This window comes from Arabidopsis lyrata (assembly GCF_000004255.2).
Source record: "Arabidopsis lyrata subsp. lyrata unplaced genomic scaffold ARALYscaffold_4, whole genome shotgun sequence".
Lineage (NCBI taxonomy): Eukaryota > Viridiplantae > Streptophyta > Magnoliopsida > Brassicales > Brassicaceae > Arabidopsis > Arabidopsis lyrata.
Genome location: NW_003302552.1, coordinates 11,027,536 through 11,149,956, shown reverse-complemented (window position 1 = coordinate 11,149,956; position 122,421 = coordinate 11,027,536). Strand labels below are relative to the sequence as shown.

General features: G+C 33.3%; 15 protein-coding genes, 3 long non-coding RNA genes and 1 pseudogene across 20 annotated transcripts; 9 read left to right on the top strand and 10 right to left on the bottom strand.

The window, feature by feature from the left end:
* Positions 1 to 4,549: 4,549 nt before the first annotated feature.
* LOC9315136 (MATH domain-containing protein At5g43560) lies at positions 4,550 to 6,022 on the bottom strand. The gene is made up of 5 exons (XM_021029010.1): positions 5,871 to 6,022; positions 5,682 to 5,725; positions 5,186 to 5,468; positions 4,918 to 5,087; positions 4,550 to 4,834 (listed from the first exon to the last, which is right to left on the bottom strand). Exons 1-5 carry the CDS (start codon positions 6,020 to 6,022, stop codon positions 4,680 to 4,682), a joined length of 804 nt encoding a protein of 267 aa, XP_020884669.1. The 3' UTR covers positions 4,550 to 4,679.
* Positions 6,023 to 9,068: 3,046 nt separating this feature from the next.
* LOC9315135 lies at positions 9,069 to 9,755 on the bottom strand. The gene has a single exon (XM_002879022.2). The coding sequence runs from the start codon at positions 9,685 to 9,687 to the stop codon at positions 9,319 to 9,321; it is 369 nt and encodes a 122-aa protein (XP_002879068.2). The 5' UTR covers positions 9,688 to 9,755; the 3' UTR covers positions 9,069 to 9,318.
* A 5,307-nt stretch (positions 9,756 to 15,062) lies between these two features.
* On the bottom strand, positions 15,063 to 16,121 carry LOC9316952. Its single transcript, XM_021027147.1, has one exon. It carries the CDS (start codon positions 15,750 to 15,752, stop codon positions 15,258 to 15,260), a length of 495 nt encoding a protein of 164 aa, XP_020882806.1. The 5' UTR covers positions 15,753 to 16,121; the 3' UTR covers positions 15,063 to 15,257.
* Positions 16,122 to 17,943: 1,822 nt separating this feature from the next.
* LOC9315134 (structural maintenance of chromosomes protein 3) lies at positions 17,944 to 26,243 on the top strand. 2 transcript variants are annotated; one of them, XM_021028189.1, is made up of 28 exons: positions 17,944 to 18,059; positions 18,284 to 18,325; positions 18,433 to 18,508; positions 18,622 to 18,660; positions 18,792 to 18,859; positions 18,961 to 19,032; positions 19,530 to 19,609; positions 19,696 to 19,774; positions 19,910 to 20,027; positions 20,128 to 20,303; positions 20,560 to 20,805; positions 20,991 to 21,112; positions 21,383 to 21,527; positions 21,722 to 21,894; positions 21,974 to 22,073; positions 22,296 to 22,432; positions 22,531 to 22,732; positions 22,916 to 23,003; positions 23,090 to 23,239; positions 23,357 to 23,508; positions 23,609 to 23,800; positions 23,981 to 24,164; positions 24,263 to 24,333; positions 24,406 to 24,557; positions 24,764 to 24,932; positions 25,013 to 25,159; positions 25,489 to 25,578; positions 25,673 to 26,243. In XM_021028189.1, the coding sequence occupies exons 2-28, from the start codon at positions 18,311 to 18,313 to the stop codon at positions 26,033 to 26,035; spliced, it is 3,606 nt and encodes a 1,201-aa protein (XP_020883848.1). In that variant the 5' UTR covers positions 17,944 to 18,059; positions 18,284 to 18,310; the 3' UTR covers positions 26,036 to 26,243. The 2 variants fall into 2 exon arrangements, with proteins under 2 accessions (XP_020883848.1, XP_020883849.1); XM_021028190.1 differs by lacking the exon at positions 17,944 to 18,059 and adding an exon at positions 18,085 to 18,151.
* A 101-nt stretch (positions 26,244 to 26,344) lies between these two features.
* Positions 26,345 to 28,505, bottom strand: LOC9315133. Its single transcript, XM_021028191.1, has one exon. It carries the CDS (start codon positions 28,440 to 28,442, stop codon positions 27,486 to 27,488), a length of 957 nt encoding a protein of 318 aa, XP_020883850.1. The 5' UTR covers positions 28,443 to 28,505; the 3' UTR covers positions 26,345 to 27,485.
* Positions 28,506 to 29,740: 1,235 nt separating this feature from the next.
* On the bottom strand, positions 29,741 to 35,145 carry LOC9316951 (abscisic-aldehyde oxidase). The gene is made up of 10 exons (XM_021028496.1): positions 34,838 to 35,145; positions 33,031 to 34,626; positions 32,666 to 32,925; positions 32,375 to 32,584; positions 32,071 to 32,289; positions 30,998 to 31,966; positions 30,820 to 30,915; positions 30,649 to 30,747; positions 30,371 to 30,560; positions 29,741 to 30,132 (listed from the first exon to the last, which is right to left on the bottom strand). The coding sequence occupies exons 1-10, from the start codon at positions 34,962 to 34,964 to the stop codon at positions 29,915 to 29,917; spliced, it is 3,984 nt and encodes a 1,327-aa protein (XP_020884155.1). The 5' UTR covers positions 34,965 to 35,145; the 3' UTR covers positions 29,741 to 29,914.
* A 1,279-nt stretch (positions 35,146 to 36,424) lies between these two features.
* LOC110229475 lies at positions 36,425 to 38,877 on the top strand. Its single transcript, XR_002332867.1, has 6 exons — positions 36,425 to 36,596; positions 36,691 to 36,728; positions 36,944 to 37,027; positions 37,115 to 37,205; positions 37,357 to 37,445; positions 38,620 to 38,877. It is a non-coding gene; the product is annotated as an uncharacterized LOC110229475 (long non-coding RNA).
* A 6,137-nt stretch (positions 38,878 to 45,014) lies between these two features.
* Positions 45,015 to 46,190, top strand: LOC9316950 (putative defensin-like protein 146). Its single transcript, XM_002880837.2, has 2 exons — positions 45,015 to 45,114; positions 45,810 to 46,190. Exons 1-2 carry the CDS (start codon positions 45,054 to 45,056, stop codon positions 45,998 to 46,000), a joined length of 252 nt encoding a protein of 83 aa, XP_002880883.1. The 5' UTR covers positions 45,015 to 45,053; the 3' UTR covers positions 46,001 to 46,190.
* Positions 46,191 to 49,142: 2,952 nt separating this feature from the next.
* On the top strand, positions 49,143 to 50,150 carry LOC9315132 (inactive protein RESTRICTED TEV MOVEMENT 2). Its single transcript, XM_002880836.2, has 2 exons — positions 49,143 to 49,382; positions 49,479 to 50,150. Exons 1-2 carry the CDS (start codon positions 49,271 to 49,273, stop codon positions 50,042 to 50,044), a joined length of 678 nt encoding a protein of 225 aa, XP_002880882.1. The 5' UTR covers positions 49,143 to 49,270; the 3' UTR covers positions 50,045 to 50,150.
* LOC110229507 (zinc finger MYM-type protein 5-like) lies at positions 50,103 to 51,392 on the bottom strand. Of its 2 annotated transcripts, none has more exons than XM_021029895.1 (2): positions 51,245 to 51,392; positions 50,103 to 51,071 (listed from the first exon to the last, which is right to left on the bottom strand). In XM_021029895.1, the coding sequence occupies exon 2, from the start codon at positions 51,068 to 51,070 to the stop codon at positions 50,261 to 50,263; it is 810 nt and encodes a 269-aa protein (XP_020885554.1). In that variant the 5' UTR covers position 51,071; positions 51,245 to 51,392; the 3' UTR covers positions 50,103 to 50,260. The 2 variants fall into 2 exon arrangements, with proteins under 2 accessions (XP_020885554.1, XP_020885553.1); XM_021029894.1 differs by having other exon boundaries at positions 50,103 to 51,074; positions 51,245 to 51,385.
* Positions 51,393 to 53,735: 2,343 nt separating this feature from the next.
* Positions 53,736 to 55,687, top strand: LOC110229519. The gene is made up of 2 exons (XM_021029935.1): positions 53,736 to 54,195; positions 54,430 to 55,687. The coding sequence occupies exons 1-2, from the start codon at positions 54,191 to 54,193 to the stop codon at positions 55,391 to 55,393; spliced, it is 969 nt and encodes a 322-aa protein (XP_020885594.1). The 5' UTR covers positions 53,736 to 54,190; the 3' UTR covers positions 55,394 to 55,687.
* A 66-nt stretch (positions 55,688 to 55,753) lies between these two features.
* Positions 55,754 to 57,224, top strand: LOC110229568. The gene is made up of 2 exons (XM_021030160.1): positions 55,754 to 55,810; positions 55,899 to 57,224. Exon 2 carries the CDS (start codon positions 55,947 to 55,949, stop codon positions 57,027 to 57,029), a length of 1,083 nt encoding a protein of 360 aa, XP_020885819.1. The 5' UTR covers positions 55,754 to 55,810; positions 55,899 to 55,946; the 3' UTR covers positions 57,030 to 57,224.
* A 163-nt stretch (positions 57,225 to 57,387) lies between these two features.
* Positions 57,388 to 57,867, bottom strand: LOC110229257 (uncharacterized protein At4g04775-like). Its single transcript, XM_021029009.1, has 2 exons — positions 57,742 to 57,867; positions 57,388 to 57,666 (listed from the first exon to the last, which is right to left on the bottom strand). The coding sequence occupies exons 1-2, from the start codon at positions 57,865 to 57,867 to the stop codon at positions 57,388 to 57,390; spliced, it is 405 nt and encodes a 134-aa protein (XP_020884668.1).
* A 2,905-nt stretch (positions 57,868 to 60,772) lies between these two features.
* Positions 60,773 to 68,003, bottom strand: LOC9315131 (annotated as a pseudogene).
* A 477-nt stretch (positions 68,004 to 68,480) lies between these two features.
* On the top strand, positions 68,481 to 70,375 carry LOC110228862. The gene is made up of 4 exons (XR_002332337.1): positions 68,481 to 68,776; positions 68,920 to 68,981; positions 69,207 to 69,329; positions 70,058 to 70,375. It is a non-coding gene; the product is annotated as an uncharacterized LOC110228862 (long non-coding RNA).
* Positions 70,376 to 82,091: 11,716 nt separating this feature from the next.
* On the bottom strand, positions 82,092 to 83,593 carry LOC9316949 (xylogen-like protein 11). Its single transcript, XM_002879017.2, has 3 exons — positions 83,072 to 83,593; positions 82,662 to 82,712; positions 82,092 to 82,397 (listed from the first exon to the last, which is right to left on the bottom strand). Exons 1-3 carry the CDS (start codon positions 83,427 to 83,429, stop codon positions 82,282 to 82,284), a joined length of 525 nt encoding a protein of 174 aa, XP_002879063.1. The 5' UTR covers positions 83,430 to 83,593; the 3' UTR covers positions 82,092 to 82,281.
* A 9,029-nt stretch (positions 83,594 to 92,622) lies between these two features.
* On the top strand, positions 92,623 to 96,900 carry LOC9316947 (serrate RNA effector molecule). The gene is made up of 12 exons (XM_021028847.1): positions 92,623 to 93,154; positions 93,399 to 93,499; positions 93,799 to 93,856; positions 94,288 to 94,362; positions 94,449 to 94,523; positions 94,615 to 94,662; positions 94,816 to 94,884; positions 94,965 to 95,756; positions 95,837 to 95,885; positions 96,004 to 96,272; positions 96,387 to 96,539; positions 96,631 to 96,900. Exons 1-12 carry the CDS (start codon positions 92,754 to 92,756, stop codon positions 96,689 to 96,691), a joined length of 2,151 nt encoding a protein of 716 aa, XP_020884506.1. The 5' UTR covers positions 92,623 to 92,753; the 3' UTR covers positions 96,692 to 96,900.
* A 3,394-nt stretch (positions 96,901 to 100,294) lies between these two features.
* On the bottom strand, positions 100,295 to 101,342 carry LOC110229503. Its single transcript, XR_002332891.1, has 2 exons — positions 101,046 to 101,342; positions 100,295 to 100,816 (listed from the first exon to the last, which is right to left on the bottom strand). It is a non-coding gene; the product is annotated as an uncharacterized LOC110229503 (long non-coding RNA).
* A 545-nt stretch (positions 101,343 to 101,887) lies between these two features.
* On the top strand, positions 101,888 to 117,941 carry LOC9316946 (DNA polymerase epsilon catalytic subunit B). Its single transcript, XM_021027874.1, is given in 51 exon segments — positions 101,888 to 102,025; positions 102,171 to 102,236; positions 102,322 to 102,381; positions 102,451 to 102,546; positions 102,942 to 103,102; positions 103,263 to 103,351; positions 103,430 to 103,647; positions 104,083 to 104,169; positions 104,259 to 104,393; positions 104,850 to 104,972; positions 105,066 to 105,149; positions 105,450 to 105,614; positions 105,702 to 105,878; positions 106,120 to 106,235; positions 106,604 to 106,706; positions 106,891 to 107,009; positions 107,102 to 107,246; positions 107,328 to 107,422; positions 107,620 to 107,725; positions 107,795 to 107,874; positions 107,979 to 108,155; positions 108,274 to 108,358; positions 108,484 to 108,564; positions 108,652 to 108,795; positions 109,141 to 109,236; positions 109,316 to 109,516; positions 109,781 to 109,838; positions 109,928 to 110,067; positions 110,158 to 110,317; positions 110,320 to 110,425; positions 110,783 to 110,905; positions 111,047 to 111,176; positions 111,251 to 111,448; positions 111,527 to 111,601; positions 111,758 to 111,948; positions 112,162 to 112,342; positions 112,418 to 112,482; positions 112,766 to 112,898; positions 113,009 to 113,110; positions 113,197 to 113,280; positions 113,419 to 113,493; positions 114,934 to 114,993; positions 115,068 to 115,330; positions 115,414 to 115,462; positions 115,755 to 115,915; positions 116,015 to 116,081; positions 116,290 to 116,394; positions 116,490 to 116,609; positions 116,701 to 116,889; positions 117,144 to 117,250; positions 117,454 to 117,941. Coding segments are annotated over 51 exon segments (6,423 nt in total). The 5' UTR covers positions 101,888 to 101,923; the 3' UTR covers positions 117,824 to 117,941.
* The last annotated feature ends 4,480 nt before the right edge of the window (positions 117,942 to 122,421 follow it).

Sequence of the window (122,421 nt, the reverse complement as noted above, 5' to 3'; positions counted from 1 at the left end):
ATATATTATAACTTTTAATGCATTATACTTTTAAGTTAAATTAATTTAACTAATTTAATTTTTATTATATTAAATTGTTAAAAATTTAAAATAGTCACTTAGTTAAATTATACATCACTATAAGTTAAATAAAACTAAATAATATATCAATGTAAATTATATACCATAATTATCATTTCCAGATAATATAAATGTATTGTTAACTACACAAAATATTTCCATCATTTTTAAAAACTAAATTACAAAATTAAAAAATAACTAAAAGTAAACAATACACTATTGTTAATTATATATATGCATTATAACTTTTAAAGTTTAAATCTACATATTGTGGATGTAGGATTCACACTCGATTATCTTTAAGTATTTTTGTGGAGAAAAACTCTTGTAAAATCAGGAAATGAATATGAGAATTTGAAAAGGAAATCAACCAAGAAAAGAAATGAAGAAAAATTGATAAAGACGAAGTACAAAATGCCTTGCGAAAGATAGTAAAGAGAGAAAATATATTGTATTGCTCAGAAGTAATGAATAGTCGCTTCTCCCCTCAAACACATGCGTTTGAGGTTGTTTTTATAGAGAAAACATGATCAATGCGGTCATTTACTGCTCATAATCGCATTGATCCGCATTAATCATATAAGTTACATTTTGACCGAAACGACTTGAATTTGAACTATTTTGGGCTTCGTGCGGATCTTCCGAACTCTTTCTTGTTGACTCCGAACTCCCGCGTCTTGACGATGCCGCGAACCTCGAACAATATTCTCCTCGCTTCGGCCTTTCTCTATGCGAACTGTATGTTGAATAAGAGCGAACTCCGTACTGGTAAAGATCGAACTCCCGACTGGTCAAGCTTGATTCTCATAATAAAATATCTTTAACTCCAAGAGGATTATTATGTAATAATGACATGGACAGATCCAAGTGGATCCTACAAAAAATGTGTGGGATCCGACCCCAACACATATGCAGTATCCCTTATAATTTTAAGTTAAATTAATTAACTATTTTTTAATGCACACATATATTTTATATGAAATTAATTTAACTAAATTTTTAAAAGTGTCACTTAATTAAATTATAATTTACATTGATATATGTGTGCATTATAATTTAAATTGATATATTATATAGTTTTATTTAACTTATTAGTTTTAAAAAAAAATTGATGAAAATACTTCGTGTAGTTGACAAAAAAGGAAATACTTCGTGTAGTTAACAAGACATTTATATTATTTGGAAATGATGGTTATGGTGTTGCACACATAACCGATGATAGTTCAGGGATGTCCGTATGTAATACCAATAGTTCGTGTAGTTAGCGAAACATTAAAATAGTCTGCATGTGTGGTGATGTGTTGGCGTATAGTTCGTGTAGCTAGCAATAATTTTTCCTATTCCTGAAGTTAAACTAAGACCATCCTTATTGATGGTCTCTTAAGACAACTCTTATGTTAAGAGACATGTCTTAAGAGACCATCAATAAAAATGGTCTAATACATCTTAAAACGAAGAAAAACCAGAATATAAATTTAAACAATAAAAAAAGGCTATATATTTTTCAAAATTGAAATTATAGTTTGGTTTAGTTTTGACGAAAAATATCATTATAAAAAAACAAAAATAATTACCTGATTTTAACTAAAATGGTATATATATATATTAAAAATATTAGTTCTTTTTATGAAATATTGATTAGTTTGGTTCACTTTTACATAGTTTTGTTCGGTTCGGATCAGAAAATTTGGTATAACAATTTATGTTTTTTCGGATTATTTAATAACTCTGTTTATAAAAACTTGGTTCAGATTCGTTCGGGTTTTACCGATCGGCATCGCCGAAGTTATTCAAACAAACATCACCCATATGAAAGACGCACGTAAAATAACCTTGGCAAGATTCTGCTGAATGAACAAACATCATTCATAAAGTTTAAATAACATTAAAACAAAGAATGCCATAAACAATTATTGTGCTATAATGACAACGTAGATTTAGCGACATAATAATTAGTGGTTACACCCGAATTTTAAATAGATTTTAATTAGTTATGGATGGTTATGGATAAACTTTGTAGCTAGACGATTTTAGCCACTTGTAAAAACTTTGTATTTCTATGGTCATTTGTAACACGGTGTGGCACTCATTCTGCTTTTTTGTGGTCACGACACATTACACGAATCTTAACCACAAAATGTAACCAACGTATATAAGACTCTTGTATTGCTACTCTCGAGATGACCTATGAGTAATAAATTACTCAGCGAGTGCATTCCCGTCACCCACGTAATCCACAACAATCATCCAAACAATTTAGCATGCATACACATAGCAATAGGACAGAACACACACCTCATGAACATACTCAAGCAATCAAGCAACCTAATAAACATATCATTCTATGCATTGTAAGTGCGGATGAGGTAAGATAAATTGCAGAAAGTAAACGAGACAAGAAATTTGTTAACGATGTTCGGTTTTTCCTACTCCCCGGGACCACGTCCAGATTTCGATTCCACTAGAATAAGAAAGCAAATACAACCTATTCGCAAACGCGTAAATCAAGCACAACCCTCTTGATTCACCGCTCCATTCTATTAACATGAAATCTTAAGGATAAATCTCTACCCTTAACTAAACTCTCATGAGCCTAGATTTAATCAGGATAACCTAACCCTTAAGCTAAACTCCCCCTGAGTATAGACTTCAATTCTCCAAGTCTCTAGAAAAACCACCACACACGAACAGTCACGTCAACGAACCCAACGATCACCAAGATTCTCCAATATGAACCATTGCCACCAACACACAAATAAGCTTGGTCACACAAGCATTTAACCCGCGAAACTATGTCACACACGATCACACACACAATCTCTCACATCGAATCTCTTTGGGATTTTTACTCTTGCCAATCCACCTTCTCATAAGGTCACGTCCTCCTTATATAACAAACTTGCACCTCAAGTTCTTCCAATCACACATAAGAGAAAGTTTACAAATCCCATAAAGAAAAGGTTTTCCTTTTTGCCAATTTCCTTTTCTCTTCAAGCAAACTTCCCTTTACTTACATGATTCCTTTTGTCTTCAAAAAAATATAATTTTTCTTTTCTTGACTTGACAAACGCTCCAACACCCAAATACTCGAGCTCCTCATCAGCAGTTATGCATCTCATCTTCCTGAATCACATCTTGTACTACTTCAACGACTAGTACAGAACACCAAAGTAAACGCATCTTCATGCATCACTACACTCACTCTACATCCTTAGCTAATGGTCACTAATAATCAGTAGCTAATTAGTTTTAAAAACTTGATTCTGCTGGATTCTCTGTAAGTATATTGTACATCTTCTTACATCTATATCTTTACTTGGCCTTAAATCACTCTATTTCTCCTCTTTTTTTAATTAGGGTATTAGTGGATTCTGGTTGTTCCTGTCAGACCGCTTCAAGTATATAGTACCCCAACGATGAAGCATGTAGCTCCATGGTGTGACATGCATACTTTCTCTAAGCATCTAAACCATCCTTTACCTCTGTCTTTTGATGATACTAACTGGTAGAATCCTATTCTCCCACTTCTCATTACCATCATCGTTGTGATCCTCTTCTAGTCCTCAATTTACACTGTGGAATGAGCATAATCAGCGTTTGTTTGTGTTAACGTCAAGGCTTTGATTATTCTCAACGCCGAGATCTCTAGCAACCATCCGTTACAAGCTCTAAATCCTGGACAAGAAAATTTATTATGTCACTCATATTCCTATTGAGTACTCTTTCCTCTCCCTTTGGTTCATCTACAAATCTTCTACCAAGACCACACACTCTAATATGTTTAAGGCCTGTTCTGTTTTTTTTTTTTTTTTTTTGACGTCTAGATTTATTATTTATTGCAAATTATGAGAACTGTTACATAGACGATTCTACAACGGACAATTCCTTCCGACCCTTATTAGATCCACGACAGACGACACTTCCTTCTCCATGCTCTTGACGGACACCTTCAATGATCCACGACCTGACGACATTTCCCTCTCTGCGTAGAATCCTGGCGAACGGCTATAATTGTACTTCGCTGGAGATCTCCTGCACAGTTGCCTCCTTTAATCTGCAAATTTATTAATAAATCGCAATATCTGGGACTCGAACCCCAGACCTCTTGGTGTAGAAGCATTAATTAACCCTTAGTCAACCAATGGGCCAAGGGGGCTTCGCTGGAGATCTCCTACACAGTTCTGTTTTTGTTTTTGCTTTTTTTTTTTTTTTTTTTTGGCTTATTTAGCTTCATTAGCTTTCGTATTGTGTGACTGAAAAAAGAAAAACTTCTTCCATATCTACCCAATTCAAATTAAACAAAAATAATGTTTGAATTTCTTTGGGCTGAAGCAATCAATCTTTAGGATTGGTCTTTCTTTACTTTCCACATATTCTCTTGGTTTTTCATAAAATAAAGAAAGACTAAACAATATCCTACGAGAAATGTAATCATCTTCCATAGAACTTATCCAAACATAGTTCATGTAAATATCATAACTATGGAAGAATTTCAAAATCAAGAGGACGTGAAAAAAATAACCGAAAACACCAAAAACAAACTCATAAGATAATATATTAAGTGTTTGAAACATATCCAATATATCATAGCAGTCTTCAAAAAGTAGAACTTAATTAAATCATGGGAGGGAGTGTTTGGTTGTGGAAACAACATCAAATTGGATCTCTAGAGTCAAAACACCTTCCATGTCCAAGTAAGTATTCCTAAGTTCATCTATAGACACAAATCGAAAGTATCCCCAAGATGAATTCGATTTGTTGTAGCATTTGGTAACTGCAAAAGACAAAGTTTGTTTGAGATCTCTTCAACTTTTGTTAGCTTAAAAAGGTTATTACATACTATATTATAAGACTTACTTGAGCGTGATAAGTGATTGGATCCTCGTGGATCTAAAATTCGCAAGTAAGCTTGCGTGAAAATCTTTTCATCTTCCTTAAGTGTTTCACAATCAGCAGCAGTGAGAAATATGGATACCCATTTATTATAATCTGCTGTTCTGCTTCCCTTGGGATACAATTCTATAGCCCTAGATGTCATGCACATGTTAATTAAACAATCATTAAGACAAGAGCGTACATATATATTACTCCAAAATAAAGTATTCTTATACCATATCATACTTACCATGTCTTTCCTCCCACTGAAAATCTTTGTGATGTGTGACAATGCCCTAGTATCTCAAAGATATTCTTAACAGGCCAAGAGATCTTATAAGGATAAACGTGTTTTTCATCAAAAGAAAGGATTTCCCAATTGGTAGGGGGTGGTGCAACAATGACATCAACACCAAACTCGCATTGACCTAGACAGACATATCCATTTTCAGGGTCTTTGAATGTACTAAGCGGAAGTACTTGCGGCAATCCCCACACCGATCTAAAAGTATTGAACGGTTTCGATTCTACATCTGGATATATTTGATGATTAGGAAAAAAAAAAAAAAAAAAAGCAGATTACATATGTATAGGAAGAGAAGATGTGTACATACATACCATGAATAGTTAAGTATACTTGTTTTCCTTTTTGTTCAAGACGAAAAATCGAAAATCCGCAAACACCTCAGTTGATGGTGTGGATAGGCTTGAGCTGTCTAATTCCACATACATTGAAATAAAGTCACTTCCGTTATCCTTATCGTTCCCTTTCGGATACAAGATCATTCTCCTGCGTTTGCATAAGTTAAGATCATGCCTCTTTTTCAAAATTTAAGGGCAAGAAAAACAATTGAAATAAAGATTGTTTTGATGATGAATGATCAAGAAGGTGCAACTATTGCGGACTTGTATCTATGCATGCCGTTCGTACGCACCAGTTGTATCCACCAGCGGAGAAAAGACGGGATAGATATTTGCCATCAGCAGAGCCGAGAGCCAAGTTCTCGAGTTGCGAGAAGTTTTTGATCTTGAGTGAATATGAAGAAGGAGAACGTTCTCTCAAGCTCTGGACAGTTGTAGAAGACATTCTTTGACCCAAAAACGACTTTAACTGTGTTGTAATCTAAACAAGAGATCCGAGAAAGAGAAGATTTGAGATAGTCAGAGCAATCATAATTTTCACTAAATACGTTATTATTAGAAGTAGAGGTGTCTCGGAAATACCTAAATTACGAATTCAAATTTTATAATTTATGCACATAATGAATTGAATCTAGATAATAGAAATATGAATATACCTTAAGATTTTGTAGGGGAACTGTGGATCGAAACGACTTGAGGTTGTGTAGCACTCTAAACATCTTGCGTTTACTAGTATCCACACGCACACAAATTTGTTGATCAAACACGGGATGTTAGAGCCGCTGAGATCCTATATATCTCAAGAACTTGATGAACGTTTCGTGTGTATCAAGTTTCTTAGATTACTTGCGTGAGAAGATGTCTCCACACCTTTGAACAAAACCTGTGTTATCGTCTCTGTGGCAAAACCCTTTTATCCTTTGACGAGGGCAACACATACATATATATATCTCGTGAACTATCTGCTTCAAAAAGAGAGTTGGTTGAATGAGACTGAAACCCAATCAGGCATAACAAACCCATCAACAAACCCCCACTTGGTTATCGTGAGGCAACCAACACCACCCAACCTACCAATCAGGCTAAAAGCAGATCCTGGTCAATCTTCTTCTTCTTCTTCTTTCTTTCTCTATGATGTATCTCTGTTGGTGAGTGATGAGAGCTGGTGTTTGTTTCTCTTGTAATAAGTTTCAGATTCATACTCTTGTGAGCTGGGTTAAAGCTCACCAAGACGTACCTTGGTCACCTTGACCCTGGGAACTCGTATTTTCTGTCTTTTTTATTTTCTGCAAAAATCACAACAAACGACAAGTGACGTAAGGCATAAGATTAAGGTATAAAGTTGAATCTAAGCTAAACATTTGCTACAAATGATATCAGAGCCAAGGTTCTAAGGAAATGTGTGAACTTTATCATAAAGCTTTATAGTGAAAGGTTCAAGATTTCATAAGAGAGGTCCAAGTTTTCTTAAGAAAGGTGACATCTTTACTACTAGAAGTGCATATCTGAGTGTTTTGAATACTTGAGAAGGTTCAACAGTGAGTTTATAAAGAAGATGGAGTTAGTCACAGCAGGTAAAAGCTGAAGACATTCTTGTTTAGTTTCTGAATTCCGTGTTATCTTTGAAGTTTTGTGTGTGTGTGTTGGTTCTGAGTTGGTATCCCAAAATTTGACGTTTGTAGTTTTACAAAGTTCAAATGGAACCCACTCAAGACAAGCTTAAGGTAGAGAAATTTGATGGTGAAGGAGATTTCACTTTATGGAAGCATAAGATCCTATTTCCCAAAGACCAAAGATGAAGCATTCTCCAAGTTTGTTGAATAGAAGGCATTGGCGGAAAATCAAAGTTGTAAGAAGGTAAAGCCATTAAGAACTGATAATTAATGGCGTGGAGTACGACAACACCACTTTTCATGACTTTTGCAAGCAGAATTGAGTTATGAGACATGAAATTTGTCCATATACTCTACAACAGAACGAAGTTGTAGAGAGGTTATATAGAAATATTCTTGAGAAGGTTAGAAGCATGTTGAGTGAGACAGATCTGGAAGAATCATTATGGGCCGGACTCCCTCAACACCATTGGAATTCCAAATTCCAGAAGAGCTTTATTCAGGAAGAAAGCCAGAATACTCACACATGACGTGATTTGGCTGTTTGGTTTACAACCATATCGATCAAGGGAAGCTGAAGCCTAGAGCGAAGAAGAGAATTTTTATGGGATAGAATACTATATAGAATTCAAATACAGTAAAACCTCTATAAATTAATAATGTTGGGATCATGATAACTTATTAATTTATAGCGTAAATTAATATTTATTAATTTAAAGAGAGTTTTGTTTCAATTGTGAATTTTTATTTTTAAAATACGAGGTAAAACAATGTGATCTAAATAAAATTTATGTTTTGAATGTTATAAATTTTATAGTTTTAGCTTTAAACACTTAATATTTCGAAGAAAAAATAATTTATTTTGACAATGAATAACAATGATTATAGAGTTCACATATACAAATGATATACATTAATTAAAATTCACAAATAGTGACATCCGTTGTTGTATTTTAAAAACCTATACGACTATTAAAAAAAAATTAAGCATATTCAAAATTTGAAAACTTACCAAAACGTTTGGCTATTTTTTATGAAAAACACTAAAACTATTATATATATATATTTTAGGGGCTTTTGCAAAAATGCCACTTTTTCAATGCCACTGTTCAAAAATACTCCTTTTTAAAATCTTATAAAAATGCTCTTAAAAATATAAGATTTACCCAAATATGTATGTAATATTATTAAAACATACACAAACTACATTTCTATGTATCTAAAATCTTATAAATACTTTATAAATACCTTATAAATGCATTTTAAATACCTTTAAAAACCTTTAAAATATCTTGTAAAACCTTTGAGAAACCTTAAAAATCCTTTAAAATAACTTGTAAAACCTTTAAAAATACCTGATAAAACCTTATAAATACTTGGATCGAGTCTTTAAGTAGTAGTTACAATCCATAAGTACCTTACTAATAAAACTTTATAAAAATTTCAGATTTAAAAAGGGGCATTTTTGAAAATGGACATCTAAAAGAGGCATTTTTGAAAAGGGGCACACCAAAAGGGGTATTTTTAACAATTTCCCTTATATATATATATATATATATATGTATATATATATATATATATATATATATATGTACAAATTTACTTGATTATTAATTTATGATATTATTGGGACTATATTTTTACATAGGGATTTCAAAAAACTTATTATCTTCTTATCTTATCGAATTTGGTTAATTTTTACACTGGCCCGACTCGGGACCGGCCAAATTTATTAATTTATCGTGTTTATTAATTTATCGAGTATTAATTTATAGAGGTTCTACTGTATCATCAAAAAAATTATTTATTTTTCACTCTCGTCTATTTAAGCGGGCCTTATCTAGTAAAGTTATTAACCGTTCACAGATTTTGTGTTACGACAAATTTAAAAGATTTATGAAAACAATACCAAGTTCTGAAATTGTGCAATTGACTATGGACTCGATGTTTCAAGGTGATATTCATTAGAATTGAAGAATGAGTAAAATATTGAACCCAAATAAGACTTCTCAAATGTTATTACTGTATCATTGTTTTTTTTTTCTGGAAGTATAACATGTAGAGTAAACTAAAACTTTAAGAAATAACTTGGAAAAAAATCAAATATTTTTAAAAATAAATTAAAACTCTATTTTGGTGTAGGAGGAGTTGGACCGGCAATTCTTGAACATTGTTCTTTTAGCATCGGAGGGAAAAACGGAATGAATGGAATTTTCGGCATGCAATTGGCTTCGGCATCTAAAAATGCTTTGCAACAAGCCGGACCTAAATTACCGAATTTTCCAGTGAAAATGGATTGAGAAATCTCTGCGATGCATCCAGGAATATCCATCACGGATGACCAACATTTTGTTATGTCAGGTAATCCTGGCATACCTGGAATCGGATGGAACGGAAATGGAAAAGGAAACGGAGCTGGAAACTGTGGCAACTGAGCATTCACAGAAACTATGATGCATAGAGCCGCTAGGAGTGAAATCACATTTTTGATAGACATAATGAGAAATTGAATAAAAATAGCCTTAGTATAGCCAAATATTTGCTTAATGCTCTGTTTGTTTTTGATTGATGAACAACAATAAGATCTTTGCTTATTTATATGGAATGAAATGTGAAACTGAGATATTAGTTATCTTAATTTAACGTCTTTGAATGCTTTGATCAGGTATTCGATTAGACGTTTTATTAATTTAAATAGAGTTGAAACTCCAAGTGTGAAACGAGCAACATTAACTAAGCAATATTGACTACAGAGAGGAAATAAAAGTATACCAATAAATCGATTTATAGAGACATTTATTTGAATCGATTTATAAAAGTATACCAACTTGTCGACTCTTAATCTATAGAGTTAGGATTCTCCATGAGTCCATGACTTGTCGTAAGAATTTTACTGGGTGAGGTTTTTGTGCCGTTAGCATTAATATTATGTAAACCTGAATCTGGACCGTAAACAATCTTGAAGTCATTCTGGTTTAGCTTGATATCACATATTTTAATCAATTGCATGAACTTCTAAAATACCACATATTTAATCAATTGCATGTGTAAAAAAACTTTATGTATAAGTGTAAATTATATTTTTAATCAATAAGTACTAACCTATGGGCCGATCCGCCAACCCGCGGACGAAATCCCATTAAACCCATGACAACCGCGGATCAATCCATGAGGCCCGCTTATTTGCTGGTTCTTTGCATGTAACAGACTTTCCCCAATCGAGAAGAAGAATTTAATACAATCGAAGCACATTAGCCCAAACCTATCCCAATGTGACATGTTGGGCTCGACCTGCGAATTTCGACCATTTTGACAGTTCTTATTCCCATCAATCGTCTAATTATAGAATTCCAAAAAACAAAATTCTACTTTGTGGCTAAATCATAATTAATATGACAAATTTTTATCATTTTTCTCTACTATTTGCTATTAAATACATTATACGATTCACTCTACTAAAAACACGCACAATATTAAAATCAACGTCACACACTAAATATAAACCAATATTCCCCTGCGGTGGACCGCGGATCCGATCCTAGTATATATATTAAAAATGACATCAGTGAAGCTTCAGAGATTATTGCGTCCCTTTTAAAACTGACGTTACTATATTCATTTCTATTTTATACCAACATTAATTATTGAAAAAACCGACACGAAAATTTTGTTTTTGTAGTGATATATATACAGGGGCGATTGGTATAAGTACCGACTGTTATTTTTATTTGTAGAGACTTTGACTGTAAAAATTTTAACTATAGAAACTTTGGTTGCAAAGACTTTCGATGCAGAGATTTTTGGAACCAATTGATCAAAATTCTGGCGGTAAAAGTTATAACTTTTTTTTTAGTCAAAAAACAAAAGTTGTAACTTTAAACAATTACCGAATTTATTTTTTTTCATTAATATTTATTTCACCTCTAGGGGTAAACCCTTGTATTCACCCCTTTTGGTTTTAGCCAATGATTGTGTCATGTCATATATCATTTAAATAAAAAAATTGAAAATAAAACAATTAACAAAAAGATTGATTTAGATAACGTCGACATTTGTGTTAGCATTGTTACGTTAGGGTTTCAATTTATTCCACGACCATTGATACGTCGTCATTCTTTGAAGAAACCAGAAAAGATTAAGTTTTCATTTGTTTGCATAGGAAGTTGTCTTCTCAGGCTCCATCATATCATGTTAATCAAAGAAGAACATGTACGAAAAATTGAACAAGTCAGAAAGAGAAACACAAGCAATATTAATGTTTTTTTAAACACTAGCAAAAATTGAACAAGAAAGACAACCAAACCAAGTAATGATCCCATAACTAAGAGCCAAATCAACTCATCCCAACGTTTCCGAGTCCATTGACCAATTTGTTTCCGAATCCAACCAAAGAGAACCACTGTCGTCTCTTTCCTGATCCCAACGAATGTTTTCACGTTTTCTCCTTCGAATCTAACCAAATCGTCGTCGTCTTTCCCATGTCTTCATATTTCTTCAAACGACGCCGACGTATGGGCATGGAATAAATTGAAACCCTAACGTATGAACGGTAACACAAATGACGACGACGTTAACTAAATCAATTTTTTGTTAATGATTTTATTTCTTCTTAATTTTTTTTATTTGTTAGTTTAATTTTTATTTAAATAGTATATGACATGGCACAATTATTGGCTAAAACCAAAAGAGGTGAATACAAGGGTTCACACCTAAGGGTGAATCCAAGAATTGTTCTTTATAAATCTAAACGAAAAGTAGAAGAGAAAAACAATTGAACTGTATATACTTTTAAAACATAAAAAAATGCTGAGAGTGTGATTGAATAAAAACATACAGTACAGGACTACAAAAAAATAAAAGTCTTCACAGTCATGAACCAATCATCTCCATAATTTTGTAATCTTGTACTAGATTTTAACCCGCGGTACACCGCGGGATGATTTAATTTTAAAGTTCGTATAAAAATATTTTGTAAATTATATCTTCTTATAACATATTTATTTATATTATAGTTTACAATTGTTATTAAGTAACGGTATACCATGAGTCCACGAGACAATTATTAATAAACTGAGGATTTAACCCTTATTAAAGCGGTATATAAATATTAATTCAAATTCATCCGCCATATAAATCTTTTCCGAAATATAACTCTTTCCATAATTTCTTAACCCGTCCCGTGATTTGTTTTTATTTTAAAATTTAATAATTATTTATTATATATAAAAGTTTACAAATCATATCATTCTCTAAGACATTTATATTTTAATAAACTGAAGATTTAATATGTATTAAAGCGGCATGTTAATGATATTTAAAATTTTATAAATATTGTTATTAAGTAACATTATACCACGGGACAATTTTTGGTTTTATACAATCTTTTCTAAATTAGACTTTAATATGTCTAATATTAGTGGTATTAAAAAAAAATAAGGATTTAAATCCGTATTGAAACGGCGGATTAATGATATTTTAATCTTTTTATTATTGTTAATTCAATAACTCGTCCCGCCAAACCCGTCCGCCCAAAAAACTCATTTATTTTATTAATGTTGATCTTATTTATGATATGATTCTGAATCATTGTCTAAATATTTTTAATCGATGTAGAACGTTGAACACACATTTTCATCAATTAGATAATATATGTCCGTTTTAAAAATTTCGAATCATAGTATATGCAGAAAAAAAATTGATTTTTGTTTTTACTTTATGTATTATATGATGATTCAAAACAGTTAAAAACAAATCAAACAAAGATGATAAGAGAATCATAATTCTAAATCTTAATCAAATATTCTAATTATCTAAATTATTAAATATGGAATATCCGGTGTATGAGTTGGGTTAAATATAACCCGACCCAACAAATTTTTTGTGAAAGATTTTAAAAAACGGGTCGGATATCCGATTAACCCAGAAGCATTTTTACCCACCCGTCACCAAAGTGTTGCAAAAATACTAGTATAGACTAGATGATTTACCCGCACTATGTGCGGGGAGAAATAGTTATATGAAATATATAAAAAAAATTTTGGAAACCGATTATATATTATCACTTGATATATAAGTGTGAATATTTGAATATGATTTAGTAACTCATATATTTTGGAGATTTTATTAGTTAGGAATTAGGATATTCCATATTTGGAATAAGATTTTAAATTAAAATATTGACCAAAGTTTTTTTTTGAAATATCATTCCTATAATTCTGAAATATATTCGAATATTTTTGTATTTTAATTAAGATTTTATTTTGGAAAAAAATCAATATAAAAACAGAAAAGAGTATGAATAATTATTTTTTAAACGTAATAAAATTTTATTATCCTTTATTATTCTTGATAATTCTATGTAGTTAGGATTGATTTATTGCATATCCCTCATTTTATGAATCAATTTATATTGTTACGATAAGGTATTGGGTTGTAAATAAATTGTAACTAAAATGAGTAAATGACTAATAAATTGAGTAAGCCGTGTAAAAGTTTTAATAAATTGATAAGGTAAAAATTTGAAAAGAAATAATATTGAAAATAATGAGTAAGCGGATACATTTTTAACATAGATTAATATTAAATATTGTTCATAGTGAATGTGTAATAAATAAAATGTACTAACTAATTTATGTAAAACTATGTTCCAAATATATTTAAGAAACATATGGGCTCACATATACATTTAGATGTTTTGTAATTTATAACAAAAAATAGAATGTCATATATGTTAAAATTCTAAATGTTTTTTATAAAACATATAAAAAATATAAGTACAAAACATATAATAAACATTTATATTATATATTGTTCATCATGATATATACTTTTTACTTGTTTCGTCAATATATATAGTTTTTATTAATTAATTTTCTTTATTAATTGCTAATCTCTTAAATATAGAGGAAAAATATGCATAAGTACCACTTATCATCATGTCCGATCCCCGTTGGTTGCTGAAGCTTTAGCAACTCTTGCAGCGGTGAGAGTTGCAATTGAATTGGAGTACACCAAATTTTTCTTCGCTTCTGACTCGCTCAACCTTGTCAAAGCCCTCAATTCGGAGACTCCACACAAGGAACTCCACGGGATTCTCCACGATATCCTGACTCTATCTTCCAACTTTGATTTCTGCTCTTTCAATTTTATTCCCAGGGATTTTAATCGTCAAGCTGATGCTTTGGCGAAAGAAGCCCTCTTGTTTTGTAATGAACCCTAAGTAATCAGTAAAAGAAATGTTTTGCCCAAAAAAAAAAAAAAAATACCACTAATGGCATTATATGTAATTAGTCTAGTAAATATTGGATAATTATTAAGTTTGCTCAGAGTTTTTCTGGTTGCGACATGTCAGCATGACAGTCTTATAAATCACACGTGAAGGTAAGGTTTTTTTATTTAAAATGCTTCTCGATTAATATATAGGGGATAATCTAAAATGACCACACACTTGACTATTGGTTTATTCTTATGTATGTTTAATGTATAACTAATGTACATTTGATTGCTCATAAGGCCCGAATGCATTTTCAACTACCATGAACTACAAAGAATGGATAACGATATGAAGAAAGAACAATGAGTTCTTGATTAAGAAAAATAAAGAGTTCTTGATCAATGAAAACAAATACACTTTCATTATCAAATTTTCCCATTAGCAAAACTAAGAATCATGATGAAATTGATTCATTATTTAAACCGAGCAATAAACATCCACATAACTCTATATTAAGTTCATGTTCATCATAACATATTGAGATATCACATTGATGTTTACGTTGTTTTACCTAGGCAGAAACATAAAAATCGGAACCGGAATCGACCCTAAAAAACACAGTTCGGTTTGGTTAGGGTTTTAGCGATTTTATCCTGTTGGGTCTTTATGGGTTCCATTAATTTCTAACACAATGAGACATAGTTACATTTAAAACGAACAGAAAACAAATAAAATTGTATAAAGGATGCTAGGTTCTCCTATTCACATACCCACACAATTAAACTTACATATATTTTTTTAATAAATAAATTACTATAGTTCTTTCAAAAACCCAAAAGACTCATAAGAAGAATTCATAGGCTTCCTGATGACGTGTCCCTCTGTGAAGGGCTTCTCCAAAAGCCAGCCCCATAGAAACGATCCAACATTTCATTCTCAAGCCTAACGACGTCGTTTAACTCACCATTCACTTGACAATCCTCAAAAACAATCTCAGCCGTTAGATCTTCCCCATTCAATCTAGCGTGTACGGTGCTCTCACTTCCTTCTGCCGTCGCTGACGCAAGCAAACCATGTCGTTTCCTCGTAAAACGTCGTCGTTTACTTCGTCTCCAAGCTTTTTTACAAACCGCCGCCGGAACTTTATACACGGCTAAAACCACCAGATTCACAACCGCGCATGGACAACAACACCAAACCGCCGCACACTCCGCCGCCGCTCCTCCCGCTACCTCCCCAACCTTGCGTCTCTCTTTGCTCAACGCCGTCGTCATAGGAGGAGAGTTTCTCATCGTTGATTCTTCCGTTGAAGCTAACAACGGCGATTTTAAAATCACGTGACGAGTCATTTGAGAGAAAGGAAATAAAAACGTTCGCACGTGACAAGACGATTAGTGAAATAACCTCTTTCTCTCAGATTTCTCCGAGGAAATAGAATCTAGTGAAAATTGACCCATCGTTGATAAGGTCATTCATCATTTGATTCTGGGTTATGTTTGCTAATCAAATCATGACGATGATGATGATGATCCTAGGATTGTGAAAAACTTGTGGATGATAAAGTAGAAATAGGGGAGAGGGATGATGATGATAAGGAAAATCTGGATGAGTTAAAAAATAGCTGTGTGAATTTTCTAGGATTGGTTGTAAATTTTCCCGAGAAAGTGAGAGAAAATATTGGAAACGTTTGGTCAGAGAGAATAACTGAATCAGAGAGATTAAAAATGGAACCTAGAAGATCGGAGAAGATATAACCAAAGATTTCTTTTTTTTTTTTGGCTTTCCTAAAATTAAACAAACAATAATAAAACGATCTTAAAATTATTGTTATTTTTCTCTTCTTTTGACCTTAAATTAAACAAAACAATATTAAAAAGTTTATTTTTGGCTTTTCTCTAACCGATTTTATTTTGTTTTTGGAATAAATTTCTGTTTTTTTTTTTCAAATATGATCTTTTCTCTTTGTTTTTTTTGTCTATAGTTTATTCGGTTTGTGTGTTAATAAAATATTTTCTTAGTGAATAAAAATAAAAATAAAAAATAATTGTAAATTTTCCTTTTGGCTGCGATTTAAGAAAGATTTGGTTTGGTCCACACGTGACGTGAGTGATATTGGTATAAAGTCGTTTTTGGAGTTCTCTTCTTTTTTGTGTTTGCTTGTTTAAAACTCATATAAACCACAAAATTGTTTGCTTATCAAAGCACCTGACTACTTTTTTCTTTCTCATTTTCTCTGTTTAAATTCTTGTGTAACTTCCAGCTGGATATGACTATGAGGTTTACTTTGTTTGGTTTAACCTAAGGCACCACCATCTGTACTTGGTACAATTGTTCATGCTGATGATAAAATCGACTACAAAACATGATGTGTAACCAAATATCTAGAGTCGCCAACAATCAACCGATCAATCTCGCACTTTGAAATGAGTGATTTCATCCTTAAATGTTCATGGCTTTAAATATACACAAGGTAGATTTTGGTGGAATTTTAAATTAATATATGTAATAGTTTTTTCTTTGTAACATCGCTAATATATTTAATAGTTTTATCTAACATAATTATCATATATATAAAACATTAAGCTATTAAAATTAATTATTAATTGTTTACAGAATTAATTTTATTGTTTAGTCATCAATATGAACCTAACCAATTTCATCAATATCTATGTCTTTTACTTTTAAAGAAAAGTCAACTAATTATTTTTATAATCATCACACAAACTAATTAAAAAAGATTTATGAAAATATGATTTGTAATATTAAAGCATTCTTTTTTTGTCTAACAAAGTATTCATAATTTATTAAAAATATAATAATGTATTGACAGTGTAAGGATGACTCCGGTTTACAAGAGTGGTCAACTTATTACTTGTTCAGTTTTGATGGATGGAGCATCTACGGAAGTTTTCATCTCTTTTGTTTACGCTGCTAACCTAGCGGAGGACAGAAAAGAACTGTGGAAAGATCTTAAGTTTCACCAGGACACTCCTCTGCTTCATAACAAGCCTTGGATAATCATGGGTATATATTCAGTAATATTTTTTGTAGAGATCACCAGGACACTCCTCTGCTTCATATCAATTGTTTTGTCGGTATTGGTGATCTCTACAAAAATTATTACTGAATATTTGTTGGTTTTGATGATTATGAAGTGTATGATTGGTACAGATAATCAAGAGGTGGCGTTTTTTACAGACTGTTCTGATCTGGTGAAGATGGTGTCTTCTCCAACCGAATGGCCGACGTTTTCAGTGTATTTGGAGGAATTTGAGAACGACAAGGAAGAGTTCTCAACTTTCTCTTTATCTTTAATTTCTCGTAGTGCTAATGTTAAAGCGGATAATCTGGCACGAAAAGTTCGTACAGAACCGCTTTATATCACATATGTAAACAACATTCCCCATGAATAGCTATTTTGAGCTCTAAGTAGTTTCGGATGATTAAAAAAAAAAAAAAAAAAAGTATGACTTGTGCTTTATCTTATAAAGGATTTGAGGGATTTGACCTTGCTTTGTTAGACCAAAAGAAAAATGTTATTAGCTGAGTTTTTGGCTGATTTTTAATTTCGCGGTCATTTTTCTTCTACTTTGCCTCCATTTTTTCTCAACTCGATCTTTCTCCATCATCTTCTCTATGTGAACAAACCTATTTTGGTAAGTTTTTGTAGAGTCTCTTCTTCTTCTTCATATTGCTACATCTCCGTTTTCGTTTGGATCTAGCAAAGCAAACCCTAGAATTCAACTTCGTAATCTCCTCTTTCGTTTCTACTTTGAGTTTCACAGCGAAATTAGGGTTTTGATTGCTCTTCGAGTTTAATCTGTTGTTTATCTGCTTCGCTTAACCTAATAATCTCTGGGGTTTCTGTTGATTTTGACAGGTGCGAGTAGCTTGGTGAGGTTTCGCTATGTATATCAAGCAGGTACGAATTGGCGAATTGTTCTTACTCTATTGTTAATTGGAATTGATGTTTATCTGGTAAATCTCTATTGAGTTTCTTCGTGGTTTTCGGATTTGATTTTTGTGAAGGTTATTATCGAAGGATTTAAGAGTTACAAAGAGCAAGTTGCTACTGAGGATTTTAGTAACAAGGTCAATTGTGTTGGTAATGTCTCTCTTTGATTCACTTGTTCAATCATCTTAGTTCTGGATCTTTAGTCTTCATGTTCGATTTTGGTGTGTAAACTTGTTTGCTGAAACTTTTTTTTTTTAATGTAGTTGGAGCAAATGGGTCTGGGAAAAGCAATTTCTTCCATGGTGAGATTTTAGCCTTTGTGATTATCTCTGTCCTTTTCCTTTTTTTTTTCTCAGACATTTGTTCTTTTGTTGTTTGCAAAGAAATAATTTTCGATATTTGATTCTAAGTGAATTCTTGGTTTTGGATGTAGCAATTCGTTTTGTATTGAGTGACATCTTCCAAAATCTGCGGAGTGAAGATAGGCATGCATTACTCCACGTATGTCCACAAGTTTGCTGCAGGCTTTAAAATTGCTTTGTTGAGTGCTTTTCATGCTATCCTGAAAATTTTCTAACTCCGAGCTTGTTATTATTGGACAGGAAGGTGCTGGTCATCAAGTCGTGTCTGCGTTTGTGGAGATTGTGTTTGATAATTCTGACAACCGGTTCCCGGTAATTATTCCATTGCTTAAACTTGTTCTGTCTGAAAATCAGGATGAGATGTTTTCTTTCTTTTTTTTGGTGAAATAGATGTTCATGTTAGATCGTAATATTGTATTCTACCAGTATTTCTGTCAGCTAGAAGCTGAAAACTTTGTTACTAAGCTTGGAAATATTAGATCCGTCATATTTTAGTCTAGTGTACAGGTTGATATAAGTTAATTTCATGGGTTCATGTCAATCAGTTATATCCTAAATTTCCCTTCAGGTTCATAAAACCATCATCATTTTCTTGGCTATTTGTAGGGTGTTTTTCTTAAGTCATAAATTTGTAAAGATTAGCTGCCCCTATGTAAATCTGGTAGTATCAAAACATACTTGGGTGCTATACAAATTGAAATTAAAACACTAAGGCTGTTGAAAACCTGTTTATTCCTAATGCAATGTAGTTTCAAATATGGTTATATTTCAGTTGTTCTCATGATTTGTGGTTTATGCTTCTCCACTAGGTTGATAAGGAAGAAATACGCTTGCGCCGAACGGTTGGCCTGAAGAAGGATGATTATTTCTTGGATGGGAAACACATTACGTGAGTTACTGTATCTTTAAGTTTGAAGACTCTTTGCCTTTGCCCTATTTCGTAGATGGTGAACATTAATCTGACAAAATTTGCAGAAAAGGTGAAGTTATGAATTTATTGGAGAGTGCTGGATTTTCTCGTGCTAATCCTTACTATGTTGTTCAACAAGGAAAGGTAAGCTCCTGCTAGAGAAAATATAGTTGGATTATTCCTGTGTTTCCAAGCACAGAGAAAAGCTACTATGGGCTAACAGATTTCTATATAACAGAATTCGACATTTTCAGCCTTTTATGTGTGGTATGTTTGTAGATAGCCTCGTTAACACTGATGAAAGACATAGAACGGCTGGATCTGCTAAAAGAGATAGGTGGTACTCGTGTTTATGAGGAGAGGCGTCGTGAGAGTTTAAAAATTATGCAGGAAACAGGCAAGTTATCAGTGTGCAGTAATAGTGAAACCTCTTTAATTTTCAGATGCATGCATGGCTCCCTTAAAAATCTAATACGGCCAAATGACTTGCCTTTCAGGAAATAAACGGAAGCAGATCATCGAAGTTGTCCACTACTTGGATGAAAGACTAAGAGAACTGGACGAAGAGAAAGAAGAACTCAGAAAATATCAACAACTTGACAAGCAGAGAAAATCACTGGAATACACCATTTACGAAAAAGAGCTTCACGATGCTCGGGAGAAACTGGAACAGGTCAGCCAATTAAATTAGGCACTCATGTTTTGAATGTTTTTTTTTTCTCTTTTTAGTTCAGTGAACTTGAGGTTTCTTATGAAATAAATTATTAATATTGTTGGTCTTTCTGTTGCTGGTGCTAGTTATATTTAATGTTTTATTGGGCTCGGCCAGACTCTGTGTTTGATGCACTTCTCTGAGTAAATTATATTATTATTCACTCATTGCTGAGCTTTACCTTTATTACAAATGAGCTTTCTTGTTCACGATTTAGGTAGAAGTTGCAAGAACTAAGGCATCTGAAGAGTCTACAAGAATGTATGATAGAGTTGAGAAGGCCCAGGACGACTCCAAGTCCTTAGATGAGTCCCTGAAAGAGCTGACAAAAGAGCTTCAGATGTTATACAAGGAGAAAGAAACTGTTGAAGTTCAACAAACTGAAGCTATAGAGAAGAAGACAAAGCTGGAGCTTGATGTGAAGGACTTTCAGGATCGAATTACTGGAAATTTTCAGTCTAAGGTACTACTAACTTGGTGGCGACACATGTGGTCACAAGCTGATACTTACTCGCATTTGCTTAGAAACTTTGAGCAAGAAGTATGCATCAGGATGAGTTTAAAAGTTGCATATCCACAAATGAATGTCTAATTGATATTCTATGTATATATGGATAATGTGCAATAATGAAGTATTTTGGTTTTCAGAATGATGCACTTGAGCAACTTATTACGGTGGAAAGAGAAATGAAGGATTCTGAGAGGGAACTGGAGGCAATTAATCCTTTGTATGCAAGTTATCTTGACAAGGAGAAGCAGGCATCAAAAAGGTAAGCATATATAATGTCATTGTATTGCAGAAATAGTTTTGTTCATGCTGAGAATGAGTGGGTTGTATGTTGCTACAGGCCTCCTGTTTGTGGGAACTAATTGTAATAATATCCTAGAAAGACTACAACGATCATTTTGGGTGAAAGCTTAGGTGTTGAATTAAAATGGAAAGTTCTGCTGTTTGGAGTGATGCATATTGGAATTTTTTTCTGTTTTTTATTAGGGTCATCTTACGTTGATAATACTGTTTATGTTTTTTTTTCTTACAGAATCAATGAGCTGGAAAAACAACTTAGCATTCTATATCAGAAACAGGGACGTGCAACTCAATTTTCAAGTAAGGCTGCCCGAGATAAATGGCTCAGGAAAGAGATTGAGGATCTTAAGCGTGTTCTAGACTCAAATATGGTTCAAGTGAGTTTGCAGTATTAAATATGGAAGATGCATCATAACATAATTAGATCATATGATTACACAATGTTTAAATGTTTAAAAGTAAATATGTATTTCAATGACATTTGGATCTCTCTATAGTTTCATCTTTTGTCAGTGAATATATGGAATCAGTTTCATGTGATTGGTGATCTAACATATTCATTTTATTACAGGAGCACAAACTTCAGGATGAAATTCTTCGCCTCAAAACTGACTTGATAGAGCGTGATGAGCACATCAAGAAACATGAAGTGAAAATTGGTGAACTGGAATCTCATATTTCCAAGTCCCATGAACTATTCAATACTAAAAAGAGAGAGAGAGATGAAGAACAAAGAAAAAGAAAGTAAGAATTGCTGTTATTTCAAATAACTATAAGTATAGTAGACAATTTTTCTGATATAACAGGATAAATGTTACCACAGGGAAAAATGGGGAGAAGAAAGTCAACTTTCTTCTGAGATTGACAAGTTGAAAACGGAACTTGAACGGGCAAAGAAAAACCTTGATCATGCAACTCCAGGGGTAAGTGATTGGCTTTGGTATCCCTTTTCTTGTTGAAGACAATAATATGGCGGAAAATGTTAATTTTTTAAGAGTGGTTGATGCATTAGATACATCCAAGTACTTTTGGCTTAGTTATAAGTTGACAAGCAATGTGCTCGCTTTATATCTCTACTGGTTGACGTAACTTGACAGTCATTTTCAGTTTTCGTTTCTGGTGACTCACTCCATTCATTGTCTCAGGATGTAAGGAGAGGGCTGAACTCTATTCGACGGATTTGTTCAGAGTATAGGATCAATGGAGTTTTTGGTCCACTTGTTGAGTTGGTTGATTGCGATGAAAAGTTTTTCACTGCAGTTGAAGTCACTGCTGGAAACAGGTATGCGGGAAACCTGCTGTATTTACCTCACAGCTACAATTTTCATACTGTGCATCTACTTCTTACCTTATGATTGTCATCTCTTGTTCTACGACCAGCCTATTTAACGTGGTAGTTGAGAATGATGATATTTCAACCAAGATAATTAGACACCTGAATTCTCTCAAGGGTGGACGAGTGACCTTCCTACCTCTGAATCGGATAAAGGCGCCTCGCGTCAACTATCCAAAAGATTCTGATGCAATACCACTGTTGAGAAAGTTAAAGTTCGACTCTAAGTTTGAACCGGCATTGGGTCAGGTGTTCCTTTTGTTCTCTGTCCACCACTTTTATGCCCATCAATTTCTTTTCACTTTCTGAGCTTTTTATGTGCCTTTCTGTTTTCATATGGTCCACTTATTTAGATATATCGGCACCTTTGATGGAACTATTTACTTTTGTATTTATGTTAATGTCATTAAATCGTAATGTGTCTTGATGTAGGTTTTTGGTAGAACAGTAGTATGTCGTGATCTGAATGTGGCAACAAGAGTTGCTAAGAATGATGACCTCGATTGTATAACTATGGAAGGTTGGAACTGTAATTGCATTTGTATTCACTTTACATTCCATTTCAACATGTATTTGGTACCTGAAGGTTCTGGTATACCATGACAGGTGACCAGGTAAGCAGAAAGGGTGGTATGACCGGTGGATTCTATGACCACAGGCGGTCAAAATTGAGATTCATGAATATTATAATGCAAAATACAAAGTCTATAAATGAGAAGGAGAAGGAACTGGAGGATGTTAAAAGGCAGCTCCAAGATATCCTTTCCATAACTGACTTTTGTTTATTTGTTATTGCATTATGGTTGTCTGATAAACTATATCGTATTGTTCATTGATGGGTGTTGAGTGCAGCGTTTCCTTAACATGTCTCACTGATAGATCAGCAGATTACACAGCTTGTTACTGAGCAGCAGAGACTTGAAGCAGACTGGACGCTCTGCAAATTACAGGTGGAGCAACTTAAGCAAGAGATAGCTAACGCTAATAAGCAGAAAGATGCTATACATAAAGCCATTGAAAATAAGGTGCCTTTTTTCTTACAATTCAATCTTTTAGAGTGGCCTTTAGTGTTAATTATATCGCTCCCCCATGTTGTAGATACTAAATTTTTTCATCTGTTTGCAGAAAAAATCACTAGGTGATATTGGAACACGGATTGACCAGGTCAGATCCAGCATGTCTATGAAAGAAGCTGAAATGGGAACAGAACTTGTGGATCACCTAACTCCAGAAGAGAGGGTGCAATTGTCGCAATTAAACCCACAAATCAAGGATCTTAAGGAAAAAAAATTTGCATACCAGGCAGATCGCATTGAGGTTGGCAGTGAAAAAAAAACAAAAGTTTGAATGTTTGTTCTCCCTTTGAATTGATTTCTGATTTGTTTGCATTGCTTTCGATTGAATAAGTCTGATTTATGTGCTTTTATTTTTAAGTCTGATTCATGTGCGTTTCTTTTGTTTTTAAAGTCTGATTTGTGTGCTTTTCACTACACACAGAGGGAGACAAGAAAAGCAGAGTTGGAGGCTAATATTGCTACCAACTTAAAGAGGAGAATAACTGAGTTAAAGGCTACTATAGCTTCCATCGACGATGATAGTTTGCCTAGTTCAGCTGGCATAAAAGAACAAGAGCTTGATGATGCAAAATTGTTGGTCAATGAGGCCGCAAAAGAGCTCAAAAGTGGGTCCCAAACATTCTGATCTACTTTGCTTGACATTGCTTGATCTTGGTCATTTACTATTCAGACGAGTACATTCAATGCCATTTTGTGTTTTTAGGTGTCTGTGACAGCATTGATGAGAAGACGAAGCAAGTCAAGAAAATTAAAGATGAGAAAGCAAAGTTAAAGGTAGTATAATCTATAAATTAAGAGACTTGGTTTTCTCTATAGGTATCTGACAAAAGTTTCTTGTTCTCTCAGACATTGGAAGATGATTGTAAGGGCACACTACAAGATTTAGATAAAAAGTTGGAGGAACTATTTAGCCTTCGCAACACACTCCTTGCTAAGCAAGATGAGTATACTAAGAAGATTAGGGGATTGGGTCCATTGTCATCTGACGCTTTTGACACGTATGTTTGCTTCTGCTCTTTCATTTTGGTTATGCATCCAGACAGTTCAGCACTCAGTGTAGTTAGAACTTTAACGGTTATACTGTCCTAATTTTCATTTATCTTGTCCAGTTAGTTCTTAGTCATCATCGGCAGACAATTGTTTTGTGTCTTGAGATTTTTACCCTAGGAGTTCTATAATATGTACAAGCTATGGAATATTATAGGTATAAACGGAAAAATATAAAGGAGCTGCAGAAAATGCTACACCGGTGCAGTGAACAGCTGCAACAATTTAGCCATGTAAACAAGAAAGCGCTGGATCAATATGTGAATTTCACAGAACAGCGAGAAGAACTTCAAAATCGGCAAGCAGAGCTTGATGCAGGAGATGAGGTAAATAATGGGAGGTTTCATACACATTGCCAAATTCTATGCAGAAAGTAGAGCTTGATTGACACATGATGTTTCTGCAGAAAATTAAAGAGCTGATAACAGTTCTGGATCAGCGGAAAGATGAATCAATAGAACGTACTTTCAAAGGGGTTGCACATCACTTCAAGGATGTATTCTCTGAGCTTGTGCAAGGTGGATATGGTAACCTTGTCATTATGAAGAAAAAGGCATGTTTCTGCTTACTGTTTCTCAATGAAACTTTTTCCTCTTAAGATCAATTTAGTGTTCTAATTAATTCGAGTAGAGGTTTTCAAGTGAGCCTTAAGTGTATATCCTTGGTACTACTATTTGTTGGTCATCTTACTTGGTATTATGCTTTTTGTCGACTCGTTGACTTTCACATAAACCTTTCCTTTGTCTCCACCAAGGATTACGTAAGACCACCAATATCTGCTCTGTTGTCTTTTTGGATGATTCTTGCCTCTGTGTAAAGCTTGTGTGATCGCTTTACTAATAAGTTGGGTGGACATAAAACATTTTGTGTACACTTATCCAGGATCTTGATGATGAAGATGATGATGATGATGATGGAGGTCAAGCTGTTGCAGAGGGAAGGATTGAGAAATACATTGGTGTAAAAGTGAAGGTAAAGAAAGACTTGCGGATACTACATATTAGAGAAATGTATTTATACTTTGTGTAGGCTTTCAGGCTGATAATAGTTGGCACTTGTTTGGTAGGTCTCATTCACTGGTCAAGGTGAAACACAATCGATGAAACAATTGTCGGGAGGCCAAAAGACTGTTGTTGCCCTCGCATTAATCTTTGCAATCCAGCGATGTGATACCGCACCATTCTATCTTTTTGATGAGATTGACGCGGCACTTGATCCACAGTACCGAACCGCTGTAGGAAACTTGATTCGTCGTCTAGCTGATGATTATGGCACGCAGTTCATAACCACAACATTCCGTCCTGAGCTAGTGAGAGTTGCGGATAAGATATATGGAGTATTTCATAAGAACAGAGTGAGTATTGTGAATGTTATCACAAAGGATCAGGCGTTGGACTTTATCGAGAAAGATCAGTCCCACGATACCTGATCAGTCAAGAGGTTGGTTAAAACTCCTTCTCAGTACTCTCTTGAGAGCTTGCTTAACACTTTCGCAGGTTTGATTCTAGGAATATATTATTATCTCTAATGTGCAGTTCCAGGTTGTATAATTTATCTAAGTATACTTTAAAATAACGGTTTTATTGTCTCAACATTCTGATACTTTTCTAGACTTTGATGCATATCTAATTAGTTTATTACTTCTTCTTTTTAGGTAAAAATAAGGAAAGCCTATGAATGTATTGCATGCATTATACTTTGACCTTTCAGAAATGAAATCAATAACTAAAATAGGGGTGGACATAAATAAACAAAACTAATCGAAGTTTTCAAACCAGAGTTGAATCTATTTTTATTTTACTTTTATTCTAAACTGTAATATTGTTTTGTACTAGCTGAACTAGGACCAAATTCTGTGAAACTAGATAGAAGAAACTGAAGTTCATGAAAATATTAGCTAAATTTAAATAGTCTAATTTTCTTTTAACTTTTATCCATAACTACGAACTATACCTTTTCAAATCAAAACAAGACACTTTTTGTTTGTGGTTCTATATTTATATCAACAAAACTCAAAAAAAAAAAAAAAGGAGAACCCAACCCAAAAGTTTTGTGATTAAACTTGTCATCATCATTCAGTATAGAAACACCACTTTTATTTAATTTTAGCAACAATCAAATTGCATTCATCAAGCATTAAACCAAACACATATAACGATCCAACAAACATTATGATAAGAATACTAGTTATCTTGCATTTCATTAGAGGCTTAAGAACTAATTAATGTTAACTAAAAACGGAACAGGCGAAGTGGTAACCCATCTGACCATTCTAGCGATTCATGATGATATCCATTGATGCATTCGTCTTCCCATAGAACCAAAGCTTGCATATCGATGATGTCGTTTACATAATTCATACTCACACTTTTTAATTTCATCTTTGTTTGAACCTCAAGGCTAAAGCAATGCCTTGAGCAGAGGAGAGACACCAGCAACAGCATTACAGTTGCATGTGTTATGATGCAGCTAGTTCATTAGACTATAAAGCAGAACATAAGTCAGTTTTTCTTCGTTTTGCTTTTTATGCAATGCCACTTCCCAAGTTTTTATGTAATTATACCTTTTTGTTGTTTAACAGTGGAATATGTCATATCTTCTTTTCTACTATCCTAAAATAATTCCATAAAGACTTATGATATCCAGATTCCAGAGTTTTTAACTTATGATACTAATTAATCCTGATATTGATGTTCTGGTTACTATAACATGTAAATCAACAAAACAAAATGATTTATAGAAAATTGTTTTATATAATTCTAATATGAAACAAAATTAACAACATGTTTCTGGATCATTACATATACGGAAAAAACATTAATGGTAGTTAATAACTTGGTTTAGAAATTAAAACCCTGACTAAACAATATACGAACGATTCAAGCTGCGAACTGATTAGAGTGGAGTAATTCGATATCTTCTTCATAAAAAAATTCTCCAATGTCGAGCATGTCCTGAGGATTGTAGTTGTTGAGACCAAACACGTTATCCTTAAATTGATTATTACAAAAGCTATCCTCATAAACATTTACCATCGTCTGTGTTTCTGTTTCTTGGGTTAGACTCATCGAGTTGTTCTCTTCCTTTGTTTCCCAAAACCCATCGGTAAATCCAAAGCCGGTACCGTTCACGAATTCACAAGATTGCTCTAAATAAGATAACCCACTTTGATCAACGGAGGAGCTAGGGTTTTGATCTACTTGTGAAGAAGAATGCTCGTCATATATATGGTCGCGAGAAAAGTTAGGGTTTTGATCAACGTTAACTTGTGAAGAAGAAGAAACGTTGCCATAAATCTCGTCGAGAGAAAAGTTAGGTTTTTGATTAACTTGTGAAGAAGAAGAAGCGTTTTCATAAATCTGGTCGCGAGAAAAGTTCGGGTTTTGATCAGACCCGCAAGTAATCTCGTCGAGAGAACCAAGTTCTAGTTTTTCTTTCTTCTCAAGACATTCCATTATATACTTCTTCAATCTCTCAAGACGATCCTCTATGATATTCAACTCCGAGAGATCATCACAGTTACGATAAAGATTAGGGTCTTCCCACCAAAACCCTAATTTGGCTTGGGGGTCAAACTTCTTGGGAGGTGGCTTGCCGTTGAAGTAGCAATCAGCAATCTCGGACGAAGAAGAGTAGCCGGAAAAAGAGTATACGACATCAGAACTCTCGGCTGGAGATGTTACAAAGACGGCGATATTTGCACCGCCGAGACGACAAAGATCGGCGGATTTAGAGAAGATTGTTTTACGGCGTTTGTTGCAAGTCACCGATCGTTGTGCGTTAGTCTCACGTGTCTCAATCGGAATCTTTCTCTTTAGTCCACCTTTTTTCTTCATTGTGGAAACCTAAAAACACACTTGACGGTCACAGCTTTGAGGTTTCTTATTAGAAAGGAGAGAGAGAATGAAATCGATAAATAGAGAGAGAGAGAGAGAGAGAGAGAGAGAGAGAGAGAGAGAGGCATATTTATAGAATAAGAACCGACTAAAAGCCCAAAACAAGTATGATTACAATTTTTTATTGGGTTCCATTTTTTATAAGTGTCTAAATTACAATTATTTATTGTTTCTCTGTTGTATATGTTTTCAAATAAATGTCATTTAGACACTTATAAGAATACCTTTTTGTATAAAGAAACACTTTTCAATTAACTATTTAAAAAAACCAACGGTGGCGAGAAGAAAAAATATAAATTATTTAATAAAATATTATCATTTGATTTTTGGGAAATTCACATTTCTAAAATTCAAAGTATCATTGGGTAGCACTTTAAACCTCGAAAGAATTCCAATAACATTATAAACCATCAAAATAATTTAGCTAACACTTTAAACCTCCAAACTACATTTTCTATTTGTCCTGCCATAAAAAAATGATGGAAAATTTAATTTCTATTTGTTTAATATACATTTATTTAATTTCATTGAAATTAAAATTATTTTTATTATTTATTAAAATTAATAAAAAAGACAAAAAAAAAAAACTTCACCTTTTTGTCTACCATGAAATTTCAAAATTAAACATTTGAAACTATAGACTTAAGCACAAGAGAAATTTAAAGTATAATAATAGAAACCAAATAATGTATAATATGAGGTACAATAGAAGCTTAAATAGAATAATAAAAACCAAAGAATGTCAAAGTTAGTCAGAAAACGAAGCATTCTCCGTATCAGAGGAATCTGCTTTTTTTTTTTTTTTTACTTTTCTTAATAATCGTAAATTCATAATAAATAATAAATTAATTAAAAATTATATTAAATTAAATAAATTTATATTAATTTATATTAATTCTATCATATTTTATGGCAATGTAAACATGAAAGCTAGTTTGGAGGTTTAAAGTATTAGTAAAATTATTTTGATGGTTTATAGTGTTAGTGGAATTCTTTCGAGGTTTAAAGTGCTACCCAGTGACACTTTGAAGGTTAAAAATGTGAAATTCCCTTTGATTTTTATTGGTTTTTGATATATTTAAATAATTCATATTGTTTAAATTCAGATAATTATTTTTGTAAATTAAAGCGAGTATCTCTGAAATTGGGCCTATGGGCCATGATTTGCAATTTAACAAGAATCAGGATAACTCTATTCCAATTAGGCAACTACCAAACAACAGCATTAATAACTGAGATTAAAATCAGTAACATTCAATATTTGATTTATTGATTTGGTTTTGAAACCATTAGTTATGCACAAAGCTGCACCCAAACAATTATTTTTGCTGTATATAAAATCTGAATAACTTTAGTATATATATGTAACACTGTAAATTAGTAGCAACGAGAGTTGCTTACTTGCTTTGCCTTTATTGTCCTTTGATCTTTCCTTGTAAGTATTTCTCTACACTATACAATCCGCAAAGAGACTTCACCACAGGCATAGTTGCTGGAACCGGTACCTCAAATTCCGAATCAAACCCATCATTAATGTTCGATGAAATGGACTGTTTCCGAGCTTCCCTAATGGCTGATCTCGTTGCACAATGAACAGAAGCCGCTAAAAGCAATGGCGGCTCACCCGAAGCTGTGGATCAAATGAAGGAGTTGGTGAGTGTGAAAGTAGTGACCCACAAATACTATATGGAGTAAAATTAAAGATAACACTTCAACATTATAAGTTATAGCAAATACCTGTCTCTAAGAGTTTTTATGTAATTATGTATGTGAACAACAAGTGATAGTTTTGATAGAAACATAACAATTCGAAATGAAAATCGCGATAATAGTTATAGCTCAATCGGATAAGGAAAAGCGTAGTGTACCTTTGGAGGAGAGAACGCGGTTTTTGTGATGACCAATGTTGACAATCTCGACGTTGAAGTGTTTGGGGATTGTATCCACAGTAGGAATTTTGTAGTCCCAAGTGCCTTGTTGCACCACAAGCCCCTTCTCATCAGTAGTGTACTCTTCCATCATGAAAAACCCGATGCCTTGAACAAACGCTCCTTCGGTCTTTTCAAAAACCATTCATGTTTTTGCTTAGCTCCATAAATTGACTAAAAGGAAACAAGAAAACATGTGGAGTTAACTAAATGCTAACCTGTCCTAAATCAACTGCAGGATTAAGACTTTTTCCGCAGTCGTAAACGATATCGGATCTTAAAATATCGGTTTTTCCTGTCAAAAGGTGCACTTCCACCTGCAAGTAGAATCACATTATTGTTTGATTGATTCAAATTTTTAAAATGAATGATTTGCCATAGTGACTTGCCTCGCTCACTCCAACCCCATAGTTGAGGTATTCCATGGTAGAATACTCTGGCATATACAATGTACTCGCCGATAAATTAATATACTGAGCATACGCCTGATGAAAGAAAAATGCAAACGTTACGGTTATTCAAGCAGAATGTTTGTTATAGAGTAACTATCTGAATTTACTAGGCTACCTGTTGAATGAGCATGTTCCATGTCACGGAACCCGGCTTCTCCATTAACATCTGATCCATTGTAGGTTTTAGTCTCTCCACCAAGATAACACAGCAAAGCCTAACGGCCTCACAGCTGCTCTCGGATGTCGTGCTACCAGCAGTGAAACCTCCTTGGATCATACCGAGTGTGTCGGACTGAACAACCCGTATTCTCTCCAACAACTTTTCGCTTCCTTCGCATTTAACCATACCGAGACCATAAGCAACCATCTGTTGTACTTTGGTCCACAATCCTTGCCCTATCTCAATTCCTCCAACCTCAACCACAACAGAACCATCACTTAAAATGCTTACCTTCCCCGGGGTCGGCCTCTGCATAACTTGATGGACAATAGGTACTCGAGAAATCCCTCTCTTTCGCCATACATTACAAAGATTAAACTCTTTCACTATCTCAGCTCTTTCTTTAAATTTCGAAGATATCTCCAATTTGTCCCATAATAAAGGTAGTGTATATTCATCAAGATCACCAGAAATGTGCTTGTAGAATTTTCTGAGGCTGTCATAAGTATGAAGGTTTATCTTTCTCACCGCATCAACATCCATTTGAAGAGAAGAGGCTACATTCTCGATAATAGATTCCGCAATATAAGAACCTTGTACTTCCCCGGGAGCTCTCATCGCCGTTCTACTAGGACAATTCGTCTTGCACACTTTTACGTCAAATGACAAAGCTCCCCAATCATACTTCCTTAACGGACCCATTATATTCCGCGGCATGATTGGACTTACGTCCGGCTCAAGCCCTGCGTCTATTAGCATGGTAAGCTCCAGTGCTGTGAGCTTCCCATCTGATCTAAAACCAACATTGTAAGTTATTTTCATTGGATGCCTTCCTCCAGCCATTATCATATCGGTCTTGCGGTTCAGATACATCTTAACAGGACGTTGCAATTTGTATGCGCCTAGTGCACATGCTGTTGCAACCTGAAACATCATTTCAACGAGCATTCATGAGTGACAAGCCATATTCCAAAAACAATGTTAATGATCTTGATTTATAGAAGAAACCAATTCTGGTAAATACTTACAGGCATTGACTTTACAGCTTTACCACCAAAGCCACCTCCAACTCTTCTGGTAATGACTCGAACGTTATGCTCTTGGATGCCGAGACATGTAGCGATAACCGAATGCACGTACTCAGGTGCTTGAGATGAACTAAATACCTTGACACAATTGTCTTCATCTGGTAAGGCAAGTGCTGTTTGTGGCTCCATATAGAAGAAGTACTGTGACCCGAGCGTCAACTGAATAAATAACCAAATTTCAAACACACAAATGAGATGTGATCACACAACTTTGGCGGTGAAAATCGGAAAACAGTTGTGATACCTCGGCCGACATTATCTTTCGCTCAGCTTCTTCCATTCCTTTTATAACATCACCGACTGGTTCAGGGTAAAACATCGGATAGACCTCGAAAAAGCTAGATCTTTTAACTGCATCTTCGACAGTTAATATCGGTTGTTCTAAATTCGTTGTATCATACTCAACTACTGCAAGTTTTGCTGCCCTGTCTGCATGTTTCTGTGTGTCTGCAACCTGCAAAAGCCGTATATTTTTCGATTAGTTACACAACAAAAGACGAGCAAGAATTAAAAAAGAAGAGGAAATTGGAGTTACCACAAGAGCAATTCTTTGACCAGCACATCGAGTTAGTTCATCTGCAAATAAAGGTCCTGGTCCAAAAAGGGTCTTGGAACCAATGTTTTGTCCTTGTTCTGGAATATCCTTGAAAGTAAGAACTGCAAAAACTCCAGTAGGATTCACATTCTCTCTGAAGCTAATGCTTTTTATCTTAGCCAAAGGCTCTGTGCTATAAATGAATGCTCCATGTAAACAGTCCGGTAAAGTCGGTATATCATCAACAAAAACCGCCTCACCTGAGAGAGAAAGCTCATGTAAGGCCCTGTATTGAATCTTTACCCGTGGCTTGAACCGATATCAAGTTACTAAAAATGATGAAAACAGAAGGCATAAGAACTAACCAGAAGCTTGTAATGCAGCTCCAACTTTGATAACTGCTTCACCAATAGGTTGAAATTCATTGCTCTCTAACACTTGTTGTGAAGATGAGAGGAAGGGTAAAGATTTTGCGGTATCGACATGGCTGTTCCTATGCCCATTCTCGATCAGTGAACAGAAAAAATCGAAAAGAAATCCAACAGCCAAGCTTTTACTATATTCCGAGTGCGAGGTGTCTTTGCCAGGAACTATGATTCCTCTAAGTAAACCAACAGCTTCATATAGAACACTGTAGCTAAGTAATTTACCTGTCAAGAAATTCTCCACTTTGATCGCCCTGATTGAATGATCGCCGCCATAAGAACCAAATGCCAACAAGCATCTATCTACCGTTACATCTTTTCTTGATGGTTCTTGGCGAGACACTATCGCCAAGAAAGCAGCGTTCAAGTAAGGCAATGCATTTCCAATAGAACGAGGCGTGGCTCGATAGCTTTCAAAGAGCAATTCAGTGTCATCACCAGAAGGAGCAGTCCATGATGGTATCTCAACCTTTAAAAGAACGCGTTTGGAGTCTAATATCGGAGACAATTCAAGAAACTCTTGTAGCGTAACCTTCTCGGTTTTCCTACCATTTAACATATACACCGATGCATCTACAGCTAGCAAAAGCGTGGTAATATCAGAAGGAAACTTTCTGCTCTGAGCCATCACTAGATTACCGCCAATGCTCCCTGAGTTCCTGATAGAACGGTTTCCAATTCTCTCCATATGAGCCGCCATTTTCTTGAAAATATAAGAAGATTTGCTTTCCTCTTCCAAAGCATCAATAGCATTTGATATGGTAACAGCTGCTCCAATTTCAATTCCTTTCTCATCTTTCTTGATCATTGACATCTCCGGAATGTGACTGATATCAATATATCTATCAAACCGTTCCTCATCTTTGTAGTAACCTGTACCCGTGTTTCCCACAACGAACTTCAACGAGTCTCCAGAGTTAGCAGCATCCATTATGTTATGAAGCTCAGCTACGCTAAAAGGAGTGGTCCAACGATACCTCGAATGATCCAAACCATTATCAACCTTCTTTATCTCTCTCTTCTTCTTCTTCTTCTTCAAGAACTCAGGGAATGTTACAAGATGGTCTTTGGGGTTATAAGGAGGCAAATTCTTCAACATAACCTCTTTACTTTCTCCCTTTTTCCAAAAGGAATTAAACCCCAAGTCCTCAATATCAACATCAGTAGCAAAACTCTTACAAGCATCGACAATGGGACGATAACCAGTACATCGACAAAGACTACCGGAAACAGATTTCTCAGCTTCGGAAACCGTAAACTCTTTTGAACTGTTATTATCAGCATTTGCAAGAGCTGAGTATAGAGAAATACACATCCCTGGTGTACAAAAACCGCATTGAGAGGCATGAAAACCCGCGAACCGCTTATGAATCGGGTGAAATCCTTTCTTTGTGTTACCAAGACCTTCAGATGTAGTAATTGAACATCCATTTATACTACAGAGAAGAGTGAGACAAGAGTTTATACTACATTGCTTCACTTGATCTAACTCTGTATCATATCTTGATAACACTACAAGACAAGCACCACACCCTCCTGCACTAACCAGAGACACACATTTTATTAAAATCTATCTGAAGATACAGAACTCAGATTTGGATTCTTAAGTACTAAGTCAACTTCACTAATTCTGGTAAAGAGTAAAACATAACACAAGACATAAAGCCCCACATTCGTAATAGTTAGTGAACAATAAAGTTTCACTATAAGAGATTAAAAAGAGAAGAGAGCGAGAGAGAGATTTTGCCTTCGCCACAGCCGAGCTTGACACTCTTGAAAGGAGTGTTTAATCGCAAGAACTCGAGTAAAGTGGTTGATGGATCAACAGAATCAATCTTGAATCTTTCTCCATTGACTGCAAACTCCAAATCCATATTTTAAATAAATTGGAATCAGCAGTGACACCAATTTTGAGAAACCCAGAAAACAAGAAGTGGGTGTGGTGATTTAACCAATTAAAGAGAGAAATAAGTTTGTGACGAAGAGTTTCATTTCAGTTTGTCTTATAGTTGCGCCTCTTTCACGCACATCTCTAAGTTTGAGTTTCAGACATAACTCACAAGTCATTGTCTGTGGGCCACGAGTCAGTCTTATGGGGAAAGAATATTTGACATTTGGAAGAAATCTCAATCTAATCCAATCAATATCTTATAAATTGGAATCAAATGGTTTTTCTTTTAACCCTTCTTTTAATTATGAAATTTTCTAATTTATTTGCTCAAGAAATAAAATATATGTACAAGTGGGGGAAAAAAGAAGAAGAGTAACACGCTAGAAATCTACTGTAAAAACTTTTTTGTTTTTTTGGTCAAATATATTGTGAAAAGTAAAAACTAATATCTTCTTTTATTGATCAAGCTTACATATTATAGCCTACTAGATTCGGACCCGCACGTACGGGTGGGGTTTTGTTAACATATGATTTTCTGAGTATAAACTTATGTCATATAGGTTTTGAATGTGTGTATATCAATTTGAAATTGGTATGACTACTAAAAATAGATTTTATGTGACAGATTAGATGATTGAATATATTGGTATGGTGAACAAATCTAATCGGTCGATAATAGGTATTTGCGTATAATTTGTATAAAAATAGTCGGGTTTTGGAGAGATAAGTTTGGTGTATATCTATAAAAAAGATTGTATAATATAATATAGATAAACGTATTATCATATTTTTACAAACTTAAGAACAATTATCCAAGTTTGGTGTAAATGTTTAATTCATTTTGTTTACAACCTGTTTTTCAAAATATATTATCTTCTTATTTTTTTGGTATGTGAATATTACAATAGGATATATATCATATATGTAGTAGATTTAGTGAGATTTTTTGTTGGTGTTTTGAATGATGGTAAACTGAATTTTATTTAATGTCTGATTCTTTACAAATTTAGAATAGAATGTGAATTTATACAATTCTTTACGATTTATTTCAGAAGTTTGTATGTGTTTTTTCGGAAAAGTAAAAGTTGTTTTAGTGAACAAAAAAAAAATCTAACTACAGAAGATATTTTATTGTAATAGCTATAATATAAAGTTTAATTTTTAAAGAAACTGAATTTCTTATAATTGTATAATAATAACTATATATGGTAATGTGTGAATCTATAGTTTAATTTAATCTGGAAATAAGTTTCAGAAATCATGTAAAACAATATGTTAATTAACTGGCACATCATAATTTTACGATTTAACCTTTGAATGGGCTGAATGATATATTTATTTAGGCCCAAGTATTAAACAACCAGACAGCATTTCTTGTTGTTTCGTTTGATTTTTATTGTATTTATCCAATAATGATATCAATGTAAATAATATGAGCAGGTATTTGTTGTTAGAAAATTCGTTGTCTTATTACCAAAAAAGAAAAAAAAATCACCGAACAAAATGAAGAACATCGTTGGTTTCTCAGAAATCAAATGCGAAATTCTTTTAGAGACATCATTACTTCGTCTCCGTTTATACTTGTACTTGTTCAATTCGTGAATCCTATGAAGAAGTAAGCTTTTTATTTATTCAGATCTACACTTTTACATTTTTGTATATGTCGATTCAATTGCAATCTTTTAAATTTTTCAGTTTTAATTGTATAGATTCGCAACGGATTGTCAAGAAGCCGACTGTTATATGGGTAATTATCCTAATTGTCAATTGATTATGAAAAAAGGTTTTCACTCAATTTTTATACGAATACGAATTTGATTTACAGTAATTTTTAATCTTCATTTAGAGAAAGAAGTTGATTAGTTAATCTCGAGAATACTAAGCTATTATAAGTTTTAAACCAACAAATTTTGTATAGTTTGTATAAACTGTGTCCGGAACATTGTGTTTTTGTCTATACAGGTGAAGGATGATTCGCGTTAAATATAAGACCATGGAGGAGGGAATGTGATTTTGTTATTAAATTATGCAGTATATATGTAAAAGGTTAGTGAGATTTGCAGATTTACATACTGTTATTGACTTTATAAGTTTAGTTACTTCATATTCACCATATAGATTGTTTTGGCATAGTATGTATTAAGGTGAAGGATGATTTGCGAGTAATATGAGACTCTGGAGGAGCTACAGTAGCTATTTAGAAATATATATATATATGTTGCAGGTTAGTGAGATCTCAATTTTTAAACTTTTGATTATTAGATTGACCTATTGTTATTGAGTTTAATTAACTTAGTTCATATAAACTTTATGGTATTGTCTACTAAGACTTTAAAAATTCAGTTATGTTAATAACAAAGTTCAATGTTTTTAAGGTGAAGCATACTTTGCAAGTAACATAAGAATGTGGAGAAGGGAAGAGATATTTTGTCATTGGAGATATCCAGAAATCTATATTTAAAAGGTTAGTGAGAAAATTATTTTTACACTATAGTTCATATTCATATTCTGTCTTAGTATGTTTAGCTAAAAGTAGTATATATATAATATTAAAATTCGTCTTAGTATGTTAATTGAAAGTAGTATATAATATCAAAACTACTTAACTTTCTGAAAAGTTTTTTGGTAATCAGTATTCGTCTTGGATTGCTATTGAAAATTTTCTAGTTTACATAATAAAACTGGAAACTTTTCTTTCCCTCAGTAATTCTGTTTAAAATATAATGCTATAGATTCTGGAGGAATGAAATGAGTAAAATAACACTTAGTTTGAGAAACTGATAAGAATATTGAATGTATGCAATAAAATGTAAAACGATTGCTTCTCTTTAAGATGATTTCGTTGACTCTCTCTTTTTCTGACTCTGGTCGGTCCCATGTTTTAACTTTACATAATATAACAATATAGTTATAGTAATTCAGTGAATTAGATCAGAACCAAAATTAAATCACTGAGGCAATAATTATTTTTGTTACCTCTTTACATAAACTCTCTGCTAAACACTTCTTTGAACACCACATTCATCGTTTGCTTCTGTGGTTTCCCGTCTTTGTCTACTATGAGCACCTTTAGTCCTTTCTTAGTCCTTTCTTAGAAGTTATTCTAGAGATTGCAACATAGAGATGTCAATGTGAAAAAATTCTTTTCTTAGAAGCCATTTTCTTAACGATAAAAGAAGATGAAAATGAAGTAAAGCTTTGAATGATTGTGAGTTCTGAGAGGTGTAATCGAGTTTACTATATATACTATTAACAGATATAGCTCTCGTTTTTAGGGTTTACTTTGTAAACAGGAAAATATATTTGCGTATCAGAATTTAAAACAATCCTTAATCGAATATGCTTGATTTGATAGGATTAAAATATTTTGTTTTCTTTAAATTAGGCACATCTAATAACTAAGATTAGATCTTATTGAAAACAGTTACTACAAAATTGGATGTCTTCCTTATATTTGGTGATTTCTTTTGCATCTTTCTTAAAAACAGTTGTGCGAATATATATATAGCTTTATTTATTTGATTGTCAAAGATTTCTAAATTACTATAGAGTTAAGTAATTAGATTTGTTAGTTATATAGATTATAGAAATCTCTTTAAATCTAAACTAATATTTTTGGCAATTATTTTCTGTAACAGATGCAAACAGATGCAGAGAATATCGGAGTGAAATATTTTCCAACATTTATGAACAATCAAAACGGGTTGAATCTAAGATACGCGTCTAGGACGTATGACGATGCATAGGGTCCGCGTTTTTATCCGAGAAAATAACCCAGGATCCGCGTCTTGTATCTCATCAAATTGTCTTATTTAACCTTCCACGAGATTTTTAATTTTCCCTTTAAATTCAAAAATACCAATGGCATTGTTTGTAATTATTCGATAAAGTAAAGGTTATTTTTTACCCAATGCTTCCCAATTAATAGAATAGATATAACTTATTTCTAACTCAAAAACTTGAAGTATAGTGAGATAAAGACTTGATTTTTCTAACCAGTAAACAAAAAAAATCATCTACAACAATAGTTTTGATTTTGTATTTTCAAAATAACGTTATTTTAGTTATGTAAAGTCAAGTCTCGGTAACACGTTGGACATGTGACATCTGACTCCGCATAAACTACAAGTTGACTAACACCGTTTCATTCAATGTTGATTTTGACTTAGAAAGTCGGTTATTTCGTACACAATCTAATCATCAATGTTTAATTCATACCTAACCGTTTTCTATATGCTAATACATATCTAACCTTTTAAAACATTCAAATTTCAAACCCAAATTTATTAAATCGTATGAAATCATGATGATGCGGTTGCCACATCATCATTTTGTTAAACAAAATTGAATTTTTTTTTTCTTTTCCGTTTTTTCTTCTCTATCACTTTCATCTGGAGGAACTATGAAAATTACAATAATATTATTAAATCCCTATTTTAAGAACAAAATATAATACTCATTAATGGTTATATTGATCTTAACTTATATCTATGTATCCAAATAATCCTAGTTGCTAATGACAATTTATAAAAATTGTATTTTATTCTTAAAATGACAATACATGTAAAAAATAGTTTCAAAGATCAATATATAAGATTATTGTAGGGTTTATATTCTTCACTAAAAGAAAAAAGAAAAAGGGGAAGAGAAAGAAAAATTTTTATTTTTGTTTTACAAATGGTCGACTTTCCGTTTGACTTACGGCTATTCATATACATTAATTATAGGGAGAGTTACTAGATTAACCCAAATTTTGACTTTAATTAGAGCATGATTATAGGTACTATCTTAAGAAAATCTTAAGATTATGTTAGCATTTAATTGATTATATTTATTCCCAAAAGTGCATTTAAGGTAAGAAGTGTTTCTTAGCTAAAGAACAAAAAAAATGCTAAGAGGTGGAACAAAAAAAATATTACTTAAATATTCTTAAGAAGTATTATTAAGAGCCCTTGGATAATCATGTTCTTACTAGATTGACTCACAAATAATTTGGGTTAAATGAGTTATTTTCATGCCTAAAATACCCTTGTCTCATGTGTAAAAAAAAAAATACAAAAATACCCTTCATAAAAAATTCCAACAATTTAAAAAAAATCAGCTATCTAGTTGTGACAGATTAATTTATAAACTGCAGACTTATTAGTCTGTGACAAATTTTTAGAATTTGGTTACGACAGAATTACCGAATTTTAGCAGATTTGTTTTTCTTGACAGATTTTTTTTCATTCAACCACAGATTTTAACAATTTGTGACAAACTTATTTTAATGTCTGAATGATTTAATTTGTAAGAAGCGGCAGATTTATTATTTTCGAAAAAAAACTGTCATGTTGTAACAGATTTAATGATTAAAAATTAATAACTAGATTGACGTCTTATGGTAGCATATTTGTTATATGTTATGACAGATTTTTATAATGTTACCATAAATCTGTCGTGTTACAACATATTTGTTTTTCAAAATATAATTTTTTATGTTATGACAGACTTGTTTTATGTTACGACAGATTAAATTATATTACCACAAATCTGTCGTTTGATGGCAGATTTGTTAAAGTAAAAAAGAATTGCTGGAATGATCTTTATAATTTTGTATGTTACGACAAATTTGTAATTATGAACCCCTTTGATAACAGTGTTTTTTTTTGGCAAATTTTTTTGCTATAATAATATTTACAGTGGTGACATTTTTTTTCCTTGTAATGACAGACTTATTAGAGCAGTTACCATATTTACCACTAAAACATTAAATGTCGACATCTAGGGTTTTTGTAAAAAAAAAAAACGTGGCCTCCTTAGTTTTTGTGAAAAAAATGTGGCTTCATGAGAGGAAAGTATGATTTTTGGAAAATAAGATGACCGAAATTGAGTTTGTGTTTGCTTTAGTTGTTTTGTTTCTTAATTTTTCTGTTTTTTTTTAATATTCAGAAATCAAATAATTTTTTTTTTTTTTTTGTGAATAGAAATGTTGTAGAAATCTTGATTAAGGTTAATTGGTCTTTTTACACAAAATTTGTGTTAGTCTAGTTATCCATCACTAATGAGAGTCATTTTAGTTATTATTGCCCAGTTTTGAGTCAATATGGGTAATTTTCACTTATTTATATATATATTTAAAATCATGTTCAAATTAATATAATATTAGTTTGTGTGTTAAAAATACGTGATAAAAATTATTCAAGTTGAACTTATCTGTTTTTCCCTACTATTCAAGTATTTATAATCAAAAATCACAATGAAAAAACATTAATCAAAACTAAAATGAAATCCAGATTGAACTATATCAATAATATTCAACAATGAAATAGCATTTTCTAATATTTATTAAAACAATGGCATAGAAGAGATTTATGATCTATGAAAATTTAACATATGAGATTGATATTGCATGAATGTGTGGCTATATTTGTTTTTTTTTGTTTTTTTTTTGTGGAATTTCAATGTTACAATAAAGACTTAACAACGAACGAGTCTTACGCTTTCACATGTAGAATGAGAAAAAATATATAAAATGTGTAAAACCAGAATTTAAGGAGATAGGTTGCTTAAGTTAGATAAGTTTGAATGTGACATATATTGAACTTCTAAAAAATATATATAGGAGTATACTTTGCAATTTGTTTTTCACTTTTAAAACACCATCAATTCAACACCTACAATGAAGAACATATTTCAACTTTCACTCACCATTCTAATTTTCTTCATCATTCTTCAGCTAGGTTTGTATTTACATTTAAATTCTGCCTTAATATATTAAGTATATATTTTCAACAGAAACTAAAAACGAATATCGTGATATTTTTAAAAGGCCCTTCTTTCATCTACACAATTTATATAAAATATAGTTCAACTGTGTTATGTAAAATCTATGTACAAGTTATTTTTCGGCACATAATTTTGTAATACTGAATGTAGTTCTCTCAAAGTCAAATCCAAATAAAACTTAGAAAATAAAAAATAAAGTTTAACTATTTTAATCTAGACCTAGAAAACTGATATACAATTAAAGGTAATTTTATAATTTTTTTCACCTGATTTAGCTAGTTTCTCTCATTTTAAAAACAAGTAATTTTTTTTATTATATTCTGAAGAATTATTATAATGTGATTTGATTAAATAAACGTCCATTTTTTATTTTTCCATAAGTTATTTACTTATTTTGCTTTATTTTGCATGAAAAAGTTTTAAATTACATTTTTCTTACAAATATTTGCTTTGTTTTGCAAATAATTTATCCTTAAATTTATATGATATTTGCTAATTACACACACACACATATATATATATATATATATATATTAGTTGTTATGTTATGGTTTATCAAGAATAGTCAATGAATCCTTCACCAAAAAAAGAATAGTCAATGGATCACATAAAATATATTTGAGACCATCCTCAATGCAGCAACTTTTACACTGATCTTGGGTATAAAAAAATAGAAAAAATTCAAATAGTAGAGGAACATGGGGAGAAACGGTCTTGAGCAAGATCTGGTCTTGAGCATTGATCTTGACTTATATATATATTTTTCTCTCTTTCTCTCTCTTATCTCATTATAATATTATTACTTCATTTGTTTATTATTATAATTACTTTAAGATCAGTTGTGCGATTGATGATGACCATAAGTATCGCAGCAACACAAGTAGTGTTCTTAGGTATTAAAAATTTGAAAAAATTCAAACAGTAGAAGACGAACCTGAATTGCGATCTTCTGGAAGATCTGTTCTAATACAAGTTATGAGCCACGTGTCTGAAAAGTATTGGTTCCATAATTTCCTCTCTTCCTTCTTTTTTTTTTCTTCTCTCTCTTAGAATGTTTTAAGATTATTTTACACCTAAGATCAATCTTCAAAGTTACATGGATGCATATGCCCTTATAAATTAGAATACTAGATAGTAATTTACGAAAAACTCTTTAAACTTTTCTTATTTCATATCCTTTTTTATATATTTTTTTGTGCAACATCCTTTTTTATATATATAGTTACTAAAAGTATAGTTACTAAAAGTTGTGTTCTAAATACAAATCAAACAGGAGTATTGGGAAATGTGCAACAAGGAAGACGAGAAATTCGAGAACAATGCATTATTGATATTCCAAAAAAATCTGGAAAATGTGTTGAAACAGAATGTCAATCTGCGTGTACCAAGATGAAGAATGCCGTTGCCATTATTTTTGCCCTTAATTTATTTATGTGTATAGAAAACTTAAGTTATAGAAAAATAAAAAACTTAAGTTAAAGTTAATAATAAAATATCTTTCTAATGGTGTGACTTAAACCTTGAGTTAATCTTTTGACCTATTATTTATTATATATTTTTAATAATAAAACACTGGCTTTAATTTGTTCAAAAAAAAAAAAAAAAAAAAAAAAAAAAACACTGGCTTTAATATTTTGTATTAGTATCGTTATAAAGTTATAACATGGATTTTGAACCTTGTAATATGTGTGTTTAAGTAGTGGTTGCTAAGAAAATATCTTTGAGATAGATGTTATTATAAAGTGACTTAAAATCTATGTAGTATCTGTAAGGTTTTATTGGGGTAAAATTTATAAGGTTTATGAGATTTTATATGCCACTATTTTTACTAATTTATAGTAGTCTACTGTAAAAACTAATATAGTCACTTATTTATCAAGCCTACATATTATGGCCTATGTAACTTGTTTCTAACTCAGAGTGTGGTGAGATAAAGACATAGAAGAGATTTATGATCTATTAAAATTTAACATATGAGATTTAATATTGCATGAATATGTGGCTATATTTGTTTTTTTTTTTCTTTTGGAATTTCAATGTTTCCATTTAAATAGGAAAATGTGTTAAAAACTTTCAATAAAGACAAACAACAAACGAGTCTAAGGGGGGTGTATTGAATTAAATATTTGGAGAGGTTTGGTGGAATTTCTATATTTTAGGTTTTGGAGAGATTTGAATAAAATTTTAGGATGGTTGGGTTGATTTGTTTAATTTCTATTTTTTTAAAAACAAAAATCATTAGTGATTTGATGAGATTTATTGAAAGGATTTGGGAGAATTTAGTATATAAAAAAAAAAAAAAAGTCAACGATATTCTTTTTTTTTAAATAACTATGCTTTTCTATTTTGTTATCCTCTCCTTTGCCAAACGTACGGTGTGTCACATTACTCACATTTTTTTGGATGTAGCTCTACCGCTGGATTCAATTTAATGATCAATCAATAACTAATAGTCTCAAGTCTCAACATGTCAATAGAAATAATAAAAAACAATCTAAAGATATAACATAAAACGTATAGCATCATGATTCCATATTCATAGCATATGTCCACATGTTCTCTGCTATTGTTGCTCTCCAATTATTAGCAAGTACTCTTTGTTGTTACAAGTGGATTCGATTGAATACTTGAGAATGCTTGATATGAGAGAGTGAGAGAGAACTTGAAAGTAAAATCGAGATCGAGAGAGATAGAAAGACAAGAAGGAAGAGAGAAAATTGAAAGAGATAGAAAGACGAGAAGGAAGAGAAAAATTTGAACCAGTCGTTGGCATGCTTTTTTGGACTTTTTTTTAAACCAAATACCACATTTAGAGGTGGTATTTTTTTTATTATTATTTTTGCACTAAAAAAGTGTCCAAAGTCTCTCCAAATCTATTTTCAGTATTTTTCTTTAAAAAAATTGTGAAGTTTGAATAACAGTGGATTTGCTTTGGTTTTTCTAAATTCTTAATTGAATAACAAGAGATTTAGAATTATTTGAAGTGATTTATATAAATTCCAGTTTCAATAACATGGAATTTGGGAAGAGATTTCAAAATCACTAATTGAATAACAGGTGATTTTAACAAAAAACCAAAAATTTTAAAAATCACTGTTTGAATACACCCCCCTAAAGCTTTAATATATAGAATGAGAAAAATATATACAAATTGTGTAAAACCGGAATTTAAGGAGATAGGATTCTTAAGTTAGATAAGTTTGAATGTGAGGTACATTGAACTTCTAAAAAAAGTATATATATATATACTTTGTAATTTGTTTTCACTTTTAAAACACCATCAATATTCGTAACACCTACTAGGATGAAGAACCGATTTCAACTTTCACTCATCATTCTAACTTTCTTCATCATTCTTGAGCTAGGTTTGTATTTACATTTAAAATTTACCTTAATATATTAAATATATATTTTTCAACCGAAAATAATAATGAATATTGTGATATATATATATTGACAGTATTGTGAAATTTCTTTAAAAGTTCCTTCTGTCAACTATACAATTTTTTAAAATATCAATTCAACAATGTTATGTAAAATCTATGTAATCTGTAATACTGAATTTAGTTCTGTCAAAGTCAAATTAAATCCAAATCAATCTTAGAAAATAAAGTTTTAAGTATTTTGATCTCTAAACCTATTGATATACAATTAGAAATGTTTTCACCTATTTTGGTTAGTTCATCTCATTTAAAAAAAAAAGTATTTGGTCTTATTATATTATGAAGAATTGTTATAATATGAATTAATTAAAGAAACTTTTTTTATCAATAGTTATTTTACTTTATTTTGCATGAAAACATATTTCATAAATATTGATGTTGTTAAGATTGCCTTCCTTATATCTATATGATATTTTTGAATTACTTATATATATATATATATATAATTCTTACTTTTTATTTATTTCATATGTTATGGTACGGTTTATCAAGAATAATATCAACACAAATTTTTTTTTTTATATATGAATCTTTTCTGATTTTTTTTATAGTAAATAAATCTTTTCTTCCTTCATATATAGTTACTAAGATTTAAGTTGTAAATATGACACAAACAGGAGTAATGGGAAATGTGCAACAAGGAAAACGAGAACAATGCCATACTAATATTCCTAACAAATCTGGAAAATGTATTTATACGGAATGTATTTGCCTTCCTCCTAAGACATGTCAGAAGCTGAAGAAGGGCCCTGTTGCTAGTATTTGCCTTCCTCCTAAGACGTGCCGCTGGTATCATTTTTGCTCTTAATTGATTTCTATTTATAATAAAACTTGAGTTTTATTTAATTAAAAAAATAAGAAAATACTTTTGAGAAGTTGTGAATCTATAAGATTGATTTTAAACCTTGTAATATGAGTGGTTTAAATAGTGGTTTAACAAAAAAAAAATATCTTTATGATAAAAATAGTTACATTAATTGATGTCAAAAAAAAATTACGACTATGAACGTAACATGTTGGAAGTTCGTAATGATTCTACCTTTGAATTTTAAGAATATACAGTATATTGCTTCTAGTGAAATAATTAAGGACTAATATATTTGATCAATACTATATTGTTGGTTGAAAGATTCATCAGTTTTCGTAATTTATAATCATAGTTGATAAGTAAATTTAATCCAAAACATTTACATATGGGATTCAAAGGTTTAAATATTAACAATCTATACTATTAATTGGGAATCACTAAATAATAAAAAACCTTTAAGTTGTAAAATATTACATAGGATGCCACTGTTTTTTTATAATTTGAAGAAGAAAAAAAAACAATTAAAAAGGGTAATTGTGACAATTTGATTATAAAAAGCCAGCGGATCTTGGGTTGACCCGTTGGTATGAATCGAATATACACGCGGATCTTGGATTTCTATTTTTAAAAAAAAATCGAAATTAAATCAATAAATTAATAATAGCTGTCCTATATTTTTGGAAATGGTTTTAAAAAGATTCCATAATATATCAAGCTGTTTAATTCAAAATTGTATATATGTAAACTTATTTATTTTAGTAATATATTATTAAATATTTCCGGTAATCTAATTTATTAACAAATTATATTTTAAAACATTCCTTAACAAAACTATATATGCTAATTAATTCTGATTAGCACACATGAAAAAACAATTTTAAAATTTGATTTTCCAAATATGAAAAATATTTAGTATATTTTTTCATATAATCTAACTAAATACTTCCATCCTTTAAAATATAGCATATTCAACAAATAATTTTTGGATTTTAGATTTCTAAATATCTAGAAAATATTTCCTGTATAGATTTAAATATTTTACATTTTAATTATATAATTCAAATTTATTATAGTGATATAAATTTAAAATAATGAAAATTTTTAAAAAGATATTTTTAAAATGAAATATAATAGTTACTATATTTCCAAATTATTTTATTTAGAGCCCAATAAATTATTATATTTCAAATCAAATAAATTATTTTATTTCGTATCAAATTGTTACACACTTTTGGAATAAAAAATCTTCTAAATTCGCTTTTTTCAAAAATCATTAAAATATAATTTAAATACCAATATTTTAATTTCAATGCAAATGTTTCAAAATGAGAAAATATTGATTCACACCAATATACTTATTTTTTATATAAAATAGAATCTCTTCTTTTTTGGAAAAAACATTAATAAGATTTTTTAACAGCTCATTAATTGTCTTTGAACAATCATTTATTTGGTAAGTTGTATTTGAACAATCATAATTACCATATTTGCGAAATTGCATAAGGATAAGTTTAATGGATAAATACCAAAATCGTTGAGATCATAGAAAATTTAAGATTTTTTTTAATATTTTCGTCATCATAAATTTAAAATATGCAATTAAGATTGGTTTTTTTTTTGGTAAAGATTGAATCCACAAATTGAAACCTAATTTTGTGTACAAATCTATTTCCTAGAATTTTGTGTATATAAATATTATGCATTTATGCATACATCCAAAATAACTAATATAAATTACAAGCTGTTAAAAATATTTACACATAAATACAATTAATTCAAATGATTATCTAAAATTTATTTACATTAAACCCTCTCTCATTTTAAGATTTTGTTAAGATTCGTTTTTAAAAATTATGGAGCAAGTTTATCAAATAAATTTAAAATATCTATATTTAATAAATTTGTCTTATATTAGAAATGCATTCTCTTATGGGACATGAATTGTGGAACGGGTATAGGATATAATGGAACATGGCGAAACCAAATGAAATTACGCCCACCTCTAAATATTTGTATTTGTTAATCATTTTTAACGGTTTCATATACAGTTTGATAGTTCACAAGTTTAATACAAATCTAACTAACCGTTAATCCGGTTCAATTTGATCCCGTCCGACCGCTGAGTGGTTGAATTTTAAAATATTGCTGAAACAATTATTATTTCAACTATTCAAACATTAATAAGCTACATTAAAACCAAACTGAAAATTAAACTAAATACCCAACTGATATGAATTTGGGTTATAAATACTATATAAAATATATTTGTTTACATCAATCTAACCTATATTATATTTCAATCTAAGATTTTTTCTAATCTACTCCTCAGTTTCAAACACGAAAATTTGACATATGGTTCACAACATTGGCTATTGTGTCATAAACAACATAAATAGCATTCTACACTTTTTTGATACATTATAATTTATATATTACAATATTTACTAAAAAAATAAATAATCTGTATTTACTAAAAAATAAATAATCTGTATTTACTAAAAGTTTATTACAACACATTTCTTAAGATATGAAACCTCGCACGTACGTGCGGGTCAACATCTAGTATCTTCTTAATTAAGATGTTCAATATCTCCCTCTGTCCCAATATATAAGATGTTTTAGATCTTTTTATTTGTTCCATTATATAAGATTTTCTCTACTTTCAATGCATAATTTATATTAGTTTAATAGTTTTTAATTATTTTAATTATGCAGTATCTTCTTCTATTGGTTGAATTTTCATAAATGAGAAAATATTTCTTGTTTCTTAATCTCTGTGTTTTTAGTCCAAACATCTAATAAAATGGGACCGAGGGAATAGTAAAATCTTTAGGAGAGACATGAACTTGGGTTTGCTATTTGTAGATGTTTTTGCACGTTGTCTAATAAACTTAGGAGAGACATTAAATTATTTTAGAGAAAAGCATCATCCTCGTTGGTCCTCCAATCTTAACAGCAGAAACTTATTATTTGTTCTCTACATGAAGCCATCTCCACAAAGCAAGGCATTTCTCCTATTTTTACAATTTTATTTTCTTCACCTTTTTGAGAATTGGGAAATAAAGTTGTTAAAAATGCATATCAAAAGGAAAGAACTTTATAGAAAGGGATCATAATAGATAGGCAAAGTTAAGGAATAACCCAATATCAAAGAAAACAACTTAGAAAATTCATCTTTTCATTGGTATATAATGAAATCGCATAGATACTCTCTTGTATCAACATAACACAAAATCCTCTTATTCCAAATTCAAACCAAGAAATTAAGAGATGGAGAGAATTTCTGATCATGCTAATGCTAATCGCATCTACGATGAATTCGAGCCACTCTCAAATTGGAAAACTGAACAAGGATTCGAAACTCTCACTGTTTACCTTCCAGGTTTGATTACTCAACAACCTCTACCATTGTTTTCGTCGTAATTTTTGTTTATGAACCGGTTCTTGAATTGTGTTAAACGTTTCTTGAGATAAACAGGGTTTAGGAAAGAGCAGCTTAAGGTGCAAGTAACCACCACGAGGAAGCTGAGAGTGATGGGAGATCGTCCAGCAGGAGCCAACAAATGGATCCGTTTCCGCAAAGAGTTTCCTATTCCGCCAAACATCGACGTTGACTCTGTCTCTGCCAAATTCGAAGGTGCAAATCTCGTTGTGAGGCTTCCTAGATCCGAGCCAATGGGTAAACAAACTTCCCCTATAATTGGTACAGCCACAAAACCACCTCCAGTTCCTAAGGAAAATCCCAAGCTTCCTAGCCAGGCAGCAAAAGAGAAGGTCCAACCACCAGATGAAACAAGAGAGAGAGAAGCGGAACTAGAAAAACAGGCCGAGAAGATTCGATCGCCAAAGCCAGCAAGAGAGAATGAAGAAGCTCTTAACCAAGATTATAGAAGTAAAGTGAATGAATACAAGGAAAATCTTGGAGGATATGTTGCACTGATGAAGAATAACAGAACAGCACTTACAGCTGGTGTGGTTGTTCCCGCGGCTGCGGTTCTGTTGCTCTCTCTTGGATTCTATGCCGGCCAAATGTTTACTTCTTAATTCTTATTTACCTATTCGCAGGATTCTCAAAGGCAGATAAAATGTACTAAAACTTGCATATAAAACAAATCATATTAATAAACAAACCACCCCAACATGAAAAAAACAAATGTTGTTCTGAATCATAAGAAACTTACGCTAGAACCACGGTAGATAGTTTCCAGTAAACACATTTTCCAAAACACAAACTTACCAATCTCACCTAAGACAAGACAGCTAGAACTTAAACAGCTTATCAATTGTCTGATTCTTTTGTAGTCTTACCTCCAACTCTTTCCACTGAGTCATGCAAGCAATATGATCATGAAAATTTTCATGTTCTTTGAGCCTAGTCGAAAGCTGCTTCCAATTATTGTACCCCGTTGTTGCCAAGTTACCACCACTGTTTTTCTCATGTCTGAACAACTTGCAGCAAAAACAGAAAACTTTATCTAAAGTTTCGGAGTAAACCAACCATCGCCGATCTTGTTTTTCTCCATTTACCATTTCTCTCGTGTAGAAAGCTTGAGAGAAATGTCTACCAATACTATCCTTAGGAAACTTATAATCAGTTGATAGTCTTATCGTTGGACCGTTTTCAACCAATAAATCTCTCAATTTCATATCAACATTTCCCCAATTTCCAGGATCAGAAATATCTTCACAAACATCTTTCTTCCTCTCTTCACTTCCCTTGCTTTGATACACAACCCGTTTTTGCTTCTCTTTACATACATCCAAATGTTCAGGAACAACGTTGCTCTGACCGATATCATCGACATCTATGTTCTCGTTTATTCGAGAAGAATCGACAACTGTTTCAACTCTGCTAGAGTTTTCGGGTTGCTTCTCTTTACATTCATCCAAATTTTCAGGAACAACGTTGCTCTGACCAACAACTGTTTCAACTCTGCTAGAACTTTGAGGTTTCTTCTTAACAAACTTTAAGATAGCATTGGCTTGGGACTTCAAAAATTGTTGCTGCTTCTTTCTTTTTTTTCTTTTTAAAGCTCCAGATGCTTCTTTTTTCATACTCAATGGTGGCATTCTTCTACATATAACAAAAATGTATTTATAAATACATACTCTAAATGCTTAATTGTTCGAACTATCTTATATTCTATATCTCATACAAATCAACAAAGGTGTTGTTGTAATTGGTTACTTCTGCTTGACTATATCCAAAATTACCCATCGCATACAGATATGAATCTCACGTACCTTAAGAGAAGATGAAAAAAATTCACCGAATCAGTCGTCACTCGTCACAACAGAGAACCCACCTTGTTTTCGCCGTTTAGGGTTTAAGATTTTTCGTTTTGGCTCCAAATGGTAAAAATCCAATCCTTGAGAAAATGATTGTAATAAAAATAAAGATGGAAAACTTTTATAAATATGGGCCGCCTCTAAAACGATTAGTTGTGTGTTGTGGGCTTAGTTGTGTTAGAATATGTTACCCAAAAGAAATTAGAGGCTTTTTTTTCCGAATTCGATTTTGGTAAAATTCTGATTAATTTTTCTACCAAAGTAGTTAATATATTTGGAAAAAAAGAAAAAAAATAATTAATCTATTTCTTACTCATAAGAATTTTTCAAAATACTTTTATATTATAAACAATAGAAGAAACAAAAAATATAAGTTACACAATGATCGTATGTCTAAAGCAAATATATGTACCACTTAAGTTTTTTTTTTAATATATTTAACTAGATGAGCACCCGTACTACAGTACGGGTTGAATTTCATTTATTACAAAATTAATAAATTTTATGTTTTACAATAAAGTTGTGATATATTATAATAGTAAGTAAAAAATAATATTTTTTTGTCAGTCCCTATATATAATATTAGAATGAATATACTTTCATTTTTCTATAGTATTCAATTATGGATATTTTTTTTTAAGATACAAAAACGTAAAATAAGATTATTTTAAAAAAAAAATAATATTGTTTGAACAATGAGTTAATTTATGTTAACAACCGCAAAATGAGATTGCATATAATTTAGTTAGATCAAAAATCAAAATATCATAAATGAATCGCATCTAAAACGTAGATTATTTTGAGGTAGCTATTATTTTGAATTAATTTAGGAAATTATTTTTTCAAATTCTGATTCATTGGTTGTTGAAATAGAGATTTGTTTAAGCTAATTACGGAATTTACCAATTATTCACATAATCAAATATGTTATGAACATATATTTGATATATAATAATATCAAATTTAATCCGTGTGTGGAGTCTATATTTTCATTTTACAATCCCTATGAAAATATTGCGGCACAATCTATTATTTATTATTTTCAAAATTGCTTGCAGAATCAAATTTTCAAATATTTAGAAGTGTCAAACCTTAAATAACTCATCTCATCATAAAATCTTAAAATGTCGTCTGTTATAAGGATCATAACTTTTACCATATAATACATTACATTTAACATGCCGCCTACTATAAATATTTTAAACATATCTTTTTAGAAAATCAAATTAATATATTTATAATTTTTTTATCTTTTTAATCTATTAAATATTTATGATATTCTTTAATATATTAAATTAAACTTTTTTGGAATGTTCCAAAATAAAATCTTTAAATTTTTTTATTGTAGTATGTAAAATTATGATTTAAAAAAAATGATATGAAATTAAATATAAATATTCAAATAGTTATAAGGATCATAACTCATTTCATCATATAATATATTATATTCAACATGCCGCCTATTATAAATATTTGTTTCAAAAAATCAAATTAGAGTATTTATACTTCATAAATTTTTGATCTATTAAGTATTGATGATATTAAAAAAAAAGAATACATTACTCAAATATGAATTTTTGACCCGTTAAATTTGTTATCTCATACATTGAATAATTTATATTCGTTTTTAAAAAATCAAATCTTGGTATATGCGAAAAAAATTTACTTTTTTTTTTTATTATATTGATGATATGATGATTTATTTATTTATAGAAATATAATCATATAAAGATGAAAGGTGGAGTATAATGATTAATAAGAAATTAATATGGTAAGTTAGATATCAAATCTTATATGTTCATTTTGATTGGTCATTCTTTTTAAAGAAATTAATAATAGATTTTCGTTTTTATAATTAAATTAAATTAATTAAATTGTATAAAATAGTATTTGACTTGTTTATCCTTAATGAGTTGAATTAATTTACTCTATAAAAATTTATTTCTAATGGCATTCTTAAGTAAATTCTTACAAATGAGAAGGTTAATTAAGGATAATTGTAAATTGTACTCCCCAAATAATAGTATACGATACCACAACTAAAATCCTACAGCCACATTCCAAAATTACAACTAAAATAAAATCCAAAATTTTCATTTGTTACAATTAAATTTGGCAGATTCATGGATCCAATTCAATTCAGTGAGATCTTTCATTCATATTTTTTTCCACCAAGAACGTTTTAGAAAACTCTTGGACCCTCGAATATTTAGTATCCTACTTTTGCGCAATTCACATAGTTCTACAATCGGACATCGTTTCTATTCGGTTTAGTTTAGTATATAAAAACGAAATTGATCAAGACGAAAATCAAACGCATCTTCGTTTGGTAATTGATATTAAAATAAAGTATTAAAGAAATGTTAACTCAAATTAGTCAGATCAAACATTTACAAGAACTTAGGGGTATTCATTTTGTATCAGAACGGAAAATAGCTGGGAAAACGGCCAAAATCCACCCAGACTATTTGCTGGCGGCTTTTTTCAACCCGAACTTTGATTCCCTGCATAAATCAACCCCGACTACATATAAATTCAAATTCCAAACCCAGACTATATAATTTTTTGCCGATTTCAACATCTGCTTTGACGGCGTGATGAAACCGTTAAACTGTGCCGAGTCAGCGACTACGTGGCATCACTCGTGGCCTCTGGGCTTGATAAAGCGACGTCGTTTAACATTTGGTTTGGTGTTTCAATAACAAAACGACGCCGTTTTAAAATTGGGGGAAAAAATTAAAATTGGTTCTTAGAAACATTAGTGAAACGGAGAGAGTGTGAGTGAGTTTGAAGAGAAACATCTCAATTCAAAACGAAACTGTGTCTAATAATCGAAGAAGCGAATTCTTGTTTGACGAAAACGACTTCCAAGCTACAATTTTGGGTCTTTGAGAAGAGAGGATGAGGTAATGAGTAGTTTCTTCTTTCTTTGTTTATGTCAATTTAATTTGTTAAGTCTAAATTCTATGATATTTTCGTATTAGAATCATTCTTTTTTTCAATTTACATATAAAGCAAGTCTCAGCAACTTCAATTTCTTCATGGTAGAGTTCGATTTTAATTAACCCTCCAAGTGTTCGATGAAATGTCTGAGAGAGTTGTAATTGGGTTGAATGTTAATTTTTTGATGTCGTTTGCAGTACTATGGATGTGGCAACATTCAGTGTGTACTACGGTGGGAATTGGGTGACTAGTGAAGATGAGGAGGATGCTTATATCGGTGGAGAGGTGAAGATAGTAGAGTGTAAACCGGAGGAATTTTATACAAAATTAGGGTCTGAACTGGGTGAAGCATTTTATGGGAAGAAAGTGTCCTATAATTACCCTTATGAAGACAGCAAGGAGCGAAAGCTATTGTGTGAGAGGGATTCTAGTTTGAAGAAGATGTGTGATGGGGCTCGATGGGTGAAGTTTGTTAATGTTTATCTAGTTGATTCTGAAGGAGATGAGGAGATTGGTGCTGAACCTTGTGAGGAAGAGCTGAGAGTAGAAAGAAATGTGGCTAACTTTATTGATGAGGATGATGATGAACAGTTTGATTATCATAATACTCCTCCAAATTCTGACGATGAAGGTAGAGAGGAAGATGAAGTAAAGTATGTGAGATGTAAAAGAGGAAGTGGTGTATTTAAGATGAACCAAGTGTTTGACAGCTTAGATGAGTTCAAAGAAGCTTTAGTTGATTATGCATTAAAGGGAGGATGGAACATCAAGCAAAACAGATGGGGGAAAGACAAGTGTGAAGCTATTTGTGGAGTAGAAGACAGTGAAACTCCTTGTAAGTGGAGGATATATTGCGCATTTGAGGAGCCAGTTGGGAAGTTCATGGTGAAGACATTTGAACATGAACACTCTTGCACAAAGGATGGATATTGCAAGATATTGAAGTCAAGAGTGATTGCAAAGTTGTTTCTAGATGACATAAGGTCTGATCCTGACTTTAAACCGAGGACAATTGAAGAGAATATTCTGAAAAACTGGAATCTCGTTGCCACAATAGACAAGTGTCGAAAAGGGAAGAAGATAGCATTGGAAATCATTCAAAAAGAGCATGAAGAGCAGTTTTATAGGCTTAGAGACTACAAAGCTGAGCTGCTACGGTAAGTATCTCTTGTCTTCTAGTTTAATCATTCAATGTTAGTTTTTTTTCACTAAACTGTTTTTATTTTCTTTGCTAGTTCTAACCCTGAATCCACCGTGGAGTTAAACACAGTTTTAGACGATGATGGATCTGAAATCTTCCATAGATTTTATGTGTGTTTTGCAAATCTCAGAAAACAATGGTGTACATGGTGTCGTCCCATCTTTGGACTTGATGGCTGTTTCCTCAAAAGCACTCTTAAAGGACAGTTACTAGCAGCAGTTGGTAGAGATGCAAACAATGGAATGTATCCCTTTGCTTGGGCTATTGTTGATGTTGAAAACGAAGATAATTGGACATGGTTTATACAGAACATCAATAAGGATTGTAAAAATCTTCGAGATGGTCAGGGGTATACAGTTATATCTGATAGACAAAAGGTAAGGTTCTTCTCTTTACTATGTTTGTTGTGCAGCTTTTCATTGGATATGACAGTTGTAATATGAAGTTTGTGTTTAACCTTTTCAGGGTTTGATTAATGCTGTAGACAGAGAACTGCCCAAGATTGAACACAGGATGTGTGCTAGACACATATATGGGAATTTGAAGAAGCTTTTCCCAAATTCAAGTGAAATGAAAGGGCTATTTTGGAGTGTTGCTGAAAGTTGCATTTTGTCAGAGTATGAAGCTAATCTGGACAGAGTTAAAGCTTATGATATCCGCCTCTTTGAAGCAATAATGCAGAGGAATCCAGCCAATTGCAGTCTTGCTTTCTGCACACCCACGGCTTCTTGTATAGATGTGCACAACAACATTTCAGAGTCATTTAACAATGCCATTGATCCTTCAAGATATTATCCAATGGTTGAGATGCTAGAGATAATCCGGAGAAGAGCTATGCAGCGTATAGAAGCAAGGAAGAAGAAGGCTGAAGATCACAAAGGAAGATTCACTAAAAGAGCCACTGCATTCATAGCTGAAGAACAAACAAAGCTAAAGTTCACCAAGTATGTGTCCGGCTCATCAGATGGAAGGTGTGAGGTTCTTGACTGTGGAAAATCTGTCAGCTTGCACATGGGAATGAGGACTTGTGCATGTAGGAAGTGGGAGATGAGTGGACTACCTTGTCGTCATGCATTGAGGATCATTAATAAGAAGAAGCTTAACTATGAAGACTACACATCTGAATGGTACTCCAATGCAAAGCAGAATCATATTTATTCTTCCTCAATAGAACCAGTCAATGGTTTACGATTTTGGAAGAACTCTGGCTCTGTGATCAAGCCTCCTCCTGCTTTGGTTGAAGAGATTCAGAACACAAAAGGAAGAAAACCGAAGCCTAAGAGGAAGAAGGCAAGACATGAATCTCCAACAAAAAAAGCTTCAAGAAAGAAGAGGATTATGCATTGTGGACGATGTGGAGAAGCTGGCCATAATGTTACCAAGTGCAAGAATCCGGTTTCAGAGAAGAATAAGTCAAAGAAGAAAACTCCAATAGATGATGGATTAGACTCGCTTACTCAAACTCAAACAACACAAGATCAGGTAAAACACTTCTTTTCAAGCTCATTTTGTTTTATCTATAATATTTCTGACTTTTGCTTCTGTTTTCATGAAGGAGTGATAATTCTGTGGGATTTAGAGGATGCGGCAATGTGATGTTTTGGTTTGTTTTTGGAGAAAGCGGTATTCTAGATGATAATTTGGTAGGTTTTTGGCAGTAGAAGATGCGGCTATATGGAAGACTACTTCTTCTTTTTTGTTTTGCTTAGATGTAAAAGATGTTGTTCGTTGGAATTCGTTTTAAGGAGCTGTTTGATTACAGTTTGAAAGAAATACAAGAAGCATCCATTATATGATATCTCTTTAATTAGCTTAGAAAAACAGGAAAAACTAGAACCATTAGAAAAATAGCAAACTCATACATTAAGCATTGACACTCATACATTAAGGTTCAAACACAATTACTACAAACAACATTAGCTTCTCTCTCACCACAATTCTATTACAAACATAATCAAAACAGAAAAAAGTAAACCAACATCATCACCACAACACATCCGATCATATTCTTCAAGCTCCGAAGCTCCATTTTGCACTCTTGCAACTCTTTTTCTACTACAGCTTCACAAACCCGAGTTTCCATTTGTAGAGTTTCAACCTCTGATTCACAAGCATTGAAACTCTTTTGTAATGAGATTGAATCTTCTTCCACATTCTTCACTTTTAACTTCAAATCCTCAATCTCTTCAACCATACTCTCATCAGTCCATTTAAACGTGTGATACCATCGATCCTGTAACAAATCAAAACTCAAATTCAAGTTTTCAAACATAAAAGTAGAAGAGAATCGGGAAATTGAAAAAAAAACCTCATCTGATCCATTAGGACAAGAGTGAAATAATCTTCCAGGGTTTTTGGCAGTCCTCGATGTACCCATCCTTACAGCTTCACCGCATCTGCATGTCGTCGGGATCCCTCTTCTTCTATCACCCATCGTTTTCTCTTCAAACTCTCTGTTTCACGACATACATAAAGAACCCTAATTTTGATTTTCTCCCCAAATCAAAACGACGTCGTTTTGTAAGTTCACACTCAACACCAAACCAAATGTTAAACGACGTCGCTTTATCAAGCCCAGAGGCCACGAGTGATGCCACGTAGTCGCTGACTCGGCACAGTTTAACGGTTTCATCACGCCGTCAAAGCAGATGTTGAAATCGGCAAAAAATTATATAGTCTGGGTTTGGAATTTGAATTTATATGTAGTCGGGGTTGATTTATGCAGGGAATCAAAGTTCGGGTTGAAAAAAGCCGCCAGCAAATAGTCTGGGTGGATTTTGGCCGTTTTCCCGAAAATAGCATAGCAAGGGTTACGAACGGGTTATTCAAGTAGTCGGGAAAACGGCCAAAATCAACTCATACTATTTGCTGGCGGTTTTTTTCAACCTAAACTCCGACCCCCTGTTATTCTCAACCAGAACTACTGTTAAATTCAAATTTTAAACCTGAACTTATATACATTATGCAAAAATCAACATTGGTATTGACAGTGTTAGTCAACAGTTAAAAAATGATGACTAAGCCGCCACTTTGGCGACCACGTGGCATTTGGACAAAAGTAAAAAAAAACCTTCATTTGCACTTAGCTCGATTCGAACATGGATAGTGTTCGAGGCCGAATATAATCAAACCCACTCTTTAACCACTAGGACATGTCAACTTATTGATAAAACTGGCATAAATGTTCAAGATATATTTGTTTGGCTTTTCCTTCTTCTTCCCTGCTTGTAACAAATCTGAGCTCGTAAGCCTTTGAATTCGATTGACCTCACAACCATAAATATTTCCCGAGAAAATCTCAAAATCAAAGATAAAATTCAACGAATTTTTAATGATATTTTCCTCTGTTTAAAAGCATCAAAATTCCTGGATTCAGAGGTAAAAGAAAAGCTTTGAGTCTTCCATTAACATGGGCGTGAGACACAGATTTATATTCATAATCGTGAATTTTAGGTGTAATGGAGATTGCTACTGTCGTTAAGGCTAATGGCGGTTGTGAAGCGGATCGGCGATGGCTTCGTCGATGATGCTCTGTCAAGGATCACGATTGGGGAAAAATTGGATCGCATTCCATAACCTCTCGGAAATATGATTTTGGCGAAATTGAGTTGCGATCTCCCGTTTCTATTCAAGGTTTCTTCTCCGATGAGGCATTCTCTGTGAAGAAGAGGAAGACATGACATAATTAGATTCAAAGATACATTAAATATTTGTTAATTTATACATGATATGTCAACATATCCGAGTGGTTAAGGAGGCAAGAACACAGATCTCTTGGGCTTTGCTTGCCGAGGTTCGAAGAACCACAGTGGCGTCTTGCTTGCCACGTCAACTGCACAGTGGCGTCTTAGTCATCATTTTTAACGGTTGACAAACACTGTCAATGTTGATTTTTGCATAATGTATATTAGTTCAGGTTTAAAATTTGAACTTAACAATAGTTCGGGTTGAGAATGACAGGGGGTCGGAGTTTAGGTTGAAAAAAGCCGCCGACAAATAGTATAGGTTGATTTTGGCCGTTTTCCCTTCAAGTAGTCTTTTATTGTTTGAATTACGTTGTGGTTCATAAAAACCAAACCTAAAGTACTACAGAGATTTGTCTATTTTATTTGTTGGAACTTGGAACACATACAGAAAAAAGGAAATCTATATATATAATAGGAGAGTCATCTCTCCATCTAGGCTATCCACATCATCATCCATCTAAGCATGCATTTAATTAAAAATTAAAAATTATAATTTATAGTTTATTTAAAATGTTTATTCAATACATATTTATTTTTATTTATAGTTATTTATGATTAAAAAAATTTAAGTTAAATAAAAATAAATTAATATTATAAGTAAAAAACAAAGAAATATAAATTTATACATAATAATATAATATGGATTTTAGCGAGAAAATGTTTAAGATTAATCATATTCAAAAATTTATAAACATTTCCGTTTAAAATTGATATATTAAAATCAATATGATGGATATTTCAGTTTTAAAATTGATATGTTCAAAATCAAGATGATGGATATTTTGAAAATCATATATATGAAAGGAAGCTATCTCTCTCCATCCTTTCGCCACATCAGCATTTTAGGCTTGAAGCTGACACATCAGCTTTCTATTCTTCCAATCAAAACATTTCATTAATATGATTCAGCTTTTATTTTTTACACATCATCATCTTTTAATTAGAATTGTCAAATGGGGAAAACAGAATAGCCCATGACGGATGGGCCATATGGATTTGAAAATCTATTTCACAAATTAACAATATATTTATTATTTAATTATATATTATTTAATTTTACATATTGATTTCTACTAATACCAACTTATTTGGTTATTTTATGTTTTTTTCAATGAAATTATTTTATTGGTTTTATATACTCCAAAGTTTTTTTCGCTAATTTTTGTAATCTTAACTCAAAATATGAGTGGATAAGCTAATGGTTTGAGTAAGTTTTTCTCTTAAATTTTTTATTTATATATGATACGTAAGGTCATCAAATTTTTGAAGTTCTATATCCCAATATTACCATCTATAAAATTGGTTTAGGACAAAGATTGTTTACGGATTGTGTGAATGATGTATTGTTGAGTATGTTGGTTGAAAATGTATTTTAATACTAAGAGTAGTTGTTCATTGCATGGGTAAATGATTAGATAATTAAAAATTACATTTATCAAAATATAACATCAAGTAAATCAAAATTAAAAAAAAACGGAAAAACCCGCGGCGTAAAGCGGGTGATCAACTAGCAACAAGAACAATCAAAATAATTTGTTATTAACAAATTTTAAAACAAATCCACGCGTAGCATGGGTATTCATCTAGTGCAAGTAGCGAGAGAGACTGATAATAATCAAAGACTTGGAAACATCTATTCTTCCGCCAACTTGACTTAAGCAGAGACCAAATTAAGTGGAAGCTGAAGAAGTAGGTAGTTTGAAGTCGACACACATATTTATTATTGGCTCGTCCATGTACTTTTGGCGCAAAGAAACTGAGTACTTGAGTTCCTTCACAAGTTCAAAATAAAACGAAGCGGAAATGTTAAATGCAAGGATTATGAATTTTTTTTTTTTTTTATATATAGCAAATAGTTACTAAAGCGAAAACAAACTAGTATAGGTAGGTTTGGTTTCAGTTCATAGAACATTAAAACATTTTGGTCCGATTTGGTTTATTTGGATTGACCAATCTTAAAGTGGATAGATGGTACTTAATCACAAAGTAGTGTTAATGAAACAAACATGTCCTAGGCAGGTTTTCAGTAGGTGTATAACACATAAAAATGTTTTTATATCGACCACTTAGATATCCAACACATGATAAAATGGAAAACAAGCAGAATTAATAAGAAATAAAGATCATCATCATGAATAGTTATCAAAATAAAAAACCAAGTAGAAAGTATTACTTTTGAAGTTCATGTTAAGATCCTCTTAACACGGTTTTAGATATGCGACTTTGAGTCAATTAAATGAAAGCCAAAATCTAATCCCGCTTTCTATCGAATTATGAAGATTTTTTAAAAATTTCTGTTGTATAGTAATAAAAACTTTGTCTTGTGTAGTGATGATTCAAAAAGTTTGGGGAAAAAAAGTTTGTGATCTAGTTGGGATAGTTTAGCAAAGCCAACCTTTCTTAAAAAAACCAAACACTTCATAGAAAAACAAGTCTTGGAAAAATTTACTTCTTAGAAATGTTAAACATAAAAAAAAAACCACTTAATCACTTCTTAGAAAATGAAAAAAAAAAAAGATAGTGATGTTTAAGAATAAAGCCAAGTCTTGAAAAAAAAAACTCATGTCAACCGGTTCTATTGGTTCATCGGTTTTAGTTATTTAGTTTGTCCAAACCGGCTTTCCATCCGGTTCATGGTTGAACATGGTCCGTTTGGGTTTGACAACAATAGTCCTAGGATTAAGGAAAATCACATTCATTCATAATTTTTCCCACTTTGTAAAGAAGAATGTAAGAATAGGTACCTCATCAAAACCAACATAAAGAACTTCGGGAAGAGTCAACACAAAGTTGGTGCCAGCTTCAATCTCAGCTTCAGTGTTACAAGCACTCACATCACATAGATTGTAAGTCTTTAAAAGACCAGTAAATTCCCGTCTTTAAAGGTTACATATACAAGGGTTCCCACGGTGATGTTTTTGCCTGTATATTACATGAAATTTTTTATCAAGAAAATAGTGGAAACTAAAAAAGAGAAAACAAAAAAGGAGAGATAGTTAAAATTTGGAAAGATAAAAATAAATTAAAAAAAAAACTACGTACTTGCAGAACCGTATACATATATAGTGAGGTTTGAGCTTTCTTCAGGCCCAACCGACGGGTTCTGAGAGATCTCGATACGGTTGACGGTACCGTAATCGTTTTCATTTTCTGCAACAATCGCATAGATTAATTGTGGAAGTTCTGAGTTCTGGTTAAAAAAAATGGATCTATACCTCTTTGTTACAAAAAAACCAAAGCCTAACCAGAGAGATTCCAAATGTCGAGAGTTAGGGTTTATGTTTTCTCAAATTCGAGATGATATGGAAAGATTTTTGTCACAACTTGTTGAATTGATTTATCAACTAATAAGAATTTTTTTTTCTTGTAAATAACTAATAAACAGAGAATGAGGACCAAACAAATCGATACTTACTGCCGCAGTATTCGAAATCGATGGCGCCGTGCAAAGCGGGTAAGAAGAATAGTGATGCGACGAGGAGACGCAGAGGTTGGACGTTAGCTAGACATCGCCATGAATCTTCTAAGCTTCTTTGAAAAGATAAAAAGATATTTCTTGTTAGCGGAAGAGAAACGTTGAGAGAAAACTTATTATGAAGATAATTTTCTCATTAAGATTAGGAAGAATCTTTCCAAGAAGTTTATATACAATTGCTCAATCTCGGTTTACTTAACCGGATCTAATCTAGCTACTAAACCAATACATTAATATACACATATACACTCCAATATGCCCCCTCAAGATGTGCATTGGAAAATGTTGAGAATGTGCATCTTGGATTTGAGATGTTCAAATGAATGAGGAAACAAAGGCTTGGTGAGGATATCAGCCACTTGATCCTCTGTTCTAACATGAAGTAGCTTTAAAGAACCATCATCCAGTCTTTCACGTACAGTGTGACAATCAATCTCAATGTGCTTCGTTCTTTCGTGGAAGACTGGATTAGTAGCAATGTAGATTGCAGCAGTATTATCAGAGAAAAGAATAGGAGCTGCAGGAGACTTAACTTGTAAATCTTGAAGAAGACGATGCAGTCAAATGATCTCACAAGTGGCCAATGCCAAAGCTCGATACTCAGCCTCAGCAGAGGACCTAGAAACAATGGGTTGCTTCTTAGAACGCCAAGAAATCAGAGAATCCCCAATAAACATGGAGAAACCAGTAGTGGAGCGTCTACTATCAGGACATGATGCCCAATCAGAGTCAGCAAAACCCTTCAAAGTAAGGTCAGGAGAAGCAGAGTAAAACAAACCCTGACCTATAGTCCCCTTTATGTACTGGAGAACTTTGTAAACTGCCGCGAGATGAGCAGTACGAGGAGCAGATGTAAACTGACAAAGCTTATTCACTGCGTATGTAATATCAGGTCTAGTGATTGTCAAGTACATCAGCTTACCAACAATACGTCTGTATTCTTCTTTATCACCCAATAAATCCCCATCAGTCTTCAGCAACTTAACATTAGGGATCATTGGAACAGAGGATGGCTTACACGCAAGCATACCAGTAGCAGTCAATAACTCCAATGCATACTTACGCTGACAAAGTGAAATACCATCTGAATTTCGGGCTATCTCCAACCCCAAAAAATATTTCAACTCTCCTAGATCCCTTAGTTTAAACTGTTGCTTCAAATTTTGTGTTAATGAACCAGCCAAAACTTCAGAGGTACTTGCAATGACAATATCATCAACATAAACTAATACTACCAGAAAATCTGAACCACAACTCTTCACAAACAAAGTATGATCCCCATGGCCTTTAACAAATCCCATATGCAATAATGAACTGGAAAACTTCTTAAACCATTGCCTAGATGCCTGTTTAAGCCCATAGATTGATTTCTTAAGCTTACAAACAGCATTAGGAGGTAAAGAAATACCTTTGCGTTTTGCATACCCTTCAGGAAGCTTCATAAAAATTTCCTCCTCTAATTCACCATTGAGAAAAGCATTAGAGATATCAAGTTGTGTTAATGACCATTTCTTGGAAGCAGACACCTTGAGTAACAACTTGATAGTAGCCATCTTAGCAACTGGTGAAAAAGTTTCTGTAAAATCAACTCCTTCTCTCTGTGTATACCCCTTTGCAACCAAGCGAGCCTTATACCTCTCAAGACTACCATCTGCCAAGAATTTCACTGTGAAAACCCACTTACAACCTACAGGTTTCTTTCCCGGAGGCAATGTTGTAACTTCCCAAGTATCAGTAGATTCCATCGCACCAATCTCTGCATCAACTGCATCACACCACTCTTTGGATTTCTGTGCCTCAGAATTAGTATGGGGAATAGGAATTTTTGTGATGTTGTTGATATATATGAGATGAGAAGGTGAAAGTTTAGAATAAGAAAGAGTTGATGAAATGGGATATTGAACATCAGAGTTAAGTGAGTAACAATGAAAGTCTTTGAGATAAGCCGGAGTTTTCTTGGCTCTAGTGGTGGAGTGTTTTATTGGAGAAATTTGTGATGGAGAGATAGAAGATGGAGAAATTTGATGGAGAGATAGAAGATGGAGAAATTTGTGATGGTATAGTGAGCTTACCTGAGGACATTGATGTAAAGAAATCCAAAGAGTGATCAGACTTCTTATCTTTTGCCAGAGGAAACACATCTTCATGAAATATGACGTTTCTGGAAATGAAAATTTTATTGCTCTCCAAGTCCATCAACCTATATCCTTTGTAGCCTGCAGGGTAACCCAAGAACACACAAGCTTTAGATCTTTCTTGGAACTTAGTTCTCTGTTTAGGAGATGTTGATCCATAACAAAGACAACCAAAAGTCCTTAATTGATCATATGCAGGTGCTTTCCCTGTAAGAACTTCAAAAGGAGTCTTATTAGATAGAACTTGAGATGGAGTTCTGTTAATAAGAAATACTGCGGTCAAGATACAGTCACCCCAGAAAGGCAGAGAAACTTGAGATTGAAACATGAGAGCACGAGCTACATTCAAGATATGTTGATGCTTCCTCTCAACTACTGAGTTCTGTTCAGGTGTCTCTGGACAGGAATGGAAGGACTGTATACCTTTATCTTGATAGTAACTTGTAAAGTTCAATTCAGGTGTGTTGTCTGACCTAACTGATTTAACTTTGAGATTAAACTGATTCTCAACAAGAGTGATAAAAGCTGGAAAAACTGTAAGAACCTCTGACTTGTTCCTCAGCAAATATACCCAGGTTGCTCTTGAATGATCATCCACTATAGTTAAAAAATATCGATATCCATCAATAGATTCAACTGAAAATGGTCCCCAGATGTCAATATGTAATAACTCCAAGTTTGTATTACAAATATTATTCTGAGAATGATAAGATAACTTCTTCTGCTTAGCCAAATGACAAATATGGCAGTAAGCTAAACCCTTATTCTTATGTCTAGTAGTGCCTAAAGACTCAGAAATAACATCCAATCTGCTGAATGAAGGATGCCCCAGTCTCTTGTGCCACATACTAACATCCACCACTGCATTCACTGAAATCTCTGTCTCCTCAATGTCCAAAACATATAGATTTGCCACTCTTCTACCCTTTCCAATGGTCAACTCCTTGGTAAGATCCTGAATTTCACAAGAATAGGGATCAAACACCACTCGGAAACCAAGATCAGTAGTGAGAGAACTAATACTGATGAGATTTAGCCTGAACTCCGGGATAAACAACACATTCTGGAGCAAAATGTGTTTGTTGATCCTAATGGTTCCTACACCACTAATTTTAACAGTAGGTCTTGTAGGCAAGTTTACACATCTAACAATAGCAGTATCCAGAGTAAGAAACAAGCTTCTATCATGTGAGACATGATGTGTTGCTCCAGAATCCATAACCCATGTCTTAGGGGAAATAGTATTTCTGGATACTGTCAATATACCAATGAAACAATATGTAGAAGAGGAAAACGAGATACCAGTGTTATCAGTCTGAGATGTACTAGCTGCAGGAGAACTAAAACTTGACTGAGGTTGAAGCTGAGAACTAAACAGAGCGATGAACTGTTGAATCTGATCCTTACTAAGATTACCAATGACTGCATCTAGACTGTTATTCTCAGAATCAGGAGAAGGTGAAGCCAAAGTAACCTGAGCAGCAATGGGACGAGGTTTAACATTCTTATCAGGTGTCTTTCCCTTAGGTGTGAATCCAGGAGGAAATCCATGCTTCTTATAGCATCTTTCAGCTATATGTCCCACCTTGTTACAAAAGGAACAAATAGGTCTTCCTTTGTTTGGTCTACTTTGCACATAACACACAGTGGGATCCTGACCAGAAGACTCAATAGCAGATACTTGAAAAGCAGCAGGTGGAGCAACTACATTGGAGAAACCCTTTTGACTATCATCTTGGTCGAGGATGTTATAGACTTCAGCCAATGTAGGGAGAACCTTCTTCATGATGATTTGTCTCCGTATGATAGAATAAGAATCATTAAGTCCTGCCAAAAACTTAACAATCTTAGCCCTCTCTGCCTTCAATTGTAGACTAGTAGCCTTGCCACAAACACACGGATCATCTGGTTCTTCTGTGCTTTCCAGATTTCCCCATAAGGTCTTCAGTTTGGTGTAGTACTCTGACAAAGACATGGCTCCTTGGCGCAAGTCTTGTATCTCTTGAGTAAGATTGAAAGTCCTTGGCAAATTACTCATATGAAAACGACTGTGAAGATCACACCAAATATCAGAAGCATCTTTCAAACGTAAAATGCTCCGATAGATCTCCGATGATACCGAATTCAAAAGCCATGACTTAATCATACTGTTACATCTAGACCAGATGCTAAAATTTTTATCAGATTCAGCAGGACGAGTTAAGGAACCATCAATGAATCCTAACTTTCCTTTTGAATCTAACGCAATACGCATAGCAGCTTCCCAATCATCATAGTTTGTGCCATCTAAACGAAGAGCAACGAGAGTCAAACCTGGATGATCGGCGCTGTGAAGAAAGAACGGAGAGTGCGATGGATCTGAGAAGTCCGATGATGCATTTGCTCGCGATGCTCCAGAACTACGAGATCTAGTAGCTGGAGGAGAGATCGGAGGAGATTCAGCAACACCGGTAGATCGTGACACTTTCCGAGCTGAAGAACTTGTTCCAAACTTCGATCGAGCGGATTTCCGAGCTATGACAGCTTTCACCATTGTAGAGGATGGATCTAGCGCAAAGAAAACGAAGAAATCAGATCGAAATCAATGGAGATCTGAGCTTGAAGGCTCTGATACCATGTTAGCGGAAGAGAAACGTTGAGAGAAAAGTTATTATGAAGATAATTTTCTCATTAAGATTAGGAAGAATCTTTCCAAGAGGTTTATATACAATTGCTCAATCTCGGTTTACTTAACCGGATCTAATCTAGCTACTAAACCAATACATTAATATACACATATACACTCCAATATTTCTGTTTGGTTAGACAAACAAGACTTTAGTACATGTTATTATTGTCTACTGAATTAGTGGATAGGATCATAAGTGATATATTGAGATATATATATTAGGGTATGTTTGACGTTGCCGACGAAAAAAAAAAATCCCACGTTTTAAGCGAGAGATCTTAAAATATGGTTACTTTTTTTCATTTCATGGTTAGGTACTTTGGATACCCTTAAAATATTTATTGTAAATGTCAATTATTTATGGTTACCTTACCTAACTTTTTATTCACAAGCACGTAGATTTATCTCGTAAACCGGTCCTTCTTCAAATGGGGTAGCAAGATTCGAATTGTTTGTTACTTTGCAGGCTCAAGCTTGAGAGTTTCGGAACAATACATTCAAGCTTTTGGCAAAATTGAAGGTAAACACAACATTACTTGATCCCATCTACTTTTGTTTCATTGGAGCAATGCCTCAAATGTAAAAGGTTAGTGAGATTGAGTTTTATTAGATTTGCATATTTACCTTCTGTTTTTTAGTGTAATTAATGTTAGTTCATATAGAAAACTGTGTTTTGTCGTAATATGTTAGAATCAAAGTACTAAATAAGAGATGCAAAGTACATAAATTTTTGGTATTGTTTGATATATATGAAATAATCACTTTAGCTCACTACAAGAAAATGGGATATTGATAGCAAAATAATATAGCGTTTTATGCGTTTTTGCTATAGTTGATGTACCTCTTGATTTTAGATAGCGTTTACACTTTTACAAACGCTATGTTTGGTTGGTGAGATCCAAATTTTAGAAAAGCTTTTTAGAAATGTAAAATACATAGCATTGATACATTTTGAAACGCTATGTATTGTTAACGCGGATAAAATTATTTATTTGCTCGCTAAGTACTTAGTGAAAAAAGAACCGGCTAATAAATTTTCATTTTCCCTCTATCTCGTTTACTCTCCCTCTCATTCCATTGTTTCACTTCCTCTTCTCCACCAAACAAAACCCTAGTTACGCCGTCTTCACTAATCACAGAAAAAAACCATGTCGTTGCTCTCTCTCTTTTACTCTCTGTTTCGAAATCGAACCCTAGCGCCACCGTCGAAGCAAGAGACACATGGACTCACTCGTCTTAGCTTAAAAGGACACTGTAGACGCCAGCACCCCTCATGTTCCTCTGATTCTTCCTCTTCTTACTTTGATTCGTCCAGATTTGTGGGTTTCAATCAATCGATCCATTCATTTGTTTTATTGAATCGATTTAGCATCTCTTTTGTTGTTCAAATGATGTATGTGTTACAGATCTGTTGTTGTGAATTAGTTCGCCTAATGTTTCGATTGATTTTGGTGAACCCTAGGTATGTATCCAAGCTATGGAGGAAGACGCAGTCTGATGTCATGAGATTCTACAGAGGGTGAGGTGCAGACCTCTCATAAGCTCGCTAACTCGTTCACTTTCCATTTTCGATTTGTTTCAATAGCTCGATAAGAGTTGGTTTATTTTTAATTCGTACGATACTGTTGGAGAAATGGAGATAGATTGAAGCATTAAAACCATTGATTGAATTTGGTATATTCAAATGCTAGACAAATTAGTGACAATGTTTGATTGAAATCATTGATAAGATCATGTAATCCTTTGCAGGAAGATGACATGATTAAAATAAAAGAGGGATGGTCCCGAGAAAGTCACACCAATGCTAACGTATTCTTGGATGGTTCTATATACCAAGTTCCACAGCTTTGGACTGTTTTTACAGCTACAATTGTAAGTTTCTTCCTCTTTCTCTTAAATAGTAAATGAAAGTTCTCTTCATTAGTTTCTCGTATATGCTCTTTCTCATTTTCTATATTTATAATATCTAGGAGGTTGTCTTTGTGCTGCATCAAAATAGGAGGTCATTAGACAATTTAAGGTTCTATTTTCTTCAAAAACATTGATGGTTCTATTCCCATTTTCAGGGAGAAGACTTGGAACCAGTGAGTTTCAAGGATCTCCAAAATCTGGAGCAGCAGCTTGAGCTGCATGCTCTCAAACACTTTCGTATATGTAAATATACTCACACACGATCTCTATGCCTAACTCTCTCTTGACTTTTTGTGGCTATATATATATATATATATAGTCAAATATTGTATAGAGATTGTCTCATATATATATATATATATATATATATATATATATATATAATAAGCTTTAGCCTTTTGGTATGCAGAATCAACTCATGTATGAAAGGTAGCAAAGTTAAAATCATTGTATCTCTCAAGTCGTGTGTATGAGTGACTTATATGTTAGAGATATACATCCTTTCATAAATACATAACATAGGTTATATATAGTTCACGTTATTATATTAGTGTTTAATTACTAGATGTATGTGTGTATTATATATCTATATATATATATCTATATATATATATATATATATATATATATATATATAAAGAGCTTGTAGAGAGAAATTAACAATGGTGTCATTTTTATGGATATGACAGGAGAAGGAGATACATGAAGAAAACAGGACCGTGTGAGACGTGGTGGACGCAAGAGGCGCCTAAGGACATTTCTCTTGGAAAAAGAGGAAGCTAATAATGTTGATGATACATTGATATTGCAGAAGAAGTTTCAAAGATTGGAGAGCAAATTCAGAAATTAAAATCATTGCTGATGCTTTGGGTAGTATAATAGCTTGGCCAAATGGCAAACTCGTTTATATTTGAACTTGTGTTTGTGTTCAGTACGTATGACTGTACTTTGTTATTGGATTGAAACATGTATTTTGGTTATTATGAAACATCTTCAGGTTTATGAATTTTTTTTGCTTATGCGAAATTATTGGGGGATAAATCCAAAAATAGAATAATTCATTACACAGGTCCACATTAACAACAATAGATAACATCTCAATTTATAGCAAACAAAAAAAATGCTACAAATAAGTATCAATTATGACGTAAAATGAAATAAATTATAACATAATTACAATGCTATTGTAAACTATACAATTGCATATATTAAAACGCTATATTAAAAAGAACTACAATAGCATAACTGAAAACCGCTATGATAGGTCCTTTACCTATTGTCGCGGTCGATGATATAGCGTTTCTAAATACGCTACTCTAGCGATAAATAGCGTTTTTTGGACGTTATCAATTCCTGATTTTCCTGTAGTGGCTGCTTCTGTAATAAACTTGAAAACCATAAACTTTGTCTTAACAAAGTTTAGTTGTATTAAATATAAGATTTTAAATTATCAAAAAAAAACAAAAATAATAATCTACAATATAAACAAAAAAAAACAGCATTTCTTCTACTCAAACAGCATTTTTTGAGTAACACCAAGAGTGGAATCATTATCTTCAAACCCAACTTTTAACTTTAAAGACCAAAGAACAAAAACGTGGAAAAGATTAGGGGTCATTTGAAAGCTTAGTGAGTATTGAATATATTAGTAGACTTACATCTTATATAATAAAGTAAGGTTTCTCTCCAAAACCAATCTTTAAGAAACTGACACGTGTCACCTTTCATTGTGACATGTGTCTTCTTTCATTTTATCCAAACACATTTTAATATATATATTTTTTTCAATAGAATACAAACTTAACATCAAATAAACTTAACATCTTATATAATTAATTTTAATAAAGATTATATATACTAATATTTCAGAAACTGTGACTTTCTATACATATTTTCTATTTTTTAAGTTACGAAATAAATAATTCACATGACAGTAATTTTAAATAATTTTGTAATGTCTTCTTATAGTTAAATATATTTCTACTTATGTATCATTTATCAATATTTAAATAATAATTACAAAATTTTTCATACTTTTAAGTTAATTTATCAAAAATCTTATATAATAAAGTAAGATATGTATAGAAAATAAAGTAAAATATAAGATAATTACAACGTTTTACATACTTTTAAGTTAATTTATCAAAAACCTTATATTTGAAAGTAAGGTTTTCACAAAACTCCAATTTTGAGAAACTGACACGTGATATCTCTCCTTTTGACATGTGTCTTTTTTTCTTCTCAAACTTAATTACACTAATATCTATTATAATTTGATTTAATTATATCCTTATATTAAAATAACTAATATACATATTTTCACTATTGGTTTTCTTTCATTTCTACCATTTAAGATAATAAATTAATAGCAGATTTTAGAAAAATAAAATAAAATAACCCTATGACACATTTTTTTATTTTTTTTTTATTTTCATTAAAAAAATTTAAACTAAAAAATTGTATAATGTAGCATTCATCATTTTGACATCTATTTTTTTCTCAAACCTAAAATGCACTAATATCAAATTTTATTAGATTTAATTATATCATTATATTCAAAACAATTGTTAAATCTTTCTAATTTTAATCCTCTTAACTATACAATTAACTCATTTAGTTCAATAACTATGTCATTAAAACGTTTTCTACATTTATTGGGTCCTTCAACATTTCTTAGAATTTTCTTGCATTAAAACATAATTATATGCAGTAGAAATACAATTAAATCAAATTATTTTGGTAAAATTTTCTCCCCATGTTCATGGTTGACCGACCAATTACTACACTTAATTGTGCATTACCGACACATTTAAATAACTTATATATATATATATACACTTTTTTTTATCAACAAGCAAACACCTCTAAATAATTTTTTACATGACATTATTATTAGGAATGACTCTTTTGAGCGATAATTAATTTCGGATGAAAAAAAAAAAAACACATGATATTATTATTAAATTATTTTTAAATATCATTTTAGTAACTAAATAATCCTCCTAAGTTGAGTTTTGTCTCCCACCCTATTGGTGCATTGGAAGTTTGTTTTAATTCTAATATTTCTAATTTTAATCATCTTAGTTACATAATTAATTCATTCAACTCACTAATTATACCATCATAAAGTTTCCCACATTTATTGAGAACTTTTGACCTTTCTAAGAATTTTCTTACATTTAAACAAAATTAAATGCATTTAAAACTCATTTAAGTCAAATTAGTTTTGGTAATATACACTCAATTGTTCATTACCTACACATTTGTTAGCAACAATTTCCCTATAAATAATAAACACCTCACTAATTAGAATCATATCTCAAAATCCCCTTAAATTTTTAAATTTTGTAATATCATTTTTATTTAACTAGCTAATGGTAGTTTCAATTTTTTTTTCTTTTGCCACTTTCGTAGATTAGAACTAAATGTTGATTTTAGTTTGTAGATGCAACATATTAGTATGTTTATAAGAGGTTCAAGTGATTTCAAATACGGTATAGTAGTATAGCGGTATAGAGGTCAATACGTCGTCGAAGTGGACCCACATCAACAAGTAGAAGAGGAAGAGCTTGAAGCAAATCGAGAGCTGCTCGAGAGGTTAAAGAGCAAGATAATGGAGAAGGGAGGCATGGAGGAGACATTAATAATAGAAAAGCCATTAATAATGGAAAATCCATTGACTAAAACCGATGTGGATGAAGGTGGGTCGCGTTTATCTATTCCCATGAGTAAGCTTTTGAACCACGATTTTCTGACTTCCGATGAAAAGACAAAGACATACTAACGAATAAAAAGGGATATATAAGTAGGTTTAAGCGTGGAAGTGATTGATCCGAAGTTAAAAGTATGGGAGAGAGGGAAGACGAGTTCGATGTATTTGTTGGCGTATAAGTGGAACCACATAGGTAAAAGAGTCTTAGAGAAAATAATAACTTGCAGCTTTGGTCTTTAGATCACAACAAAAACTAATAATATTTATAAGAGATTCAATTGATTCAATACTCAATTAATATATGCAAAGTTCTTATAATTGACTTCTTAAAATTATCATACTACTTTGCTATACATAGTATTATATGCTAAAAAAAACTACAACAAACCTCAAATTTTAACGTTAATTACCATTATTTCTATTATGTAATCGTATATTAAATAAAGATACTACTACTGTTTCAAATATTTATTTAACCAGATTAAAATAGCACATTTAATTTATATTTGATATATTTTGATCACATAAATTTTTTTATTGCACATTACTATGTCACGAATGGAAGTATGAATGTTAATTTCATTTTTTTTAATAACAAGAATTTACCAAGGAATGAGAATGTTTTAGCAGAAAAATTATAAAACAATTTGTAACCAATCAGGCATTAGATTGACAATGAGTAGTTTATTTGAGTTGAGTTATTATATTTTAGATATTAGATATTAGTAACTCAATTCTTTCAAGAATAAATGATCTTAATAAAATAAAATAAAAAATTATCAAAAAAAAGTGTTCATTGAAATTAAAAATTATATACATAAATAAATAACATTACAGTATCATTTTATTCTTATGTATTCATCTATTTGTCTCACATCATCACAAAATCTTTTGTAGTAGGGAGGAGGGAATACATGATGAGTCATACACCAATTAAGTAGACAAAAACATGTGTAAAGGTCTAATGACAAGTGGTGGACATGTGGTTCACCACAAGGACATGCATTTGCATGTTTGCATGTAGGGGACAAGTGTCGCTGAGGTGGAAAACAATTGTTGTGATGGATAATCACACATAATTTATAACAACTAAATCATTATATTTCTTTCAAAATCTCTCCAAAATCTAAAATCCATATAAAATCTTCTACCCTTTTTAAATGGGATCAAACTACAATATCTAAGTGAATATCCACTTTACTAACAGGTTAGCACGTGACTTCAAAGATGATAACAAGAAAATCTAGAATTTTCAGTTCAAGTTTCGACAAGAAAAGCATCTGTAAACTATGCTCACTGGTTTACAAAATAGTTTGACGCCATTTATGTTCATTTGACGAAACCCAGAAAATCAACATCAACTCTCACACCATAATTCAGATCATACCTTAACAACCACATCACCATTTTCTTCTTCAAAAGAAGTTTAATCTCAAAAATGCCTCCAATCAACTCTCTACAAACTGGAAGAAGATAAGTTACAGCCTCTTGAGTGGGAGAGATAGAAGCTTCAAGCTGCTCATAAGAAAATAAGCACACGGTTTTGCCTTCAATCTCAAATTAATGTCTAACAGTGATTAGACATTGTCCTCTCATCTCTTCAATACACCTATCAATAATAGACGTGACTTTGGTGTGCAGATTAGAAAAATCTGCACATGTCTCACACAAGATATAAAACAATTCAGCTTATAGAACCTACGAGCTTTGTTCCCTATGATTGAGCTAGAAGCAGCTACATCTTCACCAAATTTGCAGCTTTATTTTAGGATTGTTGTTTTGATACAATTAGAATCCTAATAAGATAGATTTTAGCTTTATACATCATTATGTACATCTAATTAGTATTTATCACAATACTCTATACTTACAAAACGAGGTGGGACAAATATATACATGCATTATTTATTCATGTACACATGTATTTTATTAAAAAAATTAATGAGACAACTACAAACTTTGTACAAACTTCGTTTTCAGGTTGATAAGCTCAAATTAGCCTTAAGCAACTCTCTCAAATAAAAGTTCGTGTATAGTACATAAGGATCGAATTCCACATAAAAATTTTGTTCAAACAGAAAGCTAAAAGTTTTGAAATTAAGCTAAATAAAATATTAGAAAATTAAATTAAAGCAAAGCAATTAAATCGATGTAAATTTAGATGGATTAAAGAGTCAGACTTAGGGAATTTCTCAGGAAATATTAGAATAGTAGATTTAGCAATCTTATATAATAAAGTAAAGTCTCTCTTCAAAATTAAGCTTTAAGAAACTGACACGTGGCGTCTCTCATTGTGACATGTGTCTTCTTTCATTTTATCCAAACACATTTTCATATTATTATTTTTTCAATAAAATACAAACTTAACATCAAATGAATTTATTAATAGTTAATTTTAATAAAGATTACTAATTCTAACATTTCAGAAACTGTGAATTTCTATAAATATTTTCTATTTTTTTTTAATTATGAAATAAATAATTCACATGACAATATTTTTAAATAATTTTGTAAGGTCTCTTAGTAGTTAAATATATTTCTACTTATGTATCATTTATCAATATTTAAATAATAATTACAACGTTTTACATACTTTTAAGTTAATTTATCAAAAATCTTATATAATAAAGTAAGATATGTATAGAAAATAAAGTAAGACATAAGATAATTACAACGTTTTACATACTTTTAAGTTAATTGATCAAAAACCATATATAATAAAGTAAGGTTTTGGCATTTCTTCTTTTGACATGTGTCTTTTGTTCTACTCAAACTTAATTACACTAATATCTATTATAGTTTGATTTAAGTATATCATTATATTAAAATAACTAATATACACATTTTCACTATTGGTTTTCTTTTATTTCCACCATTTAAGACAATAAATAAATAGCACATTTTAGAAATATAAAATAAAATAACCCCATGACTAGGCCTGGGCATATGGGTAACCCGTTCGGGTTCGGGTAAAACCCGTTCGGGTTCGGATTGAATGGGTAATGAATTTATGGTCCATTCGGGTATTTCTATGGTTTTGGTTCCGGTCCGGTTCGGGTATTGTCGGGTTCGGGTCGGTTTGGGTAATACCCGAAGTTTAAAATCACTTTACATACTCAAATGATCAAATAAAGAGAATAGAACATCAAACATGACATTTAAATACTAAACCCAATCCAAAATAACAAAGATGACTATTTCACTCTTAAATGTTAAGAGTAGATTCTAATTATCTATATACATATATAAACATATATGTATTGCATATATATAAGTATATATATAAGTAGATAACTATATAAGACTATATATCTAATTATCTATATACATATATAAACTCAAACGTCAAAAGTCACAAAACCTAAAACCTAGGAGTCACCTCTGGCTCCTTCGCAACAGATTGCTCCGACATGATATCACTTCTCGATAATCAAGAAGAATGGCCAACTTTTGCAGCAGAATTGGCCTCTTTCCGGTCTCTTCGTTGTTTTTTCCCTTCTTTTAGTATTCGTTTTCTTCCTCGTAGTTTTAATACTCGAGCTGACTGTTTAGCGAAAAAAGCTCGGGCTCGGAAGAGTCTCTTTTCCCATGTAAGCAACTCGGTTCCTGAATGGCTCTCCCCAGCGGAGAGTCTATCTTTCCGATAACTTAATATAAATGGTGTTTGAAGAAAAAAAAAAAGGACATACATATAAGTATATAACTATATAAGACTATATATCTAATTATCTATATACATATATAAACATGTGTATTTCTTCGGGTTTGTGGGTACCCTAAATGGGTAACGGGTAATCCCCGACCCGACCCGATACCCACATGTAATCCAATACTCTACCCAATGAGGTAATTTTCTAATACCCTAACCCGCCCCAACCCGATTTTTTCGGTCAGGGTATCGGTTCGGGTATCGGGTTCAGGTTTTTTGCCCAGGCCTACCCATGACACATTTTTCTTTGTTTTATTTTCATTAAAAAAATTTAAACCAGAAAATTGTATAATGTACCATTCATCATTTTGACATCTATTTTTTCTCAAACCTAAATGCACTAATATCAATTTTTATTAGATTTAATTATATCATTATATTCAAAATTATTGTTAAATCTTTCTAATTTTAATCCTCTTAACTATACAATTAACTCATTTAGCTCAATATGATTAAAACATTTTCTACATTTATTAGGTCCTTTAACATTTCTTAGAACTTTCATACAATAAAACACAATTAAATCAAATTATTTTGGTAACATTTTCTCTCTCATGTTCATGGTTGACCGACCACTTACTACACTTAATTGTGCATTACCGACACATTTAAATAACATATATATATTATCAACAAGCAAACACCTCTAAATAATTTTTTGCATGGCAGTATTATTAAATTATTTTGAAATAAAATTTTAGTAAATAAATAATCCTCCTAAATTGAGTTTTGTCTCCCACCCTATTGGTGCATTGGAAATTTGTTTTAATTATAATATTTCTAATTTTAATCATCTTAACTATATAATTAACTCATTCATCTCACTAAGTATACCATCGTAATATTTCCCACATTTATTGAGAACTTAGGACCTTTCTAAGAATCCTATACTATTATTTGGGGAGTACAATTTATAATTACAATTTAATAACCTTCCCCTTTGTAAGTTATTACATTAGAATGCCATTAGAGTTAAAAATATAAAGAGTAAATTAATTTAGCTCATTAAGGATAAACAAGTCAAATACTAATTTATGAAATTTAATTAATTTAATTATTAAAAACGAAAATATATTATTAACTTTTAAAAAATGACCAATCAAAATGAACATATAAGATTTGATATCTAACTTACCATATTAATTTGTTATTAATCATTATACTTCACCTCTCATCTTTATATGATTCTATTTTTATGAAACAAATAAATCATCATATCATCCATATAACAAAAAAATTAAATTTTTTCTGCATATGCCAAGATTTGAATTTTTAAAAACGAATATAAATAGATAAATCTATGGAAAACAAATTTAACGGGTCAAAAATTCACATTTGAGTAATATATTTCTTTTAACCAAAAATAAGTTAAACAAAAATTTCGACAGAGTAACAGGTCAGAATTTGAATATTTATATTAAATTTCATACATTTATTTTTTGAAATGTATTATTTTATATACTACAATAAGATTTTTAAATATTTTAATTTGCAACAAATAAAATTATTTTTACTTGATATTTTCAAGAATATCATCAATATTTAAAGAATATCATCATTAAATACTCTAATTTGATTTTTTTAAAACATATATTTATAATAGGCAGTGAGTTAAATATAATATATTATATTAACAAATGAGTTATGATCCTTATACCTGTTTGAATATTTCTATTTAATTTCATATAATTCTTTTTTGAAATTCATAATTTTATATACTACAAGAAATATTTTTAAAGATTTTAATTTGGAACATTTAAAAATAGTTTAATTTAATATTTTAATGAATATCATAAATATTTAATAGATTAAAAAGATAAACAAATTATAAATACTTTAATTTGATTTTCTAAAAAGATATATTTAAAATAGTTATAGTAGGCGGAGGGTTAAATGTAATATATTATATGATATAAAATTATGATCCTTATAATAGACGGCATGTTAATATTATATCATCAGATAGATTAAATAAGGTTGACACCACAAAATATTTGAAAATTTGATTGTGCAAGCAATTTTGGAAATAACGAATAATAGATTGTGCACGCAATATTTTCATTAGGATTCTAAAATAAAAATATAGACTCCACGCACGGGTTGAATTTGGTATATATGATATACTAAATATATGTTCATAACATATTGGTAAATTTCGTAGTTACCTCAAACAAATCTCTATTTCAACAACCAAAGAATTAGAAATTGAAAAAAGAATTTCCGAAATTAATTCCAAATAATAGCCAACTTTCTTAATTATTTAAAAATAATCTACGTTTTAGAAGCGATTCATTTATAATATTTTGATTTTTGATCTAACTGAATTATATGCAATCTCATTTTATGGTTGTTAATATAAATTAACTCATTGTTCAGACATATTAATTTATTAAAATAATTTTATTTTCCGTTTTCATATCTTAAAAAAATATATCCATAATTGAGTATAATTAAAAAAAGAAAATATATTCATTTTAATATTATATATACGGACTGACTAAAATCTAATTATATTTTTTCAATTACTATTATAATATATCACAACTTTATTCTAAAATATATAATATATAAATTTTGTAATAAATAAAATCTAACCCGTACTGTAGTACGGGTGATGATCTAGTTTTCTTACATTTAAACAAAACTAAATGCATTTAAAATATATTACCTACACATTTAAATAACATATATATATATATATATATATAAAATTTTATCAACAAGCAATTACCTCTAAATAATTTTTACATGACATTATTATTAAATTATTTTAAAATATCATTTTAGTAACTAAATAATCCTCCTAAGTTGAGTTTTGTCTCCCACCCTATTGGTTCATTGGAAAATTGTTTTAGTTCTAATATTTCTAATTTTAATCATCTTAAATATATAATTAACTCATTCAACTCACTAATTATACTGTAATTAGTGTCCATCTGTGTCCATCTCGGCCCGTGGGCCCATCCGTGTCCGACGGCCAGTTCGTTATGTCCGGGAGGTTTTAAAGACTTGTTTACCGACCCTATAAATCACCACATGATCTTTTTCTGTGTTTTGTCCTCACTCACATAGTTCCGAAATTCACTTCCCGGAAGGTCACCCATCCTGAAATTGCTCCAGCTTAAACACCCTTAACAATGGAGTTCTCTCAGGACAGTTGACCGAAAAGATAAGTGCATTTTTTGGTGACATAGGTGGTCAAATCAATTCTTTTAAACCTCTCTGCATGCACCACCATATTCCGGAAACCGGGTGTTACAATTCACCCCCACTAACAGATCGCAACGTCCTCGTTGCACACCAAGACCGTCACCTTCGACGGTGTGAACCCTCTTGACTTTACACTCGTCTAGGTTCGGCTCTGATACAACTTGTAAAGCTCCGATTGCCACCTCTTAATGGCCTCCACGTCCTCTCTCGGCCCGTGGGCCCATCAGTGTCCGACGGCCGTTTCGCTACGTCCGGGAGGCTTTAAAGACTTGTTTATCGACCCTATAAATCACAACATGATCTTTTCCTGTGTTTTGTCCTCACTCACACAGTTCCGACAGTCACTTCCCGGAAGGTCATCCATCCTAAAATTGCTCTAGCTCAACCACCCTTAACTGTAGAGTTCTCTCCGGACAGTTGACCGAAAAAATAAGAGCACTTTTGGTGACATAGGTGACCAATTCAATTTTTTTAAATTTCTCCGCATGTACCACTATATTTTTGAAACCAGAGTGTTACATATACCATCATAACTTTTCCCACATTTATTGAGATCTTTTGACCTTTATAAGAATATAAACTATAGTACATTATGTTTTATCATTTAAATAAATTATTCTAATATTTAATTATAATTACCAATTTTAAGAATTTTGAAAATATTCAGGCTTTAGAATTAATGGTGAGGGAATTTTTCGATAGAATGCCAAGAAGAAATGTTGTTTCTTGGAATATTATATTGGTTTTGTGTGTGTTATGATCAAAGATTACACATACTGTCTTAAACATTTTTTTTTTTTTTTATTCAGGGTAAATCTTTATGCCTATGGAAGGGTATAGAACTAATCCATGGGAAGAGTGTGTTCCACGGGTAGAATTCCTCCCAAGTTTTGAAATGGATCGTAAGAAATAGGTCTATACCCGCATGGCCAAAAAGATAAAGTTGAGCAGTTCTGCGTTTGGGGAGAATCGATCCCTGCCCTAAACCAACAGAACGACTCTTCCACCAGAGTAGAACCACTAGCCTATCACCTCGTGGTTAACTGTCTTAAACTTTACGAAGTAAAGTTGGATAAAAGAGATGGCTTGAAGCCAAACAAAGCGTCTATTAAGAGCGCCTTGTGCATATTTATACTGTATTGGCACTATATTGGCTATGTGTGTTAGGATCCATTCATATGTAACAAAGCAACATGATTAAACATGATATGCTTCTCTCAACCGCTCTACTTACACTGTATGCTAAATGTGGTGCAATGCTAGGATGGTTAATAGAAGGTTGGTGGGCCTATGATCGATTAACCCAAATCCATAACGTTGAACCCAAATTTGAACACCATGGCTCTTGATTAATCTCTTTGGCCAAGCAGAATTGCTACAAAATAACTATTCTTGCTGGACACTCTCAAATCCTTACATAGGAGAAATTTTGGCGAAGCGGCTCATGAGATTGCATCCAAATGATATAGGGTCATATGTGTAACTATCATATATATTGTTATTGATGGAAAGTGGGAGGAAGTGGAGAAAGTTAGAAAGACAATGGATGAGAATAAGCTATGTACAGGAAGTAACTCGAGTTGCATGACAAGTGTTCTCTACTCTATGTTCTGTAAGATAGGCTCTGGATTGAAGATGATGAAGTGAGGCAGAATATGGTACATGACAGCAATGTTTATTTGGATAAGGATAGATTTTCTGACTCTTGCATCAAAACTTCTCGTTCACGGATTTCTAAACACACGCATTGTCATTGTGCATACATAACAAAACAAACCCAATAACTCTTTTTGATGGTAGAGTTTGCAATTCGTTGTTGTCGATGCACTGCAAATTTGAGCATCTAAGAGTAGCTGAGAAGCATTTGTAGGATACGTAAGGAAGGAAACAAAGCAGCTTGGAGTACAATGCTTATAAGGATACGGTAAAATCAAATGTGACGTAAATTGCATCGAGTTATATTCAAAGATTCAGAATCTTAGAATTGAAATAGTCTCGGCTAGCTCGGCCTCTGGCATATCTTCAAATTGCATTGCTATGTTGTCGAAAGTAGCTTCGATCTTACCACTTCAGTGGTCAATTACCTCATAAATTTGTATTTAAAGATGGAAGATCTTTATTCATAACATCCAGAACTTAAGCTCACTAAACTATATATAAAGTTGTAATATATTAATCCAAGTTCCGATCCATAAGAAACACACATGAGATTCGTACTATGAATCACAAAAAGAGATGATAGTAGAATATATGCTTCAACACCTAGTGAAGTCATGTAATGCTCAAAACAAAGAAAGAATCGTGGACAATAATATTAAGGCTAAGGAGTTCAAAGCTATTCCATAATCTTTAATAGTCATAGCTCCATTTTTCTTATCTTTATCCGATCCTTCAGAACCTGAAATTTTATCAGCTAATGTTATTAAGGAAATCATCAATAAAGACAACTTTGGTAAGAGGTAAGGTAATAAAAAAACCAAAACATTTAATGTTTGTTTTCTACAACTATATATAGTACTACAAATATTGGATTATTGATCTTGAACTCTTAAACCAAATTATATATTGGATTTTTGATGGATATATAGAAACCGAAATTGAAGAAAACTAAATATCGATGTTCAGTTAGATCTTGGAACCTTCTTATATATGATAAATATACCTGCAGATGAATCTTCACTTCCGGCAGGAGAGATCGTCGGAAAACCCAGAACTAACCAAGAAAACAAAAAATTATATTTTAACCAAATTTATTATTAAAACAACAATTATATTTTATTAAAAAAAAACCAACAATTAATTCCAAAACTTAACCACAAAAAAAAAAACACTTATTTCCAAAGACTTTAAAGTTTCTTTCTTTTATTACAAAGATATTAATTAGTTCCTCTTACTTAATTTAGGAATATTTCCTGTTCTATAAAGTTGAGTTAAATTAAAATGTCACTCTGATAAATACAATTAGTGGATTTAGGAATAGTGGTCCGCAAAGCCAGCCGTTGGATAGGGTTTGATCATATCGGACGGTCCAAATTACATAGAAAAGTAGGTGTACGCAATGAGTAAATGTACCTGAACACAAACTAGGAGATGGAGCTTTCACACCACAGATTGTTGAAAGTTGCTCAGCTCTCTGTTTATCAAGCTTAACTCCAAAACGCGGCGATGCGCCACCGCCGAGAAGATTACAAACACATTCTGGCGAGCTTTGAACCATACCAGCAAGCTCCGGGCAACAAGCAGGTTCAGGCTTGATCTCATTACTTCCCACTTGAACGTACGAGAAGCAGTCTGATACGTTTAGCATAGATACTAGACAGTTCGCCGGAGATGAAGGTCCGTCGGCGGCGGTGGGTTCTGGTGCCGGAGGAGTCTGCCCGGAGGAGAGAGTGAGGAGGAAGAGGATGGCGAGGATGTTGGTGGTGAGCATCTGTTGGAATGTGATTAGATCTGAGATTGCTTGCACTCAGTGTTTTTTGGAATGGGGAATTAATTTTATTTGGACAAGTTAACTTTTTAAAGTGAAGTTAGAAGAAATGTCTTTTTATTATATTCTGTCTTTGGCTATTTGTAAAATGGAGTTTAAAGTTTTCTCGAAATTATTAACTTCAATAGCATTTTAGTTAAAATATTGAATATGGCTATATTTTTTTATTAAATGGTTGAATCTATCTGAATTTTCACAAATTAATTAATTAATTAGATCAAATCGAAGTACAACATTTATCAAAATAATAAAATAGTAAAAAACTTATATGTAAATCAGTTATAAATCATTAGCTCTACATATAGAATTGATCACAAAATGCATATTCAAAGTGCAAAAGTTCAAGCTGTAATTTGTACAACCTTTAGCAGCAATCATGAGAGATACACACCAACACCATGAAAGGTTCATCAATAGGCAAAGCCAAAAACATACACAAATGATAATACTTCAACATCCTAGCAGCCCTTAGAAGAATGCTATAACATTTTGAAGGCCCCAAAAAATTGTTAAAGCATTTATGCAAGTGTGAGAATCGAACACTCAACCTCACATTCCTCCGGCCAGCATTTAACTAGTTGAGCTATAAGAGAATTTTGAAAAAAAGATGGCCGATATATTAATAACTATATCCGGAGCCGCAAACACATGCTTTCCTAGCTTGTGGCTAGGGCCGGCTAGGATAATTCTCTCTGAATTTCATTGTAACTTTTATTTCATTGTAATTCAAAACATTGTTATCTGAATTTCACATTAATGTTGAACCCGAACCCCCCAGGGTTGGTAACATCATGTAAAAGATGGGACAAAGTTCTCATAAGACAAGCACAAAGATAGGTTGAATATATCGTATAAATTTGTGGAGAAAATAATATAGATTTTGTTATAGCTGGACTCGAGAGACGAGCTGTCTACGTACCCGAAGCGGGATCAAGCCGAAACGTAGTTCGATTACAACAAAGAGAATGTATTTTGTCATTATTAGGAATGATATTGTTTGTGTCTAAAGTATGGTGATAAATGTAGAAGATGAATCTTGTGTAGAAAAATCTGAGTGTCCCTTTCTTGGAGTCTTCACTTCTCTTTTATAGTTTTTTCCTTCCTTCTAGGGTGTCTTTACTTGGCCATTAAATTCAGAATTAACTCCCCAAAATAACTCCAATTTTTGGCAATTAACTCCTAATCTTGAATGACAAACTTTATTCCTTTGACAATGGCAATTAATTCATGAATTTAATCACAAATTAATGTCAAGGTTTGACCACCCCTTTTTGCAAGATAGGGCTCCTTGTATTTTGTAAAGTGATGGTTCTCCAACATGTAAAATGGACCCCTTGCGGGATCCGATACCAACATTAGCCCCCCAAGTTCTTCGAGTAAGATGATTTGCTCAGAGAACTAATATTCTTGACAATCCTGCGGCAATAAATTCGATTAGTAGATTAGGCATGCAAACTTTGTTGTTAGATGCGAGGTGAACTCGTTTTTGCCTAAAGACTTATTCGCGTAAATGCGAGCATTGAGCTCGGCTTTTGAACGTATTTTGGTACGAGGCGAGCTCGGCTTTTTGAACATAGTTTAGTGCGAGACGGGCTCGGCTTTTAATTGTAGTTCTGTGCGAGCAGGCTCGGCTTTTGAACGTAGTTTGGTGCGAGACGGGCTCGGCTTTTTAACGTAGTTCGGTGCGAGCTCGGCCTCGGCCCTTTTATTCAAATTCAAAGTAGAATTTGGTTTCCTGGCCAATGGGCCTTTATTTTCTTTGTCAGAATATTTTGCCCGAGGGGGTATTAAATTTTCTTTTTGGAAGAAACATTTAATTTGGTGGAAACCATCGGTTTTACCTAGAGGGTTTGCAAGGTCCTCCTAACCGAAATGGCTTTAGCTTATTGGAGAGATAGGCTGATCAGACCCACTTGCCTTTTTTAAAGAAAAAACATTAGAATTTTTCCTCGGTCTCTCGGATGCGAGGTTAGAGCTCGGCTTACAAGAACATTCCTGATAGTTCGGAAATGTTTGTTCGAAGAAAAGCTAGTGTAAGAACTGTTTACTTTTCTTGAACTGAACTAGAATAATGTTTGAACATTGACTAGAATTTCGCGTTGGAAATGTTTGCATAGCAGGTGTCAGTTTGTACTTGAGTAACCTATATTTTGTAGGACTTAAGGCTATACTTAGCGCATGTACGCAATAGCTGAAGAGCAAACTCGACATTTAGATTTCACTAGAGTAAATTTATTTTTCCAAGATTTGGAACTCAGAAAATTCTCCGAGGTTCAATCTAATTTGTTGAAGAGCGAACTCGACACTTAGATTTTACTGAAGTGAATTCATTTTTCTGAGAGTTGAAGCTCAGAAAATCTCCGAGGTGGAATCTAATTTGGTGAAGAACAAACTCGACACTTAGATTCCACCGAAGTAAATATATTTTCCGAGCGATGGTACACGAAAAATCTTTGTGAGGCAGAATCTAATTTATGTGAAGAGCGAACTCAACACTTAGATTCCACCGAAGTAAATATATTTTCTGAGCGATGGTACTCGAAAAATCTCTGTGAGGCAGAATCTAATTTTTGTGAAGAGCGAACTCAACACTTAGATTCCACCGAAGTAAATATATTTTCCCAGCGATGGTACTCGAAAAATCTCTGTGGGGCAGAATCAAATTTTTGTGAAGAGCAAACTCAACACTTAGATTCCACCGAAGTAAATATATTTTCCGAGCGATGGTACTCGAAAAATCTCTGTGAGGCAGAATCTAATTTTTGTGAAGAGCGAACTCAACACTTAGATTCCACCGAAGTAAATATATTTTCCGAGCGATGATACTCGAAAAATCTTTGTAAGGCAGAATCTAATTTTTGTGAAGAGCGAACTCAACACTTAGATTCCACCGAAGTAAATATATTTTCCGAGCGATGGTACTCGAAAAATCTCTGTGAGGCAGAATCTAATTTTTGTGAAGAGCGAACTCGACACTTAGATTTTACCGAAGTAAATTTATTTTCCGAGCGATGGTACTCGAAAAATCTCTGTGAGACAGAATCTAATTTTTGTGAAGAGCGAACTCGACACTTAGATTCCATCGAAGTAAATATTTTTTCCGAAAGACTGTACTTTGGAAAATCTCCGTGAGGTGGAATCTAGTTTTTGTGAAGAGCGAACTCGACACTTAGATTTCACCAAACTGAATATTTTTTCCGAAAGACTGTACTTGGAAAATCTCCGTGAGGTAGAATCTAGTTGTTGTGAAGAGCGAACTCGACACTTAGATTTCACCAAAGTAAATTCAGTTTTCTAAGAGTTGGAACTCCGAGAAATTGCTGGGAAACCACCTTGCAAAGAGGCAGTTTGAATTGGTGGCACTTTCTTGTTGTCACCGAGGTTTGGATGTTTTCGAGAGAAAATCTCATTCTTTCGTCGTCACAACTTCGTACTTGAAAGACAAGAAACTTTATGTCCCCACAGGCGGCGCCAAATGTTGAACCCGAACCCCCCAGGGTTGGTAACATCATGTAAAAGATGGGAAAAAGTTCTCATAAGACAAACACAAAGATAGGTTGAATATATCGTATAAATTTGTAGAGAAAATAATATAGATTTTGTTATAGCTGGACTTGAGAGACGAACTGTCTACGTACCCGAAGCGGGATCAAGCCGAAACGTAGTTCGATTACAACAAAGAGAATGTATTTTGTCATTATTAGGAATGATATTGTTTGTGTCTAAAATATGGTGATAAATGTAGAAGATGAATCTTGTGTAGAAAAATCTGAGTGTCCCTTTCTTGAGTCTTCACTTCTCTTTTATAGCATTTTCCTTCCTTCTAGGGTGTCTTTACTTGGCCATTAAATTCAGAATTAACTCCCCAAAATAACTCCAATTTTTGGCAATTAACTCCTAATCTTGAATGACAAACTTTATTACTTTGACAATGACAATTAATTCATGAATTTAATCACAAATTAATGTCAAGGTTTGACCACCCCCTTTTGCAAGATAGGGCTCCTTGTATTTTGTAAAGTGATGGTTCTCCAACATGTAAAATGGACACCTTGCGGGATCCGGTACCAACAATTAATAAAGGATAATTCTCTCTTGTGTACTGTAGAATTGTCCATGGATGAATCGGTTAAATTTGCCTAAACACTACCTCTATAACCACCTATATATTATGTCTTAATGCAACATAAGTTTTGTATAACGATTGTTATGTTCAGTTAATATTACTTTGTTAGGTGAAATATATATGTTCATTTATTTTTGATTAGTCGAATCTGAATATATGTATAGTAGTATCATTACATGAACAATTTTTCTTTGCGGGATCATACCGTATTTGTACATTTTTGTTTGTTCGTAGTCTCACTAAGTGATCTTTCTCTTACATAAGTTCTTATTATCGTGAAAATAATTTTCAAGATTCACTTGATCGAGTGATCAACTACCTTATTATAAAAATCTTGATTTTCAAAACTAGTAACTCACATGATCGTGACATATATCAAGTCTATCGATTAGATTTTCACACGTGTAAAAAATATTATATAAATAAAGAAATTTTATTGTAAATTATAAATTCTAAAATAAAAAAGACTATAAAATATTTTTAAAATGTAATAAAAAAAATAAAATAATGTAGTAAAGTACTAATTCTAAAAAGAAAAGAACCACCATTACTATTTTTTGGAAAATAAATTAAAAGAAAGTTATAAATAAAAAGAAGAATAAATAAAGTATATAATCTTATTACATAAGCTAAATGTTTCAAAGTTAGTAATTAACATGATCACGACATCTGTCAATCAATTGATGAGATTCCGACATGTGTAAAAACATTTATTCAAAAAAGAAGTAAAAGGGATATTACAGTACGGTGGTAATCATTTTAACAAAATTTGTAAGTTTGTAACCAAGTTTTATACTTTTATGATTGTTTTATAGAAACGTAAGTCATATACAATATCATATTTATCTATTTACTATTTAACTAGGATATGATTCACGGTATACCGCAGGATAAATAAATTTTTTTTTTTTTTGTAACTTGATTATTTGTGTTGCAATATATTTGATTAAGAAATTTTTTTGTTTATAATCTTATGATTGATTGTATTTGGTTTGTAATAAAGCTAGATTTTACTCCACGGTACACTGCGGTCGATATTTTTCTAACTAAAAAGTTTAAATTTCAAGTTGTACTTGTTTTTTTTTTCTTTTTTTTGGGCAAACAGTTGTACTTGTTTTGTTAATATTGTTTGTTTTGTTTTGTGTGTTTAAAATTGTATAATTATATTTTGATTTTTAATTCTAGGATTTTACTTGTGGTATACCGTCCCGTATTAATATCGATCCAAATCCGTGAAATTAAACATCATTTTGTTATTTTATTTTTTAATAATATTTTATTTAAAAGACATCGAGTTAATTTAAAATTTGCTTTTAAACGTTGATGTGCTCACTCCCGTACCTTTTAAACCATACAAAGAGATTAGTTTTTGTAAGGTCTCAAGTCACAAAAGTAAGTAAAATGGCGGCCACTTTTTTTTATCAACTTTTTATGTTTAAAGGTGATGTTCACTCTTAGGGTTAGATGTGATTCACGGTTCCACAAATCTTTGTGAGGAAGCAAGATTTCATGGATTAATTATAATTGGCTAGAATTAGAAAACTTAATAAATGATAATTAAATTTGTTAAAAAATTAGTTCTGAAAATCTTGGTGAGAAAGTAGAAATTGTTTAGTTATGAGACAATTCTAATTCGTTTAGCTGGATTGAATAACGAATTTATGTAGTTCATTTTATTTTGAAAACAATATTTAATGAAATAAAATCCTTAGCATTAAAATAGAAAACCATTTGATTAGCAAATATTTGTTTGTTATAACTACATGTACGATTGATATGTTTCCAAAATCAATCATTTAATTTTGTTTGGATTTTAAAAAAAGTCTCAAATAAAGAAAGATCCGACTAACTCAATTCCGGATAATTTTTAGAGAAGTCTCAAATAATGAAGGATCCGAATGACTCAAATCCGGGTCAAAATCCGGCTAAAAATAAAAACCCGACCTGCAATAAATGAGCAAAAACAATTTCATCCATTAAAAACTTTAAATAATTTATTATTTGGTTTTATTTTAGATTGTACATATACTTTATCTTTATCGATTGAGTAATATATGTTCGTTTTAAGAAATTTGAATCACACCATATGCAAAAAAAATCTAAAATTTTATTAACTATATATCTTTAATAAGAATTCAAAATAATATAAATATACGATCAAATAAAAGTGAAATAAGAATCATATATTTATGTTTAAATTAGGTAAAGAGGTTTTAGGAAATTAGCTCAAATTTATTATATTAGCAATAAATCATCATATCTTATTTTCTTATCTATAAAAATCCTAAAGAATATGTCATAAATAAAGGTTTTAGGTGTAGTAATTAGTTGAGAAAATATAAATTTTTTAGATTTCGTGAATTAATTTTGTTTTTGGTTTTGCCAAAATTGAAGGAAAGATCCGATTGAAGATTTTCGGATCAAAATTAAAAAAAAAAAACGACCCGATTCGATTTTGTAAAATGTACTTCCAAAATGTTAATATAGATGCGTTATTGTGTAGGTAAACATTCGATACTTACTTTATTCGAATGAATATTCATTATTATTGTTTACGAAATCTTTCTAATTAATCAATTACAAAATTATTTGATTATATTGTTTAGGTAATTTTTGAAAACCCGTTTGATGATCCATTGACCCGCTTGATTAAGAAGTGGATAATGTTAGTGACGTGAATTAATTATGTTTATGATTAGAAATTTGTAATGACATATAATGTAATTTCTTACACTTTTACACCTTATTGATGTATTTCCCAAATAATAATATAGGATAATTTCAGCTTTTTTTTTTAACATCTTTCATTCAACATTTTATTTATTTATTAAGGTAAGTTAAGTCTCCATTTTCTGATTTTCAATATTTAGTTAACTTAACTAGTGGCACTTTCACTGTTCACTTGTCTTACGTTAAATTTGTTTACTAGTTATTACAAAAGAAAATTATGATTTGTATAGGCCTGGCTTTCGGTTATCCGTTCGGTTATCGGTTGGATCTATTCGGTTTCGGTTATTTCGGTTCTAAAATTTAGTATCTATTCAGATATTTTGAAATTTAGGTTCGGTTTCGGTTCTTTCGGTTTTAAAATTTAGTATCCATTCGGTTATTTTGTTTAGGATATTTTCGGATCTTTCGGTTATTTCTGAGTATTTTTGGATATTTTTCGGTTATTTTCGAGTATTTTAACTATTTTTTATATATTTTTCAAGTATTTTTGATTATTTGGTGTATAAATAACTAATTATTTTAAAAATATAAGGGGGGGTTTATTGGACTTCGTATTTTGGAAGATTTTGTGGATTTTAAATTTGGGAAGACTTTGAAAGATATGTGATGATTTGGTTGATTTTTAAAGGATTTCTTTTACTTAATAATAAAATTTGGTGAGATTTGTTACGAAACTTCTAGGATATTGGAGTATTTTGTGTGACATTCAAATTTAATTCTGGGAACAATTTAAAAACTCATGAATCAAGATTATTGGCGTTTTTCTCTGTTTCCCTTTATCCTTTAGCTTCCAATCAACTCCATTAATTCTCTGAACAAGAACAAGGGCGATCAGCATCACGAAGCTTCGACTTTTACTCATCATCATGACTCGTTTTACTCGGAGCAGCAGCCACTCAATGAAGCTTTTCATCACTATCCAAAAATTCCTCAAATAGGAACAAAAAAGATTAATGATCAAGTGGTGATGAGAGTTTGATATATAGTAAAAAGAGAACCAGAGATCAGAGTGCTTAAGAAAGATTTTGAGAATTTGGGATCATAAAAAGATAATCAAGTTCACATTACTACTCCTCTTACTTTTCATGGCCACAATTCATCTCTAATGACAAGATCAGAACAAGAAGCTGGAGAAGAAGCATGTCATAGATGTAACCATGGAACACAAATCATTCAAGAACGTCTTGGTCCTGCTTTGGCTCTCATTGCCTTCTTCTTCCCAATCCCACAATTCTTAAGACTTCTTTGCTGCTTCGTCATTCTCAAACTTCTCTCCCTTTTCCAAGAAACTCTTCATGAACATGCTGCAATTTGCAAAGATATGAACAAACAACTCCAAAAACTTGTTCCCCCTCACGACCAACAAATGTAGTAAATCAATGACCAAAGACAAGTAACCATAAATGCAAATCTAGGTTAAAGAACATTGAGGTCTGCGTAAGGTTATAGATCAAGACTATTGCTTGAAGTATTGAGTCAAGAGCTTGTGAGAATCCACTGTAAGGCTTTGAATCTCGGTGTATCGAGATCGATAATTTTAGAAAAATCAACTCTGGATATTTCTTCTTCTTCTCCAAAGATCGTAGAAGATGAATCAAAGCTCAATTTGATGATGCTGGTTCGTTCTTCATCCATGGATTTGTACCACCGGAGAATTCTCGTTAACAAAGAGAGAGGAGCAATGTAAAAGAAAGGAACGATGTCCTCAATGATATGATTATGTTTGCAATTTTTTATGTTAACAATGTTTTGTTTGAAATCCCACCTGTATAGGTGTGATTTTTTCAGCTCTATTTTTCAACTAAAAAAGTATCAAAAGTCTCACAAAATCAGTTTCAATACTTTTTTTAAAAAGAATTGTTTAGTTTTCAATAACAGCAGATTTAATATGGTTTTTATAAATCATTGATTGAATAACAAGAGATTGCATAATTTTTTGGATGATTTTAGACAAATTCCAGTTTCAATAACATAGGATTTTGAAAAAAAGTTAAAAATTCTTATTTGAATAAGAGGTGATTCAAGAAAAAAACCAAAATCTCTCAAAATACTAAATCCAATACACCCCCCTAATTGTATTTCGGGTAATTCGGTTACCCGAAATATTTCGGTTCGGTACCGATTCGGTTACGGTTATTTCGGTTATTAAATTTATTATCCATTCGGTTATTTTCAAAATTTCGGTTCGATTCGGATTTTTTTGCTTCGGTTTCGGTTCGGTACATTGGATTCGGTTTATTTGGCCAGGCATATGTATGAAGACAGAGATGGGCCTCTGGCTCTAAGGCCAACACTTGAATTAAGAGTTTCACTGTAGAAGAAAGGCTTTGGAGTGTATCGTCGAATAAAAAAAACCTGAAACAGACGATAATATTAAACCGTGAATTTCCCGATTTAGGGTTCCGATCAAAATGGCCGATGAAACTCTTCCTCCGTCTGAATCCGTCGATAACCGTCTCCCTGAGAAATCAACCTCTTCGTCACCACCTCCTCCACCGCCTTCTTCTTCTCTGCCGCAACAGGAGCAGGAACAAGACCAGGAACAGCCTCCGCAACGCCGTGAGAGAGATTCACGAGAGCGTCGTGACGAGAGAGACATCGAACGTCCACCTAATCGCCGCGACCGTGACCGTTCGCCTCTCCCACCGCCTCGTAGGGATTACAAGAGACGGCCTAGCTTGAGTCCTCCGCCACCGTACAGAGATAGACGGCACTCTCCTCCACAGCGTCGCTCGCCTCCTCAGAAGCGTTATCGGAGGGATGATAATGGCTATGATACTCGCCGTGGTGGCTATGGGCCACCGGACAGAAGGTAATCGTCATCTGCTATGCTTAGTGAAAATTTTGGATCTTCTTCGAGCAAGCTCATAGTTAAACAACGAATTGAAAGTGCATCACTCATATGATTACTCTTTGCATTGTTGCTTTGCTGAGGATATACAAGTGTATCACTGTTGTTTCTCATACTTGAATTATCCTCTTGTATCAATGATTGTTATATCCCATCGTTTTCGAGATTTCCTAATCTCTACTCCAATTCATTCTTTGCATGTTAGATTTGGATATGACCATGGTGGAGGATATGACCGTGAAATGGGTGGGAGGCCTGGTTATGGTGATGAAAGGCCTCATGGCCGCTTTATGGGTCGCTATCAAGGTGAGACATCTCTTTCTAAGGTGTTTTTAAGGTTGTGAGAATTATAATTACCGCTTTTGCATCTGGTTTTGTGACTTGTGAGATGTATGATGACTGTCATTGGGTTTTCTTGTAAATTGGGGCTTCTGGTAAATTTGACTAGTTTAGTTCATAGTCATAGCTTCGAAAGTTTCTCTCTATATGCTGTGGATAGTATACAGTTTGAGTAACTAATTCACAATTCTATTTGTGAACAAGCGATCTGTTTTAAAGGAGAGATATCAATATCTACATTTTGTTTTGTGTATTTCTTTTGGCAGACTGGGAGGGAGGACGTGGAGGTTATGGTGATGCTTCCAACAGTGGAAATACCCAAAGGTTAAGGTTCCTTCATATTTGTTCATTTTTCCTTTGTATTTCATCGGTTTGTTCTCTTTGTCCTATGGAGTGTTTATTTTTGGTAGTGGCTTTTTAATCTAGTAAATGTAAACTAGGAGTTATGAACTGTCAGTCTTCAATGAGGCATATAGGCTTTCTTCCTTGTAGCTCCTGAAAGTTAAAATGAATGTTTGAGAGACACTATTGACCAGATTAGCTACTAGAAAATCATATCTGAAACATGTGATGTTAAAGTCATCTCTTCTATTCCATTACTCCTGTTGAGTACAAGATAACGCCAATATAACGCAAGATAGTGTAAAAATTTGATCTGTTTTACGTTTAAGGTAGTGGCACACAACTAGTGCTGTTTGTAGACTCCCTTGATGTTGCATTTAACAATAAAATACCTTTGTATTTCCTTTATCCAGGAATGGATTGATGTCATACAAACAATTTATCCAGGAGTTGGAAGATGATATATTGCCATCTGAAGCTGAACGCAGGTATTGTTATAACTGCATCTTAGTCTTGGTGCTTAATCAGTTGTGGTGTAAAGCTGCTGGGGTAATTCCTTTTTTTCCTGATGCAGATATCAAGAATATAAGTCAGAGTATATTACAACACAGAAACGTGTCTTTTTTAACAGTCACAAAGAGGAAGAATGGTAAATTCTACTATCTGTTTACATCTCTTACACTCTTTTGGGATATTCTTTAAGCTAACTATTAATATGCTTATGTATGTTATGCATCCAGGTTGAAGAATAAGTATCATCCAACAAACTTACTCTCTGTCATAGAAAGGTGAGTTCATGAGCAATTGCCACAGTTTGATTGGTATAATATTAATTCTATACCCTGCTCTCTTGTAGTCTTGGTAATACAATCTTGTAGTTCAAGAACATTTAAAATAAAAAAAAATGTTTCTGACTGTTTATATTACGTTCAATTTTTCAGGAGGAATGAACTTGCACGGAAGGTGGCGAAGGATTTCTTACTTGATTTACAGAGCGGGGCAATAGATTTGTAAGAACATTTCCTTGGCCATTACCATGGTCACCATTCTGTCATCTCTAAAGCTCACAGTTTCCCTTGATCTGTTCCAGAGGTCCTGCAGTGACAGCATTGGATAAATCCAGCAGGGCCAGTGAGCAAATTTCTGATGATGATGCAGCTGGTGGTGGCAAAAGAAAAAGACATGGTAGCGGGGAAGCTAAAGAGACTGAACTTCTGTCAGCCGCACCGAAAGCACCCAGTTTCACTTCTGATCCAAAGAGAATCTTAACTGACATTGAACAAGCACATGCCCTTGTGCGTAAGCTAGACTCAGAGAAAGGAATTGAGGAAAACGTTTTGTCTGGTTCAGAAAATGACAAATTGGGTAGAGAAAAGTTACACAGTGGTTCGACTGGTCCAGTTATAATCATAAGGGGGTTGACATCTGTGAAAGGCCTTGAGGGCGTTGAATTGCTTGACACACTTGTCACATATCTATGGCGTGTTCATGGTGTGGACTATTACGGAAAGGTTGAAACATATGAAGCTAAGGGTATGAGGCATGTGAGAGCTGAAGGAAAAGGTTCTGATGCAAAAGGAGATGAGAGTGAAAGTAAATTTGACTCTCATTGGCAAGAGAGGTTGAAAGGTCAAGATCCCTTGGAAGTGATGGCTGCCAAAGAGAAGATAGATGCTGCCGCTACTGAAGCTTTAGATCCACATGTCCGAAAGATTAGAGATGAGAAGTATGGTTGGAAATATGGTTGTGGAGCCAAAGGCTGCACGAAGCTGTTTCATGCTGCTGAATTTGTGTACAAGCATCTCAAACTGAAACACACTGAGCTTGTCACAGAGCTGACTACCAAAGTTCGGGAAGAACTGTATTTGCAGAACTATATGAAGTATGTTAAGTTTTTATCTTGGATTCTTCTACTGTCGTTTCTGACAGGTTCTTAATGAAAAAAATATGTGCCATTTGCAGTGATCCTAATGCTCCAGGAGGACAACCAGCTACTCAACAATCTGGCCCGGTACATGATCTTTTTTTTTATCATTTAACGGAATTTTGAGTAGTCTGTTTCTTTGGATTTTCATTGGTTTAGCTTTGTTTTGAGTTTTACTTATGCGGGTGAAATATTCTTTTGACAGAGAGATAGACCTATGAGACGTAGACCAGGCATGGAGAACAGACTGAGGGATGATCGAGGTGGACGCAGAGAGCGTGATGGACGTGCTAATGGAAATGACAGAAATGATCGATCAGAGGATCAACAGAGAGGTGATGGTGATGGTCCTGATGGTGGAAATCCTAGGGAAGTTGGGTACGATGCATTTGGTGGACAAGGTGGTGTTCATGTTCCTCCCTTCTCATCGGATATAAACCCACCACCAATGCTGATGCCTGTTCCCGGTGCCGGGTAGGCTTAATAAAGATCATCTCACTCCCTCATGATCTTGTTTTCAGAGTAAATTAAAGAGTTACTGTGTTTTATCAATAATCTGTAACGGTGTCTGAATGATATTTTGAGCAGGCCACTAGGACCATTTGTACCTGCACCACCTGAGTTTGCGATGCAGATGTTCCCAAGTGGACCCAATCCTCCTTTCGAAGGTAACGGCAGAGGTGGACCCGCGCCATTTCTTTTGTCTCCGGCCTTTAGACAGGATCCTAGACGGCTACGCAGGTAACTTGGTTAACTCTATCCTATGAGTCCTTTACAATATGATTGATAATGCAGCGTCTATAAGAAACTATTATATGAGAAAATGGTGCAGCTACCAAGACCTAGATGCTCCAGAGGAAGAGGTGACCGTTATTGATTACCGGAGTTTGTAGAAAAGAAAGGGCTAGAGAGGGAGCTAGAGAGATGCCCGTTCGTCTCGGGTCGGGTCGAAAGGAATCCAGTGTTAGAAGTTGAGCCAGCAGATTGTGGCAATTTACATGTCTTTTGGTATATTATTTCTTGTTCCTCCTGATTTTCGGTCACTAAAGCATAAAAACACGCAATCCATAGATTTCCTTATTGTTTTTCATCTGCTTACTAATCTGTTATGAATCCAAGGTTATGTACAACAATCAACAGAACGAAGAAACATAACAAACAACATTATCAAAAATCGATGTCGTCTCGTATGTATCTGAAACCCAAAAGTCTTAACCGCCTCACTTAAATCAACCGTCCCAATCCCTTCGGTTATTTCCCCGACTCAACCCTAAAACCAATTTCCGTATCTTTCTCAACTGGGGACATTTTTGTTATCGATCCTTCTTCGCTGGAAGCGACTCTCCTCTCACCTCATAACAATTCCAACTTTCTGGTTCCATCTGGCAACGATGAGCTTTTCCTGGTTGAAGTAGAGTTCCCAACATGTAAAGTGAGTAGGCTAGAGGAGGGTGGTAAATGGGTTGAAGTAAGTAAGCTTTTCCTGATTTGGGAGACCGTGTTTTTATTGGTGGACACATGGCTTATATGGTTCGGTTTGGATGATTGAATAGATAACCGTAACTAACCGAAATCTTATATGGTTCGGTTTTTTTACCCAAAATAACCAAAATTAACCAAATATAACTGAAACTAACCGAAATTAACTGAAAAAAAGAAGACAAAAGTGAAAAAAATAGGAAGAAAATTAAAATTTGGTTCAATTTTATAAAAAAGTATTTAACTTTTACAGATATTATTGACAACATTTAGATATGTTGATTATTTAAAGTATTTGATTTTTTTAGTCTAAAAATTATTAATATTTTGAGTTTATAAACATAGTTTTGGATATTATTTTTGGGTATCTTCTAAGTTTTTAGATATTGCGGTTAACCGTTTGATTATGACTGCTTGAAGAGACTGGCCTCCTTGCCTCTAAACCATCAAGTATACCGATGGAGCCTAGCATTAAATTGGTTTCAGATGGAGAAGAACCACCTATGGTCTATGGAAGACCCTGCAGCTTATAGAAGATTGGTAGGAAAAATGATGTATGTGACAATCACTAGATTAGACATTACCTATGCGGTTAACAAATTTTGTCAATTCACTCAAGCTCCTAAAGAGTCCCATATGAAAGCTGCTCACAAAGTTCTCCATTATGTCAAAGGTACAATTGGTGATGGTCTATTCTACTCTACGGATTGTGATTTGGTATTACAGGCTTTCACAGATGCGGATTGGGCATCTTGTCTTAATTCTCGGAGATCTACTTCAGGTTTCTGTATGTTTTTGGGCAAGTCACTCATATCCTGAAAGTCCAAGAAACATCAAACTGCATCACATTCCTCTACGGAGTCCGAATACGAAGCAATAGAGTTTGCAGTCAGAGAAGTTGCTAGGCTTGTTAATCTTCTACAAGAGTTTCAAGCTCCTCAAGATAAGTATGTGGCTTTCTTTTGTGATTCAACTGCTGTTATTCACATAGCCAATAATGCAGGTTTCCACGAACGCACAAAACATGTTGAATTAGACTACAACATTGTGAGGGAAAAAGTGATTAGTGGTCTGAGCAAGACTTTACATGTGAAGACCGATGAATAACTTGCTGATGTGTTCACTAAACCTTTGTTTCCAACTCATTTTCGTTCTCTTATAGGCAAGATGACACTTAAATCCATTTACTTGTCATCTTGAGGGAGGCTATTAGAGTATGGCTTAATATGGTTTAGTAAAATTGATTTTGGGTATTGTAAACTGGAGTTAACCGGATCTTAACTTTTTTTTTTTTTTTTAATAATTAGTTCATATATCTTCCCAAATGGGCATGGGCCATGGCCTTTACAATATCGGAATTTAAATCTCTCTAGCCCCTTTGGGGTGAATCAATTTTTGGAAAACCCCTCTTTATTCTCACTACTCCCTCTCCTTCCCAATTTTTCCATAAACCAACTTATCCCTTTAATTCTACATTTAATTTAATACCAACACATTTTTTATTCAACCAATCAAAAACTTTCTCTCTCTTCTCTCATTAAAATACAAACCTACCAAATGTCTTTCCTTTTATGACAAAAAAAAACCTACGAGACTTCCTTCTTCTTCTTCTTCTTCTTCTTCTTCTTCTTCTTCTTCAACAGCTCCGACGTTGCAGCTCCGACGTTCTTCAGCAGCTCCGACGGTGCAGCTCCAACTCTGACGTTGCAGCTCCGACGTTCGTGTTCTTCTTCTTCTTCTCCATCCACCATTGAAGCTCACCATTAAAGCTTACGATTTTGCATCTCCAAAGACATATCTCTTCTCTTCTTCTTCTTCTTCTATTCCCACCATATTGTAAGGTAAGTATACTTTTTTTCTTAGTGTAGTATGATTAAGTTGAATTCGTAGCTTGAATAGGGTTATTTGTTGAAATATTTTAGGATTGCAGATTTGAGACAACTGAAACCACTGGGTACAACTAAGTAGAATATTTACGGAAACCCTAAGTTTGGTGCAACTGGGACAAATGTGTACAACTATGTTGATGGTCTGCTACGAAAGTTGTGAAATTATAGGCCGTTTTTTCTCTCTTTCTTTTTCAGGGACAATGAAGAGGTCGCAGAGATCGAGCGGTTTGGGCGAGTGATTTATCAACAATGGTGACGTTGATAGAGACGATGTGGGTGACCAAGGTTGATTTCCGAGTGTCATTTATTAGGATAATTTAAGAAACGATGTTGTTTGTGAAACTTATATAGTCTGTGTTGTACAACTAAGTTTTACAGGTACAACTATTGTTGATTTTCTTCTCGTATCTATGCAAATATTGTCAGTCTTGGTACAACTAAGTACCACATGTACAACTAAGGTCTATTGCCTTGGCTAATTTTTAGAATTTTATATAATATAAAAATTTAAAACCAAATTAAAAAACTTAAAAAATGCATACACGATGGTAATGAAACTACACAACAAGTTTTTGACAAAAAAATTTCATATTTTTAAAAAATACTGACATTCTTACTCAAAATCCCACATTCATACACTAACAACCTTATACTTTCATGGTTACTTTGTAGATTTGAACTAAAATTAAATAAATTTTTGAAATACTTGTATTTTGATAAATATAAATACACAGATACAAAGTAATGATATTTTTATGAGGCAATACCATCGGTTCCACCCACAAAAATTAAATTAGAGTTGATAACAACTAGATTTACTAAAATCTCTATATTATACAACTATGAACAAAAATGTGCAACCGAGTACAACTGTACAACTATGAACAAATTTGTGCTATTTTTTAATTATTTTTTTCAAAATAACGGCGCCATGTAAGCCATTTGTCAGATCTTTTTAGATATTTAGATATTTCCAGATATTTCACTGTTTTTTTTATTTATCAAAACCCTTACAAACCTACATATTTGTTAGATTTTTTGAATAATTTAGATTTTTTTTTTTTTTTGTTCAAAACCCTTAGATTATATTCAATACATAGATTCATACTTAAAAAATATTAAGATTCAGATTCAAAGATTCATACATAATTAGATTAAGATTCAAAGATTTATACATAATAAAAAAACATAAACCCAGAAACATAGTTGTACCTGATCGTACCAGTTGTACCTAAACACTTAGATTTATACATAACCTTAGAAACCAAATTACAAACCGAAAAATTGTTACTAAAAACCATACAATATATCTAAAACCACCAACAGACCTTCTCCTTCTTCTTTTCCTTCATTCTCTTTTCATTCGTATATGGTTTGCTGACATGAATTGGAGGCTTAACTATCCTTTTCAATTACAACTAACATTTCTTTTGGAGATTTGTCGGCGACGAGAGTAGAGTAGATCTTTGAGAGAAGAACGACAAAGGGATTCAGTGGGTTCTTCGAATTCGTCGTTCTTCTTCTTTGAGAGAGAAAAAGAAAAAATTAAGGTGAATCGCCAAATGCTGTTCTCAAATTCTCTGCTTCATTGTCTATTATTTTATTTGGGCTTCTTCTCTATTTCTTTGACGACCTACTTATAATTGAAATCTTGCCACCAAAAAACAAACAAGAAACTTCCATATAAAAATCCCAAGTCTTTGATAATAATTCCAATCAAAGCAAATCAAATTTGGCAAAAACATAATTAGATTTTCTTGATGATACGAGGAACAACAAGAGAAGGGTATGAACTCTTGATACCAGATAACCAATCTCTAGAGAACAACAAGTCAATCTCAAAACAAAAAAAATCTATTTAGAATTAAAACATCCTAACCTTAAGATCATTTCAGTTCTCTCCCGATCCAATAATCTTCTTGTAGATTGACATAGCAAAGGGACGAAGAGCCATAATAGCAATCTGCAACTGATCTGAGCTGTTGGTTCAGACAGTTTAACGCCCATTCCTCTTGCTGTCAAGTTTTACAAAAGTTGTTACCTTTGTTTGTCTTCCAACAGAGAGGATCTTGATGTCGTATATTGGCTTTGACGAGAATAGCGTAGATCTATGAAAGAAGAACGGCGGAAAGATTCGGTGAATTCTTCAAGTTCTTTGCTCTTCTTCTTCGAGAGAAAAAAAAAAAGATTAGGGATTCTCTTCGGATTGTCGATTTTGAGGATTTGGGATTAAAAGATCCGACAGTGAAACCCAACATAGATGGATATAGATCCAAATTTAGGTTGGATATGTAATTATGTCCAAAAGTCTAGATTTTATTGTCTTTTACCAATTACTTGAGTTAAAATAAATATCTAAGTAAAAAGAATTTATAACGGGGGCTAAATAGAGAATCTTTTGAGAAGAGGGGCGGACGAGATTAAAATCCAGTTACAAAAATGGGGCCAAATCGGAAACTTGCCGGAAAAAGGAAAAAAAAGCTCGTAACTTGTTGATAACCGGAGCAAGAAAGGCAGAGCGAAACCGGCGACGGAAGAATCCGGTTTCCGTCCGGATCTTAACTTTACAGTATAAGTAAAGTTTGTAATCAGTCCAGATTGTGTTTTTCGTTCTCTAACAATTCCATCTCTTCACCGATCACAACGTAACAGGGTCAATCACGAATCCCTTTGTTTTGAACCCTAATTTATTTGATACAAGAGTGAGTCTCTTAGCATCGCCGTAATAAACGAAGGAGAAGTGATCGGAGGTCGAATATGCAGAAAGTTTCAGCCGCAGATGAACTCGAAACTAAACTTGGATTTGGGCTCTTCTCCCAAGGGGAAACGCGCCTCGGGTGGCTACTCACATTTGCATCAGTAAGTGTCTTCGGAGATGCGATATTGCCCGAACATGTGTTTTTGATGTGGTGCTTTTGTGACTACTTCCCTGGTAGTTAGTTAATTCTCTGAATACAGAAAACTTCTCACTGATTGGTTAGTCTACTATGTTGGTTGTTGGCAGTCATCTTGGGAAGATGCCGATACTGGGAAAACCTTTAGTTGTGTGGACCTTTTCTTTGTCACTCAGGTGACCAGCTGTGTTTCTCATTACTACTATGTTAGCTTCTTCTTACCAGTCAGTTGCTCAACCACTCCCTTTTGTTTCTTTTCAGGACGGCTCTTCTTTTAAGACTAAGTACAAGTTCCGCCCTTACTTGTATGCCGCCACCAAAGTATGTTGTCTCTCTCTACTCGACTGTTTTCGAGTATATGTCAACTAAACTGCAATGCCAATATTACAGGACAATATGGAACTGGAAGTTGAAGCCTACTTGAGACGCCGATATCAAACACAAGTTGCTGATATTCAGATTGTTCACAAAGAAGATCTTGATCTTGTAAGTCAGTAAACCATTACTCCTTTTACTAGTTGCAAGTGCTCACTTCCTCATTCTGCGACTTTTGTTAACCTACCTGTTGATTTCTTTCTTTCTTTCTTTCTATACCGAGGACTCATATCAATTACATTTGCTACAACTTTACTTATTTTCCTCTTCTTGCAATTTAAAACTGATCTTGCTTCCATGTGCTGAAATCATCTATCTAGCCTGCCAGTAACTCAAAAAACTTTTGCTAGTAAATGTTTAAAGTGTTTAATGCTTCTTCTTTTGTGGCAGCATTATGCAAGATATGAACGTTTTCAGTACCTCTTATTTAGTTGTCACTTTTGCTAACTTTTTCGTTGACCTACCATACCAATTTGAGTTTCTTGATTTCTTATGTTCATGAGCAGAAAAATCATCTATCTGGCCTGCAAAAAAAATATCTCAAAGTATCATTTGACACTGTGCAACAATTGGTGGAAGTCAAGAGGGATCTGTTGCATATTGTCGAACGAAACCTCGCAAAATTTGATGCATTTGAAGCATACGAATCCATATTGGCTGGAAAACGGTAAGGCAATGTATTTTTCTTCTTATAAATTTTCAGAGTTCTTTCAAATTATATCCCTTGAAACTCTGTTGTTCCTTAGTTATAATTTCCAAGTTTCTTCTCAGGTGTTTCAGATACCCTGATCATTTTTTCTTTATTCTCTTTAATTCTTGGAATGCAGAGAACAACGTCCTCAAGACTGCTTAGACTCTGTGGTGGACCTCCGCGAGTACGATGTTCCTTATCATGTCCGATTTGCAATTGATAATGGTAACCTATTTAGTCAAACTTTTAATCCTGGTTTAGCCCTCAAGGTTGTCAAAATCATGATGTGTTCTCGCTGTCCAGATGTGCGTAGTGGGCAATGGTACAATGTCAGTATTTCCAGCACTGATGTCATACTAGAGAAGAGGACGGATCTTCTCCAACGCGCAGAAGTTCGCGTTTGTGCATTCGATATAGAGACAGTAAAGCTTCCATTGAAGTTCCCGGATGCTGAATCTGATCAAATTATGATGATATCCTACATGGTTGATGGGCAAGGTTTTCTAATTACTAACAGAGAGGTAACTGCTGCATACATTTGTATTGCATTGGATTTGATCTAATCAATGGTGATATATTACATGATGGATGATGACCGCTTCCAAATCATAAACGTAGATAAGCTGCTATATAGCCCTTCTGTGCCATCATTTGGATTATGTTGATTGCATTCTTAATCCAAGATTCCAAGATAAATCAGATATGATCCATATAAAATTATCCAGCTTGTTTGATTGATTTTGTATGATGTGTGACTGTAAGACTTATTGTTATGGACTAACATAACGTTTTGCTATATAATTTAAAACATGATATTTGATTTTTTTTTCTTAACAATTTTCCATTGGATATATCATCTCTGGTTGATATCTCAGCTCTATCATTTTCTTTAAATATTTGGGCCACTTCAATCTTGTTTGATTATATTTGTAGCATTAACTTTGCACTTAATTTAGTGTGTTGGCAAAGACATAGAAGATCTGGAATATACACCCAAACCAGAGTTTGAAGGGTATTTCAAAGTCACGAATGTTAACAACGAGGTAAAGTAAATTAGCTCTTGATTTGAATATTTGTATCAGAAAGATTGAGGTGCTTAGAATTAAGTTACTTTCTTGGTTTTGATTTATAGGTTGAACTCCTCCGAAAATGGTTTTCTCATATGCAAGAGTTGAAACCTGGTATTTATGTTACATACAACGGTGACTTTTTTGACTGGCCATTTATAGAACGGAGAGCATCGCATCATGGGATCAAAATGAACGAGGTATCACGTTTCCTTCATTGTGGTATTGCTAACAAAATATTCTGTCTGCACGACTATAAGGAAATATATGATCTACTTGGGAATTCTTTGTGACATTATTCACTGATATTTTGTTGTGACCTTGTGAGTGTGCCTCTGCTTAAAACTAGAATAGTAATGCTGCACTTCCTATACTGTCTAGTGAATTATCTTTCACCAGGATGCCTGCTTCTACATATTATTTGTCTGCTTCCGTGAAGTATAAATTTTCATCTTTCGAATATTCAGTGACATGTGTTTTGCGTTTGAATACTGAAGTTTTCTTAGAATTGGCAAGGTGGCACTCATCTACCAAACCTTGGTTCTATTTCAGAAACTTCCATTACTCCTGTTTCTTGCCTTTTTTCTTCTCTATATTTTCTTCAGTTCCCATCCCCAGGGCATAATGTGTTTTTTTTCCTTCCATCGTGGTTGCAGGAGTTAGGATTCCGTTGTGATCATAATCAAGGTGAATGTCGAGCTAAGTTTGTGTGCCATTTGGATTGTTTTTCTTGGGTGAAACGTGATAGCTATCTTCCTCAGGGAAGCCATGGTCTGAAGGTTCATTGTATTTCTCTCTTTTCGCCATTATTTGTCTTTTGTGAAATTCATATTATGATTCTGAGTGGTGCTTGCCTCTTAACTAAATGCCAGGCTGTTACAAAGGCAAAACTGGGTTACGATCCACTGGAAGTGAATCCTGAGGACATGGTTCGGTTTGCAATGGAAAAGCCACAGGTATTGCTGATTAATTAATAATATGCTATTTCTGTGTGACAAAGTTTTTTAGAATCAGAGCTAGTTGTTTGATTGCGCTGGAATGGGCTAGAGTAACATATTTTGATCAAGTAATTTAACTAATTGCCTTATTAAGGGTTGAAGCTTGTTAAACTCAGTGTCTTATCGTACAAAACATTTAACAGCGGATGTAGATGATACAGTTGATATTTTATAGTCCATGCTGTAGTTGTGCAAGATGCTGCATGGAATTGGGAGCTTATATCTTATTTCTGTTTCATGTTGGGAATCTTCTTGCAGACAATGGCCTCCTACTCTGTCTCTGATGCTGTTGCAACTTACTACCTATACATGACATATGTCCATCCGTTCGTTTTTTCTCTCGCAACTATCATTCCAATGGTCCCTGATGAGGTTTTACGCAAAGGGAGTGGCACCCTTTGTGAAATGCTTTTGATGGTTGAGGTGGCTTCCTATCTACTACAAAGATATTTAGAAATTCTTGCTGTGTGGCTCATTCTATTAATTGCAAATGTTTCATTCCCAGCACAGGCTTACAAGGCAAATGTTGTATGTCCCAACAAAAATCAAGCTGACCCTGAGAAGTTCTACCAAGGTAAACTTCTTGAAAGTGAGACATATATTGGTGGCCATGTAGAGTGCCTCCAAAGTGGTGTTTTCAGATCTGACATTCCAACCAGTTTTAAGCTCGAGGCATCCGCATACCAGGCAAGTTATCTTCTTTATATTTTACTTAACAATGCTAGTTGGTCTTTCTTGCTGGTTGCTGAACACCACTTTTTTTCTGATATAGAATATAGTAATCTCATATAAGGCGGTGCAGTTTATAGTAAAACGTTTGTAGTCTGTAGTGGATGCCTGAGGCAAAAATGCTCCATTTTCTTCTGCGCACGTATTGCATCATACCTAATTTATGCACCTATCTGATATTGGACACTTTGATTGCCAGCAACTGATCGATAACCTTGGTCGGGATCTGGAATATGCTATCACTGTTGAAGGAAAAATGAGAATGGATTCAATTTCCAATTATGATGAAGTAAAGGACGTAATCAGAGGAAAGGTAATGAATTCCTCTTCTGAGTTAGGATAGAGATTTAATGCACGTTCCCTTGTTTCTCTTGTCTCTTTGAATGGGTGACAATGCATGCACATTTCAATCTGGGAGAGTTTGCCTATACACTCTAAGAACCTAGTAAGTCCTTAGACTATTGTTTGGGCCTCCAGAAGAAATGTGTTTATCAAGTGTCCTTCATCTACAGTAGTTGTTACCAACTAGACATCTGCATGCTTTGATATTGTAAAGCAGACCATAGAACCTTCAAGATTTATGAATTATATCTCCTTTTGTGTTACCTGATTCCGGACGAAGTCTTAGTTCCGCCATGGTTTGGCTGTTTCATTATTGATCTCTGTAGCTCGAGAAGTTACGGCGAGAAGTTACGGGATGATCCAATACGTGAAGAGGGGCCTCTTATTTATCACCTTGATGTTGCGGCGATGTATCCAAATATCATCTTAACAAACAGGCTTCAGGTACATCAATTCTCGGTTTAAATGTTTCTAATTGATTTTCAGGCTACATGTAACATGCAATTGTAAATCAAATATCAGTTAAATGATTGTGTTCCATATACAAATGAATCACAATCATTACTTTTAAGATTACAAAGCCTGCAGATATAATATGTTAAGTGGTATGTTTCTTCTTAATTGTCAGCCACCATCAATAGTTACGGATGAGGTTTGCACAGCATGTGATTTCAACGGCCTGGAAAAGACCTGTCTTAGAAAACTTGAATGGGTTTGGCGTGGGGTGACATTCAAGGGAAATAAAAGGTTTAACTTATATTATATTCCAGCTAAGTATGGATTTAAACCTTGTTGGTCTAGTCTTAAGCTCTTAACTTTGTTTTCAAATGGTTTGACAGTGAATATTACCATCTGAAGAAGCAGATTGAGTCTGAATCTGTTGATGCTGGTGCAAATATGCAGTCTTCAAAACCTTTTCTTGATCTGCCAAAGGTGGAACAACAATCCAAATTAAAAGAACGATTGAAAAAATACTGTCAAAAGGTACTCTCTCTCTCTCTCTTGCATAATAATATCTTCCCTACAATGTCAATGTATAACGGCAAGTTATTCTGCTTTTGGCAGGCATATAGCCGAGTACTTGACAAGCCAATCACTGAAGTTCGCGAGGCTGGGATATGCATGAGAGAAAACCCGTTCTATGTGGACACTGTGCGCAGGTGTGTGACTTTTGTTATTACCAATCTTATTCTTGATTGACACTCTGTTTGGACGTTAGTCTTTTGTGAAGCAATCTCTTTTGTGGGAGTATTCAAGTAATAATGGTGGAAACTTAAGCCAAGTCCTAATTACTTTTTCCATATTGCTGTTTTATTTTTTTCAAATTTTTTATTGGTGTATATGCATGTAATTATAGCTTTCGAGATAGGAGGTATGAATACAAAACACTTAACAAGGTCTGGAAGGGAAAGTTGTCCGAGGCCAAGGCAAGTGGCAATTCAATCAAGATCCAGGAAGCACATGTAAGTTATATCTTATATCCTTGGAACTTATTTTTGACTGATGGTTATCTCATATAACTTCTGCAACAGGACATGGTAGTGGTTTACGATTCCTTGCAGCTAGCTCATAAGTGTATACTTAATTCCTTCTATGGATATGTCATGCGAAAGTGAGCCCTCTGATTTCTTGCAAAGGGCCTGGAATTTGGTTATAATTACATCATCTTTTTGTATTTTGGTTGACCTGAAAGCTTCACTTGAAATTCGATTACAGGGGCGCAAGATGGTACTCCATGGAAATGGCTGGTGTAGTTACTTATACTGGAGCCAAAATCATCCAGAATGCACGTTTGCTTATTGAGCGAATTGGGAAACCACTTGAGCTGGATACAGATGGTATATGGTGTGCTCTCCCTGGATCTTTTCCTGAGAACTTTACTTTTAAAACGATGTAAGGTTTTGCAATCTGTATGATTTAGATATTTTAAGATAACTTCTAAGGTGGAATTACATTTCTTGTGGTTATGAAGACGTTAAATAGACTTTCAATGGTTTTTTGTTTATTGCAGAGACATGAAGAAATTCACCATCTCGTATCCGTGTGTAATACTTAATGTTGATGTGGCGAAGAATAATTCAAATGACCAATATCAGGTATCCCGAGCTATACATTACCTAAAAGTAGTTTTTGTTTTCAATTTAGTCAATATGCAGAATGATATAACAAAAAATTTGGAGTTTCTGAAAGCTTTTTGCTATGATTATTGGTTTTGGAACAGACTCTTGTAGATCCTGTACGAAAGACATATAATTCACGTAGCGAATGCTCAATTGAATTTGAAGTGGATGGACCGTACAAGGTATGGCTTATAAATGATATGACTTTTTGACGTGTGCTGCTCTTTGATATGCTTGACAAAATAATATCTGTAACACTCTACATTCAGGCAATGATTATTCCTGCATCAAAGGAAGAGGGAATCTTAATTAAGAAGCGGTATGTAGTTTTCAATCATGACGGAACCATAGCAGAACTCAAGGGGTTTGAGATGAAGCGTAGAGGAGAGCTGAAACTCATTAAAGTTTTCCAAGTATCATTGGCTTTTATTGAGGCTTCATCATCTATTTTCATTGTTCAAAAAAGAAATAAGGGATTTAGAAATCTCTGTTATATGAAAAAATGTATTTTCCTTGAACATCTCCATCTTTTTTTATTGGATTCTTGTGTGAACAAGCTTATTATAAATATGGACTGCGTAATGTAGTAAGACATTCATGATTTGGTAGAGACAATTATCCCAAGAAAATAAGCAGAGTTTGACTTGATAAATGTATATTTGTAGTGTCTCGAAAACTTAGAGGTCAGCTAAGTTTGTTCTTTTCTCTTTTTTTACTTTACACTTCAGGGATCTGTCATTTCTTTCCTTTTTCTACAGGCCGAGCTATTTGACAAATTTCTGCATGGATCAACTCTTGAAGAGTGTTATTCTGCTGTTGCAGCTGTTGCAAATCGTTGGCTTGACCTACTCGAGGTACATCAAATATCTCGTTTCTGGGTTTTGAATACAACCGTGTTATTTTGCTCACAAGTTTCCTTGACATTTTCTTTAGGATCAAGGAAAAGATATTGCCGATAGTGAATTGCTAGATTATATATCAGAATCAAGCACTATGAGCAAATCGTTAGCAGATTATGGTCAACAAAAGTCATGTGCAGTGACCACAGCAAAACGCCTGGCTGATTTTCTTGGTGATACAATGGTCAAAGATAAAGGACTGCGCTGCCAATACATCGTTGCTTGTGAACCAGAGGTACATTTTCTGTCAAATTTTGTCTAGTCTTCGTTTACGACAGTGGCTTGCATTACTGAATAATATCTACTGTTGGAAGTTCTCTTAGTTTGAAACGCTGCTGATATTTACACAACCTCTTATTCAAGAATGTTGCTCACGTCTCAAGTAGTATTTTACTGTTCGTTAAGCATCTTGCTCAGCTATTCTAGCATAAGTGTCTCATTCAAACTGTTCATAGTATCTTTAACTCTTATTATGACTTACCAACTTTTTCATGATTAGGGGACACCCGTAAGTGAACGTGCTGTCCCTGTTGCCATATTTCAAACGGATGATCCTGGTAAACATTCCGTTATTTGGTTTGTTTGATTATGTATTATTGTTGCATTCTTAACGTTCAAATGTGATGTAAATATTATAAATTTACAGAGAAAAAGTTTTATCTGTAAAAATGGTGCAAGATATCATCATATGATGGAATCCGTTCAATTATTGACTGGATGTATTACAAGCAGCGCCTTCATTCAGCTATTCAAAAAGTTATTACCATTCCTGCTGCAATGCAGAAGGTTCATTGTGACTATACTATTTTCACTCCTTCTTTTCTGTGTCTTTGCTTAATGTTAAAAAACATCTAACTACTTATATGACCTCTATAGGTGGCAAATCCTGTACCTAGGGTACGTCATCCTCACTGGCTCGAGAAAAAGGTCTGTGACAAATTTCGTCAGGGAAAAATAGTGGATATGTTTAGCTCAGCAAATAAAGATGGTGTCTTGGACAAAAGTCATTTGACAACCCAAGATAATGCACTGGCGGATTTGAGGATTTTTGCAAAGAAAACAGACCTTCCGTAAAAGGGCCAAAGCCAGTTGCGCGTTCGTATGAAGTCGATAGAAATCACTCTTGAGGGTAAGCAGCAAGAGAGTTGGTGACGCAGTCGGAAAACCTTAGGAAAAGCAAGCGCTAAACCTAGATTGAAACACAAGTTCACAAGCGATGAACTTGAAAGATAAAACTCTGGAATCCACCAGAAACTCTAGAATCCACTAGAAAGCTTTATGCTTCTTAAGAAAGTAATTATGAGATTGTTTCTTACAAAAACCTAGGATCTCTTTATATAGATAAATACCAATTAGAGGAAAGGAAATAAGCTTGAAATAAAGAAATAAAGAAAAGTAAAACCCTATGAAAAATAAGGAAAACCAATAGAAATTGCCAAAATATTAAATAGGAAATAAATCTAAATTAATTAGAATCCTAACGATTAAGCTCCTGCATCAGTTGGGATCCAGAGTTCCATGATATCTCATTTCAGAACGCTGACAAGAATGTAGATTACCAAGGATGGCTTGAACTGGAAAAAAGAAAATGGAAAATGAGTCTAAAGAAGAAGAAAAAAAGAAGGTACTTTTTCGTTAATGGTATTTATTGTCGTGAAGTTCATTTGGTTTTGATTTGGAACAAAATGTAGATCAATAAATATAAAATCCACTGTTTTGAAAAGTTTCTTAACTTGTCGGCACTGTGTATCTCTTCCTTGTGTAGGTTTGATGATCTAAAGCCTTGTAATCAGATTGATGCTCACAAGATAAATAAAAAAGTCTGTAAGGGAACAGCAGGTGTAGGCTCATACTTTAGGAGGCCTGAAGAAGCTTTGACTAGTTCATATTTGCAGGTATGCATGACCTCATTGTGTTTATTATATATATAATTGGCTTATCTTTTGTAACCATGTTCCGAGTTTCTCAGATAATACAGTTGGTCCAAAGTCCACAGAGCGGGCAATTTTTTGCTTGGGTTGTTGTGGAAGGATTGATGCTTAAGATCCCATTGACGATCCCAAGGGTGTTTTACATTAATTCCAAAGCTTCTATAGCTGAAAACTTCACGGGAAAGTGTATCAACAAGATTCTTCCTCATGGAAAGCCTTGTTATAATTTGATGGAGGCATGTCTTTTACACACTACACATCTTGCTCCTTCTATTTCTTCTAGTTAGTTATAATTTTTCTTTATTTCTTCACAGGTCAATATTCAGGAAGATCAATTTAAAAAAGAAAGCAAAAAGCTTGCCGCTCTACTTGCAGACCCCGAAATTGAGGTGTGTTTATTACTTTTATTATTAAGTAATCTAATAAAATGCCATCAGAATCCCAACCTTCGAGTTCTATCGAATAACCTTCACTGTTAAACAAGAAAAAAATTTCTCTTAGTTTGTTTAACGTTTAATTCATTGATTTCATTTTGACTTTGGCAGGGCATATATGAAACTAAGATGCCTCTGGAGTTTAGTGCTATATGTCAGATTGGATGTGTATGCAAAATTGAAGACACGGCCAAACACCGTAACACCCAAGATGGATGGAAACTTGGTGAACTTCATAGGAAAACTACAACTGAATGTCGCTACTTGGAGAATTCAATTCCACTTGTTTATTTGTATCACAGGTAGAGCTTCATTTTGGAAATGAGTTCTACTATTTCATGAAGGAAGGTTTTGCTTGTGAATTTTTATCAATGTTCGAGTGTTAACATCATGTCTACGTTTGTAGTCATATTATTTTGACCTTTTTTGTCTCTTTTATTCTTTGGGCATATGCTATTTGGATTCATTTATTTGATTCCCTTATATCTTATATCATGGTTTCCTTGGTTTTGCAGCACCTCAACAGGTCGTGCTATTTATGTTTTATATTGTCATGCTTCGAAGCTTATGTCTGTTGTGGTAGTCAATCCTTATGGTGACAAGGAATTATTATCATCTGCCCTAGAGAGACAGTTTAGAGATAGCTGCCAAGAATTGTCACCTGAGCCATTTTCTTGGGATGGTATCCTTTTCCAGGTAAGCTCTAAAATACGTACAACCCCTGTGATAACAGTCCTGCATTTTTCAAGCTTGTCTAATGCTAATCATCAGGTCGACTATGTTGACCATCCAGAAGCCGCCAAGAAAATTATACAAAAAGCGCTCTGTGAATACAGGTAAACTCATTTCCCTGATTAAAAAAGTGCAGCATGTTTTACGAAACCCATAATTTTTCTAATGCTAATCAGTTGGGCATGCTTTTTCCTAATTTAATTTGTTCCTGCATGAGCTAGTTCTTCTTCATATTACTTCTTAATTAGATAAATTCTGTACGTTAATTGTCAAAAAAACAAAAAGAGTGTGACAATGACGGATTTTGGACTTCTCTAAGACGGTCACGTCGGTCAGGTCATCACACACTCTGGTTTGAATTTTTCCCATTGTTACCTTTTCCTGCAGAGAAGAAAATTGTGGACCAACTGTGGCAGTCATTGAATGCCCTGACTTTAACACCATGAAGGAAGGTATAAAGGCCCTGGATGATTTCCCATGTGTGAGGATTCCCTTCAACGACGATGACAATAGTTATCAGGTTCCTTGACTGATCAACCAATCGGCTTCATTTCTTATGTTATGATGAACTTTAATTTGATCAAGTAATGCTAAATATGTACGTGTTGGATGTGGTTGTGATGCATATAGCCTGTCTCCTGGCAACGTCCCGCAGCAAAAATAGCAGTGTTCCGTTGTGCTTCAGCATTTCAGTGGTTGGATCGGAGGATTGCCCAGTCAAGATACGCCCATGTAGGTTACGGTTTGTAAAGTGGAAATGTAGTTCTTCATATTAGTGTTTTAATGCAGTTATTGATATTATCTAAACAATTGACTAGGTGCCTCTGGGGAATTTTGGACGTGATTGGTTAACATTCACACTAGATATCTTCCTGTCCAGGGCACTCCGTGACCAGCAACAGGTTCTTTCTTTGACTTTCGGTCCAGATAATTTTCCATAAGAGTTCCACTAATACAATACTTGTCTTCCTTTTTATGCTCTTGATCTGTGCCTCTACAGTATCACTGATTTTTTTCCATATCATTGAATTTGGTATCAGGTCCTTTGGGTGTCAGATAATGGTGTTCCAGACCTTGGAGATATAAACAATGAAGAGACATTTCTAGCTGATGAGGTATGTCATCAAATTGTTTGTATTTTTTGCATTTTGGTTTACTGAAAATTACCTAGTTTGACTCAAATTTAGAGAAAAATAACTAGATTAACACCCAAATATTGTGGTTTACTAGAATAACACAAATTTTGTGTTAAAAGACCAAATACCCATTTTATTTTCAGTTCTATTAAAAATATAATAATTAAATTAAATAGAAAATTAAAAAATACAAAAAAAATTATAAAACCAAAAAAACGAAAATTGAAAAAAAAAAAAATATACAAATGAAAAAATATATATAAATTGAAAAAATAAAAAAAAATAAAAAACAAAAAGAAAACAACTACCCATTTTATTTTCAATTCAATTAAAATAAAATAATTAACATATAATAACTAAATTAAATAAAAAATTAGGAAAAAAAATTACAAAACGACAAAAAAATTAAAATGAAAAAAAATAGATAACAAACAAAATTTAAAAAAAAACAAAAAAAAACAAAAAAAAAATTAAAAAGAAAAAATATATAAAAACGAAGAAAAAATTATCTTTATCATATATTAACAAGGAGACAGCCACACATGAACCATCTAGTATAAATAAGTCTGTCGCGATAAGAATATGTATGTCATTACCTTATTGTGCAGATTAAAATTTTATTTTCATCAATAAAACTGTCATCATACGACAGATTTTTTTATAGTCTATCTGAAATATGTCATAATATAAAAAAAATCTGTCATAACATAAAATATTTCGGTTGTGAGTATATGTCATTCTAGCAATTTATATTTTTATATAACAAATCTGCTATTACACTCCAGATTTTTGTTAAGAAAAAAAAAATTGTCATAACATAAAATAAATCTGTTATCACTAATAAGTCAAACTAGTAATTATATTTTTAATAACAGATCTTCTACATTATGACAGATTTTTATCGAAAAATATAAGTCTGACGCCACTAAAACAATAAATCTGCCACACATTTTAATAAATCTGTCAAAATTACGAAAGTCTGTGGTGTCATCATAAAATAAGTCTGTCGTGAGAAAAAAATCTGCTACAAATTAAATATCTGTCGTAACCTATTTTAAGTAAGTCTGTAGGAGAAAAAAAATCTGTCGCAAAAAATCTGTCATAGAAAAATAAGTCTGTTATGGAAAATAAACATGTCACAACTAACCCAGCAGATTTTTCAAATAATTTTTTTTTTCCAAATTTTTTTCACCACATTTTTTAAATATATTTAAGGGTATTTTTGACTTTTTTTTTATTCATAACAAAGAGAGAAAGGGTATTATGGTCATGAAAATAACTCATTTAACCCCTAATTTTTTTGAGACATTCTAGTAATTAAACTCATAATTTGGGTTAATCTAGTAACTTTCCCTTTGGTTTATGTGGGTTTTTTTTTCTCGTTTTGGTTTATGTGGATTTTTCTTTTCTTTGTCACAGGTACAACAGACAAGTTTGGTATTCCCTGGAGCGTACAGAAAAGTGTCTGTGGAGTTAAAGGTCATATATATAACCTTTTTTCCTTAATCGCCGTGCTTTTTTGAATTTTATCCTAAATAACATGCATCATGCAGGTCCATAGATTAGCTGTTAATGCCCTTCTGAAAAGTGACCTGGTGAGTGAAATGGAAGGAGGCGGCTTTTTGGGATTTGAACAGGGTGTGAATTCTAGGGGAAGTAGTTTAAACGATAATGGCAGTTTTGATGAGAATAATGGATGTGCTCAAGCATTTCGTGTCCTGAAACAATTGATCAAGCGTTGCTTGCATGATGCGCGTAATTCTGGCAATATATATGCTGATTCCATTTTGCAACATCTGTCTTGGTGGCTCTGCAGGTATCATTATGTCACATCCTGCTACTACATATTCAATTTATTCTTGAGTTAGATACCAATCAGTAATTTCATATTGTACGTAGCCCTTCCTCGAAGCTTCACGATCCAGCTCTCCATCTCATGCTTCACAAGGTAAATGACATTTAATGTTTTGTGCTTTTAATATGGTATAAATGGGTTGGTGCGGGTAAATCAACAAAATTTATATTTAATTCCTCCTTGCTTCTTTGTCTGAATCTTTCTCTATCAACTCATTTAGTCGAATCTGTAGCTTACAAGTTATATCTCCTTGCTTCAGTATCCCTGTCATAACTTATAATTCCCAAATCAGCCTTAAGATCTTGAGATTTGTGATTTACATCCACTTCTTTTGCATTCAAAATTTCTTTATCCATTTGTCATATTGCGGTTTTTCTCATTGTAGGTCATGCAAAAGGTGTTTGCGCTGCTTTTGACTGATTTGCGGAGGTTAGGTGCTATAATAATATACGCAGACTTCTCAAAGATCGTTATCGACACAGGGAAATCTGATCTATCTGCTGCTAAGGCTTATTGTGAAAGCTTGCTCACAGTGATGGGGAGTAGGTTGGTTTTCTTCATTCCCCAGTATAACTTCTATGACTAAATCTCTAATGGACTGTACTCGTTTTCATGTCATTGGTTCTTATGCTTTGCCACCGACAGAGATATCTTTGAGTTGATCTTGCTTGAGCCGGTTCACTACTGGCACTCGTTACTTTTCATGGACCAGGTTGGAGTTCTTATGTCTTATACTTCCTCTTGTATTATCTTTTTAACTACATGGTTAAATGAACAACAACTGAGAAGTAAAATCTTTTCACCTGGATGGTTAGAAAACAAAGTTGCACCTTGCAAGGAACTCTACTAAATTTCCATCTTCCTCTTCCTTCATAAGTTCTTGTGTTACCTTTTTCATAATATTTTTCTTAACATTGTAGCATAACTACGCTGGTATCCGAGCTACCGGAGATGAAATTTCTGGTGACGAAGTGACTATTGAACCAAAGTGGAGCGTTGCACGGCATTTACCCGAGTATATTCAGGTTTGCAGACAGAATGATCCCTAATGTTCATTATTAAGCTAAGCGGCGTGGACCATTTCATCTTGAACGCTCATGCATCTCATCTATCTTGGCAGAAGGATTTTATCATAATTGTTGCCACGTTTATATTTGGCCCCTGGAAATTTTCATTAGAGAAAAAAAGTGGCAGTGCAGAGAGTTTAGAGGCAGAGATGGTAGAATATCTCAAGGAACAGGTAGCCTTAAAGTCAGTTTACTTGGTTTATGTTTCATTCACTCAAAATTTTTGTCTCATATATATATATATATATATTTCACTTTATGCAGATAGGAACCCGGTTCATAACCATGATTGTTGAGAAAATTGGTAATATCAGGTCACACATGAAGGAGATAAACGTGTCAGATGCATCTTGGGTTTCTGGTCAAGCTCCCAAAGGAGATAACACGTTCGAATTTATACAAATTATTACTGCTGTTCTGGTTCTTGATCAAAACGTTCAGCAAGATGTTCTGGTATATTCTCCATCTTTACCTGATGCTGGTTCAGTTGGATAACCATATGGATTCACAGTTGCTATAAAGTCTAAATAAATCTCTCACAGTTTGTTGTTTCTTAGAAAAAGTCCCATTGAAGCGTTGTTTATCTTTATGGTCTGAAAGCCTCTCTGTATCTGATTTCATTCACCATTCCAACCTAAACTTTTGGAAATCTGGTTCTTGAAACTATGTTTATCAGTAAAGCTGGATAACTGATTTGTTCTGTGTAGGTAATGAGAAAGAGTCTGTTGAAGTACATTAAAGTAAAAGAATGCGCTGCTGAAGCCGGATTTATTGATCCTGGGCCATCCTTCATCTTACCTAACGTGGCTTGCAGGTATTACTTGACCAAAATAATAGAAAAGAATAGAAAAACGTCTAGACACCACTGAATCCCAGACAATAATGTACTTGTACTTTTTTTTATTCTCTCAAAGGCATACCTATTGTGTTTCAAATACTTGACTCTCTTGCAGGAGTAACCGCTAAGACAACTGTGAATTCCTAGTGTTAATTTTTTTTTTTTTTTTCTCGTTGCAGCAACTGCGGTGCCTACAGAGACCTAGATTTATGCAGAGACCCAGCTCTCTTAACAGAGAAAGAATGGTCATGTGCGGATCCGCAATGCGGGAAGATATATGACAAAGAGCAGATAGAGAATAGCCTTGTCCAGATGGTGAGACAGAGGGAGAGAATGTACCAGTTGCAGGATCTAGTGTGCGATAGGTGCAATCAGGTGAAAGCCGCTCATTTGACAGAGCAGTGTGAGTGTTCTGGATCCTTTAGATGCAAGGAGAGTGGTTCAGATTTCCACAAGAGGATGGAGATTTTCTTGGATATAGCAAAGCGCCTGAAGTTTAGACTGCTAGAAGAATGCATCTCCTGGATTTTATTTGCCACCAGCTGTTGACAAAACAATACACAGAAAGACAACATTCGTGTATTAATAATATTTAAATGGAAACTTCTGACATTAGTTAACAAAGCCAAAAATTCTTAACATGAAGATCTCGTTAAGAGTTCTACCAGATCCTGACGATCTAGAGTTAAAAGAGGATTACCAGATGTTTAGGTAATGACAAATTTGTTTAGGTAACAGATTTAGTTTAGGTAATGACCGATTTGTTTAATGTTAACAAAAATATGGCCTTTAATAAAATAATTTTTTTTTGAGATTTTTTTGGCTATATTGACCTATAGGCGGAACATATACTGTATGTTTTATGTTATGACATATTTAATTTATGTATTGATAGATTTATTTAAGATTACCAAAAAACTGGCGTTCAATAGCGGATTTGATAATGAAATATAAAAATTACTCTAGTGAACTTTATAGTGACAACATACTTGTTTAATGTTATGACAGACATGTATTTTGAATCCAACGATGACAAATTTATTATTGACATGTAGTGGCCGACTTTTGAAGTATAAGTTTTTTGTCAAGCGTTACAGATTTTGATTGACAGATTCCTATTAAAGCTTCAATATCACTTTACGAAAGGCTTAAATTTCGTGGCTTAGCATTTTCGGTTATGAAAAATTTGTTTCAGAAAATTTGGGTTAAGCTTATTAACGACAGATTTATCTATTTTTTTTATTTTTTGTTGATTTAATTTTATTTAATAAATAAATGAAATGGCAATACAAAATTGTGGAGGTGGGGGAGACCCAAGTTGGGGCTTAGGTACTTCTTTTTTAATTAGAGGGTTTCAACTCTATCGAAAAAGCTTTGTATTCCGAGAATATTTCCATTTTTCATCGGATTTGAGCAATTCTTTCTTGTTTTTTGCAGTAATTTTTCGGAATATTAGAAGATTTGTGTAGCTTTTTTTAACCTAGTTTATTGATAGTGCTTGTGCGGAGATATTTGCTTTTTTGATTGAGAGAGATAGAGTATGCGCTTGATAAAGCTCTACAAGTGATGGTGTTGGTAGAGGATAAACCAATTGTGCAGCAGAATCACCCGAAGTTCAGCTCCTATGTTCGTAATGGTTGTAGAATAATCGGACGGCTCTTATGTCAGGAGAACCAGAACATGGCAAGTATGATTCATGAGATGCCGAGGATTTGGCGAGTAAATAACAAAGCAAGGGGAATTACTCTGCCTAATGATAAGTTCCAATTTCTTTTTGACTCGGAAGCGGATATTTCGATGATTTTGGAATCTGGTGCTTGGACCTTCAATGATTGAAGTATGACTCTGGAAAGATGGGTGGAAAAAACACCGGTGGATTATTTGAAAGTTCTTCCAATTTGGATCAGTTTCCGTAACATACCGGTGAAAAACATGACAGCGGATACTATCAAAGAGATCGCTGAGTATATTGGACAAGTTACACATGTGACTTTTGATCCACTGAAGCCACAAAGTCGAGGTTGTAAGGGTAAGAGTGCTTTTCGACATCAACATACCTTTGAAGAATACTAGGATACTTCAAACTCCAACCGGAGAGATGGTGGACATTGGCATTGAGTATGAGAGGATACAGAAACGCTGATACCAATGTCAACGCCTCACACATGATAAAGACTGTTGTCCTCTTAACACGTCAAACCGGCAAGCGATTACTACGGGAGGTGTTAAGGCGACAAGCATCCCAAATCGTCTTATTCCAAAAAATAGTAAAGATGATCCCCTGTTTGGGGTTTTAACGGACGACGATGTGGGGATTGACTCTATTTATGGGAAACCTAAGATCGCAAAGGCGGTTTTGGATGAGATGCATCAGTATCTATCTATGATTGATCCACAAGAAAGGAAGGTACGAGTAGAGAGAGTTCGACGTTCTGTTTGAGATTTGGATGGAGATCTACATGGTCAAAGGACTCTGCTTTGTCTAGAGCTCCAACAGAATTTACAACAGCCGTGAACAAGGGAAAGGGACTGGTTTTTGTTTCGAGAACTCAAGTTTAAATCCAGTGGCTGGGGAACAACCTTTAAATGAGGGTGCTCGATCTGTGAAAACAGGAACTCATTTTTCTCAATCATTATAGTCTCACTCAGGTACGTTTGTTTATGCGGTACAACATGACTATGGTTCTACGGTATTCAAACCTAGCTTCTCAGCGGGTTCAACCGGGACTAAAAACAAAAATAGTAAGAAGCGTAGACGACCCTACCAGTAGCAGAGGAAGGCTATGTCTCTGAATGAAGGTACATGCACAAGTCAAATGCAACAAGTTCAGCTAGGGGAGGAAGGGCTATCAACAAAGAGAAAAGCTATCGATGAAGCTGAAGTATCATCGAAACTCGCTAAGCAAAATGAAGAGAATGTGGTTCCGAATGAGGAACCGCCAAAACAAATATGAGTTTCATGAGCTGGAATTGTCAAGGCTTGGGGGAGGTACCTTGACAATTCCCACTTTGAAGGAAATACGTCGTGAACATTTCCCGGATTTTCTGTTCCTCATAAAGATCAAAAACTTCAGTAATCACGTGTTGAAAGTGCAGCGTTGGATGGGATATGATCATGCTCATATCGTCGATCCGATGGGTTAGCATTATTGTAGAAAGCATCGTATGAAGTGGAAGTGATCAATGCGGATCACAGAATTATTGATATCATAGCTAAACTTGGAACTCTAACATTCTTTGTATCTTGTGTGTATGGAGGTCCGGTTAGCTAATTGAGCCAAGTGGTATGGGATAAGCTAGTGGACATGAGATTGGGCAGAGATACTCCATGGCTTGTTCGATGGGAAGGATCGTTCCCATGGCCATAGGATTTGTTATTGTTGTTATCATTTATCCTTGCATGCATCATAGTTATTGCATAATCGTTGCATCTTTGATTTATTTGATTGTCGTAATCTCATGTCATTGATTGTTATTTGGTTGTTGATTGTTATTGCGTGTTATTGCTTGCTTGCTTGTTTATTTTACTGTTGGGGCTTTGGGGTGTTTAATTTCCGAGTTAAGGCGTTGTACTCCCTAAGTATCTTGTTTTTATGATTCCACCTTTTTGTTGCAAGTAAACTTAGAGGGATAAACCATAGAGGGTTCTTTGGGACAATAGGGTGTTGGTGTAGATTGGTTTGGTAGAAGTATAAAGGATATTATTGTGTATTATTTATTTTTGAAATGGGATCCCTGAAATCCTTATATGATTGTTTGGTATCTTGTTGTGTAAAAGTTATACAAAGTATAAAAAGGTTTTCATAAAAATGGGGATGGTTTGATGATATAAGGTTCTGTCCAAACCGCATAACTTCCTTTCTCGGTAAAGGGTTGGCAAGCTTAATATCGGGTTTGGAAGAGACAGTACTAAGTATTGGTAGACTGGAGCGGTAGTTTTGTCCTAAAACTCTGGTTTGCTTGTACAAAGTACTTGTCACTTGTATGGGTCTAGCCGGACTTATGTCTAGTACGGTTCAGGGTCGCTACAGTTTTAGGTGGTATCAGAGCATAATTACATATGCTCGGGAACCATCCCGCTTTTCAAATGTTTTATCGAGTCAAAAATTAGAGTCGCACTTCTATCATAGGATAAACCAAATTGTTCCAACGTGGGATTTAAGTAGATGGGAATTTTAGGACTAACCTTGTTTTGGTGATGAAGATGCTGTAGCGACATACTAGGCTTCGGGGTGGACGATTGTGGGGATTTTCTTCGAGTGCTGGACCGAGTAACAATCCATACGGGGATAATGATGATAGTTCTGACGATGTGATTCTGTTGGAACATGTGAGGCGAATATTGGAGGGGTGTGAATAGGAGTCTTTCATGACTTTGAGTCCTTCAGTGAACTCGGCTGAATCCATTCTTACGAGAGAGATGGAAGGATCGGACAGTTCCGTCGAGATTGTCCCGTCGGAAGATCTTTATGAGTTTGATGATGACGATGTCGGGACTAGTGCAGAATCTGACGAAGCCGTGCCTTTGGTTACTTTGGGAGGAAATCTCAGGAATGTTCCGATCACTTATTTTTGTCCTTCTAGACAATTCTAATGATGATACTTTGGACAAGCTTGAAGAGCATATGGCGACAACTAGATATCTCTATGGAGATAGTGACATTGATGTGCCTATGTGAGAAGGATCGGATGGAGTTCTGTATGAGTTTAACTCTGATGATTCGTGGTAGCCAAGAGTTCACGCGAATCCCTACTATTATCTTTCGACGCTGGATAGCTTGTTGACATTGGATTCGTTCAGCTCAATGTCCTTGGGGACAGACCTTGGTGTTTCTTATGCGTCTTTGGAAGATAAATGCCTCGCACTATTTTGACTGTGTTGTGTTTATACCGACAGAATATGGGATTCCTAAACAAGCGGTGGCTTACAGCATGGTGTCGTCCGATGTTGAATTTGCTACACCGCCTAGTCCGCCAACTCCGAATTTTGTTGAGATCTCGTAAGATAGTGAGCTATCCTATGCAGATTAGTTTGGTAATAGAGTGCCATTTTCCAACTATGTGAAGAGCAAGACGCCGAGAATGTCTATTTTGCCAAGGAGATTTGCGAGTAGGACTTGGTATAATGGGTATGATGGAGCTAACAG

Excerpts from the sequence above, each read along its gene's own strand:
- LOC9315136 (XM_021029010.1), bottom strand. The coding sequence starts at position 6,022 with ATGTCTTCTACAACTGTCCAGAGCTTGAGAGAACGTTCTCCTTCTTCA. Across the intron at positions 5,469-5,681 it reads GAACGATAAGGATAACGGAA|ATGTAGAATCGAAACCGTTC; the intron begins GTGACTTTATTT and ends AAATATATCCAG. Across the intron at positions 5,088-5,185 it reads TCAGTGGGAGGAAAGACATG|GGCTATAGAATTGTATCCCA; the intron begins GTAAGTATGATA and ends CATGACATCTAG.
- LOC9315135 (XM_002879022.2), bottom strand. The coding sequence starts at position 9,687 with ATGTCTATCAAAAATGTGATTTCACTCCTAGCGGCTCTATGCATCATA.
- LOC9316952 (XM_021027147.1), bottom strand. The coding sequence starts at position 15,752 with ATGACTCGTCACGTGATTTTAAAATCGCCGTTGTTAGCTTCAACGGAA.
- LOC9315134 (XM_021028189.1), top strand. Across the intron at positions 20,806-20,990 it reads CTGGAAATTTTCAGTCTAAG|AATGATGCACTTGAGCAACT; the intron begins GTACTACTAACT and ends TTTGGTTTTCAG. Across the intron at positions 25,579-25,672 it reads ACATTGGTGTAAAAGTGAAG|GTCTCATTCACTGGTCAAGG; the intron begins GTAAAGAAAGAC and ends CTTGTTTGGTAG.
- LOC9315133 (XM_021028191.1), bottom strand. The coding sequence starts at position 28,442 with ATGAAGAAAAAAGGTGGACTAAAGAGAAAGATTCCGATTGAGACACGT.
- LOC9316951 (XM_021028496.1), bottom strand. The coding sequence starts at position 34,964 with ATGGATTTGGAGTTTGCAGTCAATGGAGAAAGATTCAAGATTGATTCT. Across the intron at positions 34,627-34,837 it reads CAAGCTCGGCTGTGGCGAAG|GAGGGTGTGGTGCTTGTCTT; the intron begins GCAAAATCTCTC and ends TGGTTAGTGCAG. Across the intron at positions 32,926-33,030 it reads AGCTGCATTACAAGCTTCTG|GTGAGGCGGTTTTTGTTGAT; the intron begins GTTAGTTCTTAT and ends TTTCTCTCTCAG.
- LOC9316950 (XM_002880837.2), top strand. The coding sequence starts at position 45,054 with ATGAAGAACCGATTTCAACTTTCACTCATCATTCTAACTTTCTTCATC. Across the intron at positions 45,115-45,809 it reads CTTCATCATTCTTGAGCTAG|GAGTAATGGGAAATGTGCAA; the intron begins GTTTGTATTTAC and ends TGACACAAACAG.
- LOC9315132 (XM_002880836.2), top strand. The coding sequence starts at position 49,271 with ATGGAGAGAATTTCTGATCATGCTAATGCTAATCGCATCTACGATGAA. Across the intron at positions 49,383-49,478 it reads TCTCACTGTTTACCTTCCAG|GGTTTAGGAAAGAGCAGCTT; the intron begins GTTTGATTACTC and ends TGAGATAAACAG.
- LOC110229507 (XM_021029895.1), bottom strand. The coding sequence starts at position 51,070 with ATGCCACCATTGAGTATGAAAAAAGAAGCATCTGGAGCTTTAAAAAGA.
- LOC110229568 (XM_021030160.1), top strand. The coding sequence starts at position 55,947 with ATGTGTGCTAGACACATATATGGGAATTTGAAGAAGCTTTTCCCAAAT.
- LOC110229257 (XM_021029009.1), bottom strand. The coding sequence starts at position 57,867 with ATGGGTGATAGAAGAAGAGGGATCCCGACGACATGCAGATGCGGTGAA. Across the intron at positions 57,667-57,741 it reads GTCCTAATGGATCAGATGAG|GATCGATGGTATCACACGTT; the intron begins GTTTTTTTTTCA and ends GATTTGTTACAG.
- LOC9316949 (XM_002879017.2), bottom strand. The coding sequence starts at position 83,429 with ATGCTCACCACCAACATCCTCGCCATCCTCTTCCTCCTCACTCTCTCC. Across the intron at positions 82,713-83,071 it reads ATCTCCTAGTTTGTGTTCAG|TTCTGGGTTTTCCGACGATC; the intron begins GTACATTTACTC and ends TTTCTTGGTTAG. Across the intron at positions 82,398-82,661 it reads AAGTGAAGATTCATCTGCAG|GTTCTGAAGGATCGGATAAA; the intron begins GTATATTTATCA and ends ATAAAATTTCAG.
- LOC9316947 (XM_021028847.1), top strand. The coding sequence starts at position 92,754 with ATGGCCGATGAAACTCTTCCTCCGTCTGAATCCGTCGATAACCGTCTC. Across the intron at positions 94,363-94,448 it reads CCATCTGAAGCTGAACGCAG|ATATCAAGAATATAAGTCAG; the intron begins GTATTGTTATAA and ends TTCCTGATGCAG. Across the intron at positions 96,273-96,386 it reads ATGCCTGTTCCCGGTGCCGG|GCCACTAGGACCATTTGTAC; the intron begins GTAGGCTTAATA and ends TATTTTGAGCAG.